The sequence below is a fragment of the Amblyomma mixtum genome, chromosome 1, assembly GCF_055824585.1.
Source record: "Amblyomma mixtum isolate Tamu chromosome 1, ASM5582458v1, whole genome shotgun sequence".
Lineage (NCBI taxonomy): Eukaryota > Metazoa > Arthropoda > Arachnida > Ixodida > Ixodidae > Amblyomma > Amblyomma mixtum.
The window spans coordinates 267,491,655-267,621,973 of record NC_143012.1 but is presented as its reverse complement, the minus strand read 5'-3'; the positions used below and the strand labels follow the sequence as shown (position 1 = coordinate 267,621,973).

At 44.8% G+C, this 130,319-nt stretch overlaps 5 protein-coding genes across 9 annotated transcripts in view; 2 read left to right on the top strand and 3 right to left on the bottom strand.

Moving 5' to 3' along the window:
* Nucleotides 1-9,003: 9,003 nt before the first annotated feature.
* On the bottom strand, nucleotides 9,004-45,730 carry LOC149371634 (putative fatty acyl-CoA reductase CG5065). Of its 3 annotated transcripts, none has more exons than XM_089585213.1 (13): nucleotides 45,694-45,730; nucleotides 26,081-26,231; nucleotides 23,958-24,074; nucleotides 21,493-21,668; nucleotides 20,795-20,867; nucleotides 18,772-18,878; nucleotides 18,365-18,539; nucleotides 18,067-18,111; nucleotides 17,803-17,921; nucleotides 15,346-15,585; nucleotides 14,479-14,608; nucleotides 12,891-13,018; nucleotides 9,004-9,202 (listed from the first exon to the last, which is right to left on the bottom strand). In XM_089585213.1, exons 2-13 carry the CDS (start codon nucleotides 26,222-26,224, stop codon nucleotides 9,109-9,111), a joined length of 1,548 nt encoding a protein of 515 aa, XP_089441339.1. In that variant the 5' UTR covers nucleotides 26,225-26,231; nucleotides 45,694-45,730; the 3' UTR covers nucleotides 9,004-9,108. The 3 variants fall into 3 exon arrangements, with proteins under 3 accessions (XP_089441339.1, XP_089441338.1, XP_089441337.1); XM_089585212.1 differs by lacking the exon at nucleotides 45,694-45,730 and adding an exon at nucleotides 45,371-45,543 and having other exon boundaries at nucleotides 26,081-26,228; XM_089585211.1 differs by lacking the exon at nucleotides 45,694-45,730 and adding an exon at nucleotides 45,371-45,404.
* A 16,115-nt stretch (nucleotides 45,731-61,845) lies between these two features.
* Nucleotides 61,846-88,034, bottom strand: LOC149371633 (putative fatty acyl-CoA reductase CG5065). The gene is made up of 13 exons (XM_089580814.1): nucleotides 87,905-88,034; nucleotides 82,785-82,961; nucleotides 81,980-82,096; nucleotides 79,648-79,823; nucleotides 78,683-78,755; nucleotides 76,477-76,583; nucleotides 75,829-76,003; nucleotides 74,604-74,648; nucleotides 74,336-74,454; nucleotides 67,723-67,962; nucleotides 66,517-66,646; nucleotides 63,191-63,318; nucleotides 61,846-62,128 (listed from the first exon to the last, which is right to left on the bottom strand). The coding sequence occupies exons 2-13, from the start codon at nucleotides 82,911-82,913 to the stop codon at nucleotides 62,035-62,037; spliced, it is 1,533 nt and encodes a 510-aa protein (XP_089436940.1). The 5' UTR covers nucleotides 82,914-82,961; nucleotides 87,905-88,034; the 3' UTR covers nucleotides 61,846-62,034.
* A 10,264-nt stretch (nucleotides 88,035-98,298) lies between these two features.
* LOC149371632 (uncharacterized) lies at nucleotides 98,299-99,570 on the top strand. Its single transcript, XM_089585210.1, has 2 exons — nucleotides 98,299-98,375; nucleotides 99,095-99,570. Exons 1-2 carry the CDS (start codon nucleotides 98,345-98,347, stop codon nucleotides 99,568-99,570), a joined length of 507 nt encoding a protein of 168 aa, XP_089441336.1. The 5' UTR covers nucleotides 98,299-98,344.
* Nucleotides 99,571-106,677: 7,107 nt separating this feature from the next.
* On the top strand, nucleotides 106,678-122,512 carry LOC149371631 (hexosaminidase D-like). Of its 2 annotated transcripts, XM_089565884.1 has the most exons (13): nucleotides 106,678-106,808; nucleotides 106,924-106,978; nucleotides 107,067-107,264; nucleotides 107,519-107,597; nucleotides 107,690-107,775; nucleotides 108,607-108,790; nucleotides 109,412-109,486; nucleotides 110,752-110,947; nucleotides 114,326-114,414; nucleotides 116,757-116,835; nucleotides 118,894-119,004; nucleotides 121,260-121,346; nucleotides 121,443-122,511. In XM_089565884.1, the coding sequence occupies exons 1-13, from the start codon at nucleotides 106,780-106,782 to the stop codon at nucleotides 121,615-121,617; spliced, it is 1,443 nt and encodes a 480-aa protein (XP_089422010.1). In that variant the 5' UTR covers nucleotides 106,678-106,779; the 3' UTR covers nucleotides 121,618-122,511. The 2 variants fall into 2 exon arrangements, with proteins under 2 accessions (XP_089422010.1, XP_089422011.1); XM_089565885.1 differs by lacking the exon at nucleotides 109,412-109,486 and having other exon boundaries at nucleotides 121,443-122,512.
* A 3,004-nt stretch (nucleotides 122,513-125,516) lies between these two features.
* PolA2 (DNA polymerase alpha subunit B) overlaps nucleotides 125,517-130,319 on the bottom strand; it is a 20,670-nt gene continuing 15,867 nt past the window's right edge. For both annotated transcript variants that reach the window (XM_089565882.1, XM_089565883.1), the window contains 3 exons: nucleotides 129,389-129,448; nucleotides 127,692-127,818; nucleotides 125,517-125,747 (listed from right to left, as the gene is read on the bottom strand). In XM_089565882.1, coding sequence (XP_089422008.1) covers nucleotides 125,595-125,747; nucleotides 127,692-127,818; nucleotides 129,389-129,448 — 340 coding nt within the window. In that variant the 3' untranslated portion in view covers nucleotides 125,517-125,594. The remainder of the gene's footprint in view (nucleotides 125,748-127,691; nucleotides 127,819-129,388; nucleotides 129,449-130,319) is intronic.

Sequence of the window (130,319 nt, the reverse complement as noted above, 5' to 3'; positions counted from 1 at the left end):
CAAGCAAACTCCTCTATAAAATCTTAAAAAATTCACCAGCATTGTCACGACTAGCTCTTTTGCATAAACTGTATCACGATCCATCGCTGCACCACGATTTTTTCCTATCACCATCAGCCTTCTTTCCACGGCTCGACCATCCGCACAAAGCTAAGCGCATCGCGTGTCGTTCATCTGCATTTGCGAAGTCATTCATACCACGCACTATCATAGAGTGGAACGATCTACCAGCACACATAGCCACTGAATCTAACGCCTCCACATTTCTCTATCTCATCCGCAGCGACGTTGGCATTTGAAATATACTGTTGATTGAAATGTATGTGATTGCGTCTGTCTCTCTTTATGGGCAATACGTACACGCTGTGTACGTTCATTTCTGTTATACCTTATTGTTTTCCTAAACCTATTATTATATTGCTTTCTATTAGCCTGTTTCTTTATTCTCTGGTGCTTAATTATTTTCCCATGTTATATTTAGCCTATTTATTGTTCATTTGCTTGTTAATAATGTTTCTGTTACATGTGATCCCCCCCCCCTCCCCTATGTAATACCCTCGAATGAGGGCCTTTAGGGGTATGTTGAATAAATAAATAAATAAATAAATATTTTAGGGAACAAGAAATATTGCTGCGCAAACTTCAGAACAGAACATAACAAACAAACTCTCCAAACGACGATTAAAGAGGCATATTTCATGTTTATTACATTCTTTTTAACTTCTGTAGTTTACGTCAATAACTATACGCATTACATTATGTTGAATGATACTTTTAATGCAGTGGATAATGTCCATTTAAAGAAGTGACCCTTTTGCAAGGCTCGACATACGATGCAACTCTGAGCAAACGCGTTCTTCGCGACATGCATCGAGATGGAGTGACGCGGCCTGAATTTGTGAATTGTGGCTGGTCAGAGCAAGATTTTCGGAATAGTGCACAGTTTTACTGGTCCAACACATAGCTCGGTTTCTTTTTCTCATCTAGGCCCAATTCAACTTCAACACCCTATGAGTGAACCGCCCTGTATCTTTCTTTGGCGTGTTGTTAAATGAGAGAACAGTAATAATAACTGTAAACCACCATAAGGCCACATAATACCCACCATTCGTCTGGGCAAGCAATAAAAGCATCTCAAACGTGGCGCCCCGCCGCGGTGGCTCAGTGATTAGGGCACTCGTCTGCTGAGCCGGAGTCGCCGGGTTCGGACCCGGCCGCGGTCCGATGGAGGCGAAACGTAAAGGCACCCGTGTGCTGTGCGATACCAGTGCACGTTAAAGATCTCCAGGGGGTAGAAATTATTGCTAAGCTTTCCACTACAGCACCTCGTTCTTTATTCTTTAATTCCCACCTTCCTCCCTTCTCTTACGGCGAGGTTCACGCGTCCACCGAGGCAAGACAATTACTGCGCCGTTTCTTTTCTCAAAAACCAATTTTTTTCAAACGCGGCGGCAGAGGAAAACCTAGCGGCTTCATGTTCTAAACGTATGTCCTTAATGGTGTAATAGACCAATAAAGAGAGGTATTTTTTTTTAACGTGATTTGTTCACTGAAAGGAATTGTTCATCCCATGCACCTACGATCAATATATCAGGCACAGCCGCTATACTTCGGTAGTGGCAAAGTGTTCGTGCAGTATTTTACAAACGTCTTCGAACAAGGATTACCAAGCCATATGATTAGACGCAGTGCATACCTTCTTAGTGACGATCGAAACAAGCCATGTATCTCGTCCACCAGCTAGCTTAACGACAAACTACCATCGCTGACTGCAAAAGCGAAAGGCTGGGCCGTCTGGCAAAAGAGCAGGCTTGGCTAGGTACGGCCAGAAAAGGTTCGGTGTGCTTCGCTAAAACCACATGTGCACGACCACATATTCTCTTCCCGTTATTTGACGGGTAAGTTTAGAGTTGTCAAAAATCTAGGAGGACGGGCTAAACGAACACATGGCAGTACAATACCAGCGGTCTGAGTAAAGCTGACGTCTTTCTAGTTGGTTAATGAAAATAATCCTTAAAAATACCCGCAAAAAAAGCCATTACTTTGGGAGAGATGCACAGCTCCTGCGGAAGATAGATTGGGTACGTTGAACAGCGAAATAAAAAAGAAAAAAATAGTTGAGCGGCCAAATTACTTCATACTCTCGGGTTTATTCATCCGCACCTGCAGACTGGTGCAATGTCGAGTAAATGGGCTGCTAATTAATGAACTTATGAAAAGTTAAAGGAACCTTAGCACCCGTTAGCATAGTTTTGTGAGTGATCCAGCTATTATATCCACTTTAAATTCTGTCTTGAAGAGGCGAAATCACGGCAGCAGCAAAGGTTAAAATAACTGCATCCTACTAAGTCCGAACAGTAAATAAGAAAGACGACATACTCGCTAGTGGCGTTCAATAGCGTATTTTAGAGAAACTTTGACACTGGCCGGTCACTCCCCAACACGTGCGCCTTATTATGTCCCTAGACAGAATGTGACAAAAGCAGTTAACGTCGCGAAACTCTCCAAATACGCCTGCCATTCTGACCCCCGCTTCACAGTGGTTACCAGTGTCGGGGACAGATTGGCTTAGCGACTGACTTTGCACTGCGCCAATAATATCTGCGTTCCCCATGTCTACCTCCCACCAGTCGACGCCCTGCATGCCTCTGCTAAGTTTAAAAAAAAAAACATAATAGTACGAAAAGATTATACCAAATATTTATTATATCAGAGCCTGTGTCACTTTGGTGCGTTAAACCCGAGTAAACTAACAAGGGCTGCGGCTTCACTGTGCGAGAAAAGAAGCAGTTGGCTCAAGAGTAGGACGCCAGCATAGATTTAGCGAATAGCAAAACAGATAAAACAAGATATTCAAACGACCCCTCCTCGGCCCAAGCAATGGTATCAATAGTGCAAATAATAGGAAAGTCACTATTGCGTGCAATTAATGCATTGTGCTTCGTTTCTTTTTGTTTATAATTAAATCTTAGCTGTTATATTTAATAACAAGAAATTTTCTTCGCAATAACAGCAAGAAGATAAAAGGGTAGAGAATTCCCCCTTGGTGTATGCTTGATTACTTTTTTAATAAATATTGCACTGTCTCTTAGGTGAACTTAAAATTTGTGACACATAGTGACATATGGCTCACTTTCCTAGTAACAAGTTGCAGAGCGCCCTTCCTCAAAAGAATTTTATGTCTTGAATTTAGAAGCGTGATCATTACGTGGTTTGAAAAGTCTTGTTGCCAAATTAAAGGATATTATCGAGGCAAAAAGCGTCTACCTGTGAGAGATGAACCCATGTCGTCAACAACTGCGCATGGCAGGTAGTAAGTGCCCTGCACGGGTGATTACGGCACGCAGCCATTTACCAGCAAAGAGAAAGTTGCAAACAAGCTTTTCGACTCGATTAACTCTTACGGAATGTGAACTGATAAGAGCTGTTGTGTAGAAGTATGCGTGTTCTGCATACTGCTACCGCATTAAGATGAGACCTAGATATGAAGATATTGTGCATTGACAAGGCATCGATAATGAGTCTCTACTGTGGCTCGTAACATGGTGACATTCCATTTGCCATTACAGGCTGCGAAAACAATCCAGAACCGGCTCACAACGGCTATTTTGGCTATTGTCATTCGCGGACGTATAGGATAACGAAGGCATTGTTCAGCCACGTACCGTTCTGATGCGTAAATATATTTGAGTGTTCAGCTTCGGATTTTCTGGTGCGAACTTTATAGCTTGAAGAGATTTCGTGAGATTGAGAAGACGAGTTGTTGCTGCCTACTGGCGGGATTAGCGATACTGCACACAGCCGCCAACAGCTTCACTGCAGCTAGGCTTTAGATAAAAAATAAATTATCCTCGACCGACCAATTATGACACATTTCTGTTACTTAGAAACTACCCTTCTGTAGCAGGTCTTGAAGCTGTAGTTTCATCTTCAATACCAGAGCTCTTTGAGGGGGAATATAATCATCATCATCATCATCCTGACCAACTCTTGCAGGACAAAGGCCTCTCTCGTATCTCTCCAATTAACCTCAGTCCTATCCTATCCTGTCCCTGGGGTGAGGTAGCTAAAGTGAACTCGGCACATAATTTCGTAACAATTTTCTTTCCGATTCATCCTTCGGATTTTCTGCCTTTCATCGGCGCTGCCTTTTTTGCAAAAGCCGGCGAATCTCATTGCTGCTGGGTTGCAAGCCTTAGCGTCACATGTGGTTGGTGCAATGATAAAATTTCAATAAAGTAGAGAGATAAAAAATTGTTGCAAAGTACGGCCCGACTTCTATTTTATTTATGGTGTATCAAAGTGAAGCCGGACAGGAAAGAACAAGCAGGAATTATTATCATCTTTTAATACGACAGCATTGAGCCTATGGGTACCAGCAGTTAATTCAAGCCAGTACATGTGCAAAAATGTTGGCTTGCACATAACGGCTTATTTTCAGAAATACACTATCTCGGTGCCTGAATCATCTGGTTTCGCGCAGTTCACCTGACCTCCACTGTAGTGCGCGTCATGCCCCGTGTGCGATTTCGGCCCAACAACCTTTACTGCCCATAACCTTTATTGTATACCTATTGGCGCACATGTCCGTGTATACAGACACAAAAAGATACAAGTACTAAATACAACCGGATTCATTTCAGATTTGACCTGGTTAAAGCCATGGTTAAGCTTACCGCCGCTATTCTGTTTGTTTTTTTCCCACAAAGCAGGGAAGCTTACGATGATATCTGCTATTTGGGAAGCATAGCCGGGCGAAGGTTTTGAAAGCTTAATTTCAAGCTTTCCGCTGCTAACCCACGGAGGCCAATTCACTCATGTCATAATGATTTCACCTGCTACAGTACATATACACTAAACATTAATACGCTAAATGGGCGCAAAAAGGGTAGCGCATTCTCTTTTATAAAAGGGGGTCCACCAGAGGACAACTTTACTTCCTTTCTTTCTCCTTCTTGTTTAGGGTGTACATTGTTGTGGCTCAACGCGTCTTTCGTATTTTGCTACTCGCTTAAGAATTTAACTGTGCCCATCTCTGTGAGCTCCTCAGAGAGAAAAAAAAAAGAGGGAAATGATGGCGGATAACCGAACCCAAATTAAAGCACGAGAAGGCTGTAACTTGAACTTTGTGCCGTCGCCAGGCAAGCGGTGCAGAGAAATGCATTATGCCTGAAAAAAAAAAAATGTGCCAGAAAACTTTTTTCCAAAACCACCGTCTTGTCGTTGTGTTTCATACGTACAGTTTTCATTTTAAAGAAAGCATGAAAATAAATGCTCTCGACTTACACAGGGAGAGGTTAGTGGCGCTTTTCCAAACGATATGTACGCAGAAATACCCTGAAATTTTAGGTGCATCAAAAGTATTCCCTTAGTTTCGTCGATATAATGAGGCTATTGATCTCTTCTCACGCTGTGAGTTATCGCAGCCTGCTTGCTGCACAGCTGTTCCCTGGTGTTAGGTGTAGCTTTATGGGGTTTAACGTCCCAAAGCTACTCAGACTATGAGACTCCATAGTGAAGACCTCCGGAAATTTCGACCACCTGGAAGTTCTTTAACGTGCACTGACATCGCACAGTACACGTGCCTCTAGAATTTCGCCTCCATCGAAATTCGACCGCCACGGCCAGGATTGAACCCGCGTCTTTCGGGTCAGCAGCCGAGTGCCATAACCACTAAGCCACCGCAGAGGTTGGTGAAGTTTGTTCGAACAGCCACCACAACACTGGCACAGCTTCTGACACCATGTTTGATAAAACTTTTTCTAGCTTACACCCGATACAGTAACGGGTGCATTGAGCTACACCGACAGCATTCGAACCGAGCGCTCGCCGGTAACTGGATACACACAACAAAACGCAAGACTGTCTGTACAACAGTCATGGTGGTGTTAGTTGGGAGACTGTGGTGGGGTTGGTAGTGATGGTGTGGTGGTGATACTAATAGTGACGTTGATATGCAGATAGTGCCAGCCATACAAGAGTATATCGTTACTAACATCAGTAGTGAGTAGCTGTGAAAAAAAAAATAAAGCGACGAAGAAAAAAATACACAGGCGATCAAACGACGCAATGCGACAAATCTGCGTTATCAGTGTTGCTGTTCATTTGGCATCTGCAATGATCACCTACCCTGTGTGTCTTTTAATTGTATTTCGCCGTCGCTTTTTTGTCCCAGTATTGTATAGGCTTCTGATGATTCTGATGGATCTTCGCACGCGGAGGGCCGATTGAGAAGGGCTCACTGTTGTGCCGCAAGTCGCGGCGGCTCTTCAAGGCGCTTTCTTGCACGGAATGCGCCTGACATGCTCGCTGAGTCTCTGTGGAAGTTTTATTAGAGAATCAGACATGGGTCGTTCACCTCATGACAGGCGCGGTCAGATCTTCTGGGGCACGCTGAGCGAGTTTCAATTCGACGCATCGAAGCAAGCAGAAAAGCTGTTGATATGCTTGGTTTAGTTTGGTTGGTTTGGTTTATTGGGCACCAAAGCGCGGATATGTCTCAAGAGAGAGAGAGAGAGAGACAAGTTTAACGATTGGAAGGGCAAAGAGATCGGCCGGAAAAAGAATATCTGGCATGCGCTCAAAGCAAAAGGTTCTGTTGGAGCTGCACTATGGCTATTGTGTTTTGTAGTATCAGAAGGAAAAGTATGTGTACCACGTGGGCTTCAACAGTGGAAAAACTAAGAGCGCAGCATGGAAGAGGGCGAAAAAATACAGACAGGACACACACGAGGCACTGTGCATGTCTCTTTCGTCCTTGTGTTCTCTGTGATTTCATATATATATATTTTTTCAGTATTTAAAACTACCTTAATTGAAGTTCGATGTCGGCGTCTTCAAGGAAGTGCTGTAAAACGCATTTATTAGTGCAACCAAAAATCGGGAGCATGCAAATGGCCACCCGTCAGACAGACATATGTCTGCCGGTAGTGTGAACTTGCGCTAGGCTATCACGTTCCAAGAGACAAAATTTTAATCTGCTTCCGCGGTGCACCTAATGTTCTTCTCGTTAGTGTGTCCATGCATATGCGGAACTAAGGTTAATGGTAGTAATTCGAGAAATACCTTTTAAAGTGAACCCGGCGCGACGAACTCCCATGCCACCGTTTCAGGCAGACGGGTTACATATTTCCATTTTTTCCGTTCAGTGCGGGTCGGCCCAAGACCCTTTTCTCAAGGATTTTACCCGAGAACAGTACAGCACCAGGCCGAGGAAAGCCTTGTACCTCATCGAAGACAGGTGCGTACCCAGCGGCGCTGACCATCGAACCTAGCACCTCCCGAATGAGAAGAAGAGGCTCTGACAACTAGCCCACTCCAGTGACTCCAGTACCCACCGGTTTCTTCAAATGACTACATGCCATGGCCGGGCCTGGTGCTCGGCTTTATTGGGTGCATCGGCTTGAGAAAGTAGCCTGCACCTTCAAATTCCCCCACTGTAAGCGACCTTCGAGCGAGCCTTGGCTATTTCTGTTATTGGCTCACTGCCTGATTCTCATAATATCGGAATGAGCGGACGGTTGGGTACGCTAGTCAAAGGAAACTAGTGAAAAAAAAAATTGCATCACTATCAGGGCGTTCAAATCATGGACCAAAACTCAGCAGCAAAAAATTCGCGTTCAACATCACTATTTCAACATTATTGCTTCTTGACGAATTCGCAGCACGTTGGCCTCAGCGCAAAGCATTGAAAACACGTGAAGCAGGCGCCCATAGCCTACTATAATCAACCAAACGCTTAGTGCCCACCCCTAGCCGACTCGCTTCTAAGCGGTATCCAGAAACGACCAGATGCTCTTCTGTTTCGTTACTTCGACATGAGCCTAGTTTGCTCAGAATGGGCTCACACACAGATTGTTTGTTCACATGTTCGTCTGACTTGCCATTGCTTCTGGGTTCACTTTTTTTGTGTGTGGCCACCGGATATAAGAAAAACAGAAAAAAGTTCACCGGACCAAAGCTCAGTGATTCCGAGCTGAGGAAGAATAAATCCCACCACCTTGCTTCGCACCCCCGGACAATAGACTACCGCAACAAGGCTTTTATTTCTGCATAGAGGCATTTATTTACTAAGTGAGTTCGTGACAGTCTATACCTCGGTATGTTTAGGGTTAGATTATTTTGAAATGGAGGCGTTCAATATTAACTGCTAAAATGAACTGCGAAAGTTCATGACAGCTTACTGTAGGTTTGGTTAGCATTAGGTTAGGTTTTTAAATGGAAGCGTTAACAATTAGAGATTTTTTTATAAAGACTGGCAGGCTTCGGTGAGGGGAAATTTTGTCCGAAGCCATGAAAGAAAGCGGCGAGCTTTTGTCTGGGTCCCATCAAAATTAACGTGGTGATGTTTTGGCCAATTTTTTTTCTTTTTGTAGGGAGCGCTATACTATGCCAGCTGCTTCACGAGGTGAGCGTGGCTGCGCGCTGAGCCGTAGCACCACGCTCCGCCAGCTGTGCTCATGCGCGGAGTGACGTCATAGCTCGCAGCTGGTGCGCGCGCCGTGCGCCTCGCCGCTGCGCCGACGGCGGAGCAGGCGCCGCCCGCCTCGTCAGTTGTGCGAAAGTCTCATTACTTTACTGACCACCGGAGCGTCTTCATTGGCATAAATAATAATGTTCAAGCCGTTACGTAAGCCGTGTGTTTTTTTTTCAAGCGAAACCTAAGCGTAGCCAGGGGTATGCTTTCGCATCTCTACCAGATTTAACTAGAGCTAAACTGCAGCCAATTTTTTGCTTTTTCTTCAGTTGCTCTGTTGTAGGGGCTCTCTTTGATGCTGATTTCTCTGATGCAATCTCGCGACCAAACAGCCTCTGTGCATGTCACAAAGAAATCATGCGCGCATTAAGTCACCTGGAATTGTGAAAAAAATATGGATGAAGTCGATGATGAAAAGTTTATGCTTTTATTGGCTTCCAGATGAGATAATGAGTGACGAAAACCATATTTTAGCGGTGCTTGATCTCGTAGGCTTGCTGTTGCCGTTATGTTTGTGTTCTACACGCGCTGCCCACCACTAATTCCCTTGTCGCTGCAGTCACAGTGGGAGCAATCGCAGAATCCAAGTAAAGGGTAGTTTGGCACACATCTCCGGCAAACGTGTGCGTTGCTTAGCTCATGCAGCAATTGAGCCACGTCACCACCAGCAGCACAAACACAGCAATGGCCAAAAAGAAGTTGATGAAAATGTGTGCAGCGTAGAGCCTGGAAAGAACAAGAGAATACTGTCATGATATAGAAGAACATTAACCAAAGAATTCACAAACGCGCCTCAACTCGGCGCAACCCCCCCCCCCCCCCCCCTTCACTCTGTGGAGTGCATGAAACAGCCGCCCGCCACTCGCGAGAAGGTCGGGATTCAAGAACACGACTCGGGGTTTTCTCTGACGAGGAGTTCCTCAAAGAACCTTACTCCACACAACTTCTCTCATAATCAACATCATCAGCCTGACTACACTCACTGCAGGGAAAAGGCCTCTCCCATGTCTCTCCAATTAACCCTGTCCTTTGTCAGTTGATCCGCCCACCTAACTTTCTGCCGTCCCCTGCTACGTTTGCTTTCTCTTGGAATCCACTCCGTTACCCTTAAGCACCAGCGGTTATCTTGCCTTCGCATTACATGCCCTGCCCAAGCCCATTTCTTCCTCTTGATTTCCACTAAGATGTCATTAACCTGCGTTTGTTCTCTCACCCACTCCGCCCTCTTCCGATCTCTTAACGTTAAACCTATCATTTTCCTTTCCATAGCTCGCTGCGTTGTTCTTAACTTAAGCTGAACCCTCTTTGTTAGCCTCCACGTTTCTGTCCCATAGGTGAGTACCGGTAGGATACAGCTGTTGTATACTTTTCTCTTCGGGGATATTGGTAAGCTACCATTCATGATCTGAGAGAACCTTCCATACGCGCTCCACCACATTCTTATTATTCTAGTTATTTCCCTCTCATGATCCGGATCTGCGGTAACTACCTGCCCTAAGTAGACATATTCTCTTACTATTTCCAGCACCTCGCTACCAATTGCGAACTGCTGTTCCCTTGCTAGGCAGTTGAACATTACTTTGGTTTTCTGCATGTTGATTCTTAGTCCCACCGTTCTGCTCTGCCTGTCTAACTGATTGATCATGCTTTGCAGTTCTTGTCCTGAGTGGCTTAGCAAGGCAATGTCATCAGCGAATCGCAAATTACTCAGGTATTCTCCATTAACTCTTATCCCCAACTGTTCCCATTCCAGTCCCCGGAATACCTCCTGTAAGCAGGCAGTGAAGAGCATTGGCGAGATCGTGTCTCCCTGCCTGACACCTTTCCGTACTGGAATTTTATTGCTGAAAGGTGTCAGGCAGGGAGACACAATCGTCGAGGCGTAAATGGTGTGAAGAGACAGTCTAAAGGCGAAAAGTTGGCCGTAAAATGCCATATCATAGTATTAGGGCAGCAAGTTGGGCTAGCTGATGCATCTGCATCTTAGAAACGGCGGGTACTGCACTAACAAACACGACCCGTTTTTGGAGCACTGCAGATCAGCTTGAAACTATGAATGCCTAAGGGCGTAGGCCTCAACATATTTGAAAATTCACTAAGGTGCTTTTTTTAATCATTTGCGAGCGGCGATATGACAACAATTGGTTTTATTTTCGTCAATGAGATGTTTTATCAAACTTGAGTTACGCACGGAGCACCCAATGGTCTTTTGTGCCGATACTCTTGTCGAAGCGTCGGCAAGCACCCTGAAGCTTTTCCCTCCCTTGTTCACTCAGTGAGAATCCTGTTACCAGTGCACTATAAACAAAAAAGTTGCTCAATAAAATTGCGGTGAAATTATTTTCCGCAACGCCTTCAGCAGCGAAGTGGATGAAGCACACCACGCTAAGGCCGTGGCTACGTTGGCTTCACCCCATTTAGAGATTTCGGCGAGAGGTTTGAGTACAAGAGACAGAAGGTATCATGGTGACGTCATCACTCGGTTTTGCAGCTCCAGCGCTGCCAGCAGGCTGCCCAGGGTCGCGCAGCTGACCCGTTTTCATGAGCGAAAGTGATCGTAAGGCGCCGTAAGGAGAAGCGCCACTTGTAGGGGTTTGGCGCCTCGTTCGATGTATCTAATCGCCGGTGAAACTGAAGTTCGATATATTGTGCAGAATTCCTATACTTTTACGTGGGCTTTTCAAGGGGAAATCTCTTTGTTCAATATATCCAATAATTCTAACTATCCGGGTTCGATTTATCCGGACTAGACTGCATAGCATCCCCCTATATTCTTAACTGCCGCAAGTTCAATTTTCACACTTTTTTCTGCAAAGATAAAACTGCTCCCGCGCTATATTCTGTTCTGCCTTTCTGCAGCCTCGTCGTTATAACTTTCCAATAATCTTGCCAACAGAACGTATTGCTAGCATCATGTCCGCAAAAAATATGGCCGCAAAAAAGAAATACCACTTGTCTACAATCTGAAGCAGCTACAGTCAACCTTACAGATGCGCTACTACCTGGTTATGCTTACGATGTGCACAAACAGCGCAGTTTTGTCCACTTCTTGTCCTTGTGCGTCGTCTGCTAACACGCCTTTGTAAGAATGATAAATACCAACTAACTCACCCCGCAACATACCCTGCACAAAACAAAAATCAGGTACTACGATAATAATTATAACTCAACACAAGCTACGCAGTTTAACAAACAATAAAAACATGCAGAATAGCTCATCTATCTTTTGCTAATATTCTGCAGACGGCGTGCGTCTCTGCGTGACCGCCCAGTGAAGCGCCCGGCGCCTGTAGCGGTCCAAGCAGTTCAACCACCCCTTGACTAGAGGCGACGAGGAAAATCTGCATTAGCAGACGCGGAGAGTCAGGCGAAGCAACGCCCTCAAGCGAGTGGCGAGTGCGGTTAGAGGGAAAGCGGTGCCGAAAGCAATCGCGCGCCATCGGCTGAGTGAATGGGGCGTACCAAGTAAGGCGAAATATATATGACGAAACAAATTTAAAAGCTTGAAAATTATGTACGAGCCATAAAGCCAGTCATATCAAAAGCCAAGTGCACGTGCAGCAAGAGTAAAGCATGGAATCATTAGTGCGCAATAAAAGCCAGCGAAAGTAAATAGAAAAGTAATTGGGACAACTTTCAGGCAGTGGGATGGAACAAAAGAGAAAAGAATTACATGGAAAAGCATGGTCGTAAACGCGCATTCTACTTATGCAGTTTTTCGCATAAGGCCATCTGAGTGCCTGTCAGTTTGTCTCATCTTTATTATTTATTTCCTTATCACGCTTCTTCCAACTCTCTGAGTCAGCAACCAGGAAGCTCATCGTATTAACCTCTCAGTGTTTTCTTGCTTCTATAATCTTTGTCTTTCATGACGGGCACTATCAGGCAGGTCGTTACTTAGTGAAGGAGCAAACGAACCCACGGACAAATACGAGCGACCGGAAAAGCGCCCTTGCCATCTTTCTATGGCCGTGTGTATGTGTAAAGAAGCCACGTTGCGTAGCTGCCCGCTCCAGCTCAAAACAGCGAAATCAGACATTAGCTGGTGCTTTCTGTATGCCTGTTGTTCATGTGTTTGTGATTCGTTGTCCATGTCTTGAGGCTTTCGCATGAGCATTGACCCTGAAAGCTTGAGGCTGGGGTCAGGTGGCGCTTTTTTCTCCTCAGCAGAATACCTTTTAAACACTCTGGACAGGCGTGGCATCACCACTGCACCCTATTCACTCACAAAGCTGAAATTCACTAGTTACCTTACTAGTATCGAACTCTCGTGTCCGGTATAAATGTACTCGTTCGTAATTTCTTCGCCCAGTTGACTACGATGAACGCTGTGCTGCCCGCACGCAGGTGTTCTTTGTTCTTATTCCGCGCGGCATTAAATCTAAACTCAGCAACAGTTGATGCGTGTTCTTACCGTCTTAAGCGCTTCCGTGCCTGTGGAAGTTCAGTTTCGTTGCTTCTGAAGAGATACTTGCGAGTACCCAGCACGTAGTTGTCACAATACGAGGTCCATTCCATCTTTCGCACGTCGATATCAAACAACTGTGTTAGTGGGAAAACAAGACTCATTATTACAGCTGAAAATACAGAGAGCTGATCGTAAAAACAAAATCTTCCGATTAGGACAGGGCGTACAGTATTATGCCACAGATGTTCAGTGAGCACTTCTTCCAACTTCAATGTAGCTGTGAAACATACGGATTCTGCCATGAATAACTGAATAAAATTCTTTTATTTTCCTCATTCAAGCTTCGCTTAAAATTTGGCAGGCATTGGGCGCCACGTTCAGCACTGCCCTTTATTTCTCGAAGTTGCACTTCTAAATTGCTTCCACATTGCTTGTGCCTTATTTCTGCACTTATTTCTATATGTGTTACAAATTATTTATTTAATGTACCTTCAGCCCCAACGAAATGATAAAAACATTTCGGTGATACACTGAAAAAAAATACACTAGGCGTAGCTTTATATAAACAAAAAAAAAAATCAGTGTGGATCAAGAAGCAATCCCGAGTTGAGGACATATCAGTTGAAATTCAGAAGGAAATACTCACACGTACAGGACATACAGGTATAATGCTGAAAACTTAAAAACTCGCGGTCTATACCAGTGACAGAGAAGAGAGGATGCGAATAGAAAAAAAAAACAATTAACGGAGGGTGGCAGACAGTCACGCGGAGAGACAAGCGTTGAAAATTTTGTTGGGATAACATGGCCACGGCTTTCGGAACCCCGCTGTAATTTTAGGTCACTTGGACAAGTGTTTCAGAGAAGTAAACTTACTTGATGATGAGGAAAAATTTTGGATGATACACAAAGCGCTGAGTTCTATATCTAAATTTAACGAAAACCTCAGTACAGTACCATTTATTGGTCAAATTTTTTAGGGGAATTCCTACCATGTATGTACCATGCATGCGTTCAATTTCAAGTGAAACTATGGCTACCCTGCTTGGCACCTTGTCCGGTAACTAATGCACCACTTCTTATTTTTATTATCACTGAGTACCCTTAAGCATGAAGTTTACTAAATAAGGTGATAATGATATCTTATGGCGCAAGGGCATCTGTGGCCAAAGGGCACCATGGCACAAGGGGCTTTTTTTCTCCTCAAGGTTGGGTCGAAGACCCATTTCCCAAGCATTTCACCCTGATCAAGCCGAGCACCAGGCCAGGGGAAAGCTTGTACCATTGTATCACCGGTGGGTACCCTGTGGCACTGGGGATCGAACCCCAAACCTCCCGCATGCGAGGCGGATGCTCAAACGAGTAGGTCACTGCTGCGGTTACTAAGTAAGTCTGTAGGCACTGAAACCAAGCAACGCACTATGGCGGGGCGCCCCGATTCATTTTCATCGATCGGAGAGTCGACCAGGGTGCGGTGTCCATCAGCCGAAGGCCTTATCCACTCTGCCATTGCGGCGGGGCAGCAACCGAGTTCCAAAAATAGCTATCTTTCCCGTCCTGCTGCTTTGCATGTATCGAGTGAAGGTAAATGCACCTGTTTATCCGTGGCAGAGAGGTCATGAATCAGTCCAACAACATTGCTCGAACGGAAGAGCCAGCTCTTTGTCGTAAAGAACCGTACTGCGTCGACGCCCTTGGAAACCTTCTCGTAAAGTGCTACGAACCTGCAAAGCAGAAAAGGTATAACTTTGTTTGCACCCTGCCATTTTATTGTAGCCTATGCGACATGTCACAGCATGTAAGAGCAAGTGCTAAGCTTTAGCCATTGGTTTTTAAGCAAACAGCTGATTACATTGCCATCCATCACTTAGCTATCACCTCCTGAGTCCTCACCGTGCAGTCCCATGTATAGAAAGCGATGCAGAACTAATCTAACACAAAACATCGTGCGATGTATTCAACAAAACCAGGGAATGATGGTAGGAATGAAAACCGCGTTGTTTGCCCGAGCGTCGGCGAATGGGCACTGTGTCGAAAAAAACACGAGACACCTCCCGTAGCTGCTCAAGCACCGCCCTTGATCAATTTTTTGGTAACCACTATTTTTCAGGTCGCGGTCCTTTATTGCGCCGTCTAACCTTTTTTTTTATTTATGACATCTCTAGATTACTGGCCGTACATCGATCGCGAGGCAGAGAAGCGACAGTGACTAGTGTCTCGAAGGATTCGCCCTTTGTATGACTGAACTGAACAACATTCCGCGCCGAAAACAATTTCAACACATGCTCTGTCTGACCTATTCGCGTTATGAAAAACAAAGCTAAAAGCTTCATTCGAGTAGCGCTAACTTTGGTGCTTAAATAACTTCACAAACGAATAGCAGAGTATGCAGTAAAGTTCAGAATGCCATTGTGTGAGTTTGAACATATTATCACTCGACCTCAGGAAAAACAGAACCAACCTAGGCTGTCGACCTGTAAGCTGCAGGGCCAGGTCAGCTGTGCGTGCTGGCACGTAGCGCAGGCAAAAAAGCAGCAGGCGATGCAACACTCGGCTTTCGGTAAGCAAAAATTTGGGGTAGAATATCATGTCGGGCAGGGGGTAGATTGGGATGATCCTCCGTAGTTCACCAACTACTTCATCCCACGTACGCTGCTCGAAGTTGCTGCTAGTGCAGTTGTACACCTTGATGTGTTCTGGTCTGCACAAAGACAAATGTGATTTCAAGCGCGCAACTTCGCTGCTGTGACTAAACAACCTAGACACAATTTAGGACACAGTGAAAAAGAAACACGAGGTAAGAAAGAACGGCAAGTGAGTTCTGGCCGTCAATCACTGAGGCCGCTGTTGAGTAATACTAGCAGTGCGCTGCCTAGCTAACAAGCACATCTGAAAGAAAGGCATGAAATGTTTTTCTTTTATATACAATTTTCATAGCTCAATATTCATTTTCTTATTAATTACTGCATTTACTGATCGGGTGGTGGCCTTCAGTAGCTTTACTTCCTGTGATTCACTTGAACTGGAACTGTTGAGAGAATTGGCTGTTCATACCACACAAACAGCGCGAAATCACGACGAGATAGAAAAGGGCACATAGCTACACGAGCGCTGGCTCCTAACTCGGAACCCAGGGTTCTTGTTGCTGCTTATCCTTTTTTGTTTCGTTCTGGTTTCACGTAGTTTATATGGCACTTTATTTGCCGCTATTTGCCGCAGGTGCATTACGCTGCGATTAACTTGTACTGGACGCAGCCGCCGCGGTGGCTCAGTGGTGATGGTGCTCGGCTGCTTACCCGAAAGATGCGGGTTCGATCGCGGTCGCGGCGGTCGAATTTCGATGGAGGCGAAATTCTAGAGGCCCATGTACTGTGCGATGTCAGTGCACATTAAAGAACCCCAGGTGGTCGAAATTTCCGGAGCCCTTCACTACGGCGTCTCTCATAGCTTGAGTTGCTTTGGGACGTTAAACTTCATAAACCAAACCAAACCAAACTTGTACTGGACCGTGCACTGTGACGGCGTGCCAAGCTTGTGAGTTTTATGATAATCAAACATAATGCACCTTAGTATTTATGCCAACCGTGTTGCTATCAGGCACAATTATTAAGTTAGTGCAGTATGCATACACCTATTACCCTGCGTCTGCTTGTCAGTTTTCCGTTTGAGACATCACTAACAACTCTGCATAGTTTTCCGGGTTTGTTAGGTGCAGACCAGAAGGAGCCGGAGGTATTGGAATCCTTTCTTAATCACGGCGAAAGGCAATCATGTGTGCGCGAACCTAATGTTTATCTTTCTACTAAAGAATTGAAGTTCTTGAATCGGAAAGTGCCGTCACGCATGCGATTTGATTGTTGATATTTGTCACCTAATAGTCACCTATAAATGCATGGTATTTTTCCGGAAACAAGTCAGTTAACGTCTAGCGCCTGTGTTGTCTTCTTCTAACCTGCTGTTCCTGTTTTTTTAGCGCTACTACTATGTCCTCTCAATCTTTATCAGGGCTCTAAAGCTGTTACTAACTGAATACCAGCCTCTCACGTGATGGCGCCTTGGGCAGAAACACTAACAAAATTACATCAGAATTCGAAAACTACTCTCTGTTTACCGCTACCTCCCTCGCCACGTATGCTGAAGATGCAGCGCGCTTCCTCTCCTTCGTGAAGTCCTTTTCAGAGGAAGAGAGCTCGACAGTTAGTGGCCCCTTTACTTTAGAATAATTAGAGAATGCCATGAATCAGTTGCCACTTCCAAAAACACGTGGCCCTGAGAGCCTTTCAGAAAAATTTTACAATGCCTTTAAGCTCCTATTGGCCCCTTTTTTACTTCAGACTTTCACTACCGCTCCGGATATTGGAGTTCTGCCGGAGTCATTAGCAAAATGTCACAGTATAATATTTCTCCCAAATTATGGCTTATTTTAGTGAAGCTTATGAACAGACGGATTTTAGCCGATGTGGCACTCTCTCCTGCTGGCGTGCTGATTCTTGCCTGCTTTACAATGATCTGCTGCCTTGGCTTTCTGGGAGATGTCTTTGATGCCGCTTTATAAAATCTTTGCAAAATTTAATATACATAGAACATTGTTTCAGCATGATCTTTGGCCGAATGGATTATCGTGCGTTTTTGGACGCGTGAGGCAGGATTCAAACCTCCTTGCTGAAAAACATTTTGCATTTTTTTACTTCGACTTAACAGCACGCAAATATTTTAGTCTCCCTTCGTGTCTGTTACCTAAAAGGCTGCATTATGAGGCAACTTTGAGACAAAAGAGCCGTTTAAAAAGCGCCAAGACAGCCGGTAGGTGACACTGAAAGTTTGGCCGCTATAGCGTCAAGAGATCAGGACTACGCTTCGTGGATACATTGCCAACTGCAAAAAGAAGGACTGAGAAAGCACAAGGCATAATTCTTACCTTGTTGTGGTGGTGTGCCAGGCAACGCATATGAGCATGTTTGCCACTATATCTGCAGGTATGAGGTCAGCTACGCACCCCTTTTTCATCATGGCCGAAGGTAACAGGCCCAATCCTAACTGCAAATGTTTGGAAAGGTTTAAGAAAAAGTTACTTCCAACGCATTGCCCATCGGGGCATTCGTAAAAAAACAAATGACGATAGTTCCTGCCCTGCTCAAACGTAGGAGCCTCGGGATCAAGAACTTCGATGACCAGTACTTACAGACGCCATAATACCTGTACAGCCATTGAAGTTGTCGATCCAACCCTTAAAGAAAGAAAAGACTGCGTAAATTGGTTACGCTCATAAGCACCTTTCAGACCGTGACTTAAAGAGCTAAAAAGTTCAGCTTGCATTACAGAAATGCACTTCTAAATCCCGTAGACAAGGCTTCTTCTTGATGAAGCCACAACTATATTAGTGATGGTTCCTTAATGAAATTAGTCTCGTTATAATCGTTACATAGTCCTCCATTTTTTTGACAGATTACTAGTATACGAAAATAATCCAGGTTCCTAACCGGAAATGGTTCCTTCCACGAGGCCGTGACGATGGATGGCCGGACTATAGCCACTGGTAGTGTTCCTCGCTCATCTAAAACCAGTGATTCAGCCACTGCCTTGCTCAGGGCGTAATTGTTTGGCTGGCCAATCGAGAACTCGCTCAGTGTTTCAGCTGTCTTTTCATCGACGCATCTGCATTGAAAGGAAAACAGAAACCTCCCATGAATAACTTAAAGCCCCAAATATTTGCTCTATTGCATGTGGACAATCTCAGTTCGGCGACGTCTGGCTGCTCTCGCTAAAGCTGACGACTTATGTTTAAATCTAAACAGCATAAAATGTGACCAACCATGATGACATAATAAATGTAAGATCTTCATTGTAGGATAACTTTGGCACCGCAACTACGTTCAAGCATACTTACTGCGTTGCTTCGATCAATGTCTGCGCATCTACAGGTGAGGGGTATACCATCTCGTGTACTTCGTGCTTACTCCAGTTGGAATATGCCGTCGATACGTGAACAAAAGCCTAGGAGAAATCATGCGAAAAAGATTAAATCAGTAAAACAGTTATACGCGGTAAGAGCTTATTGAAAGAACGGTCAAAAATTTCCGACTTTCATTCTTTCTAATTCCCTGTGTATTTGTAGCAACTCTGGAGTCTTTTAAGCAAGAAATGACGCAACATAATTCGCTCGTTTGTAATGCAAATACGAATTGTGAATGACACCTATAAAAAAACCTGCGTTCAAAATTGCGGTGTCGATTGCAGCGCCGCAACGCACAGTCTAGTGAGAGTTTTTAGTCGCCGAATGGACCTAACGTGGCATCACCATATCGACCTCACCCTAGCGTCTGTTGACCGCTCACTTGGTCTTCTTAAGCGTAACCTCAGACACGCTGCTATGAACGTTAAAAAAACTGGCTTATATAGCTCTAATACGCCCTAAAATCGAATATGCTGCTGCCATTTGGGACCCTGAAAGAGCGTACGTTAACACTAACATTGAATCCCTGCCGAACCATGCTGTTCGCTTCATTTTTTCAGACTACTCACCCTTCACAAGTATTCCAGCATTAAAAAAACGTGCCGAACCGGAAAATTTGTCACATCGCCGTAAACTTGCTCGTTTAACACTTTCCATAAGCTTTATCACCACCAATTCCTTAGAAGCGATTTGTTTCAGTCACCTCATGCCAACTTTAGACACCGTGATCATTACTTCAAAATTGAACGCGTAAAGTGTCATTCAACGTCCTACGCCAATTCATTCATTCCTCGTACTATCATTGAATGGAATAGCTTGCCATCAGTCCCCGCCACAGAAAGTGACATTAAAAAATTCCAAGCGCTTCTTTCCTTTGTGTAAAAATTTGCTGTTTCTATTTGTGTTCATTTTTCCTTTTTGTGTTGTACCTTAAAATTTAACGTTTTTTTGCACTTCTCGCTAAAATGTATCCCGTTTATTATTGATTGTAGCACCAACCCCCTTACGGAATACCCTTCTCCAGAGGGCCATTAGGGGTAAGGCGAATAAATAAATAAAGAAATTTCAGTACCACCTGGGCAGCGCAGGGTTCCTATAACAAGACTCTTGAAACATTCACAAGCATCCATGCCGAGCACTTCGTAATGAAAATGCTTAAACCACCGAGAAAAGTAAGAAAATCATGCATGACTCGGTCCCACTTAGAAACGATAAAAATAGAAACACTCTCTATTTCATATATGTCTTCGTAGTTGATCTCAGATGGCATTTCAGGAATTCAAAATGCACAGAAATAAACTAAACAGCGAACTGAAGTGAGCGAAAAACAGCTTATTACAACTTATAAGAAGCAGCCGGACGCCGCATAGAATGACATAAACCTTGTAGAAGTAGCTGGCCTGATCATTTGGTTCATTGAAGTCTAAGTTTGTCCTAACTCTATCAGCGATTACCTTAGTAAATACCTTATAGGCAAGGAACTTTATAGGCTTATACCTTACAGGGTTGTTTTATTAAATGCTATTTGATTATTTTCCTTGTAGAGAGTCCTTCCATGGCTCCTGTAACTCCTCTGAGAGCGCATATATTACTTATGCGGATAATTATTAGCATTCATAGTGATGGTTCAACAGCGCAAACACACACAGACCAAGAAGGAGACAAGACATACACAGCGCTGAATATGTGTCTTGTCTCCTTCTTGGTCTGTGTGTGTTTGCGCTGTTGAACCATCACTATGAATCTACACCAACTAGCCCAATCTGCAGTTCTTCTACAGTTAATTATTAGCATTCTATTCCGTCTTCTCATCTCCTTTTAAACGATGATCTTCTATGTGCGTAATAAAAACATTAACACGAGTAGACAAGGTAACAATAGGCTGTAAATCTACGTCTGAAGCTTCATAAAAGCCCTCCCATCTCTGAATATTTGTACAAAGTTGGCAGTAACTTACACAAAGCTTTGGCATCTTCCTACAAAGTTCCAGGACGCTCCTGGTGCCCAGGACATTGAGCGCAACCGCTCGTCTGAAAGAGTCATTTAGTTCAGAGTTCCAACATTGACCAGGGGATTCACATAGAGGAGGGCTGTAATTCGTGTCAATAAATGTGTATTCGCCGAAAACTCAAACGGGGCCAGTATATACCTATCCCCAGCTGCGCAGGTAATTTGCCCAGTAGTGGAAATATGTTGCCAAAGGCCTGTCCTATACGAAGGTCCAGAGTGAGACCATTCGTTTCTAATACTGGGCCGATTGCCTCTGCTCCTTGAGCATATGTGAGTAAAGTGGTCAGTGCACTGTCTTAGCGACGACGAACAGGGGGGAAAAAGTGATTTCTTTCCACGATATACATTTCTGTATGTTAATTCTACCTATTTTTTCTATTCGGAACGTAAAGAACCGCCGGAGTAAAGAGTGCACACAGTTCGTACCGGTTCAATAGGGCTTTAATGACGAATACTGTGATGACTTAATGCTCCGGGAGGATGATAGGCCCAGAACTATTTGTTTAGCTTGTTCTACACTGAAACACATTATGCACAGGATGTGGTTGCCATTTACGTCGTGTTTTAGGAACTTCTTTCAGTGCCATCAAATGCGGCGAGCAGGGTAAGACATAGTAAGCGTACGTAAATTGTTTAGTAACTCACTTCAGAGGATCATTAAACCTGACGGTGGCAGCTGAGTGAAAGACAACAGAGACTTCTTCAATTAAGACGCTCTGGTCGGCATCGCTCAGTCCCAAGATCGGCAAAGCCAGGTCCCCTGCGATCGCCCTGACTTTTTCCAGGGAAGCAGGCTGCTCTTGCCTAACGCGCTCAAACACCTGGAGAAGAAAGCAAATTAAATGTAGTTCAAATCCTTAGGCAAGCTTACACGATATTAGCTCAACTTCTACGTCATATAGGTAGCTTCACTGTGTACAAATATTGTCAAACTGAACAACTGATCCCGAGAACATGTTATCGTTATGATCAAACATGACACACTTTTTGAAATGAAAGACCCCCAGCACACTGGCACGTGTGGAAGAAAAGCTGATGAAGTTTGGCCATCTTAAATTCTCTTCCAGTAACTCATTCCTTCTTACTAAAAAGAAAATTCTGAGAGTGTGTAACGACGGCAGTGTACTGACATCCTCCATTCTGTGCTCCATCCCAATGTCTCCCTCACATTCGTACTGACGTACTGAATATGCGGTAAGCGAAAACCGTTGGCTCTCACGATTTGGCAACGCTGTGCATTTTATGATGTCCATCGCCTGGGATCACAAAGGTTGCTGCGCTTTTGACTCCCATTGGAAGGTGGCAAGGGTAAGAAAGCAAGTGCAGTATGCGGCGCAGCGACAGCGATAAAAAAAAGACTCCTGAACGCATTCATCCCGGAAAATCGGTCGCGAGAATGCGTTCCAATGTCTGATCTCCATTTTCGCTGGCATCATCACTAGTCGTTCTGCTTCAAAACAAACCAGCCCAAATATCAGCTCAAACCAAAAAGGTATAAAATAGCTGCCAGAAGCAGCAAAAAGTCGAGAAAAGGGAAACTTGTCTGGTGGAATCCGAAAGGAGGCCGGTCCTTGTAGAGTCATTTGCAAGGAAGAGAGCTCGCGCATTGATCAGCTCTTGCTAATTAATGTGCAAGGCCGCTAAGCTTAGCTCTAACTTGTCATCTTAGAATCTTGTGCCGCTTCCCGGCAAAAGCGACGCCACGTTAAGTTAAAAAAGAAATTAAATCAGTTTCCACCACAGGGAGTCGAACCTGTGGCGGTGCGAACAGATCAGCTTCGCAGGCCGCTGCGCGAGAGCACTACATAATATCGCCTTTTTTCTTTCATAGCATTTATTCGACATGGTTATGTACAGAAAGACTATATATATACATATATATGTGCACGGGTATACACACAAAAAAACTAATCACAGAGCACCTAGGTAGGCGCTACGTGGCACAAACATGATAGAAAACATAACAGAACTAAAAGGCCGGAAATAATATGCAGCACATCAGGAGAGGAAACCAATCCGGTGAAAAGTCCAATTATTGTTTTTAGCATGGTATATATTACATTGAAATGAGTAGTAGTAGTACAAGACCTTTATTCGGCCATAATTTACAGGCCGAGCATGTCTACCGCCGGCCTGTAAATTATGGCCGAATAAAGGTCTTGTACTACTACTACTCATTTCAATGTAATATATACCATGCTAAAAACAATAATTGGACTTTTCACCGGATTGGTTTCCTCTCCTGATGTGCTGCATATTATTTCCGGCCTTTTAGTCCTGTTATGTTTTCTATCATGTTTGTGCCACGTAGCGCCTACCTAGGTGCTCTGTGATTAGTTTTTTTGTGTGTATACCCGTGCACATATATATGTATATATATAACCTTTCTGTACATAACCATGTCGAATAAATGCTATGAAAGAAAAAAGGCTATAGTATGTAGTGCTCTCGCGCAGCGGCCTGCGAAGCTGATCTGTTCGCATTGAAATTATGTTCTATTTGCATTAACTATTTGCAAAAGCTTTCAGGGCTTGCCACGAAAGGCACCTCAAAAAGGCAGAGCAACAGAACACTGGCAGGAGGTAAGGATGAGCACATTACCAAGAGCAAGTGTCACTCCGATTTAAAGTCCAAATGTTTGTACACTGTCATCTGATGGGCAATAGTTTGGCAGTGATGAGATTTTTCTTGAAACAGCTGATTCACAGTGCCGGTCCGTCATTCTAATTTTCCACAGGCTGTGCAGTTCAATCACAGACATATGAGAAGTCAAATAAATTCGCTTTTCAAGGTCCGTTGCAAGACATCCCAAAAGATAATGGCGTTCTTACAATAGATGAAGCAATGTTCAGTCGTTTCAGGTACGTCACAGAGGCGGCCGTTCACAGATTGGACAAAAATACCTTTTTTTTTTTTTTGAAGCCAAGTCTTCAAGGGAATGCCACAGCCGAGCGCGCCTCGTGTTGAACTGTAACCCATTCTCGCGCTGTGCATTGCACACCATCTTCTTCGTCCACTAATACTGCCCGTGGTTCATCACTATAATCGGTTTAACCGAATTAAAACCCTGACACATTTTATTCAGTCTAAAGCAAAAATGCAGCATTTACCTCAGAGTTGAGTGTCTTCCGAAGCCTTGTCATAGGTTCTTCTCCGCGCTTGCTTCGCACAAGAAGGTAGATCCGTTTGACTCCGGGACAAGACCGCAGCAATTTTTCAACCAGAACCTGGAACACAGCACGTCTATGTCAAGTCGTAATGACATAAGACTAAAGCTATAAAGAAGCATCGTTAATTCGAGCAAGAATAAATCCCATATTTCGGCCTATTAACGCTCTCAAGGCGATAGTCATAAAAATTACTCAAATCTACTCGGATCGAAGGTTTTCTGGGATCGATATATGCGTATTTCGTGCAAGACACCATGAGGCTCTATTTGGCATCTGTCCCGTCACACCAGATCCGTGATGCACTAGAAAGCTAGAGCACGTTCCAGCCAGTTACGTGCTGAGTCATATGCTGGTTAATAAGATGGCTGTTTGGGCGAGTTGGTATGCCATTACCATATACCGGGTTGGTACACCGAGGCAAACCGTACCGGCAGAAACAGAGAGCCTGTGTTGCATTGAATGACTTGTACTTAGCACACGCGGACAGAATTCCGAATGAACGCCTGATTGGTTAGAAAGTTAAAAGAGTGTTTAGATGTGTTGATGATTTTGTAATTGAGGTAGGCAGTGCTTTGGATGGCACAGAAAAAGTATCCACAGATGTAACAGCGGTCTTTAAGGAAAGCCGCCATCCACTTCAGGTGGCAGATGAAATGCCAGAAACCAAAAAAAATTCCTTTCCTGGATACCAAGGTTGTATTTGAAGAAGACAATACGTGCTGGAGCTATACACCTTGGGTAAGCACATGTTTGCTTGTATGCCATTCAGCGCACTCGAAGCAGAGAAAAAGAGGAATTGTGAACATGTGTGTCAAAAAGGCGCAGGAAAAATCGTAAGAGAACTTGACAAACAGTAGTTTCCAGGTGCAAGCGAAATCGTTGGAAGAAGCTGGTTATCCCAAAGATATCTTGGTGTTAGTAGCTGAAGGTATGATACGTAAGCGTCATTCTCGAGGCCTGCCCAAAAAGTATAAGAAAACTGCAGTGGTTCCGTATATGCACAAGCTTTCGCAAAATCTGAAAAAAATATATGGCAGAAAGCAGATATTCGAGTGGTTTTTTCAGCACCAGACAAACTAGCAAAAATCTGTAAAATTACAAATCTCTTTATTCTGACAAGAAAATCTGCAGTACGGAGCACAAGAATAAATTTGTTGTCTGAAAGAGGTTGTATACACTTTGCCAATGTCATGCGGTAAAGTATACAGGGGCCAAAGCCAAGAGGTGCCTAAATGAAAGGATACATGAACACAACAAAATGTAGAAACTTTTAAAGGGAACCTTCCTGAACACTGTCAGTAATGCAAGACAGGTGTATGCAGTCTGATGTTCAATAAATACAAAGTCATAAACAGGAGCAGAAAACAGCTAACACGGAGGATCCAGAAGCTTAGAAATAAAAAATTATAAATATTATTGTGTCATCACTCCCTCTGTGTTGCTATCAATTAAAGAGATGGCGTTTCTTGAGGGCACGAAAAAAACATAGAATGTTCGATGGAAAGTAACTTGCTGTGCGATAAGATTGCGGGAGGATATGTTCATGTTTTCGCAGCGTACGACAACCTGTACTTGCGTTGAATAAAAATCAGTCGAAAGTTAGCGCATTGGGTGTTCCTCGTTTTGTTCTGTGTACAGAGCGTTATATTTTTCGGAACAATGTGGGGGTTATATGTGTCACTTAACTCGTGTAACCAGCATAACTCCGGTAGGTAAAGCACATGAGTCGATATACTGGCCCCATTTCGAAATAGGCTGTCATTAGCCTGCGCTTTGACTATCGCATTGCTGGCTGTCGCGACTGCCTCAGGCCCTCTCCTCAACCAACCATGAGCCAATTTACGTGGAAGCCATAGCGTGAAAACGCCTCCTATTTGCATGGACCTGTCCCAGCCTCGAAAACTACTTTTACCATGAAATCTTCCCAACGTATGCCCATTTCGCAGCCTCGTTCAGACATCTTGCTTTTAGAGCCAGCTCGTATGCTGTAGCCTTCAAACGGCTGTTAGCATTTACTGAATTCGCGGATGAGACCAATGACGAGAACCATATATTATGCCCACCTTTCCTATGAATCCGGTTCCTCCAGTGATGAATAGGACGCGACCGTGGTAGAACTGAGCCACACGGGAGTCCTCCTGTTCTCCGGTTGCCAGTGCCAACTGAGGGCTGAGCTGCGGCTGATTTACCATGGCACCAGACTGCATAAAACTGCTGAGCACAGAAATATCATTTTTAGGACAAAACTACAACCAAACGCAAAAAAAAAAAGAAGTTTACTACCGGGTGGCATAGACTGTGCTAGTAGAAGCAAGCGTCACTTTATGACGACTATCTGTAACAGTCATCCTGACCATGAACCTTGGTCCTCGTAAACGCAAAGCAGAGTAAACTTCGAATTCTAGCTGAACAGAAATTATGGGTTGGTATGTTTGCAAATATAAGGGCGTTTAGAATGCTTCATTTGCCTGCTGTATCGCATTTTCTGAATCTTTCCATTACTATCAAAGGAAAAGCTTCTTTCGTTCAACTCAACTGTCCTGAGCAGTCGGCTGGACTGTTAACTATATTTTTCTTTTTTGTCACTCTGATTTCGGCAGTTACGCATCAGATGCTAGTGAATACAAGTTCAACATAGCAGCCACAAATGTGGGAGTACCTTAGACATCTGTCTTTTCTTCAGATAGAAGTCAAACAGAACTCAAGGTGTTATGTGGATGTTGGCAGTGTCAACCTTCCTTCGCGCAGCATACACTCGTCCAAAAAGAGGATTATTTCGCTCTTTCAGTTGCTACGAAGCCGTAAGATACCGGGCAATCAAAAGGTTTAAATGGAGAAAATCCCAGTCCGTCCCATTAAAACATAGCAGCCCGGTCAGCGGAAAGTTGAGAGCCGGTAGTGACAAAAGGAGACAGCCAATTCACGTACGTTTCCTGATTGGACCCATAGAGTAAAACTCCGTTTATATCGATGCAAACGTCGCTTTAAACCAGTTCTCAGTGGCATGGAATAGCACATTCGGTAAACCTCAGCGTTACTGATCTCCCACTCCGAAAACCGAAGTAGTGTCTGCAAACCGTCAAAATTATTTGAATCCTCAGTTGTGTTTGAAATGTGCCAAAATTAGCTCTGACTTTGGCCATTTCAGCAAGATCAACTTTAACATAAAATTGCATGAACCGTGATATAACTGGTAACATTGAAGTCCTTATTCCCAGGCTGGGGGCCGCCGATACCAGTTAGAGCTTCCGTTAGACTAAGCCCGAGAGTGAGAGCTTCGTAACGAAAATGAAAATAGAGATTTATTTTACAGACTTAGATCTCAAAAAAGCACACAAGAATAATTAAGCCGGGCTTGGGATCTCCAGAACCTAAGCTAGGGAATCAAGCTCGGAGTGTGCTGCTCAATCTGTATTGCTTGCTGCAAGCTTGGCGCCAACACACCTTCGCCGCTCTTCTGATCAAGAGGGTGACGCAGCCGCTGGAAGGCCAGGGTTCGGTTCGATGGCTCTACGCTGACCAAGGTCGACTAGGAGAATGCGCCAACACTGCTACTGTGGTCATGATCGTCGGGCAGGAGCTACGTCGGAGGAGATAAAACTTGTCGCTGGCGGCCTCCAGCCGTAGAGAAGAAAGGACGATTTAATTTATTGTTGCCAAACCTACCCACACGACGCTAAACTGACGCATCACAGGCTGCATCTGTCTTTGTCATTTACCTCGTGGCGGCTTGTAGCTATACTCGCCGGCAGCAGTAATAAGCCCGTTGACCTTGTCAGCGTCACATCCTCGGATGTTTGTCCCGTACCCGTAATTACTCATTGAATGATGTGCAGTCCTATCGTGTAGGCTTGCAACATTGGGCTCCTAAGGTCAACAATCTCAAAAACTGGCAACGGCCTTGTAAACAGCGGCATGCCCGACAATTTGGCTTCAGAGCAACAACCAGCCAAGAGGAGTATGTTTTTCAGGCAAATAACACTGGACGCTTACGCTGGAGGTAATAAAAAAGACATCAAGAATGATTCGAGGAGATTAAGCCAGTTGGAATCTTTAGTAATTCTCAATAGGGCTGCAGAATGCGCTGTGAAGCAGAGTACGTGAGTAGGGCAGCCTTAGCTGTGTGTCAGCGTGCAACCTTGAGTCACGCAGTCTCGCTCAGTCGCTTATCCACCCATATAGTGAGGGTATTCGGCAGAAGACGTCACCGAATTCTGTGATGTCACCGGATTCTGACCAATCAAGCGGGGCGCGTTGCACCTGCTTTCTTTCTCCCTCTGTCGTTTTTTCCTCGCACTCATTCCTGTAACAGTGCCATCGACATCGCGTAAATGGAAAATGCGGTTTTGATATAAACCGCGTAAACATCAAAACGCGCCCACTCTCAATGCCCAGAAGTACCTGTCCGTCATACATCTTTCTGCGACCGTGGTGCATCACGACCAGCGATTCATCATACGCTTTGAAACGTGCTACAGCGCGCAGCCTAAGCGCCTCTCTTCACATGCGTACTTCAAGTTCTAGCCTTGACTATAGAAAAGTTGTCCTCGCGAATAAAACAAGCCATAAAGAGCATCTCATTTGCTGCTCCCTAGACTCTTGTCAGCTGCCTCTACACTCACAGAATTCTCCTGTACGCAGCTTGTCGACCACCAGCCCGAGCGAGTGCGGCTTCTGCAGCCGTGAAACGCCAGCGTTTTCCCCGAATAGACTTTGACGATGGCCTCCTCCGATTATGTCAAGCCAGTTACTGAAACACTGAGAACCTGAGACATGCCACAGTTCCACGCCATAACCTGCACGGCGTCATAGAAATAGAGTGTGGACTGGGAAGCACGGAGATGGGAATCATGGGGAAGAATATACTATATCTACTCCAAGCGGTCCCAGTGTGAATTGAGTGCCCGCCATCCTTTACGGAGGAGCAGTCTATGGCACGACTTCTTCATCTTCCTCTACGCGTATTTATTTTAGGAAAAAATAAACCTGATTTGATTTCAGTTGATCTGAATTCATGTCGTCCTATTTCCTCCGCAACCGTAACATTAGTTTCTGCACTGCCCCTACAGCCGCAGTAGGCAGGCCACCTAGGAAGAACTGATGGCGCGACGAGGAAGCAGTTGTAATTTCCCTCCGCTACGCTAGAGGTGGTTCCTCCTCCAAAGAAGAGGCGCGGCCCTATGCGAGCGTCACGGCTGCCGGTGGAGCGCTTGCGCGAGACTGAATGGTACACAGGGCGACAGCGCCAATTTTCTCCGAAAAAGTCGGTTTTCTTACTTTTTTATTTTTTTGAATCTTGAAACGCTTACTCTCTTCAAATAAACTGGGCCATTTTGAAAACATGAGTTGAACTTTGAGTTGAATTCTGAAACTAGAGTTGAGTGTTCTCGTTTCTTGCTTTTGTCAGAACTTGAGGACTTCAGAAACATTATCGTTTTAATATCAGGCAGAAAATGTGGCTTCAATGGATCTGTTCTCGTGCGAAATTTTGTAAGGAAGGAGCTATAAGCTTCGTTTTTTTTTTCAATAGTTAAAATGTTTCCCGATAGACATATTTTCGCATTTTAAACGATTACCGACAAGAAGCAAACGGCATTAATGTATATACAGTCTTTATTTTTTGCAGAAAAGGCTGAAAATGAAAACCTGAGTGCACTACCCCCTGCAGTAGTCGTTTGTAATATCATATAGGCCACAAAACCGTGATTTATTACTATTTACGACCCGCTGCGGTTGCTAAGGGGTTACGGCGCTCGGCTGCTGGCCCGAACAACGCGGGTTCGATCCCGGCCGTGGCGGCCGAGTTTCGATGAGGCAAAATTCTGGAGGCCCGTGTAGTGTGCGATGTCAGCGCATGTGAAAGAGCCCCAGGTGATCCAAATTTCTGGAGCCCTTCACTACGGCGTCCCTCATAGCCTGAGTCGCTTTGGGACGTTAAACCCTAACAAACCAATAAACCTACTACTTACGAAATGTCAGTTTTCCTAACATAGCACAGTCTAACTCTTTGAAAGTACGCTACTGCTATCCGAATGCAAAAAAAGTAATAAAATTTTCCAAAGACAGACTCGAAGGAAAATTTATTGTACACAGAAAGCTTCAGGAAAATTACGCAAGTGCTCCTAAAGTACGCTTTTTTGCGTCGTGTCCCCCTCTAAGATTTCGAGATCTTTCAACCATCTGAGGAATTAGAGGCGCCCTCTCTTGTAAATTACAATAATTCAACAAATGCGCGTGAGTACGGCGCCGACTTTTGCGGTTGCGAGGCAGCGGCAGCATCCCTGTTCCTGTTGCTCACGGTAAGGGAGGGTGCAGCGCTTGCATCACTGATGACTCATTACGGCAGGTGGACTGATCGCACAGGTAGAAAACGAGCAACGTTAGAAGGCGAAGACGGCATCCCTTTGCCCCTGTTCACATATAGCGGGCCTACCTTGCACCGCCTTAGCCGACGGCAATTTTTTGGTAGAAGCCCCGCAAAGGTAAACATATATAGTTGCTGCTTTCAGCGACAAGCTGCTTGTTTCGAGAACCATGACCGAAAGGGACACCAACACACACTGCGCACGCGCAAACAATCATTGCCAGCGAAACGACGCGACGACACTGCTGCGCGCAGCGCTGCAAGTTCATGGGTTCTCTTTAATGAGGGCACTGGTGCTCGGTCGCCGCAACGCCTCCTGGCCTAGTCTGTCTCCCTAATAAGCGGTTCCAAAAAGTGGTCAGGCAGCGCTGTCAAACTAATTTCAACGGGTTTTCATGCACGTGACTAACCCCTTCTCAAAGATAAAGTTTTAAGTGAGCCCTCCTGCTTTACTACTCCTTCGGAAGCTTCGGCTAGACACCATGAGCATCAAGCCTTTACTATGCGCAAGATTCACATTCACAACGCATACATATGGTTTAAAGAGTGGTCACAGGATTAATATCGCTCTTCCACAGGTAAAAGTTTTTAATTATTAACGATTCAAGAACCACTATATCCGACAGGAATCATAGTTTGTCACCAATCTATTGGCTTGTGACTTGGTGAACCGAAAAAAATCTTAAAGTCCACCCTTGAGTTATAAGGGAATGGTACGAACACCCCGTGCTTCAATTATGGAATGGCGTGCTATAGCTGAAATGTAACCTAAACCGAAATCTTGCCCCACATAAAACTGCTGATACTAGTGGTCAGTCACGGAGCTAGTGACTGAGTTTTATGGGAAAAAAACCTTACGGCAACAGCTGAGGCTTGATTCCAGATCCTATTGACCCGTTTGGAGCAGCGCTAGGCAACTCGGCCACGGCACAACGCTGCTTCTGACGGGGACGTATTGCCTTGCGACTCTAAAATTGGGAAGTGAGGTCACAGTTTTTTCAAAATGTCAACTTCGGACAATTTTCCTTTTTGTTCTGACAAACACTGCCCTGACAGCTTTGTTCGAATGGCAGCCCCTGTAAAAAAAGAAAGAAAGCTTTCAGAGTTCTTTATTTTACAGAAATCACGTTGTTTACACACAGTATGCCTCTTATAGTGAATTTCAAATGCATATCCGGAGCCGTCTGACCTCCGCGACAGAGCAGCTGAATCTGGCGCAGGGTACTCGCCCAAAATTTTCGTTTGGAAGACATGCTCCGGCTGCAGCAAGCCGGAGCGCTTCGTGAATCGCCAACGTAGGGTGCCTCGATGGGCGAGCGGGCATCAAGGCACCCTACGCCAATGGAAAAAGCACCCAGCGTTCCTTGCGCTCTACTGCACCGTCGTCTGCTACGAAGCGAAAGGAAGCGCGCCTACGTGCCGCAGACTTCCGGATACTTAATCCGCCGATTTCGTCAGAGCGGTCCGGACGGCTCCAGAGAGTGATCTTTTGCCGGCGGCTGCCACATATCTGCGATTGGAAGACGCGATCCGTTTCGCGGATCTACAATTGGAATAAATTTGTTCCGAAAATAGCAGAAAACGTCGCTCCGGAAGTGCGGAAGCTCTGGGAATTAGGAGACGCCATTAGTTCTGGCCTCTTCTATAGGAGACGCCATTAGTTCTGGCCTCTTCTATAGACTGCCACTGTTTAATCTTAGAAGGCTTTGAGAAAAAGGATTCGGCGATACAACGATACGCCGCTGCGGCGCTCCCTTTGATGTGCGCGAGAGACAAACTAAAGCCCAAATCCTCTACAAAAATCCAGTTCGTCACGTCTTCTATTAGTTATTGCCAAAAACGTCACTTTTTTCACTCATAAGCCAAAAGTCGCAAGAGTTAGCTGCATTGGGTAGAGGCTGTCCCAAATTGCTGATAAGGGTTTCAAAAAAGATGAGTATTTATTTGCAGGGCCCGCCGCGGCGCACTGTTCGTACGAGTTCCGGCAGTTCACCAACATTAAAGTAGCCCTACCGTAAGCCCACATCTCTACAAGGGGTGAAATTTAGGGAGTAGAGGGGAACACCCATTGCCGTCTGACCACAGAACGCTCTGCGCTCTACACGAGGACGCCGGGTCCGGTATGAAGACAGCAGTTTGCGCCACTGCGTCGCCAATGCTAAGCGCCGCAGCTGCAAGTCTTGTACTTGCCTCAGTGCCTGCAGGCCACGGACAAGGGTTGAAAGCTTCGCAAGCGCCTTTCCCCCAAGACGCACGCACGAGAAGCACAAGCGCAACAGCACTGCGCACAGTTACCGCAAGTTTCCGCTCGTCGCTTGGAATGTAAGGTACGGATGTCGTAAGGCGACCCGGTCATAAATGGCAGCCCTGACGCCTTCCTGTGTGGTTTCCCCCCTCTTCGAATTTTGTGGCCGGAAGTCGGAGTGCGGCTGTGATGGGCATGCCGAAGCGTTCGTTGCCAGTCATCAAGCAGCTGTCGAACACACACTGCCCGCGGAGAGTGGAGTGAAAGGGAAAAAAAGCTGCGTCTCAGTTTTCGATCGATGCCAAATGTTCAGAAACTTTCGAATATTCGGAAATTTTTGCACCTAAATTTCTTGAATCGTTTATGAACCGAATAAGAAACATACTCGATTAGTATTGACATTTCAAATATTAGCGCACTCCTACGGTTTAGCTATCCGCCGTTGTGTCTGAGGGGCTCGTTGATCCAGTAAAATGCGGAGGGGTACGACTTGCACTCGTCCATCGGGGAACGAAAAGGCGCACTGCTCAACATGGAGATAAAAGATGCGGTAGATCTGGAATGGGCCACTTGTTTGTCGCCATTGTGGCCATCACTTCCTCAAAACAAACGAGAGTGGTTTCTAGTTTAGCCATCAACGTACGTGGACTCCGCCGCGGTATAGCGGCTTCTTGGCAAGCGGCGGATGGGAAAATCAATGAGCTCGAGGCGAGAAAAGCTTATTAGCACAGGGCAGGCCACAGCAGCGTTGCGATATCCTCTTTCATTTTACTCAAGGCGGCGGGCTCCAATGCAAGACCTGCGGCATACGCAAGGGTAAGAGGCGCTTCCGCTCCTGGCTGTTACAAGGGGGTTCACTGCTCTGTTATCTCCACTGCCACGTCATATGTGACTGCCGATCGTGCAGCGGCGTTCTACTGAATAAACACAAAAGAAAGCTGCAAGACCTCCACAGATGACTCGGCTTAAGCACTCGGTCGCGTGTAAACGATTACTGAGAAGGTCTACCTTACAGCTTAAAGAGGCACCAATCGGAATAAAAAAAATTTAAAGAACTGTTTTGGTTTTGGAGAAAGCGCAACCAATGCGCAGTGATTAAGTTGTTCCAGTGTCCGCCGAGTAAGTGTCCTCGCCAAGAGAATGTCCCCGCAATCAGCTTCCGGCCTTGCACTGCAGTGGCATACCTACTCTGCTGCCCATGGAAGTATTGCGCCCCACATAATTTACTCGTCGAAGAATCTCGACCGCTACACCCACAGCAACTTTGCGCAGTTATAGACAACGTCCCAAATATTTTGTGCTACTTCTTTCGTGCTCATCGGCATTGCAAGGTACACGACTTGCATCACAAAGCCGAGCACACATATGTAGCTACCGCGCAAGAAGGATGTCTCAGGAGTAAAAGTCGAACAACAGCAACTTTGGCGCAGTGGTTATGGTCGTGGGTTCAATCCCGGCCGCGGCGGTCTCGTTTCGACGGAGGCTAAGCGCTAGAGGCCTGCATACTGTGCGGAGTCAGCGCACGTTAAGGAACCCCAGGAGGTCAAAATTATCCGTAGCCCTCCAGTACGATGTCCCATAGCCTGAGTTGCTTTGGGACTTAGAACCCCATAAAACTAGAAGCAACGCCTGCACGGACATTGGAGAAGCTTGTCCTTTTGAGCAAACTGACGGATCAATCTCACCACGTCAATCAGCCTTAATGGCAATCGTAAAAATGGCGGCAGTTTGAGATTCTCGCTCGCAGACTCGAAAACCTTCACAGAGCTTACCTAATTTGAGCTAATACAATCTGTTCTGCGGTGCTTGCCTAATACATCATTTATTTCGTGAATACCACATCATAAGCAACAAAAACTAGGTAATACCTTCTTCTTCAGTCTGGGAGGAAATTATTTTCCGAAAAGAAATATTGTAAAGGCATATAATGAAGGCGCCTCCTTACTTTTGCTCAGAGGTGTATACAAAATCCGAGCGATGTCTTGTTTGGACAGAATAATTCAAGCAGTGAGGATGCAGAGACGCAGGCACATCGACAGCGCGCACAAAAATAACATATATAGGCGAGAAGTCTGAAGGGCATCGTAGATATCCTTCCCGTCTTAGCATAGCTAAGATGTGCGGGCACTGACGTCAGTAGGGTGTTGACCAGCATGACAACAAACGAACAAACGTGCAGGCGCACGTCAAGGTTTCACATCGGCGGTTACGAAACGCATGGGAACGAAGCGTGAGAAGAGCGCAATGAACACCACCGCCTAAAGGAAGGCTTGCCGGTTTTAGCCAACAGTGACGTCAACACTGTTTTGTTACAAAAATAATGACGTATAAACAGCGCACCATTGGCAAATGTTTGGCTTTGAAACCCTGCCACTTGTGTCTGTGTGTGCATATTCCCTAGGGAGCGTTTAGTCTTAAATTTAGCATCATAAAGATGTTTTCCTTATACGGTTGTCCGTGTTAGTCACGGTTAGACCCCTTGCATTTATGCTACAGAGGTGCAACACTTGGTGACTGTTTTGTTTAGGCTGGGAGCGAATGACCATCACGTTTCTCCTATCTACAAGGTGCACTCCTCCGCGATTCTAGGTTAGCAATGTCGATATGTCAGATCGTTAACTCACCGCGATGCTCATAGCTTGTTGAACTTCCTCACCGCGATGCTCATAGCTTGTTAAACTTCCTCACCGCGATGCTCATAAATTGTTAAACTTCACGCGCGCGCGCGCGAAGTTTAACAATCTATGAGCATCGCGGTGAGGAAGTTTATGAGCATCGCGGTGAGGAAGTTTAACAAGCCATGAGCATAGCGGTGAGTTAACGATCTGACATATCGACATTGCTAACCTAGAATCCCGGAGGAGTGCACCTTGTAGATAGGACTGGTGTCTTGGCTTATCAAGATACAGTTTCAGTCCGTGGTCCGACCGAACGTGTTGGTTAATGAACTGAGACAGACGTTTAATTGTGACTCCTTCATTATATCTTTTGACACACACACACGCACACGCACACGCGCACGCGCGCGCGCGCGTGCGTGCGGGCGTGTGTGTGTGTGTGTGTGTGTGTGTGTGTGTGTGTGTGTGTGTGTGTGTGTGTGTGCGTGCGTGTGCGTGTGCGTGTGCGTGTGTGTGTGTGCGTGTGTGTGTGTGTGTGTGTGTGTGTGTGCGCGCGCGTGTGTGTGTGTGTGTGTGTGTGCGTGTGTGTGTGTGTGTGTGTGCGTGTGCGTGTGCGTGTGCGTGTGTGTGTGTGTGTGTGTGTGTGTGTGTGTGTGTGTGTGTGTGTGTGTGTGTGTGTGTGTGTGTGTGTGTGTGGTTTTGAAGTAGTGTCATTGCTGATCACGTCTGTGAAATTATTTTTCGATTTTGGCCAAAACAGTGGCGCAATCACCAATTAAAAACGCCATGTTTAAATCTCCCGCGCCGCGCGCGACCCCAGGAGAGGAGAACAGCGGAGAGGGAAACCTCGTCCATGTCGGCCAACGTGACGTCACGTTGAGGAGCCGGGTATACTTCGGCGCACCCGAGAGCTTTCAGCGCGCGTTGTTTCTCGTGCTGCATGCGTTGTTCCTCGTACTGCGTGCGTTGTGACGTATAAAGCGTGTCAGCCGACCTTGAGAATCAGATTCAACACGAGGTACTACTCTGCTTTCGTGTCCACGAACAACTACGCCCGCGACTGTGTCGTCTTCCACTGTTTTCCGCAAGATCATACGCTCGCAGCGCAAGCGCTCGCTGCTTTGACGAAGAATACAAGCCGACCAAAGCAAGCGTACTCTGCTCGAAGCACTTTCGTGAGACCGGCTGCATGCAGAGCTTGTCCCTAATGTGGTCTCTGGAGATTTCGGTCGCGGCTGAACCATGACGCAGTTCCTTTCATTTCCTCGCGCATGAGAGGCGTGTCACCATTTCGAAGAAGCGCCTCTTCTAAAAGCAGAAACATGCCCACTAGAAACATGCCCCTGCAGAAACCTAATAGAGGCTCAAGCATGTGTTGCTCTTCTCAGCTTATAGGTGCGGACAGACCACCTGAGGAGTGCTCAGCAAGGCTCGGTTAGTGATTTTATACTCGGTTCGACGTGTCCAAGCAAGCAAGCAAAGCAAAACACAATAAAGCAAAGCAAGCAAGCATTGAAGCTCTTCATATGCGGCATCTCGTTTAATCGTATCTAAGCGATTAAAATGAAAGCGTTCGACGTTCTGATTTCGGATGCAAATTTAACAGAGAAATGAATGCCAACCAAGTTTTTGCAAAAAAACATCATGTCTCGAAACCTTAGTCGGTTTCTTCTTCAAGTTGTGGCAGCGAACGAGTTGCAGCTAGCTTGGCTTTTAAACACACATATAGTTGGCCACTACCTCACTGAACCTAAACTGCAAATCTAGGAAGGGCGAACGTTTCCGAGGCAGCGATTAATATTCTCTGGCATCTGCTGAACGCGCCACGAGTGAAGCAGCAGCCTTGTGCGCGTATTTAGCTTGGTTTCCAGCGCACAATGATTCCTTCAATATCCTGTGGTCACATGGCTCGCAGTGCTTGGCCACTGCGCTTCGCTAATTTTGACATCAGCTTTGTGCTCCTTCATCGTTTCCTTGAAATACTTTCTTGCCCCATCCTACGCCGGGTAGTCAGAATAGTATTTTTTGTACACAGCGCTTTAGGCCTTTTCTTTAGGATGACGCTCTTTCGGGCGAGCCAGGAGGCGTCCGGTGGTGGTAATTGAATTGAGTATTGTTCGCACCCCTTCCTTTCCGAGAATACCAGCCGAGGTTGTGCTGGCACCTTTTACGCATGACCTGCGTACGTGTCTTTCACGCTAGCGTATGCTTGTGCTAGGCGTAGAATTTTTTGCTCGTGTCTTTTTTGCTTTCAGATCATACGTGGGATGAACAAACTGCAGTATCCTTTTCTTTGGAGGTCAGTAAAAAAATAGTCGCCATATTCGCTTTTACAACGCCACGGAAAGCTGCGATCTGCACTCAGCGCAGCGCCGGATCCGCATCGGCAGCTTCTCCAGTCCTCAAAGTGACGTCACGACCTCTCTTGACCAATCACGGGCGGCGGCGCGCCGCGCGGCGTGCCCCGCGGCACAGGCCGCATATTTCTGCTAAAAAAGGCAATTCGCGCTTGTTTTTGCCTTATTTGGATGCGATATTCGAGCATACAGCATGAAAAACTATCGGGCGCCGCTGCCAGCCGGATTTTCAAAAAAAGTGCTTCAAGTCTCCCTTTAATAAACCAAGATACCAGTACAGTTAAGACCCCTTTATTCAACAAGTCCTCCATATACATATAATACTCTGGGAAGAGGCTCTATGATTCTGACGGTCTATTCAGATATAATTAATGTAGAAACAGGCGCTGAGATAACATTAACGAAGGTTTAAATTATTAATCTTTCGACTGGTGACCAGTTTTCATCAGCGTAATGGATGACTCTTAAACGTCAGTATTTGCAGGCGCCGGAACGAAGATGGCACAATGCATCTGAGTTAGGACACAAAAAAGACAGAGAAAAACAAAAATTAAGTAAAAGCCTCTAACACCTGTACAACTTCATTACATACGAGCACAAAAAAGTGTCAGCTTGATCAACTTTCCGGACACATGTCCATTTGCTGCAACGTCTGATCTTAAGTGGAACACACACGAAAGCGCGCCAGAAAACACTCCCATGCACAACAAACAATGCCTCGGCTACAGTCCACTTTTCAGAATCATGTCTTTCGTTGCTTGTAATCATGTAATTTGGGTGTGGCGTCTTCTTTCTTCTGGAAATGATGAGGGCGTCTTTTAATGTTTCTCTAAACAACAGAGGGGAATGAGAGCAAAAAAAAAGAAGAGGACGACACGCAAAACCAGACGAGAAAAGCAAATCACCCACCGAAAATTCTGGCAACACTGGCCGCGTGACTCAGACTCACTCAGTAGGCTATCGAAGTGGTGGCCACCGAAAATGCTGAAGGGCATGGATCCTCTTTCATACAGCTTAGAGAATGCGGCCAATTACGCAGTTCCCAGAAACTGGAAGCATCACTTTTCTTCAAACCGCCTGGAAGAACATTTAGCTCTTTAGACATCGTTGCCAACGTCCGAAAGCCGCGAACAGTTTTTATGGGAGATTTGCTTTGCTTATCTTGTCTTGCATGTCGTCTGCCTGTTTCCTTTGCCCAGCCGTCCTTTCGTTGTGTTGCTAGCAGGCGGGGGTGGAATAAAGGCGTATTAATCTACATGACAACGGACGACCGAAACACGTGGACGCGAGGGGATGCTCGCATGGATGCATTCTCTTCACGCGCAGACTGGTCCTCAATCAGGCATGCCAACTGAGGTGGGCGGGTGTATCGTTCGTCGCGCAACTTTGAGCCCGGCCACGTGCCGCGCTTTACCTGGGTTTTCGCGCACCCTTTCTTTGCCGTTGTGGTATGTTAAAATTGATCGCGCTGATGCTCAACAATGGTAACCGCAGCGCTAGGCCAATAGAGGGAGAATAGAAAATATATTTGCATGTTTTTATTGACACAGTCCTCCCGTTGCTTTAAGTCGAAAACAGATATTAATTCACAAAGTACACTACATGTCTGTGTACACCATTTCGTACAATACAGTTGATATGTGTCGACGCAGCAGAGCTGTCAAGATTATCTCAAACGGCACAGCCGACATTCTCAGTGCAGCATTTCGTGCTTAATTCACCCAATACATGAGCGATCATTCCTTGCATACTCCTTGCATACTGAGTTCATGCAGCTGATAAGGATCATTCCACGCACAGTGAGTGCACGCAGTTTAATGCATGCCCGATTTACCTTATCATCGTAGATAATGACAAAAATTGTTTAGCCCTAGTGTTTATGAAAACACATGAAAACAAAACACTATCACTTAATGGCCGCTACTCTCCAGCTAATATAAGTGACAGCAATAGAATTCAGTTAACAAACAGTTGAATAATCAGTTCACACGATGTGTCGAGTCTTCTGCGCACTAAATACGAAGACTGCTCCATCAACAGGCGTGATTAAATCAGTGCATGATCCGCTGCGCCGAAATTAGCGTTGGCTCCCGACAAAACGAGCGCAGGTAGCGGTTCTGGTCGTATCCGTGTGGGTCTCGCTGCCCTCGTTCGCAATTTCGAAGGTCACGAGCACAAAACCAAACTCATCTTGTTACTGCACCGACATTACAAACGCATGGAAGGAATACGACGGCAAAATGACTGTGACCGGCGCCGCAAGGCAGGCGATATCGCCCAAGATAACGCGACTGCACGGAGTTCACGTAACACGCGAAGGATTCGCGACGGTTACAACGGCCGCGCGAGCCACAAAGTTGAAATGAATAGAGAGAGAGATAGAGAGAGAGAGATCTTTCAATAAAGTTTCTAAATATGAATAGTAAGAAGCCTCATGGATCTTTTGTCCTCTCATAGCCTTCATCTGTTTAGATCTTGTTCTTTAACACAGACACTAGCGCCAATTCATCTTTCAGTTAGGTTACTAGCAGGCGGAGGAGCGTCAGCGGTTAATGATGAAAATATTTATTGCACTATAGTTTTGGTGTGTTGAAGAGGAGGGTGGCGTGCTTAGTGTGTCTCAAACCTAATCGGAAGCTCATTTTTATACAGCCACCTGCCAGTGCTTAGTGTGGGATTCCATTTGCGTAAGGTGCTGACCTTGACATCTTTCTCCCAAACTAGGCAGTACTGCTTCCCACCGTTCCCGCATTGGTTGAATTATAATATCAATGATTTGGTTTTTTCTGGCAGCCCCATAAAGTATGGTACAGGTCTCCCTTCTCTCCGCAAAATTTTCATTTTGATTCGATGAAATCCGGGTTTATGGCGGGTAGTACCTAAGGGCTATGGTATGTCGGTAGTCAGCGGAAGTGAATTTTTTTGCTTTTACTAAGGTTTCTGGCGGGTGGTTGACGTATCTGACGCTGTAATCTGAGGTGTTGTACCTCGCTGTACGTTGTGAGTGGATCCAACTGGTCTGATTCTAAGGTACAATCTTTGCCAAAAGTAACCCGGCACAAGTGGTTTGTTTCTTAGCCGCGTAGCGAAGCACTCATGGCAGCCCTCTGATTCTGTGTAAAGAAAGGTGAGACCTTGTCCTTACATTACGGCACCGTTCGGTTTTTAGGGGCTGCTGTAGATGCTCCGTTATACGTTTGAGAAGCAAGGACCTGTTGCACGGTTACTTTTGGCAGACTGTACATCTATCGGTGTCCTGGAAGATAAAATATCGGGTTGAGTTATATGCCAGCTCATTCCCCGTTATACCCTGGTGAGCAGGTATCCACATCAACTGCTTGACGTCCGTCAGTGTAGACTTGTCTGGTTTAGAGGATCGGGCACGCAAGCGGGGCAATCCTGCCCTTGATGAAGTCTCGATATGCTATTTCTAAGTCTGTCAGTATGTAAAGCGAGGCGGGATGTGTGGCCGCGAGAGCTATTTCCACCTCTTCTGCTGCTGTTGCGTCGTGGGAGACTGCTGTAATTCCACCGACCGCCTGCCCTTTCTGAACAACCGCCACTGTGGCTAGTACACCTTTGGGACCCGCGACATTGACGTAGGCTACGCCTTCTTGCATACGTTGTGTTTCTGCGTTGCCTTTGCTCTGGCTTGCCTTAGTGCCTGGTGTACCAGGTTTCTTGAGGCGAAGGTTTGACACCACATATACTTGTTTCTTGGAAGAGGAGTAGCCTTGAAGCATCCTCTCCAGGTGCTTCGGATGGCTTGCTTAGTAAGAAGGTTGAGGCGGCACTCAGTATAGATATTATTGAGGTCATTCTACATATCTGTGTAGCTCTCAGTCGGACCACTTGAGCCGTGAAGTGTGCCTCGATGAGTTCTTCGGTGGCGTTGCGGACACCTATGTGTAGCAGCCGCTGTGTTGATGTTGACAGCGGTAATCACATAGCTCTTTTATAGGTCATTCCGATTATGGTGCCGAGATGCTATAATATCAGGTTTCTTGAGGCGAAGAAATGGTGGCTTATATGTATACAATGCGGCTGATGACAAATGCCTGTGTAACACGAAAGATTTCATTTTCTTACATTACGCGTTTTTTGACTGATTCGGACAATCATTCGGGCAACTTGTTCACCCACGCCACGGAGCTTTTTTACTGTGAGTTTTATTGCCCCTATTGTTGATGTGAAGCCCGAGAATTTTGAGTGTTTCCACCTCATGTATTGGGGTATCGTTGATCTGTATTGTTATCATGCCTTTGTTCTTTCATTGTTGCATCCTAAGAAGCTCTGATTTTTTCAGCCACATAAAGAGCATCTTGGAAGCCTTTATGCTGTCTTCCTCAATGCCCGACTACCGACTCAAATATGTGGCAACTGGACTGATCCTATCAGTTTACATTACCAAGATAAAGCCACGGAGATTAAATTCTTAGGTGCATTTGTTACCTTTTGCCTGTTACAGAAAATACGCACAAATTATTTATTTAAATACCCTAAAGGCCCAAGTGGGCATTACATAAGGGGGGGGGGAGGCCTGAAAACAACACAATATAGAATATTGGCACACAGTAGTTAACAAATACGAAGAATAACTATATATACGAATTGCAAGTACACAGCACTGCAGTCGCTGGAGGATACGTACGTTGAGCGTATAAGACTTAATGCTTCGACGATACTGAAAATATCACAGTGAGTTTTGTAGGCCAAGGTGCGCTGAAAGTTTTGTTTGGAAATGTGATAACTCAGTTTCAGCAACTATGTCAGCCGGTAACGAGTTCCACTCTGCCATAGATAAAAGTAAGGGTGATGTTTGATGCTTCAGTGTTCGTGCGAAGATGGGTTGGACTTTGTGGGAATGATCAGACCGGGATGAAACATGATGGGCAGGGGCGATGTGATCAGCTGTGAGCGGGAAGTCATCGTAGCACAAAGAATGAAAGAGCGATAAACGAGAGAACTTGCGTTGAGTGATAAGGTCGGGAATATTGATAGTTTGCTTCAGTAATGACACACTTTCACATGGTGAGTATGAAGATAAGATGAACCTCACACCTTTATTTTGCACAGACTCAAGATGGTAAATAATGAAACGCTGCTTGGACTCCATATTAAAGACGTGTATTCTAAAGCTGACCTTATGAGAGTAGTATACGCGCGAAGCTTTGCCCCGGAGTTGGCAAGATATAGACGACGTTTGATGAGTCCCAGTTTCTGAAATGCTTTGTTTGTGATGTGATTTATGTGGGCGTTCCAGCTTAAATCAGCACTGATATAAACACCAAGGTACTTAAAACAATCCGTTCTTTCAACTATAAACTCATTAATTGTGTACACATTAGAAGCTGTATTAGTGCGCGTTGAAAGGTCATCAACTTTGTTTTCATAATATTAATTTCCACCTGCCATAGCTGGCACCATTCATTTAGGCGCACTAAGTCGGTCTGTAGAATAACTGCATCAAGGGGAGCAACTATCCTTCTATATATAATGCAATCGTCAGCGAATAGTCGCACGTTAGATGATATGTTAGAGGGTATGTCATTAATGTAAATTAAAAATTGTAATGGCTCTAAAACGGATCCCTGTGGGACTCCCGATATGACTCGGGAACTGATAGATTAATACCCTTTAATTTTGACGCTTTGGGAGCGATTGCTTAGGAATTCTTTGATCCAACGGGTGATGTCGCGGTGCAGTTGTAGGTTGTTTACTTTCTTCATTAGCCTTATATGGGGAACGCGATCGAAAGCTTTTGAAAAATCTATAAATATGGCATCAGTATATATTAATTCGTGTACCGATTCATGAAGATGTGTTAAGAGCTCAAATAGCTGTGTTTGATAGGACTTTTTTTTGCCTAAAGATATGCTGGTTATATTGCAAATAAAGCAGCACTTGTTCTCGGTTTTCTACGGCGCAATTTCAAACATTTCCCATGTGACCTGGAATCAAAACTATATTTTACATACGCGTCATCACTACGTAAATGTTCCTGCATTTCCTGGGACCCATAAACAAAAGAACATAGCAGTGTACCGGAAAAATCCCAAAACAAGGCGCTTAATATTGAAACTGGTAATTACGAAAGACACTTAAGCCGAACGTGCACTTGGTTGGCCTGATTTAGAGGACCTTCAAAAACATCTTCGCTCCAGACTTCCTTCGAGAGTCCAGTGTGTATCTATATTGGTTATTAATCTTTATGGCAGCAGTCGCACTGTCGCAATAAAAATAAAAAGTACTTTCGCAATATTTTCCATCATCACACCGGTAAGGATCGCGATAACCACATGAAACTATTCACATACGTATCACAGACAAGGGACCACGGTTTCAAAGTCAAGTAGTTTCTGGTTAGAAGTGACACTTTTCAACAGTCGTTTTTATAGCATCCATCCGCCATTGGAATGCTCTAGTATCGGTGATTGGTTCAAATAAGTCAATCGATGCATTTTTCCAAGCTTTGAGTGCTGAGTTTAGCAAATAGTGCTCGCGTACTTTTTCTGTTTGGTTTATTATGCTCATTTGTACACTGCATTGCTTTCCCTATGCTTAGTGCCATCAAAGCGATGCCGGCATTCAATACATACAAAGTAATGAACATACAAAGATGGTCACTAATATCAAGATAAGCGCCACTGACAGTTAGTGAGTCTGCGCTGATGTTTGTACTAAGACCGCCTCGTAAAACCTTTCTCATGATAACACAGTAAAAATATATATATATATATATATATATATATATATATATATATATATATATATATATATATATATATATATATATATATAGTGAAGGAAGTCATATTTCTTTCTGGCGCATTATTGAAAGACATATTTATGCAGAAAGCAAAGTTTTCCAACACAACTACGATGACAACGCGCTCACTGTCAACATTTCTTAATTAGGAGTCGACACACTCAACTGACCCGTTGCTCCAAAAGCAATAGTTTCAATACTGCATGCAAATTGCCTCCCCGCTGATCATCTCTATTACAGAAAATGCAGCGTCAGCCAGCAGTACAAAGCATGATTGATGCATTATATGCTATGTTTAAGTAAAAACTATTGCAACGAGGCATATTTACCTGACCGGTCATCCTTATTCGCCAGGTAATCAACGATGTGATGAAAGAATGGTAAAGCTAGCATTCTTGGAAAGCATTAAGTGTTTGACTCTAGGTGATCAAACGCAGAAGAATAGCAAGCTGGGCTGGTTGAGTGTAGTTAATCTTAAAGCGAAAATTCAGCGCACATGGACGATGGACGCAGGAATAGCAGACGCTACAAGCACTTGTGGTGTCTACTCTTCCTGTATCCTGCATCAATCGTCTCTATGCGCTTATACACGGGTCATTGAAGCCCCTGAAATGTACGCAAAACTGTCTCTTCATGGTTTAACATAAATGTTCGTTGACTGAAATTAGATCATTTCGTTATAGTCAAAAACGCTTCTACAAAACATTTTTTTTTTCGAAAAAAAAGTATCTTACGTTGCGACCTCGAGTTTAACCGACGGACACTGTCACTAGCGCGAACTCCACTGCACAGCTTAGCATCAGTATTCGCAACTGTTGCGCCAACCACTTGGGAAAGCTCCCTCACCATATGCAAACAACCTTCTAGAGAGTATGCGGCAACCATCACGTCACCATTGCGGCGCCAAGAGCACTGGTCTCTTTGCCTAACCATTTCGTCTTGCCTTTCAGCTGTTCACGCAAAGCACTTCACTCTTCAACATTTCCAAAGCTCTCCTCACCTCTCCATTTTCGTCCTCCTTGCGATGTAGTAACTTCCGGTCTCTTCACAGTCATCACTGACAAGAGGAAAACTGTGTTTGCCCCTCTCACGTCCTTCTCTTTATCTCTCTCAAAACTTGTGATTTTTTTTTCAAAATTACTGTCCCCTCCCTCCTCTGTCGCCCACGTTCTTCAAACAACTTGTGAATGCCATTTGCTGCATCCACACAGAAAACAACTGAATACCTACAGAATGCACACTATACAACAACTAGTGGCAGACATGGAAATAGAATCAGTGCAGAAGTCCAAACTGTGCTTAGAAGGAGAAGTAAAGACGAACCTTCCAGGTACGGGCGAACAAGATGAGCGCAACTGGTCTTCCCTCGACCGCTGCTGCCTACTGAAGGAAAATTGAGAAGGTTAATGGAGATGATCGCTTCAAGAATAATGACTTTTGCCTTGGCGTCCTCTCTTGTCTTCTTTTGTTACTTTTATTGCCTCCCTGCACGCAAATGGTTTGTTTATCTCTTCGTGCACAATTTTTCTTTCTTTTAAACCCATGCGAATAACAAATGGCAAGCCGCATTGCCTAGCGCCGTATGTGGCAGAAGGAAACAAATAAATACGAATTACGCGCCCGCTTTACGTCATTTGGTTGCGAGGTATCGTAAATATAGCCTCAGCATCGTCGCTTCGGTGAGTATATGTGACGGGCGTATCGAATGTTTTCTTGGCGCCTGCTTTCCAGCAAAGTAAAAATTACGAGATGAAAATTGAGATACAGCTTACAAGGCAAAAGCCAAAAACACAAACAGAACTACTGTACCTGTTGCGGCGCATCAATGTTGCCAGAGAACAAGTTTAAAACATGCCGGATAGTCGAAGAATAGAAATAACACGTTTGTACTTACATTTTTGCATTAACTTACATTACATTACATTAAACATTGCATTATATTTTTGCATTGCATTACATTACACACACACACACACATATATATATATATATATATATATATATATATATATATATAGCTAATAAATTAAAATTAATCAATGTTAATCAATTAGCTTTAAGCGATAACACATTCAGTAATATTCTAAATTGATCAACACCACAAAATAAATAAATTAATTAAAAAAATCCCCTGTGCCCCTTGGTTTCTGTGGCTGTTGGCTTCTTTCATATATATATGTATAACAGAAGCCAACAGCCACAGAAACCAAGGGGCACAGGGGAATTTTTTTTTTCAAATAATTTATTTATTTTGTGGTGTTGATCAATTTAGAATATTACTGAATACGTTATCGCTTAAAGCTAATTGGTTAGACAAGCAGAAGAAAAAAAAAAAGAAGAAAAAAAACACTCTGATGAACACTCTCAAGGTTAGGTTACTTGTAAACATAAATACCCCCGAAAGCAGAAGGTTCGACAGCCGTCGCCGTAGCTCAGAGGTAGAGCACCGGACGCGTAATTCGGAGGTCGTGGGTTCGGATCCCACCGGCGGCACGTGGTTGTTTTTTCTTCTGCTTTTCTAATCAATTAGCTTTAAGCGATAACGTATTCAGTAATATTCTAAATTGATCAACACCACAAAATAAATAAATTATTTGAAAAAAAAATCCCCTGTGCCCCTTGGTTTCTGTGCCTGTTGGCTTCTTTCATATTTATAACGAGCCCCTCATTCCCCTTCCCTTGTTTGCTTAATTGCTTAGCGAGGGCCTCGGTTCTGGCAGCCTTGACTCCATAGGAAGCATAAGAGGGTTCTCACGCAGCTTCCACCCTCTCCGTTCGATGACGTTCTACGTCATTACCTGCGGTTACTCAGGACGTTCTACGTCCGCCGCTTATGAACGTGGGTGGCGCTGATGAACACTCTCAAGGTTAGGTTACTTGTAAACATAAATACCCCCGAAAGCAGAAGGTTTGACAGCCGTCGCCGTAGCTCAGAGGTAGAGCACCGGACGCGTAATTCGGAGGTCGTGGGTTCGGATCCCACCGGCGGCACGTGGTTGTTTTTTCTTCTGCTTTTCTAATCAATTAGCTTTAAGCGATAACGTATTCAGTATTATTCTAAATTGATCAACACCACAAAATAAATAAATTATTTGAAAAAAAAAATTCCCCTGTGCCCCTTGGTTTCTGTGGCTGTTGGCTTCTGTTATATTTATAACGATCCCCTCATTATATATATATATATATATATATATATATATATATATATATATATATATATATATATATAGTCACGTTGTAGTGACGGCAGTCCAGCGGTCAGGAATACAGCAGCAAGGCTTGCAAACAAAGTTCTTTATTTGGGCTGCCTTGCGCCCGCAAAAGAACTAAAGAACTGAATCACTCGGCGGCGGCGTAAGCAACAAACGTGCTCGTCAGTCGTCGAACTACGAATGCCCGCCGCTCGCGACGTCGCTCAATTTAAAGCCAGCAAGGAAGCTTCGAGATAACAGGTCAAGATCATCTACAGTAATCTAGAAAAACCTAGATGCAGCTCTTCGTGAATGTGATCAATCGAAATTAGTGCGGTCGCTTCTCGCGTCACAAACAAAAATGATAACAGCCCTTTCCTGCGGCCTTGAGCGCGAACGAACGGACACTACAATGATACGTGGCATTACCCCCTTCCAAAGAAGCATCGTCTCGATGCTTTAAAATGAAAATAAACACAGAAAATGCTAACTTCGAGTCCTTTAGCGTTCATAGTAAGGTTTAAGTGCAGCGGTAAAAGCTTCAAGTCTGGCAGTGTCGTCGTCGTAGTGGTCGTCGTCGTCGTAGTTGTCGTCGTCGTCGTAGGGGTCGTCGTCGTCGTAGGGGTCGTCGTCGTCGTAGGGGTCGTCGTCGTCGTAGGGGTCGTCGTCGTCGTAGGGGTCGTCGTCGTCATAGGGGTCGTCGTAGGGGTCGTCGTAGTTGGGGCATAGTCTTGTGTTTTCCTCGATGGAGGATCGTAGTTCTTGCGCTCAGAAGCAACCTCACTTCCAGAGGCTGCTTTACTCAGTTTAACCATCGGGGGCTGGGGGAGCGTCCACGCACTGCGTAGCCTCGGCTAGGAGATACATAGCGCGGTGACAATGGCGACGGGGAACGTGATACGCGGCTCGGCGGTGAGTATTCTTCCCGACGCAAAAACTCCTCGATTTCGGCTGGTCGCTGGCCGCGTCGGGGTCGTGGGGCGTCGTAAGAGAACCCTCGGATTCTCCTGTATGGGCAGTACCGAAGAATGTGACCGGCTTCTCCGCAGTGGAAGCATAGTGGGCGGCGCTGGTCGGGTGTTCTCCACTAGTCGCATTTCCTAGGCCGTGTGCGACGCTCGTAGGACGGGCGAGTTGGGGCGAGAGGGCGGCGCTCCAGCGCAGCTGGCTAATGGCGATAGGGGCTTGGGTCCCGTCGTCGAGGTGCAGGACGGCGCACTGCTGCGGCGTAAGACATGGCTGGAGGCTCCAGAGGCTGCGTGGTAGACTGAAGTCAGGTCCTCCGGTGAATGACTCAGAGGGCTGGCGTCACGACTTGTAGGGGATGTCCGGAACATGGAAGGCTATCCCGCACCTCCACCAGATGTCACGTTGTAGTGACGGCAGTCCAGCGGTCAGGAATACAGCAACAAGGCTTGCAAACAAAGCTCTTTATTTGGGCCGACTTGCGCCCGCAAAGGAACTGAATCACTCGGCGGCGGCGTAAGCAACAAACGAGCTCGTCAGTCGTCGAACTACGAATGCCCGCCGCTCGCGGCGTCACTCAATTTAAAGCCAGCAAGGAAACTTCGAGATAACAGGTCAAGATCATCTACAGTAATCTAGAAAAACCTAGATGCAGCTCTTCGTGGCTGTGATCAATCGAGATTAGTCCGGTCGCTTCTCGCGTCGCAAACAAAAATAATAATAGCCCTTTCCTGCGGCCTTGAGCGCGAACGAACGGACACTACAATGATACGTGGCAATATATATATATATATATATATATATATATATATATATATATATATATATATATATATATATATATATATATATATATATATATCAAAAATTATTTCTTGGCAGCTGATTGATTAATATAAGATAAAGTCACCAGAAATTGAAAAACATAAGATTTAATTCACGACGTTTCGGCTGGAGGACCAGCCTTTTTCGAGTGTGGTCCTCCAGCCGAAACGTCGTGAATTAAATCTTGTTATATATATATATATATATATATATATATATATATATATATATATATATATATATATATATCACAATGACCACTAACTTTTGCGAAGAATGCATGGCTGCTCAAGTGCACCAAAATCTAGTGGCAGGCTAAAAGGCTACGAACACTCTACCTCGAACTCAACAAGTGGTGTGTTATTAGTGCGAGAGCACTTTTCCGATGGGTGAATCCCAGGCAAGATCTTGCGATGTTTGTGGTCTTGCGCCAAGTGAAATAAATAAAGAAATCAAATCAGCATACACGACTGGGATTTGAACTCGCGGTGGCGCGAACAGACCAGCTTTGCTGTCCACTGCGCAAGAGCACTAGGCTATTGCCGCAGGTGGCTAGGCCTCTTGTTGAACTAGGGTTCCTAGAACTAGGGACCCAAGTTGAACTGCAACATACTCTCGCGCTGTGCATTGCACATTGCCTTCTTTATGATCAAATACTACTACCAAACTAATATTCGTGCTTTAAGCTATGTGCCTGTAGGGACAGAAAGATGCGCGCTGCATGCTTTGTCGGGGACAACGCTGTGGCAAAAACACGGCACCAGAGCAATACACGTTGGTAACATTGCCGCAGAAACGCGGCACTGGAGTGCAGGCCGCCGTCGTACATTAGGCAAATTGGCATTGACGATGAAAAAGTTGTAGACACGCACGCGCATAACTGGCTCCCTGGGTCAGTGGACACCTCAGTCGCGCTTTCAGGTTCATGGCGGTGGTGTCCACTAGGAAAAAGTACGCTTTCGGGCAGTATTTCGTGCTTCGCAACGCTAAACCACCAGCCATATGTTTTGCTTTCCGTCTACCTGTAGTGCACTACAGGTAGACGGTAGAAGGTAGCCGTTCTAATCACAACAGAGACTAAGGTCGAAAAGAAATATTGTCATCTTTATAGGGAAACTAAGCTTTAGTCATTAATGTCGCTAACCCTGACAGTGCTTTGGATGGCGAACAGTCTTAACACTTTTTTCTCCTAGATTCTTCATAATCGTGATTACCATATCAAATAGATTCGATGTACGTACCGTTCTTGAGTTTGAAAGCTGTCCTTCACTAACGTATGCAACTTTTGCCATCAAGGCTCAAGTAAACTTGCAGCATGAAATGTAGCGCGACACCGGATAAGGCGCACGTGTTTGCCTTTCTGAAACAACATCTGTCAAAATGTGCACAAAAAGCAACAACAAACACTTACACAGGATGTTTTTATAGCCGGCTAGGTTACTGACGGTCGCTCGTCTCCCTTAGTCAGCGAGCTCTATTTTGCATAGTTCACTGCCCGCATAAGGCAGGCTAGTTATAAAGTGTATCTCTTGAACAATGTTTTATTAGCCACATGGAGCAATGTCTTGTTTATAGCAATGCGTAAAAGAACTTTAATATATTATTGCCATGCAGCATTGCTGCCTACCAGGCACGTAGGCAGACATTTTATCACGAAGGAAGGACCTTGTATACTTGCCTGCTGCCTAAAAGTCCTGTTTTAAGAGCTGCAGCCATTTTTAACGCTATAGCGTTAAAATCCCTGTTACGCAGAAAATCCGGCGTCGGTGTTGTCGGCGTTGTGAGCGATAAAGAGGGTGGCATAGGGTGGCCCAGGCGGCCACACCCCGGAGAAGCAACCTAAGTGGGCAACCTAGGTCACGTGACCTTGTGGGGTCATCACAACCCGCCCACTGGATTGTGAAAACACTAACCAATTGGTAGGTGGCAGTTAAACTAATGGTTGATCACGAGAGGTTGCTCGCGAAGAGCAACTTGGGTCGCACAAGACCCACCGCTGGGAGCACCTGTCATGGCAGGGCAGTGGCACATCTTTTAACCGCTGCACCATTGCGCAATGAATGAGTGAAGACTCCCACACATCTATGAGTGTGAAGTTGAGAATGACCAATTCTACATATAAAGACATCAACTCATTGTTGCAATCACGTCATATCCTTAAGGTGGAGCTTAAGTTTCCCCTCCATTTTTTGTCAGCGATGATGCCTATATGAAAAGGGGGAATTATGTGCGCACTGGTTGCAACGCATTCAGTCACCAGTTACATGACCGAGGCCCTTTAGAGCACAGAGGTCAATGGAACCAAAAGTGTCTATTGAGAAGACTATGAAAAATTTCAATGCAAACTGTCTAAACCCTACGGGAGACTCAAACATCGGAGGAGTGCTCCGCCATGGGCAGTATGAGAGCCCGAAAGTGCTGAGCTGCCAATTTTTTCATGCAGTTCACAACAAACCTGTGGTCGTGCATTGAAATAAACTCGATACATTGAGGACTACATGGATGAGAACGCCTGAAGTATTTCCGTTAAGTGCATGCAGAATGCTAATGTAGCTGTAACCAGAACTGCAGATCGTGGTCTTCTTGCGGAGCTTCCAACTGACGTCCTCTAGCGCAGTTGCCAGGAAGCTATGTACTGACTAAGTGTGGTCCTGAAATTAATTCAGCTTTCATGGGGGTGGTTCAAACTGTAAACGTAACAATATCAGATTCTCACAACACTCCTTTGGTACTGGCACATGGGACGGATACGGAGATCAATGTACGGACCGTGATAAAACATTGTCTCTGCTTCTTTCTAGAAGAGCTTTACTTTTGTCACAGTTGACAAACTACATGTGTACAGAATATTTTTATTATTCTGAGTGCCTTCGTCTCAATTAAATAATGTTATTTGTTGATGCATACAGTTTCGGAGAATTCAATGTAAAGATGGTTCGATACCCTGGTCGTCCACGCTTCCCTAGTAATGCTGTGTTCTAGACAGACGATCTGATGCCACAGCATCAAAAGATAGAATCAACGGTGTTCTGATTCTGGGCAGTTAGTTGAGATGAATGAATTCAAAAGTACCAGAAGATATGGGCAAGCGGTCAGATTTCATTTGTACCATGGCATTTTCATACACATTTTCAATATTTGCGGTAAGTAACATTGGCTAGTCCTTAAAGCTTATGCGCAACATAACATATCTAAAAAATATTCACAGTCACCCTGTATTCATATAATCTCGCGTGTCCGTTGTACTTTTATGAATAGATTTGCTCGTCGGCACTACAATATGGTTAGTTGCATGTTTTCGTTTAACAGGCGTTTTATTCAGGCCCTGCTCAGTGCATGAAATTCCTCTGCAATCCATCCCTTACGGTACGACCGGAATCCCACTCCCAGCAGTTGTCACTGTTTGCATGTAATGGTACTGGGCCGTAGTGTAAGTCTTACTAACTTTCAGGCCTAATCTGTCGTCAGAGGCTATGTACAAAATTCTCTCTCAAATCCCATTTAACTCTAATAGCGATTTACTGTACTCAAAGATGGCGCCTCCAATTATCCGGTATCACAACGAAAACAGCCCAAACTTCACGAAGGACGCAGAAAGGGGAGACGAGACACAGGCTCTGTATGACGCCGCTACAGATTACGGCTCCAGAGGTCAACTTTGTGGAATCGCACTTGTTTTAAAATTCAAAGTAAAGTATAAAGGTCCCTTTAATTGCTTCAAGAACTATAATTACAGCAAACGACGTATTAGCAGTTATATTGCCGCTGTTTTGTGCCTCATGTGATCTAAATTTCAACTATACGGCAGAGCCATCGTTCGTTGATGAAACCGAAACAACGCCAATAAGAAATTCAATTATAAATTATTTAGCGGTTGTATGCGAATACCATAGTGTCCTCCATGTATATCAGTGTCTAACGCATTGTTTGCAAGTAGAAAACACAAAAGCAAAAATTTAGCGTCTGTAGTTAAAGAGGCTGGATTTTGCGTGCATTTCGAAGCTATATGTATTAATTAACCTTACAAATACAAATCCATTAACAAATATTGCAATGCCGAACATTTTTAAAACTCTTGCCATTCTATTCGCCTTAATCTCACGCATTATCCGCCTGTGCTCAAATCAACGCTGACTTAATCCTACGGCATGCAGCTGGATTCGAGTAATAAGTTGGCCCCTTCGCATTAAAGTATTTCAGCAGACACCGGGGGCAAATACGTCTTGCATGAGAAGGAGTCCACCAACCTGTCTCGAGCGTCAGAGGTACGTTGGGCAGCCGTGGTGTCCGAAACACTACTCCCGCATGGAAATACGAGATACTTTGAGTATTTATGTTGTTGTTATCACTATCGTAATTGTCATCCATGTCACGTGGACAGCAGAATGAAAATATCTCAGAAACGGAGACAGCTAGTCCCCTTAGTTTATGCTCTTCACGCAGGCAGAGCCACTTCGTTGTCGTATCTCGTATCTCCTTAACCGTCTCTAGTCCATATTTTAGCTGATGTTCTCCAGTTTCAAGGTTGCCTCCTCCGTGATCGTTCGAGCAATAGGCGCTCTTAGGGCTAGCGCACAGAAATTACTTTTTAAAACAGACCCGTTTCATACACGAAGAGTACATTGCCGTTCGGGTGTCTGACACCACTTCGCATCAAGACTCATTTCCTTTCTACTTTTCTCACCGTGTTCTGTTTTTTCCAGACCTACTGCTCCCGAATGTGTTGACGGCATCCTTACGACTAGTTCTTTATATTACTAAGCTTCTTATGTCCTCAGACATTAGTTACAGTCATGATATTTATGAGCGTGAACACGACAGCGCGTGTCAGATAGCCTCGCGCCCTACTTGTGGCGATACGCGGCGGCTGTTTTTATCAACGTGGTGGAAAGGGTTAAGTCGCCTTTCCTGCTTCCAGCAAGCCGAAGGACACACCTCCCTCTCCACTTTGTTTAAGTAAGCGGCCGATCGCCACGAGTAGGGTTCGAGGCTATCTGTCACGTGCTGCCGTGTTCACGCTCATAAATTTCATGACTGTACATTAAGTATTCCGGGTGTTATGTGCAATATTTACGCAAAAAATTTGACATATGCGTACATGTTGCGAAACAGATTTTACGGAAAAGCTTTTACAATTCCAAGGTCCCACTACCTTTCCTCATGCAGGCTATAAAAGTCAGCTAGATTGTATTCGAGCTCCTCTTCCAAAACATGCGAGAACTTGATAGCCCAATTCGAAAAGCAAAAAAAAAGTGAAAAGCTTTACTTTACCAATAACTGTCAATTAAGAACGTGAGTAAAGAATTTAACTGCAGGACATTTTTTGTTTATAGGGTACAGAATTTGACCTAAATTTTGTTGCTTTTTAAGTTTCCTTGTACTTTTGCTGAGGTACGTTGTGACAAATTAACTTTTTGTCTTCTCGAGGACATTATATCGCGCGAAGAACCATTCTCTTTCTTAGTACAAAACGACACTGCCACGATGCATTTAAACGCGTGTAGTCATATAAATGGTAATGCCAAGAAAGTTGCACTTTTAACTATTTTGAAAAAGAAATGAGCGATATAATTATGCAAACATAACGTTTATGGAAACATAGAGCCATTACATATATTATGCAAACATACATCGTAGTCGTTGAACAGCTTTCCTGTGTTTTTTAATTTTACCAAGAATTTAAATAGCTCAATCTCGGTGAGATATTTGGACTAGAAAAAGAAAAGAGCGAAGCAATAACAGGTAAATGACCCCAAAATACATAAATAGAAAATGCACCTCTCTCCGGTAAATGGCGCAGGGCAAAAGCGACATGCCTGCTGAAAATGCAACAGAAAACTTCCTTCTGAGGCTGTCCTCTTGTGGACATACATCATAGATCCATCAGTCTATTCATGCAAGAAAGAGCAAGACAACTGCACTTGCCTTGAGCTGTGGACACTAGGGCAGGTTAGTGGCGCTTTTCTAAGAGCTGCGCATGCAGAAAGACGCTGACATTTTAGATGTATTAAATCTTTTTTTCGACCCGCCGCGGTGGCTTGGTGGCTTCATTTTGTGTACGGTACTAACAGCATATCATTATTAGAAGTGGCAGAGTATAAATATTTGGGCCTATGGATTACTAACAACCTTTCGTGGTCAAAACTCATAGACGCTGTAGTAGCAAACTCAATGCGGAAACTATTTTTCTTGAGGCGCTCCCTAAACTCATCCCCACCTAGTGTTCGTCTATTGGCGTACAATTCCCTCATCCGTCCGTTACTAGAATATGCCGTAGTCATTTGGGACCCTTTCACGTTAACAAACATTCAGAAATTAGAGCGAATACAGTATAAAGTAGCTAGATTTGTTTCTAACTCATATGGCCGTGCATCTGTAAGTGAGCTCGTGAGGCGAAGTGGGTTACCTCCCGTCACTGAGCGCAATCGTGTTTGTCGATTAAAGTTTTTTTTCCAGCTTATAAAAGGACATTATAAAGTTGATACCTCTAATTATTTTTCTTACTCCTCAGGTTATAACACGAGACAAAGGCATGCACTAACAATAACCCCTTTGAACGCGCGAAATAACTGCTTTAAATATTCTTTTTTTCCGAGGACAATTACTGATTGGAACAAACTTAATAGCGAGACTGTTAATCAAAATTCTTTACTTCTGTTTGAAAAGTGCCTGTAAATGTTGTGAATTTGTGTGTGTTTATATGCTTGTATTTTGTTTGTCCCACCCTGCTATGATCTGTACAAGATCGCAGTATCTATAAATAAATAAAAATAAAAAAATTGTGCTCGGCTGTTGACTCGAAGGACGCGGATACGATCCCAGCCGCGGCGGTCGAATTTCGATGGAGGCGAAGTTATAGAGGCCCGCGTACTGTGCGATGTCAGTGCACGCTAAAGAACCCCAGGTGGTCGAACATTCCGAAGTCCTTCACTACGGCGTCCTGCATAGCGTGGGACGCTAAGCCCATGAAAAAAAAAGCTTTTTTCATAGTTTCACGATATAACACGGCTTGGGAACTCTACTCACGCTGTAAATTATATCAGCCTGCATGCGTACGCAGTGGTTTTGTGGTGCTGCCTGTTAAATTCATGACGAAGTTTACGGTTACGCGCCCAGCGCCGTAGCTCTTGCGCAGCTTTTGACACTATGTTTGATGGGTTTTGTTATAGTGTACGCATGGCATTGAAACGGGTGCACTGAGCATCTCGGAGCACGCTTATAACTGGGCACAGAACGGTCAGCGGAACTCTCGCGGCAAGGACGGGCGGGCGGATAGATGGTTCGTCATGTTAAAATGGAGTGGTGGCAGAAGCCAACATGCTCGCTTTCATTGTCATTATATTTACCTGACCAATCTGTCAAACTTGCAGGTACTTTCTAGAAATTTTCCCATTTTTTTAATGCATAATTCATTACCTTTTGCATAAGGCCAATTTTATATTATGAACTTTTATCTTTTCATCACTGCGATGCCTTTAAAGGGTAACTCCGGTGATTTTCAAAATTCACGGTGTCAGTAATACTTGCATTGCAGGTTCTTTTCGGAGTCAATACAATGTGTGCTAATCAACACGACTGAGACCGTTTAGTTTTCTCGCCAATAAAATTAACCCTTAACCCGCTGAATTAATTCTTAAATTCATTTACTGAATTGAATTCATTTTTTTCACACCCCTACAGGGTGCGACATTGGCGTAAATCCGTACGGTACATCCTGTATGGTGCTCACTACGATCTGAATCTGCGGTGCTATTTCCCGCATATCTTCAATTCCATGTGCGAATCGATCAACTACTTCTGCTGCTTGGCTGTGACGTTATTAAACACTGCCGTTAACATTACCAGATTCCGCCCTGCGGCATTCTCCGACAATTTTCTATTCGTCTCTTGCACCACCGTGTTTACTGTATTCCCGGGATAGTCTCGAGTCCTGCTTGACTGTATACTCTCCATTACGGCTTCCTCGCCACTTCTCATATTCTAGTCACCAGCGATAACCACCTCGCGAGGACAGAGCCCCGGCGGCTGGCTATGCAACTGTGGTAGTAAGGTACTGCACAAGTGGGGTGGATGTGATGGTAATCGGGATGTTGATATGCAGGCACTGCTAGCCACCCAGCAGTATCATCAGCAACTTGTTCGCCAAGTAAATAGTAGTGACAGAGGAATCAAAACTGTACCACATACCTAGAAATCCAATCCTTCCCTTCGGAACGCCAGAAAAAGCTGCGCTACTTCTCATTTGCTGACTCCTGAGGGCAGCAACGTTCGGTACTCGCTATGAAGGCGAGTACATACTAACAGTATACACCGCGGATTTGCAGGCAGTACAAACAGGCAGGTATTCCTGCTGGAGACCTCTTGCAACGCGAGGGAGAGTGCGCAGATTGCAAGAAAGATGCGAGCTGGCGCCCCACGTGTTGCTTTACGCAACTGGCGCCTTGCGAAGCGGCTGCTTTCCTTTCAGTGTGATCGGGATTCTTGCTCAAGGAAATGCGCTGTCGTGTTTCGTTATCATGGTACTAGTCAAGTTTACTTGAATCTGTGCTCGCCTACGCAGTTGGCTGAAACGTTGGTGAAATTGTTTTCGTCTGCATGAAATGTTTTTGGTGGGCGCCGTATGAAACCTCATCATACAAGAGCTTACCAAATTTGAACCGACAAGGGCAAAAGCTCACTGACATCTATCGCGTCCCCGGACAGAAGTTTTCGCCACACCAAGGATTTTATCCATTACGTGAGTTCATGACAGCCCGCCGTAGATGTGGTTATGGTTCTGTTGTATTTTTTTTAACTTTGCTGAGCAGGCAGCGAAATTCCTTTTCTCTATTTCATTTCATTTTCACACAACAGAGAAAAATAGAGCAGGAGCTAAAGGCTCATAGCCTGACAGAAGCTCCTGGCCCCATTTAGCACAATTCGGCATTTCAGTGCATACTTATTAAAAAGCAGACATAAACAGGGAACAGGTCTCAATTACACAAACACATTTGAACATATAAATATTTGAACACACAAAAGTAAACATATGAATATGAAATTAGACAACACTTAGTAGTATATTAAGGTTGGTTGGTTGGTTGGTTTATGGGGTTTAACGTCCCAAAGCGACTAAGGCTATGAGAGACGCCGTAGTGGAGGGCTCCGGAAATTTCGACCACCTGGGGTTCTTTAACGTGCACTGACATCGCACAGTACATGGGCCTCGAATTTCTCCTCCAAAGAAATTCAGCCGCCGCGGCCGGGATCGAACCCGCGTCTTTCGGGCCAGCAGCCGAGCACCATAGCCACTGAGCCACCGCGAGTATATTAAGGGAAAAAGAAATCCTAAATGCACATCTCGGCACTGTGCAAAAACTCATGCTCTTGCACACACGCACACACACACACACACACGCACGCACGCGCACACACGCACACACGCACACACACACAGATTACAGACACAAAGCACACCGCACTCTGATAACATATATACACCTTGATTACACCGAAAATGAATGCAAACAATGTCTTATTAATGGAAAGAATTGGGTTTCTTTAACAAATATGATTTCACATATTTCTTAAACTCCGGTTTCTTGAATTTAATTGCTTCTTCTATGAAATTCAGCAAATAAGGCACTTGGAAATTTAAGATCTGTCAGCCATAATTGGTCCTAGAGAGCGGTATTCTTATTGTGTGTTTGCGTAAGGTGTAATTTGATTCTTGGAGGTTTGCTTCAGAGAGGTACAATTTATTGTCTTTTATGTATTGTAATGCATAATGTATTTGCATAGCTGGAAGCATTTCATGTTTGATAAATAGCTTGTCTGTTGGAAGATCAGATGGTTTTCCTTGATAATTTTTAAATATTCGCAACACCTTTTTTTGGAGCACCATTAGTTTGTTATAGTTATGAGCTGTAGTAGTACCCCACACTAGACTACAATATTATAACTTGGAGAGGAAAAGAGAGGAATACAATATTTGCTTTAACCACAAAGGAATGAGCTTACCAATTCTATACATACAACCCACGGTTTTTCCTAACTCTGCACCTAATTTATTCACATGCGTGTTCCAGGGCACATCATTTTGAAACCATACGCCCAAGAATTTTCGAGCTGTTACCTCATGCAGTCGCGCGTTGCGAAACAATATTTCAATATTTGCAATAGACGGTTTATTTATAGGTTTAAATATAACATATTTCGTTTTACTGACATTTAACTGTAACTTATTTGTGTCCAACCAGTAAGAGAGGTTGTCTAAGAAATCGTTTACTATTTTTTCTAAGTGAAGCAGTGACGCATTTGAAAAGAACAGGTTTGTGTCATCTGCATACATGACTATTCGAGAAGAAGAAGGTATTAACGGCAGATCATTTATGTACAGATTAAATAGCAAAGGTCCCAGTATCGATCCTTGAGGAATACCATTTAAAACTGCTGATCGTGGCGAGGACAGTTTATTGAAAGACACATATTGATACCGTTTGGTCAGGTAGCTCTCTAAGAGTGTGCGCATTCCCTCTTATTCCATACCTCTGCAGTTTACATAAAAGAATGTCATGATTAACTGAGTCGAATGCTTTACGAAGATCTAGAAATAAGCCTATAGCGTATAAATGATTTTGGATGTTTATCATTTCTTGCTTGACGGACAGTAGTGCGAGTTCACATGATTTGTTCTTCTGGAAACCATACTGAGCATCGCTCATTTTGCTGTATTTATCTATGAAGCTTATTAATCTTAAATTTATGATAGTTTCGAAAACTTTTGAAATAATTGGAAGCACAGATATGGGCCTGAAGTTATTTACTGAGCTATCATTCCCGCCTTTATGAATAGGACATACTCTAGCTATCTTAAGGCTTTCGGGAAATATTCCCGTCTCAAGCATACAATTGATAATGTGAGTTAAAACTGGTGAAATAATGTCGGATACATGTTTGATGGGAATGGCCTTTATATCATCAAAGCCAGGGGCAGAATCATTCTTCAGTTTATCAATTATTTTGCTGACATCATGAGAAGAGATAAGGGACAATATAAGAGAGTTTACCACGCTTTCACTTGGCGGGACAGTAGAAAAAGTATGCTGATAATGAGTGCAGACGTAATTTCCACAAATGATAAAATATTCCTTCAGCGCTATCAATGAATCTTTAACTGGAGGTTTTTAAATGGAGGCGTTAAAAAATAACGGTAAACATATAAAAATTAACTGAGGTTACGTCCCTCAGGAGTGTCAGGTTACGTTACATTTTAAATTGAGGTGGTAACGATTATCTGTGCTGTAAAAGGACTAACAGGCTTCGGTGCGATAAAATTTTGTCTGCGGTCACCAAGAAAAGCAATGTGCTTTCATCCGGTTCCGTTCATAATAGGTGAGCTATCGTCCGGTGTGCTAAGTCACACAAGAGGTGAACTGTAAAGCACGATCAATGACTTAGACTAGACAGACTGATCAGAACGATTGGTCTAAAAATTGATTGCAGAAAACTAAAATAATTTTCAACAGACTCGCAAGTGAACAGCAGTTTGGTTGTGAGTCGCGTGAAGTAGTAAGGGGATACGTCTACTTAGGGCAGGCAGTGACCGCAGATCCGGATCCCAACAGTGGAGTAAATAGGACGATAATAATAAAGAAGAGCGCATTTGGCAAGTTCTCTCGGGTCATGAATGGCGGTTTACCAGTATCTTTCAAGAGAAAAACTATATAACATCTGTACCCTACCGGTACTCACCTATGGGGACAAACGTGGAGGGTAACGAACACAGTTCATTTTAAGTTAAGGGCAACGCAGCGAGCTATGGAAAGGAATATCGTAGGTGTAAAATTGAGAGGTAGGAAGAGGGTAGAGTGGTTTAGGGAAGAAACGTGGGTAATTTACATCCTAATCGAAATCCGGAAGAAGAAATTGGCTTGGGCAGGGCATGTTGGTTGGTTGGTTCATGGGGTTTAACGTCCCAAAGCGACTCAGGCTATGAGAAACGCCGTAGTGAAGGCTCCGGAAATTTCGACCACCTGGGGTTCTTTAACGTGCACTGACATCGCACAGTACACGGCAAGATAACTGATGGTCGTTAAAGATAACTACCATCAAGAGTAGGCAAGCATAGCAAGGGGGCGGCAGAAAGATAGGTGAGTGGATGAGATTAAGAAGTTCGAGAAGATACGGTGGCCGTGGCTTGCAGAGGGTGCGGTTGTTTGGAGGGATGTGGGGCGAGGCCTTTGTTCTGTAGTAAGCTTAGTCAAGCTGACTATGAAGATGTTTCCCCGGTGAGCTGTTTTCCGAGCTTCTTTTCTCTTATTCCTCATTTCCCTGCTGTATTTGTTCATATTGATCTCAGTGGTATTATCTAACATTCAAATAGTCTTTGATGGTCGTTTTCAGTGAGGATGCGAGAACAAATGCACGTTTAAGTCAATTGCGATTCTGAAAAGAAAAAAAATTTCAGGGAAGCCAGTAATGAAATTTTATGCTTTTATTGTATTCCTAGTGAAGTAATAGATCATCAAAGCGATACTTTAGCGATGTCAACGCTTGTACTGGCAGTTTCCAATCTGTTCGTCGTCCAGAGGAGTTATTCACCGATGATTTCCTGGCCCCTATCATTCCTGTGTGAATTACCACAGAGTGTAAAAAAAAAATTGGTTACTTGGTTCAGATCTACGCCAAACATGGGGGTGGCTTAGCTTATACAGCATTTAAGCCCAGTCGCCACCAGCAGACCAAACGCAGCAACGGCCAAAAAGGACTTGATAAAAATGTGTCCTGCGAAGAGCCTGCAGAGAAAGAAAAATGTCTTGATATAGAACACAAAGGCGGGGTTGTTTGCACATAAATAAACAATATGAAACATCACAAGGATGTGGAGGACACGGAACCCCATACTTCGCCTTCGATTCTTTCGTTGATTTATTTCTTATGATGGACACAGGGCTAATTTCCTCACTTGTCATCGCAGTCATTGCTCAGGACTTCGACTACGTTCAGATTCTGTGCAGATTAGTGGCCTTGAAAGTTTAAAAAGTTGCCGCAACTTTATAACCCGACTGCTTGCCGGCTTAATAGACTCTGAAGGCAATCATCTGCTGTATCAGCAAGATTAGCGCATCCGAATGACTGTCTGTTGCGAGTTGGTGGTAAGATGTTCTTGCTCTATCTGTAGTTGTTGCTGTACTATTAGACGGGGCAGTTGTTTCTTGTACGGTTCTGCGCGCGAATGCACCCGCTCCATGCTCCTTTTCCTTCTAACTGCAAAGCTTCCAGTAGTGTGCGTAAGCAACCCGGATGTTCGTCTATTAAACGTCGGTGAGTTTTCCTTTTCGTGTTATCTGTCTCCTTCATGACGTACACTACCAGGCCGGCTAATATATTCTCAAAGAGCTCCATACAAACACACGGACAGCAAAGGGACAACACCCGCTGTAATCTTTTTTTGTCAACGTATAAAGGGCTCCTCCATGTTGTGCAGCGGTGAACATCAGCTGAAAACAGCGAAATCTGAGATCAGCTACTGTAGTTCATATCCATGGTGTTCGTGTTTTGCGGCTCTTTGCTTATATTTTTGGGCTTTAGCACGAGCATTGGTCCGGAAATCTTGAATCTAAGGCCAGGTGGAGCTTTGATCTTTTCAACAACCAACCTTCCGAAAACTGTAGGCTCACCGCGTACCATTCGCTCACAGATCACAAATTTTCGTGTCAGTGCCGACACTATCGTGTGTACTTCAATTGCTCATTCATAGTTTGCTCTTCTGATCAGCTAACCGTCTGTAGACGTTTTCTCTTCTCATTACACGTTGTGTGAGGTCGAGCTATGCGATAGTTCGTGCGTGTGCTTACCGTCTTAAATACTTCCGTGCCTGCGGGAGTTCCGCATCTTTGGCCTTGAAGAGGTACCTGCGAATACCCAACACGTAGTTGTCACAGTACGAGGCCCACTCCATGTTTCGGACGTCGATGTCAAACAACTGCGTTAATAAAAAAAAACATTTGTTTAGCGCCCAGAAAAGGTGAAAAGACACCGAGTGCACCTAAAAATAAAGGAAACTTGAGCGTTATAAGACAGGCGAGGCTTAACGCATTATGACAGCAGTGCATGACCAGTTCTTACCACCTAATCATATAGAGAGACAACCTTTGAAATTTTTTTATTGGACAACATGGTCATGGCTGTCGGAAGACCGATGTGATTTTTGGACACTGCACAGGCGTTTGTAATTCAACTGAGTAAGCTCGGTTGACGAATATTAGGAATTTGGGCAATAAGTTAACAATAACGTCACCAGGAAGCCAGAAAATCTAACGAAATTATTTAAATTAGGCCTTATGTATGTGAACTAGTGCTAGGGATTTAAATTCGCGCCTTCTAAAACTTATTTAGCCTGACAGGTGCTTGTAGCTGCTTGCTCTCTAAAACAGATGCTCCTGCGGCCTAAGTTGTGAGACCAAGTTTCCACAACTGCTTTTCTTGAGCATTAGTTTGTTGTGTAAAACACCGCTTCTACGTCACTCGTTCGAACCGCGCGGCTTTTAAGCGCTAAAATTTCCGAATTACTTGTTATACACCTAATATGGTAGTGGTTCATTTTTGGCTTGAATGGCGTCGTTGGCGTAACACTTCAGTTAACCTTACGTGACCGGTGACGTCACCGCCCGTGAGGAGGCATCCAAGCGTACTGCACACAGCTTTTTGCTGAAGCCACTTAATTTCAACGCCCACAGCAAGTCCTCACGTCCCGAAAGCACCAACAGCTGTTTGTTGAGCGCATTATTGAGAAAGCAAAATCGTAGAGGAATTTTTCTGCTCCATTTTTTTGTTATGTTCCTAAAACGTGCACTTTCTCGATTTGCAACTACAGCAAATTCTGCTGAATTGCCACCTCTTGGTTTTTCTCATCATTTCTTTCTTGGTTTTAAGGACAAAATCCTATTTTCTCTTTAGTCTAAAACGTTGGCCTTGAGTGTCCCGAGCTATCATTGTTTTTAAGATCGATTCCCGATCTTGAATGGCATACATGATTTGCTTGTAGGAAAGAGCAAGGAGGAAACTAGTGTTCTTTTATAAGTACTCTTTTGTTTATTTCACACCGAATGCACTGTCCCACTTTTTAACACTTTGCTCTTATTTTCCTGTGACAGAGTCAGTTCTAGGTTTGGTTTGGTTTATGGGGTTTAACGTTCCGAAGCGACTCAGGCTATGAGAGATGCCGTAGTGAAGGACTCCGGAAATTTCGGCCACCTGGGGTTCTTTAACGTGCACTGACATCGCACAGTACACGGGCCTCTAGAATTTCTCCTCCAAAGAAATTCTAGCCGCCGTGGCCGGGATCGAACCCGCGTCTTTCGGGTCAGCAGCCGAGCACCATAACCACTGAGCCACCACGGCGGCAGAGTCAGTTCTAAATAATGAATGAATTTCTTCATGTTGACCTGTGTGGCCCACCGTAGTGGAAGGCTCGGAATTAGGGTCGACCATAAGGAAACATTTAACGCGCACCGAAACCTCAGTTGGCAAGAATAAAAGCGCAAAAAGACGACACAAAGAAGGAGGAAAAACGACAGGACAGGCGCTAACTTGCAACACTTTACTGTCTTCATAAACCGCCGCACATATATCAACCACAAGGGGGGGGGGGGGGGGGGGGGGGATAAAGACAGATAGGGGGGAACACAGTTGAAGGCACATGCGAAGAGACTCGAATATGACAAAACAAGAGCAGGTGAATCCGCAGAACTATGCCATATCTAAAAACTGACATTCTTTTTTATATATCATGATCGACGGGGTGCTAACACATGCACTCCCACTTTTACATATTCTGTGCGCTTCTATCAATTCGCGTGCGATCGTGTCTTTACTTTTGCAGATTACACTTGTTTCCAAGAGTTTTGCTCCACATGCCTTCTTTTTTCCTTCTTCTTCTTTCCAGCAATCCTAACAGTGAAGCGGTAGATTTGACCCGGTCCCATTCTTTAATGACAGACTCTGTTCTCTCAAACGGTCATTAATACATCGCCCCGTTTGGCCGATGTAAGTTTTTCCACATGTCAGTGGGATGCTATACACAACTCCAACCGCACAATCTACAAAAGGATTAGCATGTTTCGTTTGGCAAACTTTTTTCTTATCCTTATCCGACGGACTCGTTGTTACTCAAAAATCAACTAATATCAAACGACACATGCTAATCCTTTTGTAGATTGTGCGGTTGGAGTTGTGTATAGCATCCCACTGACATGTGAAAAAACTTACATCGGCCAAACGGGGCGATGTATTAATGACCGTTTGAGAGAACACAGTCTGTCATTAAAGAATGGGACCGGGTCAAATCTACCGCTTCACTGTAAGGATTGCTGGAAAGAAGAAGAAGGAAAAAATAAGGCATGTGGAGCAAAACTCTTGGAAACAAGTGTAATCTGCAAAAGTAAAGACACGATCGCACGCGAATTGATAGAAGCGCACAGAATATGTAAAAGTGGGAGTGCATGTGTTAGCACCCCGTCGATCATGATATATAAAAAAGAATGTCAGTTTTTAGATATGGCATAGTTCTGCGGATTCACCTGCTCTTGTTTTGTCATATTCGAGTCTCTTCGCACGTGCCTTCAACTGTGTTCCCCCTATCTGTCTTTACCCCCCCCCCCCCCCCCCCTTGTGATTGATATATGTGCGGCGGTTTATGAAGACAGTAAAGTGTTGCAAGTTAGCGCCTGTCCTGTCGTTTTTCCTCCTTCTTTGTATCGTCTTGTTGCGCTTTTATTCTTGCCAACTATTAACCAACATGCCCCGGAGAGTGTTTTACCGAAACCTCAGTACAACGACCATATCTGCATATGATTTCAAGCAAAATCTTCGTGCCGCAGCTGGCACCTAACCTGTTAACTCATACGCTACAGTTTTTTTTTTCTTTTTATTCCGACAGCCTGCCTTTGAGCACGCATAAGCTAAACGACTTTGACAGTGTGTGCCAAATCAAAGTAACACCCTATGTCGGGCCCCCAGATCCATTTTCCTCGATCCGAGTGTTGACCAGGGCGTTGTCGGAACTGCCGAACGCCACAGCCATTGAGCCATCGCGGCGGGGTAGCACGCCAGTTTTGAAAATAGCTATTAGCTATCTTTCCCGTCTAGCTGTTTTGCTTGTACTGAATGGAGGTGAGTGCACCTGTTTATCCGTGGCAGGGAGGTCACGCATCAGTCCAACAACATTGCTCGACCGGAAAAGCCAGCTTTTGGTTGAAAAGTACTGCACTGCGTCGACGCCCTTGAAAACCTTCTTATAAAGTGCTAAGTATCTGCAAAGCATAAAAGGTGAAACGTCAGGTGCCCCTCGCATTCTGATGTAGCCTACGAACCACATAATTAAATAGGTTTTAGGCGCAAAAAACAGACGAGACACATAGAAAGGTAACAGGACGAAGCGCCATATGGCGCTTCGTCCTGTTACCTTCCTATGTGTCTCGTCTGTTTTTTGCGCCTAAAACCGATTTAATTATGAACCAAAACCAACCAGCCCAGCAGCAAGTGCTCTTAGACTACGAACCACAGTGTCATGTCATAGCAAGTGCTAAACTTAAGCGAGTGGTTTGAAGCACAAAGCCAATTACACTGCTTTCCACCTCCGTTGTAAAATTAGCAGCGCAACAGACAGGACATACAGGAAGGAAGACACACACCAGCGCTGACTTTTTCAGCGCGTGTGTCTTCTTTCTTATACGTCCTGTTTGTTGCGCTGCTAATTTTATGCCATTGGTCCGGATAAATCTCTTTTATACTGCTTTTGTATTCACCTTCTGTGTCCTGAACATGCAGCCCCAAGCACATAAAAGTATGCAACACTAATCTAACACAAACATCGGCAGTGTTTTGGACAAAACAAGGCAACGATTAAAGGAATGAAAACGACGTTTTTTGGCAGAGAATCCTTCCATTGCTCCTCAGAAACCACCCATGGTCAGCCATTTGGCAACCGCGACTTTTCAGGTAGACGTCCTTTATTGCACCCTTTAGCCTTTTCTTTTTCATGATATGCCTAGATTCCTGACTGTGCAGTGATAATGGCTTAAATAAGCGACAGCACAACTTAATTCATGCGCTACTTTCAACTAAATAATGTCTGCAATGATTCATCTTTTATGTGACAGCTGAACGACCTTAGGCGCAGGCAAGAAATAACGTAACGTGTTCACCATAACCTCTCACTAATCTGTTGATATTAAAAAAGCAAAACTAAAAGCTTCATTCGAGCAGCCATGAACAATGCAGCTGAAATAACTTCACAAACGAATAGCAGAGTATTAGTAAAGTTGAGAGTACCGTTATGTTAGCAGGAATATTTTTCGCGCTCGGCTTCAGGCAAAACAGAACCAACCTCGGCTGTCGACCTGAAAGCTGCAAGACTAGGTCAGCTGTGTGTGCTGGCACGTAGCGCAGACATAAAAGCAGCAGGCGATGCAACAGCTGGTTGTCGGTCAACAAAAAATCCGGGTAGACAATCGTGTCAGGCAGGGGGTAGATTGGGATGATCCTCCGTAATTCATCAGCCAGTTCACCCCACGTACACGGCTGGAAGTTGCTGCTAGTGCAGTTGTACACCCTGATGTGTTCTGGCCTGCACAAAGGCAAATGTGATTTCAAATTGACAAGTTCACTGTTGTGACTAAACAACCTAGGCACAATTTGGGGAATCGTGAAAAATAATTACGCGGTAAGAAAGAACAGCGAGTAAGTTCTGCCCGTCAGTCGCTGACGCCGCTGTTGAGTATTACTCGCAGTTCGCTGTCTAGCCAACAAGCACATCTGAAAGAAAGGCATGAAATGTTTCTTTTTAGCATAAAATTTTCATTGGTCAAGAATCTTTTATTTCTTTCTTACTACATTTACTGACTCGCTGGTCACCTTTACTAACTTTGCTTACAGTAAATTACTTGAATTTGAACCTGTTGAGTGAAATGGCTGTTGTACCACACAAACGAGGCACCAAGACACACAGCCAGACGTGCACTGACTTCGAACTTGGAAGTCTGCTTCGTATTTGTATTCGCCCTTTCCTGTCCCATGCGTTTTTCGCTCTGTTTATGTGGTAGGCTACTCACTGAACTTTACTAGCAGCTATATGCCTCAGGTGCTTTACACTATGATCTGTGGCGGCGTGCCAAGCTTCGATTACTCTTAAGATAACTAAATACTGTTCACCTCTTATAGCTATGAATATTTAAGACAACCATGTTATTATCAGGCACAATGATTAATAAGCTACTGCAACTTATAGAAGCCTGTATAGTCACGTCAAACTCCTAACTCAAGAACGTTCTGAGGCCAGAGTAGAAATAAGAATCCAGGCCGCCTCGCCTAAGGAATCGAAGAAGACAGAACAACACGTGAACGTATTCAAACGCAAGCACGGATGACGCTTCATTCCTTGTTATTTTAAATATTCTGCAAATAATAGACGTGTACAGTAAGAATCCAGGGGATCTATCCTGCTTCCTCTGGAGTCATGAAAAGCAAAGTCTGTCACCGGCTCTCCTATCAAAGGCGGCAAAAAGGAAAAACATGGGGGTGTGAAACAGGGTCTTTTTAAAATGCGGGCTGTGGATCCGATTAATTTTATCATAATAGTGCTAGAAAAAAACAGCACAAAGAACGGCACGCAGATGCATTAACGGACGCATACATATGTTATTTCGTCTTGTTTTGAGTTCCTTTCATGTATTGCTGTATTGTTTTGCATTCCTTTCACTTGGCTATGTACAAATAATCCCTTGCTGTTATTTTCATCATATTTTTTTCATGTTGGTCTCTTTCCTTCCACAAAAGAAATAAACGTCGCCTCTATTTATTGTTAAGTGCGGCTGTTATTATCGGTTTGGCGCTGTTTCTAATCATCGCAGTGAACTAATAAGACCCTCCCAGCATTCTTACCCACCATATTTTTCTTAACTTAGATCGGCTTATTCATTTCCCAATGTACAAAGCGGCGCCCATATGTGCCGTTGCCTCAATTTTTATTCTTTTATTTCATGAATGCATGATTCCGTTCCCCGAACGCTAAAGCCCCTCAACATCCGGCTAGGCAGCTTCTAATGGCGGCAAATGGGAGAAATTGGATGAAAACAGATAAGAGCGCCACAACGATCTTCGATTTCCGAACGGTCCCATTTTTGCGATGTTATCCGCAAAAGGCTCAATCGGCACTGAGCCGAGGTACTGCTACGAGATCAGCCAGCCGTAATACTTACCGTACTGCCATCTCCCGTCTGCCTGCGTGTAAGCTGGTCTTCAACACTACGGTTTTTGCATGCGGATTCTGTAGGACGTCGTTGCCTTGGGCGGGATTTTCGAGACGCTTTGCATTCTGTAATTAGCTTGAGTGGCATTAGTTCGTCCAGACAGCTCAGATGTCCGATGTTTGAATAGTTACGTGCAAGTCAGCCGTAGTAAGCGCAGAACTTGTTAACACTGGAGAACTTGAAGTCACAAACCGTCGCTGCATGGCGACTGACCCAGAAACGAAGATAGGCTCTACGGAGGATGTCTACAATCCGGAAGACCTTCGATCTTACAGAAGAGTGACATCAATCACGGCTGTTAACGAGAATCGCCACGGAAATGGAACAGATGCGGACCTTGAATCAGGATACCGTGTTCACGCTGGCTGTTGGTGTCACTTTCAGCGATGTTCCCCATATTTTAACTCGGTGTAATTCAGTGCCTTGATTTGATTCCGGTAAGCCACTAATGTACACCAATTGCCACAAGGCGGGCCACATTGGTCGTCCCTGCCATACTCCACGCTGTGATAATTACTGGCTTGGCCACTTTACGGAGTAGTACGCAACTGCATTTTATGAATTCTACCGAAGTAGTGCATAAGATTGGCGTCCTGTCAACTGCTGTATCCAATGCAGCCTCGTCGAAAGGCCAAGACATGGTCTTTAGAGCTTTACCTGCTAAAGACATGTTTGCCGTTTCCCACTGTCCCAGTCTCCCAGTTGCCGTTCCCTAGTTAGTGATAGAAATTTTAGAGCTCTATCTTGCATCACTGGAAACGCAGACCTATTAGACACTGGGCTATATGGGCCTACATCTTGCTCCTACATGCGTATCCGAGGAAATTTGCGTTCCCATCTAGAGTAAATACACACTTCCAAACCGACGCGTCTCGTGTACGATAAACCTGTTTATTTATCTGATCGCAGCGCGATTACTGTGTCTGTTGGTGGATACTCCTGTTTTAACTTCCAATCTCGCTGTTCTCTTTGGAAGCTCAGTGGTGCGTTGACTAGTCATAAGGATTTTAAGCCAGGCGTAAGTTAAGCTTTCGAGCCTTGCTTCACTAAGTGCATGCATTTATATGCAGCTTGAGAGATGTTTAAGCAGGAAGTCCGAAGCATAGACATTTTAATCAGTTCTATGAGGTCACACACACTAAGAATCTGGAGAAAGTCATTTACTGAAGAGCCTTCACAGTCTTGAATGTGAGTATTCTGGTTCATACCAAAAGCAAATCGATGGTGTAAAGTGCCAGATTCGACAGTTCCACGCAGAACGCTACAAGTCTACTCATACTCGGTCTCTCACTAATTGCGTATTGCTCTCTGATGGACCGACTTGTCGGACCTTGCTTGTAGGGGTGTGTGAATATTCGATATTTTCTAATGGCGAATTGAATATCAATTCATTCGATTCGCTGAACGAATCAAATGCCGCGTGTTGATAATTATGTGAAACAAATCGAATCCGTTCTGAAGTGGTCGAATAGTTTGTGAATAATTGGCGAGGGGTTCCAATAGGGTAGCGACTGTTCAAATAAAAACACGCACTCCGACGCAACACAGCATACTGCCGCAATTCTGCGCTAAAGGAAGTATTCAGCCCTGCAACGTGTTTTTGTTCGGGTGGCGGTATTCATGATGCTCAAACACATAACCTTATCGTGATGTGGTTGAAAAGAAAATAATTGCACTTTATTGCGATGGTCCCCTTGTTACAAAAGCACGAATGCAATTATGCTGGAATTCGAGAAATACTATGCCTCTCTTTTTACCGCAACAGATGTTCAGCGCATAGCGCGGTACACCTCCCTCGTGAAGCTCCGACCAGAGGATAGGTGCTCGACATTCACTGGCCGTTTAACTTTAGCAAATCAGAGGATGTCATTTATCAGTCACAACTTTCAAAGGGTCCCGGGCCTGGCGCCCTTTTAGGAAAATTTTGCAAGGCCTTTAAGCCCCTCTTGAGCCCTGTTCTACTTCAGATTTCCGCAAATAGTCCGGGTATCGCAGTTCTGCCTCAGTCGTTTGTATGAAGTTACATTATATAACTATACAATACACTGATCGAGAAAAATTGCCATATGTAGAGGGCTCTAGATTTTTCTAAACATCTCGGAGAATCAGCTACAGCTTTCAATGTCGACTATCATTGGACCTCATTATTTTTTATTTTATTATTATTTTTATTTTTTTTATGGTTCGAGGGGCTGCTCTGTCAAAACTGACATAGATATTGTGTGAGCAGTCTTAGAGTTTTGAAACAACTTCAGGAACAACTGGCAATGCTTCAAACTGACCTTGCGAACGCCTGTGATTGTGACTGCCACACTTTCTATTTCTCACTTTTCGAGCATGTCAATGTTGTCTCAGTTGTCTACCATGTCCCGCTTTCTTGGACTTCTGCAACTAAAGCCAACTGCAGGCCGCCGCTAGTAGTCAACAACGCGTAACTCAGTGCGTATGTTTTAAACTAGCAATTTCGATAAAAACTAGAGAGTCCCGAGAGATTATGCGCGAACATAGTCATTAAGATGGTCGACTCTTCCTTCTCGATGAACAATCTTACCCATAAATACTTCCGCCGTTCAGCTCCATTTCCGGAGGCCACAGAAAGTGAGACTTACCGAAGATTAGCAGTTCCCGCGGTGGTTGGTGTGGTTTGGTTTGGTTTTATGGGGTTTAACGTCCCAAAGCGACTAAGGCTATGAGAGACGCCGTAGTGGAGGGTTTGAGTGTTCAGCGCCACTGTGCCCGTGGTGGCAGCCTCGGAAACTAGATGCGTTTGTCCACACATCCCAAGTTTGAAAGGGATACGTCTCTACTGCAACAGCTGCTCTAGCGGCTTGACTGCTAACGATCGTCTTCCGATATATGCGTCTCTTTTGTAGCGAAAGCTACACTACTATAGCTGGGGCGCATTTCGCCGTGAGCCTCCGAATGACCTTGAAACGACCTTGAGATAAGTCATGGCTAGTGTTGCTATGCACATATATCTAACCATGTGTGGTCCACTTAATGGACCACCTCTGACCTTGAGATTTGATCTCTCACTTTGATGTTGCACTTTGATCTTGAGCTTTGACATTAAATTTTGACCTTGCAAGTTGTCGGAAGAGGCAGTAAGATAGACACGTGGTAATCACGTTGTGTCACGTGATTCAATTCACAGTTGTGACGTCAGGTATGGGGTATATATAACCAGAGCTTCGCGCTTGACTTAGGCGCTACGACGAAGGAGAGCGTGCTGAGGAGCGCACGTACAGTGAACTACATCTTTGCACATTGCGGCAAGCTGCTTCTGACCGTCCGGTAGACATCGCTCGCCGTGAGCGGGCTCGTCAGCGAAAAAATGAGACTGGCAAGCCTAAACGAGCGGCGGAAGACCCAAAAGAACGAGAAGAGCGACTTGCCAAGAGACGGCGTACAGAAGCGGAGAAGCGACCTAGGTAAGCCACCAGCGACACATCGGTCTCAGCTACTTCTACCACCGGCTCTGAGTCGCCGACTGATATCGTTAGCTTTCGCTATGTGAAATTCGGCATTCAGCAGAGAAGAGCCATCCGAGGTGTCTTTATCCTGGATAGTGAGCTCAAAGTAATAACATATGTAGATAGCATCCCCTTTTTTCTGCCCAGACAAGCCCTGCGTGAATGAAGTCGTTCGATGCACTGAGTAGTTTGGCTAAATTTCTGGTGCCGAGATGAACCTCTCGAAGACCTGCAGTTTGTGGTTTGGACTGTGGAGGCCTAAAGCAGCTTAATATGAGGTGGTGGCATGGACATGTTTTCCAAGTACCTTGGCGTCCCATTAAATATGTACAAGCATCCTGAAAACTTTACAGCGCTTTGCTCAGACATTTGTCTCGCATGGTCTGTGACTATTCGGCAATGCTACCGCTTTTAACGTATTTCTAGCAACGCGTATTTAGCATGCTTTTTTATTATTATCTGCTCCAGGCTTTAATTTAGCTTTTTTCATAGAGTATCTGCAACTTTTGTGCAAGGTTCATCCTTTGAGACTATGACATGTCATTATCTTTTCCGACCAGTTAGCGCTGGTGAGCTTAGTTTAGTTCATCTTTAACATGTGGCAGGTTGTTTCCCGCTTTATGACTTTGCGAGACTCTTCCCACCGAAGAAATCGCCCCTTCTTGCAGACAAATTTAGTTAACTCTTTGCCCACGCTGATTATTTTTTCCGACTTAGGCGACCACCCTTGTTTATCCCTTTCTCGCCCATAAACTAACCGGGAAGCTATAATTTTTTCAATTATTGCTTCTTTAGGTCGTCTGACATAACGTCTATAGCATCAAAGCATAAAAAAATAAAACTTAATTGGTAATATTACCACAGTACTAACTCCTCCAGTGGCGCCGTACCGCGGCTGAACTGTATTACCTGGCACTTGGGCATTCTAGAAGCTAGAGGTTTCGCCGTCTTCCTCTCTCGAGCTCCCTGCTGCCTTGCACGTTCCAACACGTCTAAGTAAACTTGTCCTGTGTTCCCTTACGTGTGTTCGATTGCTCTTAGGTTCCATTTTTAGGCGCATGCATTTTAGCCAAAACAGCCGTTTTAAAAGCTGTCACAAGAGCCGGAAAGTGAACCGGAAGTTGGGGTACTATGGCGTTGAAAGGACGGAATCACGCATATTGGCTACACTGATAACACCACAAAGAATGTCTGGGAAAGCACAAGGCTTAATTATTACCTTGTCACAGTGGTGTGCCAGGCCGTGCATATGAGCATGTTTGCCACTACGTCCACAGGAATTATGTCAGCGTTGCAAGCCTTTTTCGCCATCATCGATGGTAACAGGCCCGAACCCAACTGCAAATATTAAGCGTTCAGGGAAAAGTTAATCTTAATACACTGCGCATCGCGATATTCGCAAAGAAAAAAAAAGTTGGTGGTTTCGGCCACCATCGAACGTAAGAGGTCCAGAATCAAAAATGACGACGCGTTTGACCGCTACTCACACACACCACGATACCGGTAAGCGCTTTGAAGTTGTCGATCCAGCCCTTAAAAAAAAGGAGAAAATTTGAATTGATTACGCTCTCTTCAAGCAGCTTTCAGAGCACCAGTAAAACAGCTCAAGCGCTGAGTGTACTTTTTCAGAAATCTACCTCTAAACATCGTATACAGGGACGTGCTCTTTGTGAAGCCACAACTGCATTATTACTGCATTATTATTAACAAAATTAGCCTGGATATAATGCATTACACAGTAATTCGTACTGCAATGGAACACTACTTGTAAGCAAAAAAAGTGAAGGGGTTTTTACGTTCTTGAACCGAGTAGATGTGCGAAAGCATGTGTTTAGCCTGGTTGGCTCGTGGTTTTGCTTTGCTGAGACGTCGGCACGTCCGGCGACGGTATTAGCTCCATAGTAGTATTACCTGACGAAGACGACGACGTGCGATGCACACCACGAGCGTGTGTATTAGTTTGGTAGTAGTATTAGTTGATGGAGACGATGATGTGCAGTGCACAGCGCGACGTTGAATCTGTGGACCATTTTCTTCTGTACTGTCCAAAGTTCGCACTTGAGAGAAAGATTTACCTGGAGGTCCCTCTCTCCAGGTTAGGGCTCCCGTTATCTCTGCCAGTGTTTTTATCGTTCGGTGCGAGCGCCAGAGGATTGGTATTGGGTTCAATTTGTGGGAATCTCCATGATTACATAATTGCAACTGCTAGCTTGATTTGCGAACTCCTTTAAAAGTCTTGGAGTTTTTCTTTTTTTTTTCACCAAAATGTTCTTTGTTATTTAACTTTAAATATTCTTCTGTCGTTTTTCATGGATACATTTTTCAAAATTCACATTTAGCTCCAATATTTTGTCGTAATCCTATGAAAATTTCTGTATTTATGCCACTACACCTTGGCCAATCCCCCCATGTGGGTATGTGCCATTATAAAGAGAATGAAGAAAAAGAAGATGAAGAAGCGCGAGAGTGTGTTGCAGTTCAACAGGAGGCGCGATCGGCTGCGGCGATAGCGTAGTGCTCTCGTGCATTGGGCAGCGAAGCTCATCTGTTGGCGCCGCCGCGGGTTCGAATCCCAGTAGCGGCAATATCTATTTCATTCATTTATGTATGGTTCGGCCGAGGTCACCATAAAGGTCAAGCGTCACACAAACTCGAGGAGCCGGCTATACCATGGAAATAAGTGTTTCCACACCAATATTTCTGATTCCTCACCGGGAAGGGTTCCTTCCACGAGGCCGTGACGATGGATGGCCGGACTATTGCCACTGGTAGTGTTCCTCGCTCATCGAGGATCAGTGATTCAGCCACTGCCTTGGTCAGGGCGTAATTGTTTGGCTGGCCAATCGAGAACTCGTTCATTGTTTCAGCTGTCTTCTCATCGACGCTTCTGCATTGAAAGAAAACAAACTTCCCATGTGAACAACTGATCGTCCTAAATATTTGGTCTTTTTAATGTGGACAATCTCCGCTAAGCGACATCGCACTGCTCCAGGTAATGGTTACATCTTTTATTTAAATATAAACAACCTGAACTATAATGCAATAATAAATTTGAAAACAACTACACCACGCGAATGAAAAATAACTGATAACAGACAGAGAGAGAGAGAAAAGGACAGAAAGGCAGGGAGGTTAACCAGGCGATGCCCAGTTGGCTACCCTACACTTGGGGAGGGAACAAAGGGGAAAAAAAGAAAAAGAGCAGCAATGAAATGTGTTTTCTAAGTGTCCAGCGACCACTGTGTCATGGGGACAGAGTAACTGATAACAAAATATTATTAAAGATAACTGATAACTAAATAAAAATAATGAAAGATAACTGCAGCACACTAAATACCATCAAGTGACAAGTGTACTTACTGAGTTGCTTTGATTATTTCCTGCGCGTCTACAGGTGAGGGGTATACGATCTCGTGTACTTCGTGCTTACTCCAGTTGGAATATGCCGTCGATACGTGAACAAAAGCCTAGGAGAAAGCATGCGAAAAAGATTAAATCAGTAAAACAGTTATACGCGGTAAGAGCTTATTGAAAGAATGGTCACTTTTAGTGAGGTTGCCTCTAATTCTATGTTTTGTGCGGCCTAAAATACCTTGCACTACGCTAGTAGTGCACCCTACACAAACGGAAGGATTGAACTGGCCAGAGGTTGCTTGCCTAGTGCACTGGAATAAAGGATTCAAATATTACGTAACAATTTCATGGGTAGACTGGCTCAAAAATCAACTCTTTAAGCATAAACAAAGTCAGACTGGCGTCCCGAATTTCTGTAGAGAAAGAAAGTATAATGAAGAGAAGCGTGTAGTATGAAGCAATTTGTGCGCAGACAGCTTTGGCATCCCTTAGCCTGTGATGGCATGCCAAAACTAATGGTGAAATGGTGCAACACAACAAAAAAAACCACATGTAATAAAGGAAATATAGCAAATTTTCTCTCTTGAAGAAAAATGACGGCTCTAAACACGGGGCGCCCTAGCTAGATACGTGCATAGTATTTTTTGCTCGACATCGCAATGACCAAGCTTATGCGGACGATAACATGAGGTCCCCGCCACATTTCTAAATAAAAAAGAACACTCATCGTGATCTTGACGACGTGCAAAGGTAAGCACCGACGATCGGGAATCTGGAGAAATCGCAGCTAGCACAGACAAAAATTGTTAGTTGTTCTCTGTTGACAAAACGATCCACGCCTCAACAGCTATGCTGGTTAATTCCTCAGTACGGCTTATGCTTGCTTTGATAATTGCTCTTTCATGATTTTAGTCGGTCGCAGTACTTGCGTGGCTCCTGTCACTGCTCTTAGAGCGCATACAGTAACTTATCCAGATAATTAATCGCATCCCCTTCCGTCCTGTTACCTACGTTTCAAGGATGATCTGGTACAAGCGTAATAAAAAGATTAGTACTAGCAGAGTAACCAAAACTGACAATAGCTTTAAATCGATGTCCGAAGCTCCATAAATAAACGTCCAGCTTCGACTGTTTGTACAAAGTCTCAGTGGAAAACTCAGCTGTTATGCAGGCATTGCGGAATCAGGGTATAGAAGAGTGTTATGTAAAAATATTGGAAGATATGTGTAACGATTGCACAGCTACCATAGTCCTCCATAAAGTCAGCAATAAAATTCCAAAAAGGAAAGGTGTCGGGCAGGGAGACACGATCTCGCCGATACTATTCATCGCCTGTTTACGCGAGGTATTCCGGGGCCTGAAATGGAAACAGTCGGGGATAAGAATTAATGGAGAATACTCAAGTAATCTTCGATTCGCTGATGACATTGCCTTGCTAAGTCACTCAGGACATGAAATGCAAAGCATGATCAACGAGTTAGACAGGCAGAGCATAACGGTGGGGATAAAAATTAACATGCAGAAAACCAAAATAACGTTCAACAGTCCAGCATGGCAACCACAGTTCACAATTGGTAGCTAGGTGCTGGAAGTAGTAAGAAAGTATGTCTACTTAGGGCAGGTAGTGACCGCTGATCCGGATCATGAGAGGGAAATAACTAGAAGAATAAGAATGGGGCGGACGGCATATGGCAAGTTGTCTCAGATCATGAATGGCAGTTTGCCAATATCCCTCAAGAGAAAGGTGTACAACAGCTGTATCTTACCCGTACTCACCTACGGGGCAGAAACGTGAAGGCTAACAAAGAAGGTTCAGCTTAAGTTAAGGACAACACAGCGAGTTATGGAAAGGAAAATGATAGGTGTAACGTTAAGAGATCGGAAGCGGGTGGAGTTGGTGAGGAGAACAAACGTGGGTTAATTACATCCTAGTCGAAATCAAGAGGAAGAAATGGGAATGGGTAGGGCATGTAATGCGAAGGAAAGATAACCGCTGGTCCTTAACGGTAACGGAGTGGATTCCAAGACAAGGCAAGCGTAGCAGGGGGCAGCAGAAAATTAGGGGGGTGGATGAGATTAAGAAATTTGCGGGAATATGGTGGCCGCAACTGGCAAAAGACAGGGTTAATTGAAGAGACATGGGAAAGGCATTTACCCTGTTGTGGGAGTAGTCAGGCTGATCATGATGATAATGACGATGGTAATAACTTACACAAAGCTTTGGCATCATCTTGGAAAGTTCTAGCACACGCCGAGTGCCCAGGATATTGAGCGCAACCGCCCGTCTGAAAAAGACATCCAATACAGAGCACCAAAAATTTCCAGGCGCTTCACGTGGAGGGGGTCTGTGCGTAGGCTTTTTTTTTGTTGTTGTTGCATCAGTAAATGTATATTGCTGCGAATCTTTGTACTGTTTGTTTGTTAATTTTTCGAAGCTGCCGGCACACGCTTTTATCCCTTTGTTATCCAAGACGCAAGCAGATTTATCTCGATTGATTGCATCCACACGGAGCCTATTCTGCGCTCCAGACGGTTGTGGTAACTTTGCACGCCGTATCTCGAAAATTCGCTATCAGCTTTAAATTTAGTGCTGCTGAGAGCGGCAGGGATTCTGTTCGACGACCGCCGAGCAAGCTTGTTGCTACCCCGCTGCAGATTCATGCATTTATTTGCGGGTGCAAGTCAAATAAAGAGTTTCGTATGAAAGTCCTTTTCGCTGGCTTCCTGCTCGCTGGACTGCCGTCACCACTACCTGACGACATTCACGCTAAACTTAAAATGCGCCTGGTATATTTGAGTGAAGTCATCAAAGCAACTTTCTGCATAACAACGAAATAAAGGAAACAAAAAATTATTTTTACGGCAAGCTCTAGTGTACGTTTGTTCTTTATATCACAGTTTCTGAACTTGAAGGACAGCCGAAGTATTCTAGTATTGACGGATCGTACGGCTTCATTAAAGCTTTAATGAAAAATACTGCGACAACGTACGTACCGGGCAGATGGTAGGTCTGAAAGCATTGCTTTAGCTTACGGCACATCGAGACGCATTATGAGGCGTATGGTGCTAATATCATGTTTTAGGAATCACGTTTTAGGAAATAATGTGACGGCATCAAATGCGGTGAGCATAGTTAGTAAACATAGTAAGCATTGTGTAAATCGATTAGTAACTCACTTAAGAGGATCATTAAACTTGACCGTGGCCGCAGAGTGGAAGACAATGGAGACTTCTTCGACTAAGGCTGTCTGGTCGGCATCACTCAGTCCCAAGTTCGGCAAAGTCAGGTCACCTGCGATCGCCCTGACTTTTCCCAGGGCAGCAGGCTGTTCTTGCCTAACGCGGACAAACACCTGGTGAAGAAAAAGAATGAGACGTAGTTGAGACACTTAAACTAACAGGATTTTAGCTCGAACTTCTACGTCATGCATGGTTTCATTCTGAATAAAAAGTTGTCGAACCACAACTGATTCCGGTATCATGTTACCGTTGTGGTCAAGTATGTCACACCATACCCCCAACTCCCTGGCGTGTGTGGAAGAAAAGCTAACGAAGTTTCGCCTTCTTATAGTCTCTTACAGTAAAGTGTTCCCTCACGCTGAAAAGAAAACGTTTATTTTGTTGTGTTGGGTTTAGTGGCGCATAAGCATCTAAGACTATCATGCGCAAAGCTCATAAAAGAAAACGTGGAAGGGGTTTCTTGACAGCGGTGTACTGCCATTCCCCGAATTAAATCCTCCAACTTGTGTTCCATAAGAACGTCTCCGTCTCTTTCATCCTGACTAACCTCTTCGTCTTTAATAATGGAGGGAAATGATACCGTTTTATCTCACGTTGAGGCAGCGCTGCGTCCTTTAGTACGCCCACCGCCGGGGACCATAACATTTGCAGCGCTTTGCCGGCCGTTCAAAGGTGACGAGACGAAGACAAGACAGCAAATCAAGCAAGCAGCGCAGCGGCATCGAAACCAGCAAAAGGAAGCCGGATCTCTTCAGGGGCATAAAATAAAAACTGGTATGGCGCAAGAAACGGGGACACAGAAGGCACACAAAACACAGGACTGACGGCAACTCAGACTTGAGTATTTTGCAGACGCGCCTGACGTGCCCCCAAGATGGCTGCAGAACACCGAATAATGACTGAACCTCCAAGGGAACTATTTTCCGTTTCAAGCAGTAGGAGACCACTCGAGACTGGCACGTTGAGACGGCAATCAGGTTGAGACACGTAATGGCAGGTTCGGTGCGGAAGCTTCGAAAGAGGAAAGGGCCCATTGTAGGAGAAATATGGTCAAGTAAAACTCTAGTTTGGGCGAGTTGGTTCATGATGAAATAAAAACTGGTATGGCGCAAGAAACGGGGAAACAGGGTGGGGAGGGGGCCATCTTGGGGGCACGTCAGGCGCGTCTGCAAAATACTCAAGTCTGAGTTGGCGTCAGTCCTGTGTTTTGTGTGCCTTCTGTGTCCCCGTTTCTTGCGCCATACCAGTTTTTATTTCATCATGAACCAACTCGCCCAAACTAGAGTTTTACTTGATCAGGGGGATAAGGGGCGTGAATGCGTTCCGGTTTCTGATCTTCATTTTCACTGCCATCATGCGTGGTTCTGCATCACACCAACCAGCCCAAATATCAGTTTTGAACATGAATCGTATTTCTGTCAAGAACAGCAATGAGCCGGGAATATCGAAACTCACCGGGCTGAGACAGAAGTAGGCTCGTTTCTTCCTAGTTTCGTGGAATGTAAAGAGAGGATGACAAGTAGCATAGTCTAGCTCGAAGCATTCGTAGTAGCCCCCATACCACGGCGCATCGTGAAACTATGCACTCCAACACAAAACGCAGAATATTCCAACCACCTCCCTTGTGTCATGCCGCTACACAATATTTTATTTTCTGTTCTGACCGCGCATAATCCTTCAGAATACGCTCCGCCGTGCCGGCTCGCTGGCTCCACTGCCATGAAAGTGCTGCTTTTACTCCGAGAGCTGTATTACGGTGCCCATCCCTTGTGGTTCACCGGGGTACAGCTTCTATGACGTCATTGTCAAGCGCCGCTGAGCAGCGTGTTCATGGAGCCAAAATAGCCCTCAGAAGGCATGGCGCACATCATGACGTCACAGCGTGCAAAAGGGTGCTCTGAGCGCAACTGCATTTCTACCAGTGCTGCGGCCGATTCGCAGCACAAGGAAGAGGCTCAGACTAGTCGTCAGCGCGCGCTGCCGGTCTTCCTACACGCATTCTTTGTACGGCGTAAGTCTTAGCAACGTACTTAAGCTCATTAATCAGGTTTCGCTCATTGAAGCCTACTTAACGTATGAAGGTATGAAACTGAAGCCTATAAGCAAGGTATGTTGCTGGACGAGTTGGTTGGCAATCATTCTCAGAAACGCAGCGCTTAATTGTGAATGACGGACACGGACAAGCGCAGTTGCGTCCACTTCTTGCCTTTTGCCGTCGACCGCCAGCGCTGCCTTTCTCAGAGTTCTGAAGCCTAAGAGCGGAATTTACCTCAGAGTTGAGCATCGCCCGAAGCCTTGCCGCCGGTTCTTCTTCGCGCTTGCTTCGCACGAGGAGGTAGACCCGTTTCACTCCGGGACAAGACCGCAGCAATTTTTCAACCAGAATCTGGAACACGAGGATGTTTATGTCGATTAGTGTTAAAATAAAACTAAATATGAAAAAGCATGGTTAACAAGAGCAAGAAAAAAAACACATATTTCAGTCTCGCAATGCTTTCCACCTTCTAGGACTGCTGAATGTAGGAAGCTTTCCGAGGCAAAAGCGACAAAATGACTCAGACCTGCTCATGTCGAAGATTTTTTCGCATAGATATAAGTAAATTTTGTGCTCGACACCATGAAGTAGTATTAGACCTCTGCGCTGTTTAACGAGATTCATAAAGAGCTGTAAAGCTTGAGCAGGCTCCGACCTGTTACAGATGAGTCACATGCTGGGCACACGTGTCACGTGAGTTGTAAACTACATGAGTCGATCTGCTGGTCACATGAAAATAAGCAGTCATTGGCCCGCGCTCTGACTATCGCATTTTTGGTTGTCCCGATTGCCTCGCGCCCTCTCGTCGACCAAACGTGAACTAATTTACGTAGCAGCCACAGCGTGAGATCTCATATTTTCATGCACTTGTCTCCGCTTCCAAAAATACTTTTACCATGAAATCTTCCCTACGTATGCCCATTTCGTAGCCTCGTTCAGACATCTCGCTTTTAGAGCCAGCTCGCACACTGTAGCGTCCAAACGTCTGTTAGCATTTACTAAATTCGTGGGTGAGACCAATGATGAGAACCATGCCTACCTTTCCTATGAATCCCGTTCCTCCAGTGATGAAGAGCACACGACCGTGGTAGAACTGAGCTACACGGGAGTCCTCCTGTTCTCCAGCAACCATTGCCAACTGGGAGCACAGCTGCGGATGATCTCGCATGGTGCCAGACTACTGTCTGCAGCAAACTGCAGCGTACGGAGAGGGTATCTAAGAAAAACAGGGCAACATGCTCTATAAGAGCAGACCTCAATGATCTAGCATCAGTATTACTAAGTTGTTGGCGCTCTTCCAGCGTTTCGTTTGCACGTAAACTGCGTCTCCTCGTTCTAGGCGTTCCCAACTTCCGTTAACACTTCGCGACCATCCCTCTTCCCTTTCCCAATTCAGTACAGTGCTGTAATGAATGTTTTCTCCTCCGCCTTCCAGCATTTCGGAATCGTCAGACTCGTGTTCATGTTGCCATGGTAAGCGGTGTTGCTCTTTGCGACGGTCTCCGCCACTCAAGCCATGAGACGGTCCTACCTCATTTATATTGCTATGTGATGTATCCATGGCGAACTACTGGTGGCAGGCGGTACACGTCGCCTACTTGGCAGGCGGCGCCGCCTCGCTCTTTTCGTCCTGTCCTCCTCTCCCCTGAGCTGCGGACTAATCTTTTGGTTCACTGCCAAGCAGGGGGCGCCACCTCACCTCGCCACCTCGCAGCATTTAATGCTAGCGCATTAAATGCTGCCCCCTAACGCACTAAACTTTCAATCGCATGGTATAGTGCTGGCATGAAGTGGACGCTTGGGCTGTAGGTAATGTGATGCATTGTGCCATAATTCACGACAACTATCTGGAATAGTATTTCCGACCGTGTGAATTGGTCCTCGTAAACGCACAGCACAGTTTTCCCGAGTTATTAGAGCGTTTAGTCCATTTAGAGCATCTGCAAAAACCTTCGCCTAACCATTTCTAAAGTATCCTCAGAAGCTTCGCCTAGGCAGCATGTGCATACAAGCATTTATTATGCTCAGTATTTGCCGTTGCAACGCCTACATATGGTTTAAAGAGTGGCCACAAGATTCCGATTGCTTTTCCAGAGGTCCAAATTTAAGATTGATAAGAGAAATATCTCAAAATCTGCGACATCAATTGGAAATCATCACTTTCTACTGCCTTGTGGCTTGGTGGACCGAGAAGAAGCTTCAGCTCCACTCTTCAGGTATGAATGAATAGTGACCGCGACCAGATCTAGGTCCAAGACACCTGGCTGCACTCTGCGAGGGTACTGTCGTCGGCCGTTTTCTTGGCTGCTTGTACTGTACCGTTAGCAGGCCACGCGACGGCATGGGCTTCCTGCATGGGCCAGCTGCAGTTAGTCGTGGAGGGCACTAGGTGCTTGGGCACCGCAAAGGGACAATCTTATTCTTCCACAATACTCGCAACTAATTATCTATTTGAGTAGAGGTGCGCAAATGCGAAGCTGGTGCCGCGGGAAGAACCCGGAGGATGGCTAATGCCGCCAGGGCCAATCAGCTTTCGCTGATCAATGCGGTAAGCCGGTAAGCTTAGCGCTACAATTTTCTTTAAAGACAACTACGAATACAACACAACATAACTTTTAAATAAGAACGAAGAAAAGACAGGACACCACTGCGCTGACTCGAAATGAACCAGTTGAAGACAGCACGGTGGTGTCCCATCTTTTCTTTTTCTTCGTCCCTGTACAAAAGTAGCGCTCTGTTATATTCCTAGCTGTCATGCATTGCTAACTAGTCCGATCAGCCACTTTAGCAATTTTTTTACACGATCGTTGCCACCCCCCCCCCTCCCTTCTAAGCCCTAACGCGAAATTCCAGAAGTGGGCTTTCCTGCATATCAAAGTTAACCAAAACGAGATCGCGGAACACACGCTAAGAAAACTATGAAGGTGACCGAACGAGTGTCATGGGTGTGGTCGCTAAGTACGAAACACATTACGTAAGGATCAAACAAACACCACGAGAATTTTCGGCGTGATTGCTCGAAGCGGGTGGTCCGCCAGACTTGTTCTCATCAGGTTTGATATGAGAAAGCCAACTTTAAAAAATTCGAATGGTGTCCAAGCCGAGCAGCGTCCGACTGTGATCGGTCCACGCGAAAACTAGAGAGAAAAAATCAAAGAGGACGCTTTTGTGCCGTCTTCCTGGGACTTCAAACTCGGTCTTCGGGCACTCTGCCCAGATATCGGATTTTTTCCTCGGTAGGATTTATGAAATGCGGCGTTTTATTTGATCGCTGCCGAATACTCAAAAATCCTCGCGTATCAATTCCTCCAATTGGATATCAACGGAATAACAAATATATTCGATTGGTATTCAAAATTTCTAATATTCGCACACCCCCTACTATTTAGCTATCTGTCGTTCTGTCGGAGGGGGCGTGCTGCTCCGAGGGGGTCAAGTAAAAAGAGGAGGGGTTACGCTTGCACTCACCCACCAAGGAAAGAAAGGGCGCATTGATCCACAAGGAGCTATCAAAAGATGTGGAAGATATGGAGTGGGCCGCTCGTTTGTCCCCTTTGTGTCCCTCACTACTTCTTCCCATCGAGCGAGGGCTCAGTGCAAGCCGCAGCGGCATTGTGGCATCCTCTTTCGCCTTACTCAAGACGGCGAGCGGAAATGCAAAGCCTGGCTGCGCACACGAAGGCGCTGCACTGCGCGGACGTGTACATCGCCGCGTCATCCCGTGTAGTACATCGCTGCTGATCGTGCAGCGGCGTTCTATACGGGCTAAGCTTAAGCGACAAGGCATCCACAGAAGCAGAAACATCGGCTTAAGCACCCGCCAGCGACTGTGGTGGTCACTTGGAGGGTCGGTCAAAGATTAGTACGTGGTTTCATCTCAATGCATCCTTGAGACGGCACCAAGAAAGAAAGAAAGAAAGAAAGAAAGAAAGAAAGAAAGAAAGAAAGAAAGAAAGGAAGAAAGGAAGAAAGAAAGAAAGGAAGAGAGGAAGAAAGAAAGAAAGAAAGAAAGAAAGAAAGAAAGAAAGAAAGGGAAAGAAAGAAAGAAGGAAGGAAAGAAAGAAAGAAGGAAGGAAAGAAAGAAAGAAAGAAAGAAAGAAAGAAAGAAAGAAAGAAAGAAAGAAAGAAAGAAAGAAAGAAAGAAAGAAAGAAAGAAAGGAAGAAAGAGAGAGAAAGAAAGAAAGAAAGAAAGAAAGAAAGAAAGAAAGAAAGAAAGAAAGAAAGAAAGAAAGAAAGAAAGAAAGAAAGAAAGAAAGAAAGAAAGAAAGAAAGAAAGAAAGAAAGAAAGAAAGAAAGAAAGAAAGTGTTGTTTTGGTTCTGGTGAAGAAGCCGGCGCTGTGTAACGAAGAACCTGTTCCAATTACCGCCAAGCAAGTGTCCTCGCTTTGAAACAATCCCATTACCACCTTCCGACTTTGTATACTGCGGTGACACATATTTAATAGCATACCCTACAATGCTGCCCATGCAATCAATGCGCCCTCGGTAACTTCCCACCGAAGAATCTCAACCGCTACACCCCCAGAAACCTGACCTTCTGTCGGGGTAACTGGCATTGCCACTTACACGCTTTGCATCGCAAAGCCGCACGTACAGGGTCGTCCACTCTTAAGTACGAACACGGCGCAGCGTGGCCGCGCTCCGCGGGGCGCGAGCGCATCCGGCGCGGCCGCGCATCGAAGCTCTGCGGCGCAGGCGCACACGGACCTGGAGGCGGTGCTTTGTGTCGTCTGCTACAGCGCGGGTGAGCACAGTGCTTGCTCTGCGGTGAAGCGCACCTAACTTTCTGCATGATTACAGCGCTCGCGTGCGCCGAGACAGCACTGCGGGAAAGCGCACCAACTATTGCGCGTAATGGCTGGTTGCGCGTACGACAACCCAGCGGCCTCTCGTCTCAGTGCCGCGATCTCGGTGATATGCAAGTATTGCTGAAAACTTGTAATTTCAGGTTTGAATTGATTTGGCTTATGGGGTTTAACGTCCGAAAGCGACATAGAGGACCCCAGATTATCGTCGACCCCATTGGGGTTGTTAACGTGCGCAGATATCCCACAGTAAACGGATGCCTTGCGTTTCGCCTCCATTGGAACGGGTCCGCAGCAGTCAGGGTAAGACATATATCTAACAGAAGCCAAAGTGTTCGGAATGGAAGTCGCTCGTCTGACCCTGACTGCGGCCGCCCCGTTCCAATGGATGCGAAACGCAAGGCATCCGTTTACTGTGGGATATCTGCGCTCGTTAAAAATCCCCACATGGTCGACAATAATCTGGGGTCATCGGCTATAACCTCCCTTGTAGTCTATGTCGCGTTCGGACGTTAAACCGCATAAACCAAATCAATTCAAACCTGAAATGACAAATTTGCAGCAATACCTGCATATCACCGAGATCGTGGCACTGAGACGAGAGGCCGCTGGGTTGTCGTACGCGCAACCAGCCATTACGCGCTGTAGTTGGTGCGCTTTCCCGCAGTGCTGTCTCGGCGCAAACGAGCGCTGTAATCATTCAGAAAGTTAGGTGCGCTTCACCGCAGAGCAAGCACTGTGCTCACCCGCGCTGTAGCAGACGACACAAAGCACCGCCTCCAGGCCCGTGTGCGCCTGCGCCGCAGAGCTTCGATGCGCGGCCGCGCCGGATGCGCTCGCGCCCCGCGGAGCGCAGCCACGCTGCGCCGTGTTCGTACTTAGAGTGGACGACCCTGTACATATGCAGTGACCGTGGAAATAGTATTTTTGAGTCACCATGAATAAAAATAGAAGAAGCAACCCCAGTAAACTAAAGAGAAACTTGTCCGTTTGAGGGAACTAATGAATCTGTTTCACTACAGGCTCAGCAATGGATAACTTAACTTCCATCACAAAACCTCCTTCACTTCTCCTTCTCCAGAAGAATACGCCGACTGCATTAATGAAACGCATCCGTAGTCGTGAAAAGAGCGGCACTTTGAGATTCTCCTTCATAGACTAGAAATTACTTCACTGAGCTTACCTAAGCGGAGCTAACAATCTATTCTGCGATGCTTGCCTAATTAATAATTTATTTAATTCTTGAATATAACATCATACGCAACAAACGCTAATAACCCGCTTGTCAGGCTAGGAGCTAATTTAGTTTGGAAAAAAAACATTGCTGGGCGAGATGAGGAAAGCGCCTCCTTACTTTTGCTCGGGGTTGTACAAAATCCGACGGATGCCTGGCTTCGAATGAATTATTCACACAGGCGGTACGGAGAGACGCAGGTCCGTCGACAGCTCACGCACCGATAAGATATGCAGGCCTGGAGTTAGAAGGGCCTCGTAGACTTCCTTCGCTTCTTTGCATAAACAAGGTGGGGTGGCGCTGATGTCGATAGTGTGTTACAGCGTAACAACAAACAAACATGCAGACCAACATGAAGCCACTGCTGCGGCGGTAGCGAAACGCTTGCGAAAAAAGCGGGACGGGAGCGCCAAGAACACCGCCTGAGGGAAGGCGTGCCAGTCGTTGCCAACAGCTCCGTCAACACGCGTCGTTTGCGAAAATTAACGAGGTATAAATAGCGCACCATAGCCTGCTTTGTTTTTTCTGCGGCTAGGTTTTTCTCCGATTAAGATTCTCTTTGTGTCATCTCTACGGAGTGTTTGGTGGTTACTTTAGCATCAGGCAGATGTTTTCATTATATTCTTATCCATGTTAATCACGCTTACATTACTTGTACAGCCGAGGACAAAAGTTTCTGAACCGCGTGTTCGGTCAACGAAGCCGGTACTTATGCTATTATCCGCCAGCTGAAGACCACACTTGTGGAGATGAAAGAAGAGGATTTTGACTTTCAGCTCCACAGGTGTGGTATCGGAGCTATCGGCTTCGTTTAATTCGTTTAGTATAAACACATGGTCCAGAGGCTTTTACAAAGTGGAAGTTTGGGCTGTGCTTGGCAAGGCATGACTTGGAGAGGGGCTTAATGCTTGAGAAACAAGTACATGAGAAGGATAGCGCTCGACCTGTGTTCCTCTCAAGTCCTTTTTTCTCTCGCGTTAAACCTCCCTCCAAATCATGCACAGACTTTTGCACCCGACTGTACTTTTGTTAAAGCAGGTGCAATATTTAACTGCAGATTGTTTTTAAGGGTGTGCCAGCATTCGAAACTTTGCAATATCGAATCAAATATCCTCTTATTTAATTCGCTGAACGAATCAAATAGTGCATGTTCAAAATTTATCGGACCGAATCGAATACAATATCAAGTTTTAGAAAAGTTTTCGAATAAAACGCATGAAGTTCGAATTGAGCGCATCATAGTTTTCTTACAGCGCTGTTTCAAAAACAGGGCGCACTCCAACGTCACACAGCGTGTTGTAGTGGTTTCTGTACGCGTTTAACGCCGCTGCGTGGTTCAATCCAGACTAGGCTACGTGACTGGGTTCAACTAGACTTATCATGTTCGATATCGGAGGCCATGGCTCATGACTGTCGTCGTTGTCATCAACTGAGATGTGGCGCTAGTTTGTTAGCCGTCGTTGTCGGTAACAAAAGGTAATTTTACTGTGCACATGACATGGCGGTCGCAGAGTTGATATATTGATTTCCTGCTGTGTGCCCATAGTGGAGACCTCTGCTGTGCCTTTCCACAGCTGCATGTTTATGCCATGTACTATAAGCGCCACCGCTAGCGCTTTACTATTTCGCATCAATGTTTATTTTGTGCAAACAAGTGTTTGCACAACAATTCTGTGCGAACAATTCTGAAAAAAAAAATCATTTTTTAACGGAAATTTTTTTTACGAACGCAATTTTTTTCATGTAATGTAAGATTTTACTATAATAGTGAATATATCCGTAGATCTCTCGACGGCGGTCTTATATTTTTATTTTTCTATTAACGTTTTTGCTATCGTCGAAAGCGTTCCCCGCTGGTTTTCCGTGGCTGTTTAGCTGTTAGATGCTATTCATAGAAACACTTCAAAAGACTTGCTACATATCAGAAGAATGCACCATTACCTGCAATATTTCCATAAGAGTATCTTACAGTTTTCCAATTTTCAAAATTTTTGTGCGAGAAAGTTGAGCATGTATTCGCACCAGTGGGGAATAACCCTACGAATATTCGAATCTTATTCTATTCGTATCTCTCACTATTCGATTCGTATTGGATTCAGTCGGTAGCTACACTATTCGCATTTGATTCGGTACCGAAGCCAGACTATATTCGTATTCTATTCGGTATTGAAAAAGTACTCTTCGCCCACACCTAATTCTTTTGTTTTTCTTCAGTGCACATGACTATCATGTTTCTCCTATGTAGAAACAGGGCGCACAGACGCATGATGCTAGATTAGCGATATTGTTTAATTAATGATTTAAGAGAGTTTAACGTCCCAAATCGACTATATCTATGAAGAGCACTTTAGCGGAAAGCATCGCAAAAATTTCGACCACCTGGGTTTCTTTAACGTGCACTAACATCGCCCAGTACTCAAGCCTCCAGCGTTTCACCTCCATCGAAATGCGACCGCCGTGGTCGGGATCGAACACCCCATCTTTCGGGTGAGCAGCCGAACACCATAACAGCTGAGCCATTACGGAGGCTCAGTTAGCGATATGAGATCGTTAGCAAGCCATCAAGCTCGTAGCCATCAAGCCATCAAGCTCGTAGCTTGTTGAACTAGATTATTTGAAATTTATTAAATTCCGGAAAGTTCGATTCGATCGAGACAGGCGGCAGAACGAAATAGTACGTACTGTTGCTAAAATCTTCATTCTTTGAGGGTCAATTTTTTCTAAAGAAACATTCCCACAGGGTTAACGTGTCTTATTGCTGATTGATTAACAAACAAAATGAGTAAAATAGGAAAAAAAGGGTGAAAAATTATGGTCATTATTTTAGTCACAACATGGTTTGGTTTAGGTTTGGTTTATGGGGTTTAACGTCCCAAAGCGACTAAGGCTATGAGAGACGCCGTAGTGGAGGGCTCCGGAAATTTCGACCACCTGGGGTTCTTTAATGTGCACTGACATCGCACAGTACACGGGCCTCTAGAATTTCTCCTCCAAAGAAATTCAACCGCATCAATAAAAACCTGCAAAAAATCTTCAATACTTCTTAGGAGTACGATAATCCTTGAAGGACGGCTCTATGCACAGTGCCTTGGCGCAATCTACGCGCATAAACAGTGTGCCTCTTCTTTCCGCTTGGGGCGCCGAGTCGTATTAGCGCACACCTGGCACCTCCGCTGGCTGCGACCGCCTTGGGCAGTGGCCTGAAGCGCCCCCCTCTCCCCGGTGAGCGTCGGTCATAAACAGACCAAGGACGGCGTCAACAAAGATAAAAAACTTTCGCGGGCTTCAGCAAGGGAGTGCCAATAAAGATAAAAATCAACGAATAACAGACCTGAAGTCCGAACCGGGCATATCAATGTTTTCCTCGACTGCTTTTTCAGAATCAGAACCCACTCCAACGCCGCATAGCATCCTACAGTAATTACTCTCAGCGTTTAGCGCCGCGACGCGGTCGCTTCGTGTGACGTCACGCGTACGCTTACGCAGCCACTGGCCATTTCTCAGAATGTTAGCGCAACAGCTGCTGACCTCCCGTTTATGACATAAAAAACAAGTTTTCGTGCAACAGAATGATAAATGCATTTATATTTCGTCCATACGTGCGGCTGATAACAATAATTGCTGATACGAGTAGAGTAGGCAAAATACGTTGTGCATGAAGCAATACTTTTGTTCGACGCCTGCTTGCGGGCAGTGTTTCGGAATAGCTACGGCGTCAGAAATACGGCTGCTTTGCAGCTTTTTATTGAACCTTAAGATTATTACGTTATTAGCAGTCTCTGTCTTCAATGGATAGTTATTTCCAACCGGTGCAAAGTGACAAAAAGAAGCCCATCCGAGACTTGCTATTTTCCCATCTAATTTATAAAACACGCGCACATTTGGCACGTGTGGCACGTGCATATTTCGTTTGGTGTGCAATATTTCTCTGAGCTGCACAAAGAAAATCTTTAGTTTTCGTTGCTCAGAGTTACACGCCATCGCAAAAACGCGATCCACGGAGGTGTGGTACGGACTACGGGGTCATAGAGGAATGTATATAGCCTTTATAGATTACGAGAAAGAATTGGACTCATTTGCAGTCACTGCGGAATCAGGGTGCAGAAGAGCCTTGTGCAAAAGTACTGGAAGATATTAGTAAAGGCTGCACAGCTACCATCGTCCTCCTTAAAGTCAGCAATAAAATTCCCATAAGGAAGGGGCAGGGAGACACGATCTCGCCAATGCTATTCACGGCCTGTTTACATGAGCTATTGCCAGAGGCCTCGATTGGGAACAGTTGGGGATAAGAGTAAACGCAGAACACTTCAGAAACCTGCGATTCGCTGATGACATTTCCTTGCTAAATCATTCGGAAAATGAACTACAAAGTATGAACAATAGGCTATTCAGGCAAAGCAGAACGATGGGTCTAAAATTTATATGTAGAAAGGCAAAGTAATGTCTTACAGTCTCGGAAGGAAACAGCAGTTTACAATTGGTAGCAAGGTCCTGGAAATGGCAAGGGATTACGTTACTTAGGGCAGGTTGTGTCCGCTTATCAGGATCATGAGATTGAAACAATTAGAAGAATACGAATGGGGTGGAGCGCATATGGAAGGCTATCTCAGATCATGAATGGTAGTTAACCAATATCCCTCACGAGAAAAATAACTCACCTGTATCTTACCGGTACTCACCTATGGGGCAAAACATGGAGGTTAGCGAAAAGGTTCACCTCAAGTTAAGGACAACGCAGCGAGCTATGGGAAGAAAAATGATCGGTGTAACGTTAAGAGATCGGAAGCGGGCAGAGTGAGTGAGGAAACAAACGAGGGTTAATGACATCCTAGTCGAAATCAAGAGGAAGAAATGGGCTTGGGCAGGGCATGTAATGCGCAGGCAAGATAACCGCTGGTTCTTAATGCATACGCGCTAGCACCGTATAAAACAAAAGGAAACAAATAAATGGTAATTACGAGCCAACTTGGCGTCAGTCGGTTTTGAGGTATCGTAAATATAGCCTCAGCATCGTGGTGTCGGTAAGTACATGGGATTAGCATATCGAATGTTTTTGTATCCTGCTTTCAAGCAGGGTCAAAATTACGACATAAAAACTCAGACATAGCCTGAGAGGCAGAACACAAACAGAACTTTTGCACCTCTCAATGTGCCTCGATATTACATGGGAACAAGGTTAAGACATGCTCCATTGCCAGGGAATAGAAAGCACACGGCTGGACTTCATTTTTTGGGGGTTTACGAGTATATACGAACTTCTTCTAACTTGTCATGCAGTTGGTATTTTCTGTGAAGTACACAGGAAGGCTGAAACGAAACAAGATGAAAAAAATACCGTCTGGCATTCACGCACAACGCATGGTCGCCCAAGCGCACCGAAATGTACTCGCAAGCTTCATGGCTACGAACACTCTACCTCGAACTCGACAGGTAGTGTCAGATACCGCTTTCTTTTTTCCTGTAACGCACCCTACTGCAGTCCATTAACGATCTACGTTCTTCCCGCGAAGAGCTTTAAAAGCGCAAGACCGTTTAGTCCTGTAGGGACAGAAATGCAACGAATACAAGCTTAAGAGTCTCGATGTCTTTTCGATGAGATGCTGGAGCGCTTTGGAGGAATGCAGCTTTTCAAACTCGAACAAAGGTTCATGTGAAAAAAGGACTTCGTATTTATGGGGAAACTAAGCCCTCACAGTACTTCTAATGGTCCAAAGTCCTAATTTTCACCCTAAATTCGTCGCGGCTTCCATCTCACATAGATGCGATGTACTACGTACCTTGTTGTTGATTGTGGAGACTGTCCTTCACTAGCGAGCACAGCATTTGTCATGATGGCTCAGCGTAGACTCAGAGCATGAAATAAAGCAGAGTACAGGATATAGGCACATATGATTGGTTTTCCGAACCAGCATGCGTCGAAGCATGCAGAAAGAAAAACACCAAATATGCATTCATACGATGTCGTTACAGGTGGCCGGTTAGGTTACGGACGGGTGCTCGCTTCTCTTTGCGAGCTCCATTTCATATATTATTACACCGGCCGAATAATACACGCTAGTCATAAAATCTGTCCCATGTAAATATTATTTTACTATCCACGTATAGTAGCGTCTTGTTTATAGCAATGCGTAAAGGAACTAGTCATTATTTTCTTCCAGTTCAACATTGCTGCCTACAAGGCATGTAGCCAGAAATTTTTATCTGGAGGGGTGAGGGCAGCCATTTCTGTCAGCGATGATGCCTGCAAAACAGGAAACCAGAGCGCGCTACAGTTCCAAGGTATTCAGTCACCAGTTACGCGGCCGAGACTGTTTAGAGAATATAAGGACCAATGGAACCAAAGACGACTTTCGGGAAGCCTATAAAGATTGGAATACACTGTCGGAACCTTACGAGAGAGGCCAAACGTCAGAGGAGTGTCCCATGTGCAGTTTCAGAGCCCGAAATGCTGAGCTGCCAGTTTTTGCATGCAGTTCACAAGCAATCAGTGGTTCGTGCATTGAAAAAAACCGGGAACACCGAACAGTGCAGTGATGACCGTGCCCGAACTCGTTCCGACAAGCGTATACAAAGTGTTAATCCTGCTGGAACCAAAACTGCAGATCGTGCCCTCGTTACGAAGCTCGCAACTTACGTCCTTCAACGCAGTCGCCAGGAAGCTATGTACTGTGTGTGGTGGTTCTGAGATGAATTTACCTTTCACGTGCTCTGCACGACCGAAACTGGAAACCTAACGATTTTGTTGCTCATCACATTCACGTTGCACCGGAACATGCAAAGGGTAGAGAGACCTACATACGAATCGTACTAAAACCTTATCGATCACCCCTTGCTCCAAGTTTACTTTTGGCACAGTTGAGACAGTGCCAGCATGGGAACTTTTTGTATTATTCTAAACGGCTTCGTCCGAGTGAAATAATGCTATTCGTTGATGCACACAAAGAATATATTTATATGGATCCATTGTAATGGATGGTCCGATATCATGGCCACTCCCGCTGCCCGAGCAAGATCTACACTAACCATCGTCGCCATCAGCCTGAAAAGGCCTCTTCCATGTCTCTCCAATCAACCCTGTCGTTTGCCTGCTGCTGCAAATATATTCCCGCAAACTTGATCTCTTCCGCCCACCTACCTTTCTGCCGCCCCCGTACGGTTGCCTTCTCTTGAAATCCACTTCGTTATTAGAAAGACATTGTTGATACCACAGCACTAGAACCACAACACGAACAGCTTGCCATACGAAAACCTTTATATATATATATATATATATATATATATATATATATATATATATATATATATATATATATATATATATATATATATATATGACAGAAGCCAACAGCCACAGAAACCAAGGGGCACAGGGGAGTTTTTATAAGTTATTTTATTTTGTGGTGTTGATCAATTTAGAATATTACTGAATATGTTATCGTTTTTTTTTTTTTAAAGATAACTGATTAGAAAAGCAGAAGAAAAAACAACCACCTGCCGCCGGTGGGATCCGAACCCACGACCTCCGAATTACGCGTCCGGTGCTCTACCTCTGAGCTACGGCGACGGCTGTCAATTCTTCTGCTTTCGGGGGTATTTATGTTTTACAAGTAACCTAACCTTGAGAGTGTTCATCAGCGCCACCCACGTTCATAAGCGGCGGACGTAGAACGTCCTGAGTTACCGCAGGTGTGACGTAGAACGTCATCGAACGGAGAGGGTGGAAGCTGCGTGAGAACCCTCTTATGCTTCCTAAGGCGTCCTATATATATATATATATATATATATATATATATATATATATATATATATATATATATATATATATATATCGGTAGAGGTGATTCAACAAACCGTGACGAGAGAGCTAAACAGCATTCCGGTCCAGGCGTTCCTGGAGGCATACGAAAACTGTAAAACTCATAATAAATTTTGTTTAAAAAAATGAGTCCTACTACTTTCAGAACAGACCATGTATGTATATATATATATATATATATATATATATATATATATATATATATATATATATATATATATATATATGAAAGAAGCCAACAGCCACAGAAACCAAGGGGCACAGGGGATTTTTTTTTTTTAATTAATTTATTTATTTTGTGGAGTTGATCAATTTAGAATATTACTGAATATGTTATCGGTTAAAGCGAATTGATTAGAAAAGCAGAAGAAAAAAAAAAAAGCAGAAGAAAAAACAACCACTGCCGCCGGTGGGATCCGAACCCACGACCTCCGAATTACGCGTCCGGTGCTCTACCTCTGAGCTACGGCGACGGCTGTCAAATCTTCTGCTTTCGGGGGTATTTATTATGTTTACAAGTAACCTAACTTTGAGAGTGTTCATCAGCGCCACCCACGTTCATAAGCGGCGGACGTAGAACGTCCTGAGTTACCGCAGGTGTGACGTAGAACGTCATCGAACGGGGATTGTGGAAGCTGCGTGAGAACCCTCTTATGCTTCCTATGGCGTCAAGGCTGTATATATATATATATATATATATATATATACATACATGGTCTGTTCTGAAAGTAGTAGGACTCATTTTTTTAAACAAAATTTATTATGAGTTTTACAGTTTTCGTATGCCTCCAGGAACGCCTGGACCGGAATGCTGTTTAGCTCTCTCGTCACGGTTTGTTGAATCACCTCTACCGATCCGTGATGTTCCCCCTTGAGCCTCGATTTTATTCTCGGGAATAGAAAAAAGTCTGGCGGGGCCAAGTCGAGGCTGTAGGGGGCCTGAGGCAGCGTAGCAGCCATGTGCTGGGCAAAATATCGGGGTCCTCATTCACATGATGAAGAAGATCCTACCGGTTGGCCTTTTCCTCCTCTGACAACACTCCCGGCACCAACTTCGCGCACGCTTTCCTCATGGATAAGTTTTCTGTCACGATCTCAAAAACTTGGGTTTGAGGAATGCTCAAGTCATCAGCAATCATTCTGATACTTATTCTACGATCACTGTTAAGTAAATGTTTCACTCGCTACACATTTTCGTTGGTCTTTCTGGTCGAAGGGCGTCTGGAGCGGTCGCCTTCCTCCACTCATTCCTTACCTTCTCGGAACATCTTGTGCCACTCAAAAAACACCTGATCTACCGATGGAAGCGTCACCGTAGGCCTCCTTAATCATGTTGTGAGTTTCTTTGCCCGTTTTACCAAGATTTACTCAAAATTTGATCGCGTATCGCTGATCCAGTAAACGCTCGATGATTCTGCGTGACGAGACGTTTCAACAGGGGTTCACAGTACAAGCGACCTCCTCTCTTCAACGGCCGAGAGCCGACTGCCCATTTTCCCCAGCATTCCCAATATCCCCCTTCAACGATCCTGCACGCGCAGACCACCTCTCGTCCGCCCGTTCGCCCAGGAAAAAACCAGTCCTACTACTTTCAGAACAGACCCTGTATATATATATATCATCAGCCTGACTACGCCCATTGCAGGGCAAAGACCTCTCCCATATCTCTCCAATTAACCCTGTCCTGCGCCAGCCGCGGCCACCATATTCCCGCAAATTTTTTAATCTCATCCTCATCCGCCCACCTAATTTTCTGCCGCCCCCTGCTACGTTTGCCTTCTCTTGGAATCCACTCCGTTACCCTTAAGGACCAGCGGTTATCTTGCCTTCGCATTACATGCCCTGCCCAAGCCCACTTCTTCCTCTTGATTTCAACTAGATATCATTAACGCGCGTTTGCTCTCTCACCCACTCCGCCCGCTTCCGATCTCTTAACGTTACATATATATATATATATTACGGCACAACAACTAAAGTGTTATTGGGCACTTAATCAGAAAACAAAGAGACTTGTGGTTTTCTTTCCATTCCTCAGTGTCGGTTACACGAACATACATCTGAAAAACTAATTCTAACAGTAAAAATGGCCGGATTTAATCAAAATAAATCAATCACAAGAGAAAATGTTTAGAAATCTACAACTGCATTCAACCAACCAGTACTCGGACCAGTTCCAGAGTGCCCTTTCACTCTCACTTAAAACGACAGCACTTGCGCAAAGTTGCTTGCGCAAAACATTTCTATCACACCTCAATCCTACGCGCTTCCTCACGCATATATGTGCGGGGCCCGTGTTGGCACGCCAGGTCTCGAACACCTTCCCTTCTAGGTTTCCCTCTGGCACAGGTCCTTTCGCCTTCGCGTGCGTGTGTGGCTTGCTTCCTCTACTTCTTTTTTTTTTTTTTAATCTGAGCGCCGCTTCGAGGAGGAAGTAGCATTCACACAGCGCGTGCGAGTAGCCGCCCGCCACTGCACTGCAGCGCTCGGTCCCGCCTGGACGAGCCGGGAAGCCTGAACTGAGGAGCGCCGATCGCGTGCCCCAAGATGTTTATACGCTGCGTAATTCGAGGAAGCGTGGAGTGGCGTTGCGTATCGGGGTCCTCGGGGAGGTTTTTGTTCGCGCCGCCGTGGTCATTGGGGACGCTTATATAAAAACGACCCGACGGGAGCGCCCGAAGGCGACTTTGGAATTAGTCAGCACGTAGTGAGCAACCCAGGCCTGAAGAGGACTGCGGGACACGCGCATGGCCCATCTGCTGTCGCCACCCGGCTGGGGTAAGGCTGGAGTTCACCCAGCGGCCAGTGCATCTGTGCTATTTTTCCTGCCTCTTGTCTGCTTGTAAGCAGAAGCGCATGTAGCGTATGTCCTCATGTTTCCGGCCAGTCACCTTTAGCTGACTGCCTCTCCAGTATGCGACCCAAAATGTCAATGTGTGGCGCGTATTCATTTAGTTGCAATCGCAATCCATCCACTTGAGTGTCCGGGAACAGAGGCCGCGGCTGGCCGTGCAGCAACCACAGAACAAAATCTGCGAGCACAAGTACAGTCGAAACTCGTTATAACGAAGCGGTTGTTAATGAATTAATAGATGTAACGAAGGAATGACCATTCGGTTTGGTTTGGTTTATGGAGTTTAACGTCCCAAAGCACCTCCTTGGAAGCTCGGTCAACACTGGGTTATAGCTACTGCTATAACGAAGCAATCACCGGGCCTCTTCAATTCCGATTTAACGACCTCGAACTGTACATTCATTTAAGCGCAAACGTGTGCAGACGATCTGTAAGTGGGAAACGGGCTAATACATCCTCTTTTACTGTGGAGTCCCGGTGCTGACGTTAAGATATCAGGCTAGCATTCCGAACCCGACACCTGAGTATCGAGTGCGTAATACCCTAGAAGGTGTCCATGGCATCCTTCTGTAGTCTTCTGATTCGCGCCGCATTCTTGGGAAGCAAAAGCCAGCTATAGCACGGCGCGCTCTCATTGGTGCAGCGCTGTCCTTGTGCCTGGTGGCGGCACTCGCGGCGCCCTCGCTGCAGTCGCAGATCATCATCATCCGGCGGACAGAGGAAGTGCCCGACGCATGGGTCAACAGCGTCCAGGGCCGCTCCCTGCCAGCCGGACCGTCTTCGTGGGCGCAGCCCGGCTGGAACCACCCCGGCTTCGTCGTTCGTCGAGTGCAGCCGTGGTACGCGGGCCCCGTGCCCGGCGGCGCCGGAGGTGGAGGCGGCTGGAGGCCTCTCTGGATCCCTCTGGACGGCAGACCCGTCTGGAGGCCGCACGGGCCAACGCCGTCCTCCACGCCAGCTCCACCCTCACCACCACCTCCTCCGCCGCCACCGCCAGCTCCGGAAGAACCCAAGCCCACGGCTGAGTCCAACCAGCAAGAGCCATCGGCCAAGCAGGCCGTGCCCACAGAAGGACCCAAGACCTCCTCTGAAGCTCCTGGGAATGTCAAAGAGCCGTAGTCACGAAGTGTTCCTCCTGCGGGATGACTTGGCGTTGTACAAATGCCGTAAAAACTACGCACCTGATGTCGTTCCGTTTAAAGTCTTGCACAAACTTAGCGCGCATTAAGCGGCTTCACGCTCCCCCTGCAAGCAGAATTTGAGCGCTCCGACGGCTATACGCCGCAGGACGTGTTAGCTCTCTAGTTTAGTTTTCTTTCTCCCAGCAATTAGTACTTGGGAGGGCACTCTTTCTGCTCGAATCTGAAAGTTATACAGTTGATCAGTGCTTAGGCTTCATAAGGCCTCTGGGAGCGTGTTTTGCTTGTTCGGGTTAAGGGTGTGGATGGCATTGTGTTCAATATGGTCGCATGATGCGTTTGGTCCCGCGAAGGTTGCCATGTGCCACGCCTGTAAAGCTTGCGGTGCACTGTGTGCGCAACTGTATGAGTAGAGCGTATACGAGTGCCGGTGTAATTCCTCTGATCATACGTCCAATCGCGCGTTTGCGCTTAACTATAACGCATCGCTAGCCCCAAGTTCGACAAGCACGGGGCTTGATCCGTGAGTTCGACGTAGCACCGCGTCAAAGGGCCATTCTTGCTAGTCGCTTGAAGGACGTTAATCAGGTATGCAGCCTTAAAGCTCAATATGGTCAACATGGGGGGTCTTTGTTTTCAAGGAAATTCCGTATAGATATTTTCTCTTTTTTTTTCGTGCGCTGTATGCCACAACGCATAAGGAGTTAAAACAACTGACGCTTTGGAAAGGGTTACAAGTAGCCATGAAATCCAGTTTGGTGCCAATAAAGGCACAAATTGCGAGTGCATACATTTTCGATCAGCCACAAGCGGGAGTGGGCCACAAGCGCCGCGCAGTCGAGCTCCTGCGAAGCTCATGCTAGGCTAAAAATAGATTATGAAGACGACTGTTGACACCAGAGCGTCAGAGAACTACGAGCACTGCAGGAACTCCGATTTACGCTCCTGCAAGTTTTTAATAGTGCGATAAGTGGTCTGCGTACTTCGCGCAATGGATACGAGTGCGAGCGATGCGTTGTTCATTGGGGAAATTCGCCCCTCCCTCTCGCCTCCCCTCCTTCTCGAACGCCGCCCTCTCCCTCCCTGCGGGCCTTGCCGATCCTTCCTGTCTGCTTCCTGTCGTGCGCGCAGGTCCCAGCCCTCGTCTCCGAAGTGAGTTTAAGATCACTGCCGCGCCTCTGGAGGACAAGACGTGTTTAATAACAGATGCGCTCGCCAAGCAGTGACGAGGGACTTCTTCTATTACGTATGGATACAGGCCTTGGCGCTCGATCGGGAACGAAAATGCGTATGAAGCGTGGCTTTGAGTGCTCAGTGCGTGAAACCCTCCATGTGCTCCCGCAGGCCTACCAGAGTTGCGCATTCGTTTCCACGCGTTGGTCGCGCTTCTATTTGCCAAACGCGATCACAAGGCTCCAAACAGTCCGTGCACCACAGTCACCCATGTCTTCTCACCACTTGCCACTCGATTGCTGACAGAAGCCTGTTGATACACTTATTGCTTTTGAGTAGAATTTCACTTTGGCTTTGCATCGCTGTAGTTGTTGCAGCGCATCAAGATGTTAACGGAGGTTATTGGAGAGAAAAGGAGCAACTCTGTGGTTGCCTTCCTTGTCTGTCAATCCGATTCTTGCTGCACTGTGAGGGCTACATCATTTTTGAGTCTCACGGCTTCCGTTTTTTTTTTTTTTATCCGAGTGCATGACTTCGGTAAAAAAAGATTTCCCCGACCAGCGCGCACAGTTCTATTCATGATGTATATTTCATCGTCAGAAAGACAGTTCCAGTAACTATAGCAGCACTGCCGGCGGTCGGCTAGACTGCACTCACATGGTGAGAATCGAAGCATTTATATTGGCTGCAGAGGTCTGCATATTTTATTTTCGATTAACAAACGAACAAACACCCCCAAAAAATTACACGTTATAATGTACCCCAAAGCCTAAACTTCTTATGTATTAACCATTTCTATGCAGTGTGTGCGCGATCGAATAGGCGAGTCAGTTGGATATTGTTAACAATCTCTCTCGTCTTTTATAGCTACTGAGAGTACTGCAAGAAGAACGGTTGCCTGCTACTATAGTCGAGTTCACTTCGTTTGCGAGACAGAGGGTTGGGATATCAAAAACAATGCGGATTGAACAAGAATCTAGCCGCAGCGTTTCGCCGAGCAATGACTCCTTCAGAAAAGAAGAGCGCTTTCGTGCACCGCACACTATGAAAGGAAGCACGGCGCAGTACTGGGCAGGCGTAATGATTCCTTCCCGAATAGAATCCATTTTTGCATTTCCCGCCCTTCGTCATTGGCTAAAGCGACGCCATGCTTCGTGTTCACTCTTCGTTATTGGCTGCAGCCTAGAGCGCGGCGTCGCTTCAGCCAATGGCGAGGGGCGGGAAATTCAAACATAAAATTGATTCGGAAAGGTATCGTTACAGTATTCACTCGCATAATAAACGCACTTTTTTTCCCCCATAAAAGTCTCATAAAATTTTGGGGATGTGCTCTTTACGCAACGCGCAAAATATTCAGAATACGTTGAAGCGGTAGAAATGGGGAAAAAGTATAGGCTGGTGGAATAAATACTCCCTCCGTAAACACTTCTTCAAAATAAAACACTATCAGCACGGTTTCTGTGCTAGAGAGCATAGTGAAAAACATTTATCTTAACCTCTTTCGTATAATTCGCGTAGTGGCCCGTAATACTGTATAAACAGAGCCCTAGAGTACACTCTAGCCCAAACCTCAGCGTTTAGCGCGAAGCCTCCCCACAAGTGTCCGCAACGGCAGATCGAACACGAAAGCCCTTTTTTTTTTTTATGCTCGGCATCCTCGTAGAACATTTTTGTTGTCTGTTCGTCCTGTAGAATGAGATATAGTTCGAAAGTAGGCACTTTTATTATTTATGTTTGTTAGGCACTAAAAAAATGGCGCCTGCTGGCATTCACTATTGTCAGCAAGAGACAGAGCGAAGAAGGGTGCGTTCATTACGCGAGGGCAAAAAAAAAGAATGCGATTCTTGTCAGTCAAAGTAGGGGGCGCGTTCGTTATGCGAGCATGGTCATTATGAAAGTAAACACGGTATATTATACCGACCATGCTTCCCAGGGGAGAGAATTCATATACACCGGAGCTCTATTTGCTCCGAGTCCCTTTCTATATTGTTCTCTTCATTTATATTTATCTTCTCTTGCTGTTTTATTTCGTTTTTTTCCCTATTTTTTATTTCTACCGGTGAGTGGGAATTTGACGCAAATATCAGGATTCCGATTTCCTGTTCTATTTGGTTTATGGTTTATGGAGGTTTAACGTCCCAAAGCGACTCAGGCTATGAGGGACACCGCGTCTTTTGGGTCAGCAGCCTAGCGCGATAACCACTGATCCAGCGCGTTGCTTGAATGAAGTTTTGGCAGTGGAGTGGGCTGATAAAGCCGTCGAGGGCTGCGTACTCTCGACCATTTAACGCGACCTCTTACCAAGCTCTTTCCGGCGAATAAAATGTTTTACAATCAAACTCTTGTATGCTGATGGCCTGCTGGCCACAACGGAAAAGATGGTGTTTCGTTTTGCGTGATAACTGCAAGATACCTCTGGTATAATTTATTTTATCATCGACGTTTGTAAAAAAGGAGCGAAAATTTCTCAAGGTTTGTTGTCAGGTGACCTTATTTCTGTTCTCATTTTGTTTACTTCGACTCTGTCACTTCAATGAGGAGAATAAATGTGCGGGTAGCAGGGAAATAAACAAAACAGTCGTCGTTTTTCTCTCTCTCTCTCTCTTTTTTGTATTGGTCATGCAAACTAAGGAACTGAAATATATATTACTTGAAGATATCAGTTCGCCAGCCTTCTTAAGGCAATCAACAGCCTATACGAATGACGGCAGAAATTTTAAAGCTTGTATCAGAGGTAAGGGGTGAAATACAAGCCTACAAGGATTTTACAAGCATACTTCATACATGCATAGTGTACAAAGTAACGCAGCGAGAAATAAACCGGAAATGGCGTAAACGTCCACCATCGGCGCATCTGGTACTAATTATTACGCATGAAAAAAGTTGAATTGCTTTCGAGGCTGCGGCGCTAGGAATTTCTGCACTCCGGAAGCATGAAACGCCCGTGGGCCTGTCTACGGGCGCTCCACAGCCGCCAAGCGCATACTTCGTGCGTCCGGAGAGACGAAATGAAAGTCTGTCACATCCTCCAACATTTATTCATTCGTACTGGACGCACTGTTTTCCAAGTACCACCAAACACATAACTGCTATAATTAAAAGTTTACAAGCATTTGGTCAACCCACGAATTAACATTTAAGTAGTTTTATGACGTCCACCGCAGCCGCCACCATAATCTCGAAGGAGCGTTTATTTTGCTAAATTGTCCATTTTTTCAATTACATGAAATTAAAAATTAGGGACCATAGCAGGAACAAGCTAGATCTGAGCGTGTCAGATGGAAATCAGATACGCACGAACATAAGAACATGAGCTATTTGTCGCGATAAAAACACAGAGGACATAATGGGCAAGTTGGTTTGCGTTCATATCAAATTGTTCCAGCGCGAAGAAGACAAGGCACAGAGAGAATGACAGCGCCCGTCCCGTATTTCTTTTTGTCTCCCGTCTTTGTCGTGGTGGACAATATATGACGAATATAGGACACGTTATATCAAGGTTCTTTGTTCTTTTTAGATTGCATCGCAGCCGCACTGATAATCTCCCGAGCGCATTGGCCTCTATCCCGGTCAGGGATGACGCAATTGCAGCGTCATGGTGGATTGTCACCTCTCCTGTGATGATCCCGAAGCCTCTCGTCCAGCCATGTGCCCTATTTCTAGGACAGAATTCATAACGCCATGGAGAGAGAAATCTTATTTGCGACCCGTTGTGCTCTGTCAAATTACCGCTCACGGTCGTTAATGGCGTAGTTCTTGCTGCCTTCTAGGAAAGAAATCTTTTTTCCCGATTAAACTGTTGCAGTTTCCTAAGAGATGTCCGGAGCTGAATTGGCTGCTCAATCTTTTTAGGCTCACTGGTCATGGAAACGAACGGGTACCGCTGCGCTTTTTCCTAGCGCCTTTCTTTTCTTTTTATCTGCTATCGAAAACGCCCCGAGTCGGAGAAACGAGGTTGAAATCAAAAGGACGCGTTATTTGTGTACAGACAGTTTTATTCTATATATATATATAAAAAAATGTCATTTTAAAGAAAGCGTGTGAACACTCAGACGTGTATGACCAAAAGCTCCTGCTTTGAAAATGCGGCGTTTGGCAGGTCTCGATCGTTCCCTGGCTGTTGCCATGGCACACCAAAGTCCATATCACCTGAAATTTAATAGATAGCACATTCTGAGCACCCTACATAGTCTGCGCAGTCGCACCTGCCGTCAGCTCACGAGAGCATACTTTGTCCAAGTCGTGCAAGAAAACGTTCACAAGATTGATAGTTTTTTCAGCTTCTTCGCTTTTTTTACCTTGCAATTCTGACGTTCTTGCAATTAAAACTTCTAACGTATCATCGCTGCTTCACCAGTTCAATAACGAGCATTGACAAATTAGTTACAGTGAAGAAATAAACGATACACCCTCGTGGCGACCAGCAGGTTGACTGCTAGAATGGTATTCTCTGAGAATGCATCTTTATTATTTATTAACATATTCGGTCCCCATCGGCGCCATGATTAGCCATCCATGTCAGGGAGACTGCGAGCGTTTTAATGGTAACCAGGGCCGTTCAAACCATTCAGGAAGAAAAACCAAGGAGGCTATATTATGCGCCCTTTCATTTGCTTTCGAAGCTCAAGGTCATTTGAAGGTGAAAACTAGGCACACGGCGATCGAAGCACGAGGTCCCGTAGTGAAGCTTTCGCTTCAATAACTTTATTGCCGTCGATCTAGTGGCCCCTTCGCTCTCTCATTCGGGCCCTAGGGGTCCTCCAAGGGAGAGGGAGCCCCGCATGTGGACGTCTTTCGCAAAGCGTCAGCGTCCCATGCCAGACGGATTGCTCGAGTTTGCTGCTGAGTAGGCCGGCTCCGGAGGAGAGCATCCCAGGTTTATTTCTCTGTGATTCCATCAATATGCCCGGGAGAATCGGGGCATTTCCAAATGAGATAATCCTGATTAGCTGTTATACCGCATTTAATGCAGAACTTTGGAGGTTCCCTTCCCTCCCCAGTCTGTAATCTTCTCCAGTTTCTACACTCCTTAGGTGTGATAGACCGATCTTGAGGCGGGAGGTCTAGTCTGTCATCCCTGTATTCAGCCTTGATTTCTGTGTGCGTGATGAGCCGGTCAATCGACTCGGGTAAGGATGATTCCACGGCCGCCCGGGTGTAGATATCTCGGGCGAGACTGTTAGCAGCCTCATTGCCTGGAATCCCCTCGTGAACCGGGACCCATATGATGGAGATCTCTCTATCCAATACCGATTGTCCATGTATCTTAACCGCTTATTTCGATGCGATCCCCTTATAAAGTTATTCTGCTATCTTGGTGTCGCAAAGTATGAATTTGGCTTTTGTGCTCCTGCAGGCTAACGTCAGGGCGGCCTCTTCCGCTATGAGCGAGTCTCTAGTGTTGAGGGATCCGTTGATCACCGTTTCGTACTCCCCATCTATTACTGCCGTTACCGCCGCCCCTCGTAAGCCGCAGTCCGCGTCGCAATACGCAATTGGACTAGAGTTGCGTACTGCGAAGCGGCCTGCGAGGGGTATATCTCGCTCCGTTTTTGCTCCTTTTTTGTGCTCCTTTTTTGTGCGTCGGGTGCATATACTTTGGAACTGGAGCGATCTTCAGTCTCTTTCGAATCTGAAGAGCCAGAATCAGATGGAGCGGTCATACGGGGCAGCTGTGCCAAGCTGAATCACGGTGCTCTGAAGTTTGAATCTGGCGCGCGATCTTTGATGTTCAAACAACAGCTAACATTTAAAAAAAAATAATTCTTCTGTACATATTACAATGTTTATTTTGACACTAACAATGAAAAAAGTTATTTTTAAGTCTGTATCAAGTGCTTGACGTGCAATTGTCACCAGCTGCGGAAACCATTAGCAGCCAAGACGCAACCAAGGCCAGTCAAGCCAATCTTCACATTGTGCTGTTTACAAACAGCAGGCCAGCAGGCAGCAGACTACGCTTGTTCATTTAGTGCTCTCGTTCTCTACGCTCCTATGAGCAAAGGGAAGAACGAAAATGGACGAACGTAAAGCATTTTTCCACAGGTATGAACTTCCGCTTTTCTGTCTTCTGAGACTCATTCGCATCTTTTTAAACAATTCTACAATCGGGTGAGCCTGTTATCTCTCGCACTTAACTCTCGTCGGCGGTGCTTTCCAGGTTCGTTCACCTCGATCTTAAAGGTGCTGCCTTTAAAGTCTCATACTATGAGCAGGTCAGTATTACGGTCAGTTGCTCAGTAGTGAATCTAAAGTCCCGCTGCAGGAAACTTGTTTACTCACGTACTGGTGCTTACTCCGCAGTTGCTACCGTTCATTGCCAGGATTGGAGCCACTGGGGTCGTAATCGAGTACGAGGACACATTCCCTTACGCTGGCGACCTCGCAGACCTGAAGCACCCAGAGGCATATTCTCAAGAATGCATCATGCAGATAGCGCAAATAGCCAAGCTTTCAAACCTTCTAGTCGTACCTCTAGTCCAGTCGTTCGGCCACTTAGAGGTATGTATACTCACAGTGCAGATGGATTAGGTCGCTTTAATATATATTTTTTTATTTCTACCCGTCTTTCTGGTTTGCAGTGGCAAACCTGTGTGCCTAATTAATCGACTCTTTGAAGAGTGAAATAATTACGAGTGTCCCTAAATTAAGCGGTTATGTGCAGCGTCTGCTCGTGGCGCTTTCAGAAATGCTTAGTGTTCATGCTATAACTTTGTAGTGAAAGTACTGCTCACTCCTTCACCATCGTTTTTCAGTTTGTTTTAAAGCGCTCGAAGTTCTTCGAGTTCAGAGAAGTTGCCCGGTACCCCAATGTGCTCTGCCCATCTCACCCAGGTAAGGAAGCCTGTGCTGACAAGCTTACTCCCTTGTGATGCTCACTGACGACCAGCCGCAAATATTGTACACTCATTCTCACCTCCTATCAGGGTCGCTGTCTTTAATCGAAGAAATGGTTTCGCAAGTAATGCAGCTTCATACAGATGCACAGTGGTTTCACTTGGGCGCTGACGAGGTACGTGAACACTTCCTGCTCTTTCATTAAAGGTGCGATATGTTCTCTATATTATTCCGCTTCCTATTTATAGATAGCAATACACATTTTTACGTGCAACACGCGCATGTTTTTTTTTTGTTTTTTTTGCAGCAATAGTTGCCCGAGAGGCATACAGTGTTGTCATCACAGTATTGGCTTCATAGTATGTCTTAAATGAAAACACGTGTGTTTTCTTGAAAATTGCCCAGCTATAGAACACGTATATGTAGAAGGAAACTACAAAACAATTATATCTTTCCAGTGCTTACCTATGGGAATAAAATTCATCGTGGGGGGTCCTTGGAGGCCATGATAAAGCCTGAAATAAAATTGGAGACAATGCAGGTAGCTATGGATAGGAAACTGACACGGGTAGAACTGAGAGACTGGAAGAGAGCAGAGTATGTGGTTTAGGGAACAAACGCAAATTCGTGATGTCCTTGCTGAAATCAAGAGGAAATGATCATAAGCAAGGCATGTAATGCAGAGAACAGGTAGCATATGGTCTCGTACGATGGCAGATTGGATTCTGAGAGGGGGCAAATTTAGCAGGCGGCAGCACAGAGTCAGGTGAGCGGAGAAAATTAGGGGAATATGGTGGATTGAGCTCGTGGAGGACAGGACCAAGGCGCGATTAGTGAGAGAGGCCTATGTCCTTTTAGTGGATGTAGCTGGACTGAGGATGATGATGAGCACAGCAGGTTGCAACAGACTGTGTTAGCCTGCTGTCTTGGTATGTTAGCCTGCTGTCTTGGTATGTTAGCCTGCTGTTTTGGTGGTGGCAATACGTGGCGACCGTACCCTGTTCAGGTGTGGCACCTGGGCCAGTGCAACCGCTGCCGTTCAGTCATGGTGGACAAGCAGTGGGGCAAGGACCACCTGTACGTGGACTACCTATCACGCATTGTGGGCACCCTGCACAAAAAGTACCCACTGCTCAAGTTCATTGTCTGGGATGACATGATGCGTGACATGGACCCGCAAGTAATCACTGGTTCGTGCACAGTTTCCCCTGAGCCGAACTGTGCCTCCTTGTTACTCTTTTCTTCCTTTTCATTTCATTTGTTTTACCATGAGGTGAAAAATTTTGACTGTCATTCACCCCCGAACTGTACTCCAAAATCAACACTAACCTAAAGCTGTGTGTGCACAGACTAACCCCATTACTGCTCATTGCTTGACTTCATTACATCTGCCAACTTTTTTTCGTTAATTTAACCATTCTTTTCTGTCATCCAGCATTACATAGCCTTTTTATGCCGTGAGGCAATAAACATCGCTAGAAAAAACTCGTCTGAGTGTGTTTTCTGCCACTTTTAAATTGCTCTTGTTTCAGACATCTTTTCATTATTTTTTAATTTTTTTTTTGTTGCTGTTTTCTTTACATTGTGCCCTGCTTATAACTAATACATGGACAATGAGCTGACAGTACAGTGGGCTAACTAAAATTACAAGGTCAGGATTCCAAACTCTGGTGCTTTATTCATTCCATTTCCTGTACTTCGTGATGGGCTTATAACTAATGCATGGACATTTTTCATGAGTCCTCTGACAATGAGTTGCACTGAAATTACCAGATCAGGATGCCAAACAGTGTTGTTTGTCCCATTATAAGGTGCAGGATTGCATCTCCGTGTGGAGCCAATGGTTTGGCATTACTTCCCCCAGTCCGAGTTTCGTCTAAAGCAGAGTAAGTTGTGCCATTAATGAAATCTTGGACAGTACGTAACTGTGTTACATGTGCAATTAAACTGTTTTCATATGTGTATGTGCAGTCATATGTGGATTGTGTAGTCAGACACACTGAACAAGGCTAACGTGTGACCCTTACTAGGTTGATGCTTTTCTTCTTGCCAGCCATCTTAATGTGAAGTAATTTGACTTTTTTAATGATTAGAATCTGGGTGTAGTGGGCCTTTGTCTTTTTCTTCTTAAGCGGGAGGTACACTTGGAAACAACTTGGCAGATAATTTGGCCACCTGGTGCTTTGCTTTGCTTAGGTAGCTGGCGCCATCTACGGAAGTTTCTTGTGACAAGACATGCCGTAATCAAGCAAACTGCTTTTGCTTTGACTCTCAGTAGCATTGAAAGTTGACAGTGATGTCAGAGATACGCCTTCAATAGATAGTGTTGCCAATATACCGTGTTTTAAGAGAAAATTAATAACTGCACCTGGGGATTGTATTCCATCCCATAGGAAGAGAGCACATGTTTGCCATTAAGAAGAAAAGTTGTCGCTGTTAAATGTTTTTCTGCACTTAATTGTTATTTGTTGCAGCTTTTCATGAGGCCATTGTCTGTGACAGACTACATGCGTCACTGACAATATACATCATGATATAGTACCAAACGCTACTATTACAAAAATTAGTTGTAGAAGTTTTCAATCTTAGTTGAACAGATTACAGGCCATTCCTGTGTGTAGTCGTAGATCTAGATTATTTCTTAAATTAAGAAAAAAATTGCTTGTGGGACTTGCACCCTCTCTTACGTGGTATTATGATTGTGCTAGGAGGCTGTTCAAGGATTGTGGACAGCTATACTCCTGGTGCTCTTTTCATTGATTTCACGCCAGATAAAGTGTTGCTGCTTGTTCAGTATGGCTGGAAAATTAAGTGCGTAATTCAGATGAATATCTGCTAGTCTGTGTAAAAGCTGTACACAGCGTTTTGTATGCTGAACCATGTTTATCTTAACTTTTGTATCAGGCTTATAAAGGCATCAGAGGAATCCTAGTTCTGAAGGAAAGCTACTCAGATAAAAGAAGACTAGTTTGCGCTTCTCACTCATACTTGGCAAGTAATTGCCTCATTCTGCTACTAGTGGAAGGGAAAAAAAAAAATGATGGCATATCCAGGCAGGCCTAGAAAACAAAAATAGAATAGCAGGTGTGCACATTCTTGGGCCACTGAAAGATGCCGTGCTCTTGCCAATGTAGGCTCTGTCCAATTCCAGGCATGTGGGACAAGTACCTGTCGATATTCCCAAGTGTGTGGATTGCGAGTGCCTTCAAGGGAGCCACCAAGATCAACCAGGTGCTGACGCCCACGTCTTTCCACATCAGCAACCATGAGGCCTGGAACAAGGTTCTCATAGACAACATTCAGCACGCGAGCTCCTTCAGAGGCATTGCACTCACTGGCTGGCAGCGGTGAGGCCTTGTCTCTCAGAGCTCCCAACAATGCGCATACTACTTGCAAAACTTTATTTGGCATATTTCTCTAGTGGCAGTGCTTTTGTATTTTTGGGAATTAGCTAGAAAAATGTGTCCCCCCCCCCCCCCCCCCCCCACTTCCCCAGTGGTTAAAGAAAGAGCCGGGAATGTTGTATAGCTCTACTGTCGACCTGAGTGACTGCTAGGTCATCTGTCTCTCTATAACTGGCACCACAACCTGTAAACCTCTGGGGTACCACGATGCTTTCACCTTCGCTTTCAGGATAGAAACAGCCTTTGAAGCAGCCTGCACTGTCCTTTTCCCCCCACGGTGGCATGCTGGGTCCCAGTCACCAGTCACATAATGCATGCATTGTGTGGTGTGGTTTTTATGTGGTGGAGGGGCAACTGAAATAATGTGGCTGAGCTGGAAAGAGGCAGCCGTAATTTTGTTTGCTTGCAGTAGTAATGTTCCCTCTCCATTTAGTGTATGTTACGTGTGGTGCAATTGCTGCGACTGTATGGCAATCAACAAGTTGTGGTGGACACTTGCATTCCCGAGTGCACTGACTGGCTGCACTGGAAAGGAACTGTGGCTAGCTTGGTTTGTTTTCCTTCATATTCATAACTTAAAGTATCCAAGTTAGATAATTGCGTAGGAGTATGCTGCATTCATGGTTTGAATGTAACAGCTGTTTAGAATACCCCAAGTTTAGAGAGTACATCAGCAGCATGGAGGAGAAGCTGTTAAATACCAACTACTTTTCCGCAGTTAACATCTGCTTTGTCAACATTCTCTGGCACTCCTCTATCTAGTTATACCTCCTAGTGTGCAGAGCTTCATGTAGTAATGGCAAATCTCCCAAACAGTCTATTGCCACACTGTACTGGTGTGGACAGCTGAGGACACGTGTGAAATCATATGTTCTCATTTCTGCCTTTAGTGAGTGGCTTGTTCAACAACAAAATCATGCTTGTAATTTTGCCTCGTTTTCAGTGGTGTTAACTGGACTTAGCTTGAACGCATGATGAGATGACATTTCGCTGATTTCCTTGGAGAAGCAAAATATAAACTACTTTTGCATAAATGTTACTCCAGTTCATTGTTCAACATTCTCGGGTACCACTTTGCCTAGTTAGAGTACCAAAGGTGCAGAACTCCATGCAGTAATGGAAAATATCTGTAACCAATGATCCGCCCTGCTGCTGCACTGCACTCAGTGCAGTTGAACGAGAGAATGGCACCCAGCCCATGCCCAGCAAGAGTGGTGCCTCTACCCTGAAAGTGGCGCTTGCCCATCGGGGCACCCTGTAACCCCCGCCCCAAATTCTTATCCGCCGCGGTGGCTCATTGGTTACGGCGCTCCGCTGCTCACTCGAAACACGCGAGTTCGATCCCAGCCGTGGCGGCCGAATTTCGATGGAGGCGAAATTCTAGAGGCCCGTGTAGTGTGTGATGTCAGCTCACGTTAAAGAACCCCAGGTGGTTGAAATTTCTGGAGCCCTTCATTACGGTGTCCCTCATAGCCTGGGTTGCTTTGGGACGTTAAACCCCAATAAACCAAACCAAATTCTTATGCTGTGAACATTCTTTTTTTTTTGCCTCTCTGAGTTTTTACGCCTCATGTGATAAGCGTTGCCCACTATGCCCGAAGCACTCATCACAGGCGTTTAAAATGATAGCGTTAGAGTGCCGTTCAGTGGTGAAACCACTGTAGTTCAGTTCCTCAGCACGTTTTAAAAGCTACTGGGGGTTCTCTGAGGCTGAGATGATGCTTCCTACCAACTCGTTGTCTGAGGGTTGCTTGTCTTCCAATTTCGGCCTCAAAATATCTGTGAACTAGTGCCCTCTGTTTTGTGCTCAGGGAAAAAATTTGTGTGCCCGTAAGTGGGAGCTTTGGTTGTACTGAAGGTGCAGGTTCCTCCCACTCCTCTGTTACACTCGCATTGTTTTCATGAACTGCAGGCACCACTCGGTATTTCAGTTGAGAACAAACATTTTTCCACATAAATAGTATATCCAGGCATAAAAAAAATTTACGGGCGATCAACGAGATTCATCATTACACATTGACATTAGTTTTCTACAGTATGCTACATGATTCTGTTGTCGTCTATGCAAAAAAAGACCACTAAGCAGGCACTGCATTGCTACAATAACGTGGCCGTCACGCTCTTCGTCTCCTCTCTCTCAGGCCGCTCCATTCCCACCCCTTCCACCGCGTCTTCTCTCCACACTCCTGCCAGATGACGTCAGCGCTAACACCAGGCAGTTTTTTTCCAAGATGAGGCCCCCAAAGCTGATTAAATGCCAATTGTGTAGTTTTACCATGCAAGACACCAGCAGTAATTTATTTATCCACAAAATTTAATACAAAGTGCCACAATGGTTGAAAATTGCAACATGGAAATGCCAGTTTATGTCAAATAAACATGGAGGGATCATGGAATTCCTTTCTGTTGAAAAGATGTATGTGACACTAGAAACTCAGGAAAATATTGATACTAGGTATTACTGCTGGTGGCAAAATCAATCTGCATGAAAATGCAAGAGAATGTGCCACAAAGCTCACTATTTTCGAAAATATCATTTACTGCTTTTACTAGTTGCCATATACAACCTTTCTGCTTGTGACGTGAAGGCTGCTAAATTCACCTGAAATGATGAAATCAGTGCTGAGTCTAGCACTCTGTGAGGAAATGCTGCAAGTTTGCTTTGTGCAGAGTTGTGTACATGACGCCTTTGAAGGGACACCAAGAACGAATTGAAGTTGGCTTGTGAAGATAAACTACTGCTCCCCGATATCAAAGACACCACTCTAACTGAAAACGGAGCTTTCACAAGATAGCAAATGGCAAAAAATTAACACACAGGTATTGCCACCACAGCCGTTTCCGCTAGCAAACTACATTTCTTCTACACAGTTCTTTTTCACATGGATTGCCAAGGTTCAGTTACACCACCATTCTCTTCAAACAAGTGATCACAGAGTCCTTTTCGATCTTTTCATCTTGAGTTTGAATCGAGCAGCGGGAAAATTATTGAACCCAATTTTTTTAGACAAATTTATTTTTTCTGCCAACATAGCCACTGCTAACATAGCCAGGAAGAGCTGCAGGATTGATTTTTACCAACAACAAAAATTAAACAGAGTTGTCCTTAATGCTCCCCCCCCCCCCCTTTAAACGCACAGCCAATGATTCTGCTGTACATGGCAGTGACCGCAGACCACAGTGAAAAACCTGCAGGTGGCCTGCAGGTTCAGCAAAAACACTGAACTATTGAGTGGAACTTTATTTGATTGTTGGTTTACTGTGCGTGTGTGCAATCTGACTGAGGCACAGTTTCATGGTTCGCTCTCTCTCTCTCTCTAGGTTTGATCATTTCACTGTCCTGTGTGAGCTACTGCCAGTGGCCCTACCGTGCTTGGCCCTCTGCCTCCAGACTATTATGGCGAAAACAGGCAAGTGTTGACTTATTATCGCCATTGCCAGCCTAACTACATACACTGCACGACAGAGGCCTCTTCCATTAACCTGCTGTTAACTTTGTCCTGTACCAGCTACAGCCACCCTATCCCTGCAATCTTCTAAACCTCATCTACCCACCTGACTGAACCTGACCAAACTCCAGGACAACATTAGCCGACCTAGTGCAGTCCTTGCATTTACAGCCCTTTCTTGCATAGCAGTACACGTCTCTGAATGTTTTTTTTTTAAACTCGAAGTTTATAGGTAGTTCTTGACTATGTATCATTTTGGGAATCGTTGCTTCAGCTCTTGAAAAATTCAGAGTAAATTTAAAGAAATAGTTATTTAAAAAATTGATGATTTGTCTTCAATAACACACCTGCATGCTGTGCGATGTCAGTGCGCGATGAAGAATTCCAAGAGGTCAGAATTATTCCGTAGCCATTGCCAAAGTGTCTGCCATAGCCCTCATGGAGTTTTGGGTCATTAAACTGTCTCCACTAACTAGCAACACTATTTGGTGATATGCTGTACTCTGCACTTCAGTTGAAGGGGACATTGAAGACAGATTGAAGTTGGGCTGCACTGAGAGGCTGTTGTATTCTAATAACAGAGGAGCCTATTTTTATTGAAAAGGGTACGTCGCAGCCGCGGCGAGTTCAGACCAAAGAGGCAGAGGCAGAGCTCTTTATAAAATACGTATTAGTCTAACACACGGAAACGGGCGCTATGCTGGTGAATGCTGAGTCGCAGAAGACAAGGCGGAAGGCTTATTGAAGTCTTCAGTTGTCCCACTGCTCTTGGCTAGGGGCGGCCACCAGCGGCAGGTGAAGGGACATCTTTGGCGGTCTGTGGCGAGAGAGATGTCTTTCTGCACAGTCGGCGTACTTAGCTCTTCGCCGATCACTGCTCGGGATGGAAATTGTTTGCTCTCCCCAGGTGCAGTGTATGAGTATGAGTTTATTTCAAACAAGCATGTTTGCATACATGTTTGAGGTGTATGGGAGTAAAAGCCGCTCAAGATTGACAAAAGCTCCCATTACCTCCCATTAGTGTCCTCCTCCTTTCCCCTTATGTTTGTGGCCAGTGCACCACTGTTGAAGTGGCATAGATAAATGGAAGGAGAAGTGGATGTGCCCTCCTCCGTGCCTGGATGTCTCGAGCATGTCACCTTGTGGGGCTCAAGCTCGCCGCTGGCTGGTGCAAAAAACAGCCCACAAATTTCAAATAAAGCTGCAGGGTTTGAATGTTCTAAAACATGAGTTGGTAGGGATTTTAGGGATTCCGTCTTGCCATTGTCGATCCCCTTTTCGAAATCAGACGCAGCGGGCAGTCTTTGTGCACTTGCGTGGAATTCCGGCCAGTTTGCCAATTCACGTTTAAAATCCTTGAACCCAGATCTGCAGCTCCGGCTTCCATCAGGCCTACCAAGACGAGAAGAAACTTTGCTGTGTCGCCTGTGGCTTGGTGTAGCTTTCACCAACCATTGCTCTTTCTTGATCGGCATGGCTGATAGCCCTGCCTGGGCCACCTGCGGGTATGACGGGACTATAACCCACATTCTTTGTGACTGCCCTGCCTACAGCATCGAAAGGCAGTGTCTCAGCCGCGCGCTGGGGCGTCTATATCCACGCCCGCTGACGGAAACGAAGATTCTCAGCCACTGGTTGTGGCAAGCGTCAGCGGTGAAGGCCTGCAAGGCACTGCTCCGCTTCTTGCGAACTTCTGGCCTGCACGATAGGCTGTGACTTAAGGAACACGAACTTTCATGTGACTCCAATTTGCTGTTACTCTCCTTTCTCTTTCATTTTTTTATCCCCTCACCCCCTTAGTGCACACATCCAGCATAGTGCACACATCCAGCACAGCTCTTGCCAAGTTTAGTGGCATTGTGTGACGTAGTTTAAATGCTGCTAATTTTTTAGTATTCATTTGAAGCCCGTCTTTACCTGTTTTTTTTTGTGTTCTTCAAGCTTCGTTTCTTACCTTTGTTTCTTTTTCACTCCACTTTTGTCTTCTTCAAATAATCAAAGAGCTCGTTTTCATAGTTGGCACACAAAAAAAAAAAAAAATGTGTATGAGGGCGTGCAGGAACATCTGCATGCTCCATCTGTTTGTACTACTACAAGGCAACTGGGTCGCAAGGCAGCATTACAATAAATTTGTTGCTGGGCACGCACGTCCCACAAACTTTTTCTTCCGACTATTTAAAGATAGGCATGCGTAGCGAAAATGATGGCCTCTCTTTGCATACGCAAATAAAGGCCTGTGTGTGCCATACTGTCGCAGGCCTTGTCCAGACTTTCAAGGCTTGTGCCACCTTTTTTTCTCTCAGGTCTGACATCTGAAGCCCATGCGGAGGTGTCCCAGTCCATAGGCTATTTTGGCAACATTGAAATGGAAGTCTTCCCAAGGTGCTGTGACTTCTCTTGTGTGCTGGCTGGCTTCAAGCCTTAGCATTTAGCATATTCCATATTGTAGTAGTTAGTAGTTTATCATGCGAGCAGAACATTGTGCCTTCGGTGTAAATTATTAGTACTCTGGAAAGCCTGGTTCAAACTGGCACTCTCCAAACGTCGGCATTTTCATGCCATCGTACAAACATCATCCCATTGTACTACCTGAACATGAACATACCTGGATCATGTACGCAGTATAGGAATACAATGTCATGCTACATAATATATCACATTTCTTATTTGTGTTGTTATTTTACTATAATGATATAAAGTAGTGTGCATCATGCTGCAATGATACTATGTTATTGTGCAGTGTCATACTATACTTGATTTTTCCCAAGTTCTTATGTGCTGTTGCAAAGCTCGGAGCATCGTTATACAATTAAAATTGCTGAATTTTGCCATGTCTTTTTTTCATGCATTTATTGGCCTATATTTTATAACTTGAAGGCAGGGGTGTGGGAATATACAAAAATTTTCTAATACAGATATGAAGAAAAATTACATCAAATATTGAATCCATTATCGAATATCTGTTCAGCACAAAAAAAAAATTCAGGAAAAGATAATGGGCAAGTGTTGTTGTCCTTATTTTCTTTCAATTTAGTGTACGGTCTTAATAACCGAAATAAACAGACCTAGACTGACTCATCATCATAGCAGAACAAAACATGACATGCACAGAAATGTATGCTGTTTGATTAGACAGCACAATAGCACGCAACCTGTAGTGTGGTCATGCAAGTTGTTTAACAAAATATTCATGAATGTCTGACAACGTGAAACATGATGGGTAGTGAAGCCTCCTTAATTCGGACTTCAAGTGACCAGAAGAGATCCCTCATTACCCAAAGGTCGAGCTATTATATGCCGCACCCCTGAATAAAAGAAATGCCAAAAATTTGAAAATGCGGGGAAGCATTGTGAGGAGGCTCCATCACACATACAGCGGACAGCGAGCGCGCAGTTTCGGGGTGCTGGAAGAAAAATGCAGGCATAAGCAAGTGGGACAAAAATCGCCATCGGAACAAGACTGCTTCTAAAGAGAGAAAGGAACAACCAACGATACACCAATCGTTATTTTAATGTCTGGTGGCGAAGCTCGAGAGCCGAAACTACGCGGCCAGGTTAATTTTTGCCCTAGCAACCCTATCGTCGTCACGTGAGCCTGCCATTAAGCACATCAGAGGTGCACGGGTTACAATGGCCATGCAGTAGGCATGGCTTTACTCATTGCTGACTCTCTCCCCCCTCCCCCCCCCCCCCTCTTTATTCGGAATAATCAAAATGATGTGGCCTAGCTCACGGTAGAAGAGTTGTGGTAAGAAGATAAGTGCCCATTGGGGTGGACGTTAAGTATACAGTGCATTATGAAAGGATCAGACAAAACATAATAAAATGCACGCTTTCATGTAGTGATTGCTTGAAGTGGGTGGGTGGCCATCTTGTTCTCATCAAGTGCGACATATGGGAAAGCGCACTTGCGGAATTTCGCACGAAGCCCTAGTCTATCAACACTCGAATGGGACCAGTCCGCACGATAAATGACAGAGGAGAAACTGAAGGGAATGCATTTGTAGCGTTTTCCGGGCACAGTCTTGCTTTTCGGATAATTTGTTCAAATATTGTGGTCTTGCCACAGTCGGATTTATAAAAGTCGGCACGATATCTGATCACTGCCGAATATTCGGAAATTCTCGAGTATTAATTTCTCAAATTGACTATGAACCGAATAACAAGCACATTTGATTTGTGTTCAGATATTAGCACACCTCTACATCAAGAGCATTTCAATTTGTTTTGCCTATTTCCCCTGTTCTCTCCGAGCATTGGTACTAGCACTGATAGCGTAAGTACTAAACAGGCTTTTCTGTCATACTGTTGCAAGTTAAACGCGATTATCATTCCATTGATCAAGCATCTTACATCTGTAACAGCTTGTGTTCTTCGTGTAACATTAAAGTAGCTTTGTTATGGCGATGGCTACAGGTCAGTGCATTGATTAATTTCCAGACCGCAGTCCGTGCCTCCAGTTCCAAACTTCCCAGGGGGCAAGTTGTACGTGTCTGTCTTGCACTTGACCAATGTGATAGCCGAACTGGAGCAGGTGCTGTTGAATCCAAGGTAAGTCGTCTTGGTTTGTGCATGCAATTAGCATACTGTTCATTTGGTACCGACGTCACCACATCACTTTTACCCTTTTCACACTTGTCAGTTGATGCTACTGGTGGTGACTGTACATAACTGCTATGCAGGCGGGGACAAAAGTTTCTGGACCATGGTGCTTGGTGGCTGGAGCAAGCGTGATTGCACATTGTCGCGTGCTCTCGCAGCAGGGCCTTGGTCTCGCAGCCTGGTCTTGAAAAGAAAATTTTATTAATCTAGATATAGTAATGAAATTTTCAGGCCACATGTATTTTTGTGTGCTGATTTTAGATATGTCATTTAATTTCGTGTAAAAAAATTCCTTGAGCACTTGTGCAATTTTTATGAAAGTATTTTGGGAAAAGTGTTGCAAAAAATTTGCTGCAGGAAACTCGCTGAAATGCATGCTATTGGGTTCTCTTGACATCAAGGAATGCAATAAGGTTAAAATTATCATCGTGGCTATCATAGAACTCGAGTTATAGGGTACTGAAGCTGCCACTTCAGAAACAGGAATACACACTTTTCCTCTCATTTCTGAAGCGACAACTTCAAAACTCTATAACTCAAGTTCTATGATAGCCAGGATGATAATTTTACCCTCATTGCATTCCTTGGTGTCAAGAGAACCCAATGGCATGCATTTCAGCAAGTTTCCTGCAGCAAATTTTCTGCAAAACTTTTCTCAAAATACTTGCATAAAAATTGCACAAGTGCTCAAGGAATTGTTTTACATGAAATTAAATGACATATCTAGGATCAGCGCACAAAAATACATGTGGCCTGAAAATTTCATAACTGTGACTTCATTAATAAAAATTTTTAAAAAATCCTTAAAAATCCATACCCACAAGCATGGCGATTCTCTCGCTTCAAACCGCTGTAATTTTGTTATCAGCAGCATGCTGCTGGGGCATCTATGCCGGCAGGCGCAGTTCACTCTATTCCGTGTGCATTTGCCATGTTTATGATAACACTTGTCACTCACCCTTGCCGCTTTTCACTTCTGGAATTTCTGAAGGGTCATAAAGGATTAGAGCAGCAATAAATAAGAGATTACAAGCAACGTATTTGCAGATAGAGAATTGCACACTGCCACTTTGTTATACTTTCATAAGATCAAACAAGACGATCCGAATGCGTACGAACGTTAAAGGGCTCACCAGCTCCAAGGCAGCTGCAGAGCCTGTAAAGCAAAGGCCACGGGAATTGCATGGATGAAGATTGTGCATCAGGAAAGAGGAAAGAAAAAGGGAAGAAATGTTGAGACCAAAATTTCTACAATTACTTACCATATTTTGGGGTATAAGTATGCAAGATGCACTTGCTCAGTTGGTAAGTGCGTAGTAAGGCTGTTGGTGGTGATGAGAGTCATCAGATGCTCCACAAAGAAGCGCAGAGGAGTTAAGCTTGTAAAGGTACATTACTTTTATGCTAGCTCACAGTGCTTAGTAAAACAGTGACTGTATTTTTGCTGGCAAAGACAGCAGATGTTGGTCCACTTTTAAAGGTGCACTGAAGAGGATTCTGAACTTGTCTTTTTGCCGCGGGAACTCGATCCACACGTTCCTAGCATTCTTAGAAACAGTGACTTATTGCCCTGTGTGGCCGATTTCCCCAATTAAAACGAATTAACGTCCGGCTCCCGCCTTTTTTTTTTTTAATTCTGCCTTGTACGGTGGGCGGAGTCGACCAACGTGTGGAGCGCCTTTCACCCAGTCCCGTGGAGGCTTTGCTTTCGCTTTATTTTGTTTTTTAGGTTTCCATGAATAAATAGCTTCATTCGCAGATAATATAGCCGCAAAATAAGTCCGAAGAAATAAAAATACGTACGGACTATTTGCTACTACGGACTACTACGTATTACTCCGCCGATGGCAGAGCGGCAAGCCGCCACGGGACTGGGTGAAAGGCGCTCCACGCGTTGGTCGACTCCGCCCACCGTACGAGGCAGAATTAAAAAAAAAAGGCGGGAGCCGGACGTTAATTCGATTTAATTGGGGAAATCGGCCACACAGGGCAGTGAATCGCAGTTTCTAAGAAAGCTCGGAACGTGTAGATCGAGTTCCCGCGGCAAAAAGACAAGTTCAGATTCCTCTTCAGTGCTTCTTTAATGCACGTTAAGTCATGTTCTCGAGAACCGAAACATATCACTGTCACATTGATTACCATCTACCTAGTTTGTTCTTGTACTTGAGCAATTCATCGGTAATATCTTTCTTCACCCCGTACAGTGTTCAGGGTGGATTCCACGAGTTCTTGGTGGCTCACAACAGGACGAACCCACTTCACGTTGACCAGTTTGTCAACACGAGTCGAAAGTACGTATTTCACCCTATTCTAGCGAAGTGCGATTGGATAGGGTAGTTTGGGTCCCAGTGGAAACCTGCTAGGTTTTTCTCCCTGCAAACGCTCAGGCTTCTAGGGAACATCGAGTCCCTCTACCGAGACATCACAAAGGAGTTGTCCGACATCTACTACCAGAGCACGGTCGAGGAGTGGCTCTCCACGTACGTCAGCCCATGCCGAGAGAAGCTGAAGAAGCTTGTCAGCGATGCAGACTTGCAAATAGCTGTCAATGTGCCCATGTAGCCGCGATGAGAGGTGCTAGGTTGTTGTAGATGCTGCAGGACTTGGGAACCCGGGTGTGTGTGCTCACATGCAATGACAGCGCACTGTATTTAGCGTTGCCGTGTTGAGGGAGGAAAAAGAAAAAGCGTGAATGCTGCTTTTTACATTTTGTTGGAAATTGTTCAAATGCAACTCTGATAAAACCGCAGCTGCTAGAAGCAGTAGGGTCAGCTCTGTGATGGCAAGATGGCTGAAATGCTCATTTGATGGTTTTATTTCATTGTTTTATTTAATGAGAAAACTGTGTTGAGCAATCCCCTCAACCCCCGCCCAGTCCTTTTCCCTCTCTGCGGTTGTTCTGTGAGACTCGCCTGCAGGCGCTGTCATGGCACGTGCTTGAATGAATTGCGAGGGGAGAGATTTTAAGTTTCGTGCTTTTAACATGAAAGCACAGCAGTGCTTTAGAAAATGCCTGTAAGAGAAGTGCTAATGGCTTCGTCAATCATAGGAATGATGCAAGGAATCGCATTTGAGTGTCATTTTGTGAGTAACGATATTGTGCTGTTCTCACTGTGAAGATTGCGTGACTAGGCTTCCACATAGTGGACGGCTAGACGAGGATAGTTCTCAGTCTTGTTTGCTGAGCCAAAGTTTTACAACGATTGTAACCAAAGCAGTGGTTCAGTACAGAAATGTTTTGTACCCTGTGCTGCCTACCCATACACTAGGGGGAGGGGGGGGGGGGCAATTTAAATTCAATTTTCCTGGAAATAAATGCATCTTTTCCTGCTGAACAAATGTCAGCACAGCCACAAAGAGCAAAAAAAAAAAACGTTTTCTTGCTGAGAATGAAAATTGAACAGAGTTATCCTAAATGGTCCTATGAATGCTGGTCCTACCCAGCAAACCAAAAACCTCTCAGAGACGTCTAGCTAGACGTCTCTCAGACGTCTCTGAGAGGTTTTTGGTTTGCTGGGTACATGTTTCTGGTCCTCTGCAAACACTTCTCAAGTGATCCTCACAAACCCAGAGTCTTGTTCATGAGAGTGACTGTCCTTTGCATCAGTTCTTTTCAGAAATTACTAAACTGTCGATATTTAATTCTCTCGACTTCTTTGACTTTTTATCTGACTGACTGAGTGATTTAATTTGAAGCTGATGTGTCATGAGGCTGTCCTGAACTGCAATTTACTACTTGAAAAAATGTCAAACAGCACCTTTCTGTGTATGGCAACTCATAACTTAAAGAGCAGCAGTGTGAAAAGGTTGTGAGGTAACACGATTGTTTTTTAATTTTTTTCTGCATGTTTATATGCGGCTGTCACAAGTGAATTTTTTGCTTTGCCCATTTAGTCTTGTTTACATCCATGCACTGTGATTTTCGTTTTTTTATACATGTGTTTCAAGAATAGATCTCAGCTTTGTCGTGAGCTTGACGGCTTTGTAAATCACTGCCTGCTACAAACACATCTGTGTTCTTTAGTATATATCTTTTTTTACCACATTACCTTTGTGCATTGCTTGGCCCGAATCGCAGTAGTCTTCATCTGCTTCCTTGACTTGCATTTGTGTATGCCCTTCTAGGCGTGTTAAAAAGTTTTCAAAAGATTATGACTCTGTCTTCATTCTGTGCATGGAATTTTTGGAGCTGGCACTTGATGTGTTGCAGTGTGGGAAGCCATTAAAGACGGGATAGGCACACGAATTTTCAAAGCCCAACAAAAGATGTACCATATTTACCCGAATGTAATGGAACAATTGCATTGCGAAGGTCAACTCTGTGGGCATGTTAAGAAAAATACTAAAGAACAGGAATGTAACGTGAGGAACAATGCTGCAGTGTTTGGAAAGATAATTAGAAGTTTACGAACAAAAGTACCTCAACAAATGTCTTTCACGCGCCCTTTCTATTTCAAGAAACTCATAAAATATCAGATAAGACCGATACAAAAATAAGTATGGAATCACACCACACCGTCACTACGTCGACCGTGCGTTTTAGACGCCTCATTGTGAAAACAAAACTTCTCCCAGTTGCTCGGCCTAGTAGTGAGCCATCCCTCCCAGTGGCCATTCTCAGCAGCATTTTAACTAGTCGCCATTTTGCATGGAGCCATTGGGAACTTGAGAGAGTTTGATGTCACCGAACAACTTTAGGGGATTCTTGAGCTGTGCCTTAAGGTTATGATGCGAGAGCATTAATGAGTCCCTTCAGCGGCCTGGGGTCCTCTTTGCATATCACTTTGCAGACACGGACTCTGTTCGTTCTTTCACCAACACATAACGCCCTAAAGAATACAATGCAATAATAGCTTTAGAGATCCCTCCAACGCAAGTATTCCTTCTCTGTCGCTTAGGTTCTGCCCATATATGCGGAATTGGTCATTCTCTCTCCTCCTGGTGCAGAGTTAAGCGGTTGAGCGATGAGCCACTGCATTGGCAGGTGGTTGTTTCAAACACAGTCACCGTGGTGGGGCTTGTGAGACCCAGGTTGCTTTTCGTCGACACTCTGTCGCGACCAGTCATTAAAGGGCAGCTGCAGCACTTTTTGAGAATTTCGCGATATTCAAGGATTCAAATCTATGTAGGCTGTAGGTAAAGCATGCCAAGTGTTTTTGCACCAGCATTTAAAGTAGTGACGTAATCGACGATTGAATTTTGCGCTTCTCCTCAATGCACCGGAGGTGTGCACAGAAACTTAGCTTGACGTCATGGAAGGTATGATTTCAAATTACTGCTGTCGTCCGCCACACCCTGCCCTGACGCTTTAGACGCTGCCAAACAACTCTCGGCAAGGTTCGCCTTCGGTGACGTTGGTTTTTTTCCTTCAAAGCAGGCGTTTGTGTGTTGGAAATGTACCGATACCTTCGATGACATCATCATGCGCCCCCCACTTGGTGTTGTGCGCTGCGGAGAAGTTTGAAGGGCGTCTGGATTTTAATCGGTGATTACTTCACTATTTCAAGTGCTAGCCCAAAAAGACTTCGCATGCTTTACCTACAAGTTTCACAGATTCGACCCTCTTAAGCTCGTTGATTTCTAAAACCTATGCAGTTTCCCTTTAAGTTAACTGCCACGGCGGGCAGTTTGCTCACAATCTGGTGGGCAGGTTCCGATGATGTCACTAGGTCACGTGACTTAGGTGGCAGGTGAGCAACCTGCCTTCTCGACACTGCTGACAATGGGGTTGCTGTGCGTCTGATAGCGCTACTGAGGAAAGCAGCAAGAGCACCGTGTCGCGTGCAGTAGCAATGACAAGACTTCCGTGCACCCGAAGTGGATTATTGCCATTGGCGTGCGACAAGGGCAGTGCTGAGAATTTTGAGGGAGTCTGCTTTTGTGTCAACAAGATCGGTGTCAACGAGACCGGACATGGTTCCCGCATGCAGTGTGGCATGGTTTGGAACTTGGAGGGAGTCGGTTACTTTTGTCCACGATAGTGCATACAGGCCAGAGGTTACAAATGTGAGCGTTCAAAGCCCCAGTTGAGGTCAGCAGTTGAGAATCGGTTACTACCAAGCTTCATATCTTTTTTACATTGCCAAATCTTTAATTCCTGCTTCTATCTAGTAACATATGCTTTGAACTAGCTTTCAACTACATCTGGTTCACATACAATCAGTGCAGCCAAAGCGCTGATTTCGGCAGACTGAGACAAGGTTTCTAGCAGTATGTCTGGTAATATAGGGAAAGCAAGAAAATATGATTGAAAGTGGAATTAACAATCGAATGTTATTAACCTAGTCCATTAAAATGCAAGACTGAGCAAGTCTGCAAGAATTTCCTATTGCAAACAGCGCACAGAAAACTTATTTCCTTCTCTTTTCTTACCTCTATCCCACCCATTGCATGTTAGTAACTGCTACTGATCTAGTGATGTGAACACGTGTCTTGTATTAAAAAATACAAGTACAAAGCAGTACAAAAATACAGTTTTTTTTGTTTTTCAAGTGCCTCTGCAAAATGTCCTTTGAGAGGGGAATAAACCAACAGGAGCTTCATATCCGAACCACTTCCACCGTTGTCCTTGCTGCCATGCTTCCCGTGTATGCCTCTTGGTCGACTGGTTGCACCAGAATACGGGCAAAGCAACCACCTACAACACCTTTCGTCAGGTGCTCGGGGTTAACACAGATGCAGCCTTCCACATCCTGAAAGAAGGAGAGAAAGTCCACACGTGATTAGCTTCATGCTCTGACAAATTGGTTGTTTCACTGTTTTTCCTTTATTAGCGCAGTTCATAAAAAAAGAAAAGCTTCAAGGCAAGCAATGCCACCACACCAGGCTAGCAAGTGTTCATCGCACAAATATAGTACTAAATGGTACAAAGATGGAATACCAAATTATCTTCAAGAACACCGATTGACAGTTCTTTCTAAAGACACTAGGTACTTATATACAGGGCGTTTCATGTAACTTGAACCAAGGAAAAAAAAAAAAAAAGTGGCTCAGCTGGGTGAAACCAATGGCATACTGTTTCCGGTTGTGTATCGCTCCTCAGAGTATTTCTTAAATTTAGCTTAATTAGCTTAAATTAATTATGTGCAAATTTTAACATTCACCTAAGGGTCACTCGGATTTTGTTAAGTTGTAGAGAGTGTTACCAAACAACCAATACGATTTTTGTAGCAAAGTATCTTCTATGTGGTCCTTTTATTCCAGCATTAAAGAAAGCCCCGAAATATTTTTTTTTAAAAATGCGTCATTGTAAAGTGCGTCCTGAGTGAATGAAACGTGCATGTTCACCGCCTCAAAGTGAGTGGTAGGTGCCACTCTCAGCAGATGCCACTCTTGGCACAGTCTTGAAAGTGCATGAGCACATTCTTCCTGAACATGAAAAATGTGCACCATGATCTGCAATGAGTGATAGGCAGGCCACCTACAGCCAATTCAGATGGGGTTTTCACTGAGCCATTGCATAGACAAAGCAAAAAAAAAAGAAGGGAAACCAATGAAGTTGTGTATTTCAAGGTAGCCTCCATTTTTTCATTATTATTATTATTATTATTTTGCAGCCCATCAAACCAAGCAGTGACCGCTCACTTGGGCACACTCAGAGTGCACGTTTCGTTCATTCAAAACTCTGTCAAAACACTGACAAAATACAATTCAAAACACTGACCACCAGTGGCAGCACTCGGGAAGGGCTCTATGTAGGAGTTTTGCAGCGGGAAGGCACTGAAGAAACTCATCTTTTGCTAGTTTGAAGACATAGGCAGTGCAATTGAGACTTCTCCTGTGTGGCCCTATTAGTAGCACTCTTGCCTTTGTCAACGTGAAACAGCATCCAATGGAAGCAACTCCAGCAAGGAAGCTAAATACAGCCTAGGCCCTACCATTTGGAGAAACTGCATGCAAGCTAGACGTGCTTTGCCTGTTTGTCCAGATGTGGGGCCTAATAGAGCAGTTGGGACCTGGTTTAAGTGCTTCTGAGGCTGCTCTAGCAGCAACGAGACCGCCTCAGCGACAGACCTAATGAATGGACTTCTGTGGTCCTACATGAATAAAAGCTTTGTGTGTTCCTTCCTTCCTGAAATAACTCGTGCATCATCCTTTACCGGGTCAGTGGATTTATTCCAGCTGTTTTTGGTCAGGGGGTCCTGCCACTTCGCAAGTAGTGTTTGCACAGTCCTGCACGGAATGCCTTAACGAAGTTTCACTGTGCACAATGCAGCATCAACCAGCACAAATATGTTCTCTCTGCTGAGTTAAGTTTGCATATTGGAGCAGTGGATGCATGCCATAGAGAGTAATAAAAAAGAACGTTAGAAGTATGGAGTTTGAGAGTATCCACAATCCTAGTCAACTGATAACTTCCAAGGCAGCCGAGGCAGACAGCTCTCACTGCAGTGCACAATCTCGGTGCTAACACTATGGCCAAACAGAAGAGTTGGTGAAACATTTCTTAAGATCAAATAGCGCAAAAGAAGAAGACAGAAGGCGTTTGTCCTGTGTTTCCTCTGCCTTCTGTCTTCGTCTTTAGTGCTGTTTGCTATTAATCACTGCTAGCGGTCTGACACACATGCTGCACAGTAAGTCGCTGCCTTCACAGTTTTTGCGAAGCCTCTACAAAGAGCTCTACTTTTCACGCTTACCTTTACAAAGCCCCTGAGGTCAGAAGGCAGCACAAGTAGGTGTGGAGTCACGGTCAGACGGCCGCTGTCATCGAGGTGAGACAGGTCGGCATTGATGTCCTCGGACGGAGGGTACAGCGGGTAAAAGCTGTGTGAGAAACACGTGACTCAAACTAACGGCTAGGAAACGTTCTCGTCGCCATGCTTGTTGAACACTGTTGTCACCCATTAAAAATGCAATTACAACTGGAGATATTACAAAACAGACTGGGAACATGAAAGTTCCAGTTGGCTTTTAGAGATTTATAAACAGACTCCCTCCCCCACACCCGCCCACACAAATCATCACCACATCTCGAAACAAAACCTCCCTCAAACTAAACTCCATTTTCTGAAATTCCTGCTGTCCCCCGTGCCAGCTAGAGCTGAAAATAGGCATTACTGACTGGTAAGTGTCCTGTGAGTTTGTTTAACCAAGGCTAATCACTGAGCCAATCGAAAGTTATAGCAGACCAGGCATCCAAGCTTTGAAAATGAATGAAGTGCAAATTTGGAAGACTTCTCGTTCTAAGTGGCTGGACACATTTACTGCGCTAAATTGTATTATATGTACATGGTTAGACCTCACATTTACTAAACCTTCCTTATTGGACCTGAAAACTTACTAATAACTCAGCAATTTATTGCGCAACTCGTACCATTCTTTTGTAGGGCTATGTACTTTCACCAAACCGAATCGAATATGAATAGTACAGCTGAAAATCGAAGAATACGAATCCAATAGTGGTAGGCCAGAAATGAATATGAATCAAATATTTGTACTAATATTCGCTACTTGCGCAAAAATTCGTACTAATGAGCAATCGTGCGACACACTGAAGCGCCAGCGGGGCTGTAACTAATGGAGTTAAAGCTAGAGCTCATAAAAGACACAACACTAATCTACAAAAGGATCGCAGCACTAACTCGGTATATTAACTTTATGGCTCTCAAGTTATATGTATAGAAAAATGACCTTTTGCTATTCATGATGAACGAGAATAAATTAGAGCCACTCAGGTCATGTGACACGGGACAGCTACATATGAGTCATGGCCTCCGAGATCGGGCATCAAGACGGTTTGCTGAACTTGCCCGTGCCTTGCCGTACCACGCAGTCTTATAGACCATGTATGAGCATTGTATATGAACACTACCAAATCAATGGACTGCATTGTAACACTGAACCCTTCATCCCGCACATACTGATCACAGCAAGATGGTACGAGAGGTCAGTGTGGGCCTTGTTTTTGAAACAGTCGTCGAAGAATGAAACAGTGGGCCTTATTCAAACTTCGTGCCAATTATTCTGTAAAGATTTAAAAGTTACGCACATAATCGGTTCGTTTCGACACATACACTATTTGATTTGTTCTAACAATCGAATAATAGGATATTCAATTCGATATTCGAAATTTTCGAAGAATAGGAGTAGAATAGAATAGGAATTTGTAGACAGCCGCACAAAGTACTTCCCCAACAACACTTAGCCTGAAAACAAATATAATTCACAGCGTCTATGCATGTTATTAGACTGAACATTGCATGCATATTGACCAATTAATAAACAAGGCTGTAACGCACACAGCAAACAGACACCGAACTCATAGTTGTAGAATTAATCATCTGATTGCTTTTGTTCAACAACTTCCCTTTCTGAATCATTAAAGCTGTCTCACCTGTGATGGGTTAGGACGTGCTTCGTAAGACGAGACAGCCGGTCGGTCAACTTTGGAGAGCTGAAAAGTGAACACAGTAATATGAACAGAACTTCAAACATGCGTATCTCGTGAAGAAGAAACAAAAGAATAATGGCAGCAGTACTATTCCAGACTCTGTCATTAATGGTTATAGCACAGACATTTCATCCGGGCAAGTAAGCACAGCCGTCACCAGTATAGTCGACCCTCGATGATTCGAATTCAAAGCAGACTGAAGATTTGTTAAAGATGAAAATGGAATTTGAATTCAAGGGGAGGCTTTTTAATAGCTTGATGTGGACGGTACCGAGGCATAAGTTCAAATAAACCGGCGGTTCTAACTGGCAAGAATCCACTTAGAGCACCTGGAAAACAGTCCAAACCCACAACTTGTCAGCTGCAACAAATCTTGGAAACTGCTAGTGAGCTCCCAGCAGAAAGCTGAGCACAAATCATAATTACAATGCAATAACAATAACAACTGGTTATGAGGAACGGAGAGGTATGTGCATAACTGCCTTAACCTCTGGAGTCACCTGAACCAGACCATGAGGAAAAAGATGAAAGAGAGAGCGAAAAAAGGAAGAGCAAAACAGGCGGCGTAATGCAGGGCTCTGAAATAATTTCGGCCGCCTAGGGTCCTTTAACGCTTTAGTGCCCAAATTATGACGGAATCTAAGAAAAAATTATTACCTCCATATTAGGCTAACTAATGTACCCACACTCAAAAGCTATAAGAAATTTGTTAGTGCTGCTAAAATGAGAAAAACTGGTATGTCACAAATTCAGAACAATAGGTATATGGCCCATTTTGTGTGGAGACTCCCAAGTTGTGTAAATAATAGGGGTGTGCAAATTTTCCAAATTCTTCCGGCATACAAAAAAGTTTGAATGGCACAATAAGCATTTT

Excerpts from the sequence above, each read along its gene's own strand:
- LOC149371633 (XM_089580814.1), bottom strand. The coding sequence starts at position 82,913 with ATGCGAGATCATCCGCAGCTGTGCTCCCAGTTGGCAATGGTTGCTGGA. Across the intron at positions 78,756-79,647 it reads AAGTTTAATGATCCTCTTAA|ACGGGCGGTTGCGCTCAATA; the intron begins GTGAGTTACTAA and ends TGTCTTTTTCAG. Across the intron at positions 62,129-63,190 it reads GCACGGAAGTATTTAAGACG|GCTCTTCGCAGGACACATTT; the intron begins GTAAGCACACGC and ends CTTTCTCTGCAG.
- LOC149371634 (XM_089585211.1), bottom strand. Across the intron at positions 21,669-23,957 it reads GGAAGACACTCAACTCTGAG|GTGTTTGAGCGCGTTAGGCA; the intron begins GTAAATGCTGCA and ends TTTCTTCTCCAG. Across the intron at positions 13,019-14,478 it reads TCTCTGCCACGGATAAACAG|TTGTTTGATATCGACGTGCG; the intron begins GTGCATTTACCT and ends CCACTAACACAG.
- LOC149371631 (XM_089565884.1), top strand. The coding sequence starts at position 106,780 with ATGGACGAACGTAAAGCATTTTTCCACAG. Across the intron at positions 119,005-121,259 it reads CAGGTGCTGTTGAATCCAAG|TGTTCAGGGTGGATTCCACG; the intron begins GTAAGTCGTCTT and ends CACCCCGTACAG. Across the intron at positions 121,347-121,442 it reads TTTGTCAACACGAGTCGAAA|GCTTCTAGGGAACATCGAGT; the intron begins GTACGTATTTCA and ends GCAAACGCTCAG.
- LOC149371632 (XM_089585210.1), top strand. The coding sequence starts at position 98,345 with ATGGCCCATCTGCTGTCGCCACCCGGCTGGG. Across the intron at positions 98,376-99,094 it reads GCTGTCGCCACCCGGCTGGG|CGCTGTCCTTGTGCCTGGTG; the intron begins GTAAGGCTGGAG and ends TCATTGGTGCAG.